The 144,179-nt window shown below is 36.1% G+C and overlaps 1 protein-coding gene across 1 annotated transcript; it reads left to right on the forward strand.

Moving 5' to 3' along the window:
• The first annotated feature begins 19,076 nt into the window (after positions 1 to 19,076).
• LOC138710848 (pro-resilin-like) lies at positions 19,077 to 98,609 on the forward strand. The gene is made up of 3 exons (XM_069842010.1): positions 19,077 to 19,228; positions 55,396 to 55,623; positions 97,930 to 98,609. Exons 1-3 carry the CDS (start codon positions 19,082 to 19,084, stop codon positions 98,284 to 98,286), a joined length of 732 nt encoding a protein of 243 aa, XP_069698111.1. The 5' UTR covers positions 19,077 to 19,081; the 3' UTR covers positions 98,287 to 98,609.
• The last annotated feature ends 45,570 nt before the right edge of the window (positions 98,610 to 144,179 follow it).

Consider the following 144,179-nt stretch of genomic DNA (forward strand, 5'->3'; position numbering starts at 1 on the left):
AGCACATGTTTGATTACCACCCGGCTGTAGGTACATGTTAGTCGTTCTGCTTCACTGACACCGAGAGACGCACTATTACTTTTCACTCAGTAGAGATATAATCCAACTCACACAATTTAACAGTTTTGGTACCAACTTCCTAGCTGTAATAATCACCACTAGCAATACCACAAGCATTACCAATTATAATAAAAATTATGGGCGGTAAACCCTTATAACAGGGGGACATCAAGAAGCTGGGTCATCAGTGCATCATATTACTACGGAAGCGATTCTAAATCATAGTTATAACTTGCATACGAGCTATTCCATATGAAATCGATCAGTAAAAAACCTCGCATTTTTTATACTCTAATTTTCTCCCTACTTATACAAGGTGCTGGGGGGGAGTGCATTTTCAAAAATATGCTATCGAAAGTCAAACGGTTTTCGTATTATTGAGCGACAAATTTAGCGTATTTCATAGAAACAAGCCTCTTTCAGAGCTCAGAACTCTGGAACCATTTACTGCAGAACATTGAACGAGAGCTTATTTTGAAGCTGACATTTGGTAGGTTATGTTAAGAAGTAATCCTTATTTTTATTGTACACAGAGAGACAGATAATCTGATTTTACTTGCTTTAGGCTTTTTGCCAATTTGTAAAAATGTAAAAAAAATATTGAGAAAAAAACCTTGCATTATTAAGAGGGATTCGGCATTGTTTGCTTAGTGACTCGGCAATAAGTTTCGAGGGTATTAAATAGATTATTTTCACACGCCTAGACTTGAACGGCGCAGTACTGCACTCACTGGCCGAGAGCTGAAGATAAGCGAGCGTTAGGCGTCATTTTACTCCTGTGTTTATCAAAACCTGTGATAAAGCTAGCACAGCCATGACTGCTAGACGACACATCACGTGTTTATATATCTACTGGCCTTGCTTCCCTCGGCTATCTCCCGCCTCACAGTCAGCTGGTTAGTTCACGCGCGTACTATTTATTTTCTTTATTTGATATTTTCAATACTTTCTTATCAACGGTGCACCAGTAAAAAATATGTGTTTATTTGTACTTTCAATGCGGAATCTATCTTTTTTAAAATATTTTTTCGTGGCCAAAGGCGTCTTAATGAAGAAAAATCTAAATTTCTCCATTTCCATAAAAAGTAAGAAAAACTGTTTACATGCCAATATAAACTTTAACTTCTCAGCATCAAAATAAACCATGATTTTGATCATTGGGTGAAAGGGTTTCGGAGCCAAAACAGTTTAAAGTTGCAAATTTTATGAAAATACGATAAATTTAAATATTATTTATTTAAACACTATTAAGTTCTGATGCCTCAAACTTTGCACAAAGCATTATATCACAGTTGTCTGCGGACAGAAAAAGTTTCATTATATTTAAAAATTGCAATGTTAATTTTCTCTATATTCCGGTCGATTTGAGATGGAATAGCCCATACAGTGTTGAAGTTTTAAGGAACGTTTTCCTCGGTGCGACTATCACGATGATCGTGCAACGATAATCGTTGAGCACTATTTCTTTGTATTTCATATGGAGCTGTTTTCCTACGAGCGACTGCCGCTAGAGTCGTTGACGACGATCGTACGTCTTGAATAGTCGTTCACGAAAAGGTTGAATATAGTCGCTAACGTTTATTGTGAGAAAGATGTGTATCATGGCTCCTTCGTTTTCTGATGCGGATGATGAAATTCTTCTCGAGGAAGTGGCGAATTATCCGTCACTGTGGCAGCTGTCACATGCGTCCTACAAGGATCAAAGGGTCAATAAAGTTGGAAAATTAAGTTATTAATTAAGTTATTTAAATGTTTGATATAGTCTCTCTTCATTATTGAGCTCAAGGAGACGGTGTTTTTTGGCTCTATTCATCCCATACGTATGGAGAAGTATTTCGTCGTCTTCCATCTCCTCAATCAAAGGCATTTAATCTTTTACGTCTACTCATTAAACTTCATTCTGTTAAACACAATCTTCCTCTAGAACGATGCGATTGCGAATGAAAACACGAGACTAGTGAAAATCAACAAATTGTAGACGCTCCGAGCAAAATGGTATATTTTATAACCAACAATTGTCGTTCAACGTTTCATCGTTCAACGATAATCGTTGAACGATCATCGCAAGAGTCGCACCGAGGAAAACGTACCTTTACCGCACCCATTATATACACCAAGTAACTGAAGTCCAAAACACAATGTATCTTCTTGATGTTTACAATTTTTAAAAATAATGTCTTATTAGCAGAACCATTTATATTACCAAATTGATTATATAAGTTAATATATTTATACTTAAAACCTCGAGATAAATTTACAGCCTTTGTAGATTGTGACTACCATAACACACTAAATTTTAAACACACTTTTAATAAACGTGTAATTAGCAGTAACGGCAACCGGTTTGGTAATGGTGTGGGATTTTATATTCTTCTAGTGTATTAATTAAGGTTCTTGGCCATAAGAGGAATAATTGGCTTCCAGAGACTCCTGAATAGGCTAATCATCCGGAGCACGGATCTGCGCCGTGCTGGCAAGTGCACGATTGGCCGAGGGGTCCAGCAGGTTGGGCCGTGCCGTCTGTGAAATGAACGGGAACAGTTGTAAGGACACAGCCTTTATCGCTTAAGGACGAGCAATGGGAAAATGCACGCGGAGGAAGCGCTGAAGCGGAAATAAAGTCGCTAATTAAGCAATAAGAAGGTGCATACACTTTTACTTTGCAATGTTCTTCACGAATAAGGTGATATAGAATTGCCATTTGCATTAGAGGACTGAAACCATCTTGGCCTTTTCACCACATGCAGAACTATTCAATATATGATATGATTTATTGTCCATAACTCACTTAGTCCTGCTGACCCTTCACATTCCTGTATACGGGACAGCATTTCCTTCCTTTACGTTAGTTTAACATTTTTACACGTTAGACGACTCATTTTGTCCCTCACTTTTATTTTCTTAGTAGGTTTTATTACGACGCTTTATCAACATCTTAGGTTATTTAGCGTCTGAATGAGGTGAAGCTGATAATGCCGGTGAAATGTGTCCCGAGTCCAGCACCGATAGTTACCCAGCATTTACTCATATTGGGTTGAGGAAAAACTCCGTAAAAAACCTCAACCATTTAACTTGCCCCGACCGGAAATCGAACCCGGGCCACTTGGTTTCGCGACCAGACGCGCTAACCGTTACTCCACAGGTGTGGACCTCACTCTTATTACTCTTTATCTTTATCACCCTCTCTTTCAAACCACTTCCCTCTCCCCATCAACTACCCTATTTCCTTTGTATCATATACCTAACTACTACTAATCTACTCCCTTTTCATTTACTGCTTCTACTCCTACCTTTATCTCCTTATCCATTTCTTTTTACATTTAATTTTTTCTACTTTTCCTTTTCCATTCATATGATTTACCATTAATAATTCTTCACTGTTTTTTTTACGGTATATCTCCACTTTTTCTTTACTTCCTCACTCCCTTATCCCCATTTTACTTGCCTCCACTAATCTCTAAAACTCTCACCCTGATTTCTCTTACTTTCTACATCACTTCAAAATTTCACTTGTTCCCTTTGCATTATACATAGTGTCCCTCTTAGACGGATCGAGAAATAAGTGATAATTTCAAGTGTAAATAACGGTTTATTAACATAACTTTTTACATACTTGATGTAAAAACTCTCCAAGTTTCGGAGAATGCTGAATTCAACTCGATGTGTGCGTCTTGAGTTGCCCTGCAGACATCTAAACGACGGTATTCAACCTCGTGCCAATTGTTCTGTGGCATTTCTTGAGTCACTAGCGCAGCTGCATTTGTTGCCTCAGTTCCTCCAAAGCGTTACTCTGTCTCTTTGGTACACAGCATCCTTCACAAAGCCTCCGAAAAAAAGTCCAAGGGTGATCGGGTGATCTGATTGGCCAGGCAATGGGTCCTCATCTTCCGATCTACCTATCCATGTACGACGAACACGACGTTGTACTCGCTTAGCAAATTTTTCTTCTGCTAGCCATAGCACACACTGAACTTTCTGTTGTGGTATCCACATGTTGACCATGGCGTGTTCTTCTACAAAATGGCGCCAGGCTTGTTTTAGCAACAAACAAACGAAAGTTACGCATGCAGCTGTTTTCAAACTCTGTTGCGTAAACTTGGATAGTTTTCCTATCCTGTCAGGTGTAAATCTCAACGATATCTTTAACTGGTTTTAAGTGGTGAGCATTTATTTCTCGATCCCTCTAAGCGGGACAAGGTTTATACTTTATATTATTTATAGAACTATGTTCTTCTCTCACTTTCTCCCTCACTACACTCCATCCTTTTTCTTTCCAATTTCCTTTGCCACTTGTTCATCACTTACACACCATTTCCTTAAATTGTACATTGACTTTCCTTTATTATTACACAATTGCTTCCCACTATCCGGTCGCTTCGCACTGTCTATAGCTACTTCCCTTTGTAGTCGATACATCTCTCCTTTTCCTTTTATCTTCTTTATCGGTCTTTACTTAAGTCCTCAGCTGGTGATCTATATCCACTTTGTTTACGTTGCTTCATTATTCGATACATTACTCACTCTTCACAATATATGTTTCACCCTCTGAATCAGAGTTTATTTACAAAATGCCTGCACGGATTCATATAAACAACTGGTTCCCTTATCTTCCCAGTTTCTAATTACGTCTTGCAAAATCATAAAATTCCCAGATGTTTTTGTGACAATTAAGCTTTCGGGTCTTCTGAAAATTTCAGTGCAATAGCATTATCTGTACATTTAATAGGAAATGTAACGCTGTACAAATCTGGCTTTCATGTAAAGCTCCCTGTGAAGCAGACTACACCCGACACCGTCCCAATTTTTTCCTTTATATCCACACAACTCAAGTGGGCTGACAAGGCACACAAACTCTGTGGGGCTTAAATTGTGGTTTTCTGTTAACGTACCTGCAGTGACGTATATATTATGCAAATCTGGCTTTTAGGTAAAGCTCCCTGTAGTGTAGTTCCTGGGTAGCTCAGTTGATAGAGCATTCCTGAGCTAAGTGAAGGGTCCCATGATCGATACTCGGCTCCGGAACAATTTTTTCCCTTGAAATTATTCAAGTTTGTAACGCTGTACGTCGTCTTCATTCTTATCGGGATTAATATTATTTTGTTTCAATATGTGTTTTATTTCTTTCCCTGTTTTTATATCTTACATTGACATTATTATTATGATTATTATGATTATTATTATTATTATTATTATTATTATTATTATTATTAAGTGTGAATAGATAAAGCATAAATGATCGTACATCATGTGTGCATGTTTTTATATCTATTATGTACAAATAAAAGCACTTCATTCATTCAATCAGTGAAATAAATCTCTGGTGGGCTGGTAAAAGGGCTTAAGTCATAAGCACATAATATACAGGAGGAATTTTAGAAGATTTAAACAATTGCTGTAAATTCGAAAAATGGCATGTTTCGGCTATTTCATGATTTTCTTTACTTTTTTACGTCATATTTTTTAGGATTTCTGCAAGTAAATGGGTTTAATGAAGGAAATCTTACTTCACAAAAATAATGACAAACCCTTTTGCTCGCCCACCGGAGAAATACAGGGTGATCCAGGATCTCTGCGACGAACTCTAGGGATCGATAGATCTCGCAATGAGGCTCACTTTTCGTGAAACAGTCCATGTTTTCCGATGCCTTGTTTATGAGCTACGCGACATCGAAAAAAAGACAGGTTTTAGTGACATTAACAGGTGTTCAAAGTGTCTACCCTGAACCTGATTACATTCATTACACCGTCGGATTAGTGATTATCTGACTCTGTAGAACATCAGGTACTGCTTAGAATTTGATCAAAAGAAGCGAATATTAGCATATTCATTACCTCTCTGGTGTCAATTCGAATGGTGTACATTTCACATGTCCCCAAAGAAAAAAATGTTTAGGGGCGTGAAGTCGGGTCTCGCTCTCTCTATCGTAACAGATTCCGCTCTCCCTATCCATTGCTCCCCGTAGATGATGTTCAGATATGCTTGTATAACCAGGCTAAAGTGCGTTGGGATGTCATGTTGGAATAATACCTCCCCGCACATCATGAAGGATACATCATCCATGAGCAGAGTAAGCGTCTTCCAAAGGGCACTCCATTCAAACTGGGCATCAAAATGACAGGACACTGGTAACCTGTCCGTAAGGATACTTGAAATAAATTAAATCATTTCATAATTAATTGTAAATATCACTAAAAACCTGTTTTTTTTTTTCGATGTCGCACAGCTCCTAAACGAGGTATCGGAGAACACGCATTGTTTCACGAAAAATGATCCTGATTTCGAGATTTATCGATTCCCAGAGTTTATCGCAGCGGTTCTGAATCACTCTGTGTAAACAGAACGTTTCCTTGCAGGAAGAGTTATGCAAAATACCTTTGTAGGGCACTCATACATACAGTAATTAACTTACCAAAGATGCAACAATTAAAGTAAAAGATCTGGATAAATTTATAAAAATATCACATGTGTACCTGTTTCCATGAAACTCAATTTATATACGGTTCAAACATTAAATTTATTACATAAACTTTCATACACACAAGAATAGCTTTTCGTTTTGGAAACTCGCCTTAAAAACATGTCGATATTGTTTATCACGGAAATACGTGTCCCGAGATCCGGAAATAAAGAATATGCTTTCCATAAAACTGTTCAAACCGACGATGTAAATTAACAATTGTAAGCTGCGTTTTTCAGGAAGTTATAAAATTGTAGGGACAAATACTAATCTTAGTTTTATAATATGATTATTACACTTCCAGGAAACGTCAATTAGACACTCTTCAGCTTGCGTGCGGGATCAGACTCTTGTGTTCTTTGTTATTTTCTCTGCACGCGAAACTAATTTTGTTTTATTCAACACCTTATCTGGAATGCATTTTAAATTTTTTTTTGCACAAAACAAAATAATAATTTATATAGATCGTCTAGTCTCTTTCTCCGACTTATAAACGAAGGGAAATCTGTGAAACCACACACGGAAATAACGTGTTTTATAAGTGGCAGGTATAGCTCGAACAGCTTGCATCAATCGCATTTCTTCTTGCTCGGTTAAAAAATCCTTATACGGGCAGCAATGTCAGAACAGGGAACTAATCTCCATACTTCCAAGGGAAGATAAAAAAATTAAGACAGTGAAAAAATAGGAAAGAAAGGCATGATAAAGAGAAGAAAAAGGATTAAAATTATGAAGACTAAGAAAGAGAAAAGGGAAGAAAGGAAATGAAAGAAGGAACGAAAGATAGAAAAAGAGAAGGAAAGAAAGAGGATAAGGAGAATTTAAAATAAAGTGAGTATGAAGAGAAAAGAGAATAAGAAGAGAACAAAAAAGGAATAATAAATAGAAGAAAAGAAATAAAGAATAGAAAAAGAAAAGGGAAGGTAAAGAAAAAAACGAAAGCCTAGATAAAATATGAGTGGTTCTATGATCTCGAGAGCTATGCCGGCGGTAGCGTAGCTACTGGCAGGGTCTCCCTTTCCGGACAGGTTAAGAGTGAGAACCCAGACGAAGAGAGACACCCTGGGCCTCCAGGTTGGGGGTTTGAGCGTGGGACTGACGATTCCACCTCAGTAAAAACTTAATCGTTACGAAACAAATACAGCAGCCTCGGAATGGTGTACTTAACGGACTACGACCCCTGTATACTAAACGGAAAAATGGTTTAAGGATAGCGACTTGGAATGTAAAGACGATGTCGAGACCAGGTAAAATGAATGAGATAGGCTGAGAAATATTGAAATTTGGTATAGCTGTTGTGGCCCTACAAGAAATCCGCTGGCAGGGTGAAGGCAGAATAGATCAGAAAGAATTCTCCCTATTCTATAGTGGACCTCAAAGGAAAACAGGCCTTTATGGGACAGGTTTTATAACATCAAATAAGGCCAGAGCGAGTGTACTAGAATTTGAGGCAATAAATTAGAAAATCTGCAGAATATGTTTAAAAAGTAGATTCAGAAATATAACAATTCTGTCGTATATGTGCCTCTTGAAGGAAGGGATGATGAGGAAAAAGAGGAATTTTATGGAATACTAGATATTACTATCAAGAAGTTACAGAAATATGACATGACAATTATTGTTGGAGATTTCAACGCGCAAATAGGAAAAGAAGACTTTTTAAAACTAGTGGCAAAGAAATATACCCTTCACAATTACTCAAGTGACAATGGACTGATGTTAGGACAATTTTCTGTCCGAAATAATTTAGTCATTAAAAGCACTCAATTTCCTCATAAGCGAATTCACCTGGGAACGAATTAATAGGATAAAGAAAAGTAACACGGAAGAAAAGGAAACTGGTGATGAGAAGAAAATGATAGGAGTAAGAAAAAGCAAAAAAGTGAATGAAAAACAACGAGGATGAGTACAACAGCATGAAGAGATGAAGTATAGGAATATGATTAGAAGTAGGAAGGATGTAGGATAAAGAGGTCCAGAAATACAATGACGAAAAGTAACAAGAGTGGGATTAGGAGTGCGATGGAGAGGAGAAAGGAGAGTGAGGAGAAGGGGAGCTGGCATGAAGTGGATGTGCAGGAGTAGAAGTAGGATGAAGAGGAAAATTTGGCTGAAGTGGACGAGGAGGAATAGGGATAGGATAAAGGAAAATAGGAGTAGGATGTAAATAACAGGAATAGGACGAATGAGAAACAGGAGTGTGATGAATGAGTAGAAGTACGATGTAGAGAAGAATCGCACTAGGTTGAAGTGGACAACCAAGGGTACGGACAGAGTGAATATAAATAGGAGTAGAATGAATGAGAAATAGAAATAGGATAAAAAGAAATAGAATGAAGTGGATGAGGAGTAGAGATAAGACAAAAGAATTGGAGTAGAATTTAAAAAATTGAAATGAAGTGGATGAAGATTAGTGATAATATAAAGAGAAGTAAGAGTAGGATAAATTAAAAACAGAAGTAGGATGAAAAGAAAGATGAAGTGGATGAGACGTAGGGCTAGGATGAAGAGAAATAAGAGTATTATGAATGAGAAGTAGGAGCAGCATAAAGAATTAGAATTAAGTGGATGAGGAGTATGAATAGTATGAAGACATATAAGAGTATGGTAAATGAGAAGTAGGAGTAGGATGAATGAGGAGTAGGATGGAAGAGAATAAGTTTGAAGTGGATGAGGAGTGGATGTAGGACGAAGAGAAGTACGGAGTAAGATAAATGCGAAGTAGGAATAGAATGAAGAGGAGAATTAATTTGAAGTGGACGAGAAGTAGGGATAGGATGAAAAGGATTAGGAATAGAATTAACGAAAAGGAGGAGTAGGATAAAGAGGAGAGTAGGTATGAAGTGGACGAGGGGGTGATAAGGATAGGAATATGACGAAGAGGAGAATTAGGATTAAGTGACGAGGAGTAGGGATAGGAGGAAGGTGATTAGGAGTAGAATTAACGAAAGAGAGGGGGCAGGATGAAGAGGAGAGTAAGTATGAAGTGGACGAGGGGGTGGGTAAGGATGCAATGCTGAGAAGTAGAAGTAGAATGAGTAAGGAATAGGGATAGGATAAAGAGGGGAATTAGGATATAGTGACGAGAAGTAGGGATACGAAAAATAAGTAGTAGTAGTAGTAGTAGTAGTAGTAGTAGTAGGATAAAGGAGTAGAATGAAGAAAATGATTTTGTGTACGCGCTCGAGGAAGAAGTTGAAGACAAACAGAATCAGGATGAAGTAGACCAGAAGAGATAGGAAGAGGATGAAAAGAAATAAGAGTGGGATAAGTAGAGGTACAGAATGAAGATAATGAGTATCGAAATAATGATGTATACGAAAAAAGAATTAAGAAATAGAATGAAGAGGAAGAATAGGTTGAAGAGTAGAAGTAATAGGACAAAAATAAGGATGAAAAGTGGGAGAAGGATAATGATGGAAACGATGATGGAGGAGTAAAAAAAGGAAAGAATACAAAAATATTAATTATATGTTGATACTCGAGTGTTTATTATTAAATAATATCCTTTACCAATTACAAAGGCTATATAGTAAATATGAGATTATACGAGTATGATATATTAAGATGGAAACGAAGCTTCGAAGTTTCTAAGGAGCCGCTTGGTGATATGGACAAAGACTACTTTATACAGTACATCACGAATCACGCCAGAAACAATAAATTTATATACGGTACCGCCGATAATGTACGTACAGCTTGGTGTTGTGTATGTCCGTAAGCATGCAATTTACTGCAAGCGTTTCCCACTGTTTATTGCAAGTAGGCTAACAGTTTTCATCCTCAGTGGTACCGGTTTTAGCAGAAAGGAAAATAGATGTAAGTTCTAAATATATCAACAATGCTCAGTGTCGTTTGAAATCAATCGTTAGATATTTTGTTTCCATTATACGAGTGCAGTTCTAAGACGAAGAAACCCATACTGCTGATTTTATTATAGGTACGAGTAGGTACTAATGGTTACGGATAATCGAGTAAATGAGACAGAAATTCTTGTTCCTTACGACCAGCGAGTACATAATAAAATCGCCTTATTGGATGTCAGTTTGTTTCGATTGCCAGCGGGAATCAGGAAATGTAGCCTACTGTATACCTAGAAAGTGTTCAAACAAACTATCCAGTCTTTTAGGAGGTGCTAGTATGCATCAAAGCAAGAAAATAATGTCTAAGAAACATGGGTCCTACAACACATACTTTCAGAGATCTGAACACCTGTTCATAGAAGGTGCTCAATGTGACGTCCATTCATGGTAATGCATTCATCTGCCCTTTGGTGTAAGGAATCACGGACTCTTTGAAATTTACCGAGTTGTTCTTGTACGTGCTGACATGCATTGAAGACGCGATCCTGTAGTGTCTGTACATTGTTGATTGGAGTGGAGTAGAGCAATTTCTTCATGTGCTCCCAAAACAAAGTCTAGCGGATTTAGGTTTGGGGAACAAGCAGGCCAAGGTGTGGGGCTTCCCCGACCAATACAGCGGTCCTGAAATATCAGCGTCAGGTGTTCACGCACATTGCGGAGAAAATGTGCTGGTGCGCCATCGTGCATGAACCACATTTTTAGTATCTGCTGACATGGCACATTCTCCAGCAAGGTAGGCAATACGTTAATAAGAAAGTCCTGACAACGATCCCCAGTTAATCTCTGTGGTAGCACGTATGGCCCTATTAATCTATCGCCAAGAACGCCTGCCCATACGTTGATTGAGTATCGCTGCTGATGTCTTGTTTCTTCAATTGCAGGGGGATTTCCATCAGTCCACACATGCTGATTAGTTACAATATGCTCTGTTGCTAGTCCTTCAACTGTTATTAAAATTAATGTGATTAGTAAATTTTGTAATTATTTACCGTTAATAACTCCCAAGCTATATATTTGGAGAAAACATATATCAGAACGTTTCTATTGAAATCAGAATTCTCCACAACAACAGAGAAACTATATAACAAAAATACTCAGTTTTCTTTGCAGACCTATACACCATCAAAGTTAGTTCAGAGATATCCTTTTTAAGCCACGAATAAAGAACAAAATACTAAATAGCTTTTTAGTTTATTTCACTTCAGAAATTCAAATGTATGCACAAGTTCTAAATCCAGCCTGGATTTTAAGGAATAAATAAACCCTTAGCATGGCTTTCTTCGAGATAGAGATAGAGAGAGACAGAGACAGAGACAGAGAGAGAGAAAGCAGTTTTCCCCTTGTCGTAGCAAATAAAAAAGCCCTGTCCTGATAGGGGAAGTCAGATAAACTTCGTCCGATTTCGGCGTTCTTCTCCATCAACAACCTCTGAGTATCTTCACCGGAAAGGTGAGAAACTGAGTGAGACAATTTGGACAAACAGCTTGGACTTCACATATATTCTTCCTCACAACACCAAATTTCCTTGCTAAGACGCGCATCTGCGTGCCTTTTGATTGTTTTCCTCCCATTTCCTCCTCCTTTATTTATTCATTTAGCCCTTAATAGAAGATTAAATGCGCGTGAGTCATCCCTTTCAAGTCGTCAATGCCATCATTCGGTCACTTTTTACCCACGAAAAGCCGCAGTACATAATTTTGTAGAACTCTGGAAAGAAATACAGGCCAACTGGAGTTGAAAAACAATTTACTGCACATTAAATATGTATTTATTCTATTTAGACCCTAGATAAAATGAACAAATTTGACAGATGTTAAACAGCTATACGCAATTAAATAATCATATTTGAGCCGCGAACAATCGCTTACTTACAAATAGCTTTTAAGAAACTCGCAGGTTCATTGCCACCTTCACATAAGCCCGCCATCGGACTCTATCCTGTGCAAGATTAATCTAGTCTCTGTAATCATATCCCTCCTCCCTCAAATCTATTTTAATATTATCCTCCCATCTACGTCTCGTCTCCCCAAAGGTCTTTTTCCCTCCGGTCTCCCAACTAACACTCTATATGCATTTCTATATTCGTCCATATGTGCTACATGCCCTGCCCATCTCAAACGTCTGGATTTAATGTTTCTAATTATGTTAGGTGAAAAATACAATGCGTGCGTTGTGTAACTTTCTTCATTCTCCTGTAACTTCATCCCTTTTAGCTCCAAATATTTTCCTAAGAACCTTATTCTCGAACACCCTTAATCTCTGTTCCTCTCTCAAAGTGAGAGTCCAAGTTTCACAACCATACAGAACAACCGGTAATATAAATGTTTTATAAATTGTAACTTTCAGATTTTTTGACAGCAGAGTAGATGACAAAAGCTTCTCAGCCGAATAATGACAGGCATTTCCCATATTTATTCTGCGTTTAATTTCCTCCCGAGTGTCATTTATATTTGTTACTGTTGCTCCAATATATTTGAATTTTTCCACCTTTTCGAAGGATAAAGCTCCAATTCTTGTGTTTCCATTTCGTACAATATTCTGGTCACGAGACATAATCATATAATTTGTCTTTTCGGGATTTACTTCCAAACCTATTGCTTTACTTGCTTCAAGTAAAATTTACATGTTTTCCCTAATCGTTTGTGGATTTTCTCCTAACATATTCACATCATCCGCATAGACAAGAAGCTGATGTAACCCGTTCAATTCCAAACCCTGTTTGTTATCCTGAACTTTTCTAATGGCATATTCTAGAGCGAAGTTAATAAGTAAAGGTGATAGTGCATCTCCTTGCTTTAGCCCGCAGTGAATTGGAAAATCATCAGATAGAAACTGGCCTATACTTACTATGCTGCAAGTTTCAGTGAGACACATTTTAATTAGCTAATCGAACTAGTTTCTTGGGAATACCAAATTCAATAAGAATATCATATAAAAGTTCCTTCTTAACCGAGTCATATGCCTATTGCGAACAATCGCTAGTGATGCTAAATTATTTTTCTCCAATTATTACGGATATCTTAGTTCGTCTACATTTCCTAGATGACTAAGCAGCCATTTCAATATATGTGACGATATTGTTACCCATGCTGCTGAAAATGGAACGAGTCATGTATTCCGCAACATTGGAAACTTTCCATTTCATAACACGGTTGAAACATTAGAAAATCATACGTGCACTCACCACAAATGTCTCAAATCTTACGCAAAACAGTTCTTTGACACTACATTTTGCAGTATAACTAATAAAAATATAACGGAAATAGGCCTAAATGTCAATTTAATTAACTGTTGAAAGTTATCTGTATTTAGTGAATAAAATGTACCACCATCTCTCTTTTTTTTTTTTTTTAATTTTAGTTGGTTATTTAACGACGCTGTATCAACTACTAGGTTATTTAGCGTCGATGAGATTGGTGATAGCGAGATGGTATTTCGCGAAATGAGGCCGAGGATTCGCCATAGATTACTTGGCATTCACCTTACGGTTAGGGAAAACCTCGGAAAAAAACCCAACCAGATAATCAGCCCAAGCGGGGATCGAACCCGCGCCCGAGCGCAACTTCAGACCGGCAGGCAAGCGCCTTAACCGACTGATCCACGCCGGTGGCTTCATCTCTTTTATGATTGCTTCACAGCTTCAGAAATCAGAGTAGTTTTTTGCTGCTGAAGACATGTTAAGATTCTTAATACTGAACAGTTACAATTAGAGAGGTTATTATTATTCGTATTATTCTAGCGAATCACAGCGCTCCGTTCTTTTGAGACAAATACTACGATGACCGAAACCATCTAATCACGTTAAGGTTAATTGAATTTCCATTTCCCAAGTAGAAACCTCCTCTCGTCTCTAGGTTACTAAATGGACCCAGTTTGCGCGTCGCCAGCAGGAGGAAGGGGAATGCAACAAAATAAAGATTGAACAGAATTTTGTTGGTGCCAAATCAAAGAAAACAGGAGAACCCCGAGAAAATTGTCAATTGCAACCACGTTCGTCAAAAGTATCATAATGAATTTTTCAATGAATAATCCCAGGCCTAAACGGGATTCGAACCCGAACCGCCTGAGTGACAAGATGGTGGTCTAGACCACACAGCCACTGCAGGGACAAAATTGGAGAGTAATTACTTATCATGTGATTAAAATGGCTGAAGGCCTCAATTTAGAACAAAAATAAAGCAAGGAATATACTAGATATACCTATTAGAGAAGAAATAAAACCATCTCCTTCCTGCTAGGAATTCAATGGATCAGCTACTCTACCACTTTAGCCACATTGCTAGTAGGTTTTACACTGAAGCGAGGGTATAATATTCAATCATAAAACTAATTAGGATTATTAATACTGAGATGTATGTGAAAATTATTTTGCGTCTCTTTCTTGATGAGATAACAAAGAGACACAGAGAGACAGGTAGACAGAACTTGTTTCTGCTTTATTCCAGCTGGATTGTACAACAGCACATACAATTCTATGCATGAATTTCATAGGGTATTCGAAAACAGTAGGAAATTGTGGTCCCCTCAGTACCTATACTTCCTTAACTTATGCCTTTTCTTCCCTGGACTACTCCAAAAGACAATACTGGGTGTACAAAAATAATGCATATACCCTATAAAACTCCTCTGATTCAGGTTCTGGCAGGTATGTACATTTATTATTAGGCAGTGTATCTCCCTTGACTTATCCATCGTAGCTTCCCTAATTCATCACGATGCTGAATGGGCGTCGGTCCTCTACTACCACTACCACTACCACTACTTCTACTTCTACTTCTACTTCTACTTCTACTTCTACTTCTACTTCTACTTCTACTACTACTACTACTACTACTACTACTACTACTACTACTACTACCACTACCACATTGATTATATTTATAACCATGCAATAAGAATGTTAGGAATAATTCTGTCAATTACTTATTCTTTTTCAACACCTGACTCTCTTTTAATACTATACTATACTATACTATACTATACTATACTATACTATACTATACTATACTATACTATACTATACTATACATTAGTGAGATCGAAACTCGAATATGTATCTGTAGTTTGGAACTCTATTACTAGTACTGATTCGGTAAAAACGTAAAATATTCAAAGGAAATTTATTTCATTATGTTCGTACAGATTTCTGACTAATAACTCCGGGTATAACTATGATAAAAAAATACGAGCACTTTAAATGTCGAAGCTTGTATGCTAGACGTCATGATCTCGATTACTTATTCTTATGTAAGGTCCTTAAAGGTGACATTAACTGTCAATCTTTCTTAAACAGTGTCAGCCTTCGTATTCCTATGAAGGACATGAGACATCACAAACTCTTCTGTATTATAAATTCTAAATCATCCTCGCCAGTCTCCAGATCTATTAAAAATGCTAACTTACATAGGCGATTTCGATCCATTCAATGTATAGAAGTATTAGAATATGGCAATGTCTTTGCTAATATTATTTGCATAATCCTTATACACAAATTGGTAATATTTTGTAAGACTCAACTCCTTTCCATAAAATATTATAGTATTAATTCTTGTAAATTAATCATTGTAATCTATGTTCTTCATTTTGTTGTTATCTCAGTTATTTATTTGTACCATAGTTGTTCATTTTATTGTATTAATTGTACCACTGTGCTGGAGTTTTATTGGCCAATGGCTATTGTCCAGCATATAAATAAATAAATAAATAAATAAATAATTTTATTATATTTTATTATATATTATTATTATTATTATTATTATTATTATTATTATTATTACACATGAAAACAGTAAACAATTTAGGAGTATATTTAGATTCAACTTAACTTTATAAAGTCAAGTAACGATAACGCACATATGTAAAAAAGTTTTTCCTATAGCCCAATTAATTTCCTCAAATAGTTATTCAACGTTCTGTCTCTTTTAGCCTCAAAACAATATCATTCAAACTTTAGTAATGTCCATTTCGATTATTGCGATTTTCTATTCACGAACCTAATACTGATCTTGTCCAATGACTATAGCATGTTAACAATATTTGCGCTCGTTTCGTTTGTAACATTAGAACATACGATCATGCATTGCCGTCTTTAGAACTGTTGTTTTGGAATCCACGTAAAGAAAGAAGCATCTTCAACTCCCTCTTATTAGCCTACTATTTAAAATCATCCACACTTCCACACCCTCTTACGTAGTAGCATTTCGTTTTGTTTATCTTTCACTACTTTAGATCCGGAATATGTACTGTACGGTATTCCTCTGCACAGCACATACTTTTTACTCATCAACTTTTAGCATATCGATTCCACGCTTCTAGAATTCTCTCCTTGACCATGTCAGAGACTGTCGGACAATATCAAAATTCAAATGTATTAAAGAATTACATTCCAGTTTATGAATTTATGGAATTGCTTGTTAAACATATATGTCAAGTTGCACAACTTCGGTTTAACTCATAACATATAATATTGTAACTATGCTATTAAGACATAGGTATTGTCAGTTTTACTCTCAATATGCAATGTATTTATTATTAATAATAATAATAATAATAATAATAATAATAATAATATTATTATTATTATTATTATTATTCTCATTACTACTACTACTACTACTACTACTACTACTACTATTATTATTATTATTATTATTATTATTATTATTATTATTATTATTATTACAGCACTTACTTACAAATTACTTTTAAGGAACCCTCACATAAGCCCGCCATCGGTCACTATCCTGTGCAAGATTAATCCAGTCTCTATCATCATAGCCCACCTCCCTCAAATACATTTTAATATTATCTTTCCATCTACGTCTCGGCCTCCCCAAAGGTCTTTTTCCCCTCCGGCCTTCCAACTAACACTCTATAAGCATTTCTGGATGCGCCCATACGTACCACATGCACTGTCCATTTCAAACGTCTGGATTTAATGTTCCTAATTATGTCAGGTGAAGAATACAAAGCGTGCAGTTCTGCGTTGTGTAACTTTCTCCATTCTCCTGTAAATTCATCCCTCTTAGTCCCAAATATTTTCCTAAGAACCTTATTCTCACACAGCCTTAATCTATTATTATTATTATTATTATTATTATTATTATTATTATTACTATTATTATTATTATCATCATTATTATTATTATTATTATTATTATTATTATTATTATTATTATTATTATTATTATTGCTACTACTATATTATTGTCACTATCACTACCAGTCTATCATTCTTATTACTGTTATTTCAACTATCTGCTTTTCTTTCTTGTATTAGCTTAATAAGTGCTTTATAGGCCATGGTGTTCTTTGATCCCGTCGATCTCTATTGGACGTAGTTTGTATTATTTATTGCCACTGTTTGTATTTGTATGTGATATCTGGCAGGATGGAAAAGAAGGCCCTACGGCCTTAATCCTGTCAGATTAAATAAAGCATTATGTAGCCTGTGTTGTAAAATGTATTATTTCAGAATCGTGTTCTGCAACTCAATGATAGTCGGGCTGATGCAAATATAGACTGGAGAAACTGGTCAATTACACTGGTATTCAATTTTACATCGTAACTGTAACATCTCACGCCTTCATTATAAGTTTCTCCACAGTAGAATCAATTTTAATTGGTGAGGTCCATAATTGACTAGTAGGCATACCTTTAATAACAGAGTCCGCAATGAAGAGTCAGTAAATTTCACTGAACTACATTATACTGCAATATAATCTACAGCGATTTATGTAACAGCAAACGTTGATGGGAAAACTAATTTTATATTAAGTGACGAATTTAAAACAACCAATTCACACTGTTTAATTAATATATTCTAGTTACGAAAAGTGAGGGCGATTAGTAACACAGTTGAAATGAAATACACGTGTAATTATAGCGGGTTTTTCTTTATAAAACATTTCTAAGCAAATTACTGTAAAGGTGATATAACAAAAAATAATGAATAGACTTTTAAGTCATTACTGCAGATCTAGGTCAAAGATAAACAGATGTGAGAAGTCCTAGGGGCAGAGATCTGCAGCCGGATCTGTGTTGTCAGAGCATTTGCTGAAAGCTAGTCCTTCGAATTAAAAATGCAAAAGAAAAAAATGGATAGGTGCAACGAGAAGAGTAACCCAGTGAGAGAAAGATGTGTATCTGAGAACGTTACGCTCCTCTTACATAATTGAAGCTCACATCTCTGTCTCCACCTTGCATCTCCTCCTCCTCCTCCTCATGCCCCTCCCGACATCCCTTCCCGAGCGCATCTTTTCACTCTCACTACCTTGAGAAAAGGAATATCTCATCTCCCCTCTTCCTATGAAGAGAAAGAAAAAAAATACTCTCCTCGTTTCTCCCCCTTCCATTCGAAACGGCATCCAATTCTCACACAAGGAAACATTTTTAACCCCTCCATACCATGCTTAACTCCCTTCCATTTCACCCCTTCCATCCACGTGCTTTTTGCTTTAGCACATCAACTACATTCACTTTAACGTATGATCCTTTACAGCGAAATCTCTGTTTTGTACATTCATCATACGTCGGCGTCTCTCATCCTCCCCACCATTACAACCCTCATCACCCTTCTTCCTTTCAAATAATTTTCGTTTATTGTCTCATCGCGAGAGTTTGTGAATTTTCCCTCCCCCACTTTCCTCCTCCCCTGTTCCACCCTTCAATCTTCCGGATTCAAAGTCTAAAACCAAGCTAATGCACTATATAAGAAGCAATGCAAACATATCTACATGCAGTTGTGTACCTTTAGTGTTGGGACAACCGACTACCGCTAAGGAACCTCAGGATATCTACATTGTGACTACTGCACACACCGCATACTTCAGCATGGCGTTCTTCAAGGTGCGTCTTATTAAAAAAGTAATAGAGTTCGTAAAGGCGTTCGACATCGGAGATAATTTATACACCGAGTCAATATGTTTTGTTATTGGAATAGGACTAGTTTATCGAGTGTATGAAAATCACGTGATATTCATCATTCTGTGAGGATCAAGCTACGAGGAGTGTGCAAAATTTTACGAAGACTAACACAGGAGGAAGTGAAAGTTATAATTTGTTTTAATGCAAGATTTTTTTTTTATATTATCACTAAGTGATTCAAAAACGTGACGTTGGATATTCATAGTCTCTTTTCAAAAAAACGTAAACATATTTTTGTCTCAAACACTTGTAAATTACTTCATAATTTTGAAATAGTTGACTTCAAATTGCAATTAATCATTCGAAGTAAATGTGTTAAATATTAATGGGCACATTAACACGTTTTATAACATTAATTCTTACCATTCGCTTCTGATTTTGTTATTGTTCGTATAGTACAATGAATTTCTCCAAGAGAATTTCATTCAAAAAATGTGTAATATCTCCAAAATTTTTCAATTATATAATAAGTATGTCACTAAGTGATCCAAAAACATGACGTTGCGTATTTATAGTCTCTTTTCAAAAAAAGTAGACATATTTTTTCTCAAAGGCTTGTAAATTACTTCATAATTTTCAATTAGTTTAGCCTACTTTAAATTGCACATAATCATTCGAAGTAAATGTGTTAAATATTAAGGGTACATTAACACGTTTTACAAGATTACTTGTTACCTTTCACTTCTGATTTTGTTATTGTTCGTATAGACACTGAATTTCTCCAAGGGAATTTCATTCACAAAATATGTAATATCTCCAAAAATTTTCAATTATATAATAAGTATGTCACTAAGTGATCCAAAAACGTAACGTTGCGTATTTAAGTTATAGTCTCTTTTCAAAAAAACGTAGACATATTTTTTCTCAAAGGCTTGTAAATTACTTCATAATTTTCAAATAATTTACTTTAAATTGCACATAACCATTCGAAGTAAATGTGTTAAATATTAAGGGCACATTAACACGTTTTACAATATTAATTCTTACCTTTCACTTCTGATTTTGTTATTGTTCGTATAAGACACTGAATTTCTCCAAGAGAATTTCATTAAAAAATATTTAATATCTCCAATAATTTTGAATTATATAATAAGTATGTCAAAATTACTGTAACAATGATTATTAGTAGTGCAATATTTGTGCATTTGTAATAATTATATTCGTACAATTTTAACTTATTATTTTAATGGATTACAAACGTTTAATATTAATGCAGAAATCAATTTTTAAAATTCGAAAATACTTTATTCTATAATATACTCACTCTTAACTAACAATTACACTGTAATTATTAAACAAGTATACATATATCAAAATTAAACATAGGGTTATCTATAAAATCTACCGTCCCAAATTAGAAATTTTACACATACAAAAGATTCAAACTCTTGCATTTTTAAATGCCTAAAAGGACATTAAATGCAGATGTTCTGTATAAATATTTCTAAGTATTCCGATTATAGTAGTTAAACTAGTATTGAAATTTTGATCTTAAACATGAGAATAAAATCTAAGTAAAAACCAGAGAAAATATCTTGCAAAATATATCTAAACATGACCAAAAATCTCCACGCTTCCGTCCATGGTGTAAATATGCAAGAGACAATACTAAGAATGATCTCAGCAGATTCTTTAGAAGAGCGATGACTGTTGTCTGACTTGCAGTTTGTGTTTTGAGGAAGAAAATTAGACACGCTACATTGGTAAAGGGCAAGCATTCAAAGAGAAACAACTAAATCGCAAATATCCATTAACATGAGCATTCCGTTTGTATCAAAATGATTCGTATTATGCAACTGACTTCCTTTTCAGACGAGCGAGTAGTTAATTTAGTCTAATCTCTTGGTATTTCACGATTTTCACTTCATAAACGTTTCCATAGCAGCCGTAGACAATGATATTCTTATTTTGTTTCTTCCGTAAAATGTTTTTCTATTTTAATAGAAAGCCATTTAGAAGTCAAAACTTGTAATAGAGTATAGAAGTTTAAACCATTAATGAGAAACTTTTATATCTAAGTTGGTAACAAATTTCTTACTTTCAAATCGACTATGAACTTCTAAATTAAAAAAAAAAAAAACAAACATTCACAACGCAGCTCGAATTTATTGTACGTTAGGCCTATATCTGAGAGCCAATAAAAATTTCTTACACTCTTTTATGATTTCAAAGAGTTTTTTTAAACAATAGACCCCGCCTTAACAAAGCTGAAAGGTTACGTATCGAAGGAATCTGAGTTCGATAGCAGGAGAGTAAATATTTTTCAAGTTCAGCAAGTCAGAGTTTGGGAAATTATTTCCAAGTGTATTGATGTACTTTACTGTTATTTTAATAACAGACTACTTCTACATAATCTATTATTATCTAAACTTATCTGAATTTTCTACATTATTTTTAAAGAGATATTAAGAAATTTTATTTCAGGTGGCTTTTATTAATCTTAAGATATTTAATCATATTAAAACTTTAATTCTAATAACTTTTCTTCACATTTTATAAAAATATATTTTGCATTTTTTTTTCTCATGAATACACAATTATTCGTTATATTTAACCCATCATATTACAAAATACTCATAAAATTATTTTCCGTCCATTGCATTTCAAAGAATGATCATTATTTGCATGTTATTCACGTGTTTTCCGTAATAAATAGCTTTTTATTCCTGAAAGATACTATGAATTTTAAGGTTCTAAAAATATTATTTAGCAGGTTTCTTCTGAGAACTTCTATTTTTTCTAACATTGTCATTCCGGTCGACCTGGTTGGCAAGTTGGTATAGTGCTGGCCTTCTATGCCCAAATTTGCGGGTTCGATCCCTGGCCAGGTCGATGGCATTTAAGTGTGCTTAAATGCGACAGGCTCATGTCAGTAGATTTACTGGCATGTAAAAGAACTCCTGCGGGACAAAATTCCGACACATCCGGCGACGCTGATATAACCTCTGCAGTTGCGAGCGTCGTTAAATAAAACATAACTTTTTTTTTGTCATTCCGTCATTACTCCAAGGTCTCCATATTATCGTTTCTCAGTTTCTTCGATGGTTGTAAAGGAAAAATTTAGTCCATATAAATTAATCTTCATTTAATTAATGTACTATTAATAAAATTTCGTCTTAAGAATTTGTTTCGTCAAGTTCGTATTAATAAATATATATTTTGGGGGGAAATGTTGTAATCAGTAACCGAAAACTGAATTATACATAGACTATTAAGATTTATTTCCTGAAAAACACATCCTCGTTAAATTGAATTTATAATCTTAACACATAGCTATTATGCATGTCACGAATTCAATGTTTATCTTTCCCTGAAATATTAGGTACACCTATGATTTAACACATCTTGCTGTGACCTCCAATACAGCACAGACTGCCCTGACCATTCTCACGAAAGTGTAACATGTCTTGATATACGACGTGTGGGATGTAGACAATCTAGTAGAGATCAACGTATCCTTTATAGCTTGAAGGTCACAGCAATTTTAAAGGAGTTCTAACCCATAAGTTGCTTGTACATCCAATTTAATCTTCACACTACAAACCTGTCAGAGAAAACATTTTCACTACTTTTTTTTTAGTCAAATTATATTGCCGTTATTTCAACGATGAAAATGTTTATAATATGTTCAAGATTTTTTTTTATTTACAATGCATATCATAACTATAATCTTCCTACCACTAGTAACTTTAATAGCAGCAGTGAAAAGTTCCATGTATAATCCAACTTAAGGAAAATAGATTTGTACGCAGAAAGAGGAGTAATAAAATTTTGAGTCCACAGCTATAGAGTAACAGTTAGCATGTCTGACCGTGAAACGAGCGGGTCCGGGTTCAAATCCTGGTTGAGACAAGTTACCTAGTTGAAGCGCTTCATCCTTTCTAACAAATCCTACAAGCAAAAACTAAATGAGAGATATAACTTAATATAAAGTAATGGTTTATTAAACCATGTTACTATGCAAGGAAACAAAATAAATCACAAATGCCTATTCACTGAAAAATCCATAGACCATGAACAAAATACCACAGTCTAGTATATACAGTCACGAAGCTTGAGTTGTTGAGGGTACTAGGAACAATAGACTGTGCCAGTACTATTTCGCATTGTTTGTAATGGGGCGATAATAGCGATCCTAGTGGTTAGCAACTATCTATGGATGCATATTTACTACATATTGAGCTTCGTGACTATATATACTAGACTGTGAAAATACTGTTTTATAGGGAGATTCAAATCTGTTTCTCGGTCATTTTCGACTTATTAGACGCACATAGGCCTATCGGGAAACTCTTATGATGCGGGACCACAATGCCGACAGTCAAATTTGCAACATATAAATATTCATGTCCTTGGCGGGATTCGAACCTACAACTGTTGGTTGTAAGTAACTGAAAGCTCCCAGCCGTAAACTGTTTACACTACAGCTAGTAACGGGACAGTAATTTTCCAAATATAACATGGCAATAATCAAAGTTCCCATATGTCTATTTCACATCATATTATAAATAGCACAGCTGTCCACGGAGCAGTTTTCATATCCGTAACAGAATTACTATTAAGTTCACACCTGTGGAGTAACGGTCAGCGCGTCGGCCGCGAAACCAGGTGGCCCGGGTTCGATTCCCGGTCGGGGAAAGTTACCTGGTTGAGGTTTTTTCCGGGGTTTTCCCTCAACCCAATATGAGCAAATGCTGGGTAACTTTCGGTGCTGGACCCCGGACTCATTTCACCGGCATTATCACCTTCATCTCATTCAGACGCTAAATAACCTAAGCTGTTGATAAAGCGTCGTAAAAAAACATACTAAAATAAAAATTTACTGTTAAGTCCATACTTTGAATAATTTAGATCCAGGCCTATACTAGATGGACACACGGTTGAATAGATTAATACGAGATCAGCGTGAATCCAAGCTTCTATACGATACAATATCATATTACCATAGATTACATCGCAGACATTACATGCCTTCCGATTGAAGAAAATCTTGGAGAAAATCAGATAATCAGCCGAAACGAGAGTCGAACTCGCTCCCGAGCTCCGGATCAGCATGCAAACACGCATATCGCCTGAGCTACAATCTTGCCTATGAAGTGTAAAATCTATTCCATTAATTCTTTCGCTTTTTGATGTTTGCAACCAGTACTTCATCCCACTTCCATTGGCTATGCTAGTAAGTTGTATACAACAGACACACAGATAACATACACACATATCGCAAACTAGTTATAATTGTGTAGCTACTACTCTAGCATGAACACCACTGAAAACCGGAATACAAAATACAGACGAGTTAACTCGCACGTGCACAGTAGGGATTAAGGTAGAATACGCAGTTTTGTTGTCAGTGAGACTAAGAAACGAGACGGCATTAATGACTGCCAGTGTAAATTCCCCCTTTCCGAAGTAAGGTAGCCTATATCAATTTTTTATACTTTCCAAAGAAGCCGACAGAACGTACATATCTCAAGTTACTGGAGTCGCTTGGAGTCGCTCCTTGCGTACATACAGCTTCATTTTAAGTAACCGTCTTCATTAAATACGAATGTTTACAACTTCCAGTCATTTTTATTTGTTCTGGAGGCCTAGCTAGAAACCTCGAAGAGTGAGGGTGATTGTGGCGTAGGCTATTGGTGACATGATGACAATGATGAGGCGAAACAGGAGAACCCCGAGAAAAACCTCTGTAGTCCCCTTTCTCCACCACAATTTCCTTCATGACCCAGACGCGGATCGCACCTGGAAAGCCATGATGGAAGACAGAGGAGCTAATCACTGGGCCACTTGCGAGCTATAGCTTTACCTTAAATAAATCTGGTTTCAAGTCAGATAATGGTGTTGAAAAATCCTTGAGCAAGAGACACAAAGATGAGAGGAATAATTCAGTAACGGTACTTACTTTGAGTTCGCAGAATTCTGCTATTATTGTTTATATTTTGTTTTGCTAATACAATTTCTTTTTTTGCTACCTCATTTTCACGGCTGAAGTCCATGCCCGCTACTGCACCATCAGCATAGCGGAAACATTCCTTCTGATAATGAGAGTGTTTAAAACAATACTTCCAAGTAACATGCAATTTGAAAATAATTTAAAATTCAATGCGACCAGATTAGGCATTTGTCATTAATTTTAACCCACTAAACTAAAAGTCTAATTAATAAACCCGTACCAAAATAAATGAGAACATACAATTTCACTGGTCACGGCACATGCGATAGTTCAGTAAGACACAGCTTTAACATTACATAGAAGCGAAAGCTTTCGAATATTCTGTTTATAGTGTGACATCTTATATTGTCTAATGGTGTACCATATGACATGCCCACCGCTGACACATTATTGAAATTCCAAATGTGATGATCTGTATAAAAATGTAATTTTTCAATTATAATGTTTCCTTCTTGCAGTTAGAACTTATACAGATCTCGGATTTTTATATCTCTGCCGGACCTTATTTCCGAAGACATTCTGAGCAAAAATTGTTATATAAACACTTGTCCTAATCTCAATATTTTCAGAGTTACACTAATTTGAAGTTGTTAGTGAAATACCTTTCCTTCTTTAGTTTTAAGGGGAAAAGATATTACAAATAGAGAATGAACTATTAAGAAGTGTCATTTCTTTAATTGATTAGTGTTCTGAAGCTAAAAATATGTTGATAATTGCTTTGTAAAGATTTTGTTTTTCAATTTTTAACTAAAAGTGACATCATTCTTAAGCACTTATCACAAAAATTGTTACAATTCATACGATTTTAGGAACTTGATTCTTTACAGTTTAATTATACATCCTAATGTACAATCTTGAAGAATTTACAAGAGTGGCGAGATTTATAACAATTGTGATAAATGCATAAGAAAATGTAATTTTGTAATTAAAAATAATAAAAAAAATCTCAACTATAGAATTCACAACACGTTTTTAGCTTCAGAATATTAGCTAATTAAAGAAATGACACTCCTGAATAGTTCAATCTTTACTTATAATATTCTTTTACCATTAAAACTAAGGAATAATGGGTATTTTACAAACAACTTCAAATTAGTATACTTCTGAAAATATTGAGATTAGGACAAATGTTTATATGACACTTTTTTGTTCAGAATGATAAGCTCCGTAAGGGACGGTTAATCCTCGTGAATCACCCTGTATATTTAACAACATGATAATCTCTTTCGTAGTTCAAAAATAGGTGATTTAATAATTGATAAATTATTGAGTTTAATTAAGTTTAAATATAATTACTTATAACTGAAATTATACAACTTTGGGAGTACAAGCTTGAGTGGAAAAGTGTCTCCAGGGGTACGAGGAGAAAAAAATTGAATACCACTGGATTAGAGTAAGCATTATTTAAGACTATGAAACATTCGATAAATGGAAATAATTCCTTATAAACAATGGAACTATATTCATCACTATGACCACACATGCACGTGCGTATATGGCCTTACTCGACAAGCCGTTTACAACCGTATGATGACCTACTAGTTACTCATGGTCGTTTAAGAACTGTATGTAGTAATTACATTTTTACACATATGATAATTAACATTTCGGTAAACAAAAGCTTCTATTGCTAAACAAGTCTTGCGTGAGAAACCATGCTACATCAAATCCATTTCAAGTACTTTTAAAAACACATCCTTGAGCCTTGAGATGCAATGTTTATTATTCTGTTTTCATAAGAAATGCCATTGAACTACTACATAGAAGACGGAATACAAAAAAAAAAAAAAAAAAAACTTGTTTCTTTTTTCTGCTCTATGAAATGGTGCAAGAGAACTTTACTACCGCTAATTAAAGCAAGAAACAGCTGACGAGTTTAAGACTAGAATACGTCAACAATAAGGTCGATTGGTAATGAGGCGCTGCTTGTTTTAACACTACCGCAACTGCGACGGAAAGCACGTAAAAAACATTGTAATATAAGTTTGATATGGTTCACGTGATTCCAATCAATAAGTGTGTAATAGTGACACCAATCGTGTATACACTTGAATTTACGGGAATTCTAAATCGTGGCTTGTTTTGCATGTTCTTAACCAGTTTAAGAGAGTTCACTGAACCGGCAAGACAATGACCTAGGGCAAATATTACATTCTTGTACAAGCTACAGTCAAATAGAGTATAATATAATTATTTCAATTGAAAATCTAAGCCGTAACTGCATTCATTACTTTGAAACTGAAGAGAACACCCATCACAGCCAAAGGCAATATTGGAGCAGTAGTGGAATCATAATGCTAAGGAAAAATTAATAATAGGAGAGAACATATCATGTACCCACAACATCAATCACATGGAAACTCACAATTTTTCATGTGACGTGATTGCTGAGTTTCTTTCATTCATTCATTCATTCATTCATTCATTCATTCATTTATTCATTAAATTTTCTGCCCGAGGACAGGTCTGTCACTGCAAACCCATCTTTCTCCAATATTTCCTATTTTGTGTCTTCCTCTTAGTCTCCGCATATGATCCATATATCTTAATGTCGCCTATCATCTGGTATCTTCTTCTGCACCGAACTCTTCTCCCGCTCACCATTCCTTCCAGTGCATCCTTCAGTAGGCAGTTTCTTCTCAGTCAGAGACCCAACCAATTCCTTTTTCTCTTTCTGATCAGTTTCAGCATCATTCTTTCTTCACCCACTCTTTCCAATACAACTTCATTTCTTATTTATTCTGTCTGTCCACTTCATACGTTCCATTCTTCTCCATATCCACATTTCAAATGCTTCTATTCGCTTCTCTTCACTTCGTCGTAATATCCATAGTTCTACCACATACAATGCTACACTCCATACAAAGCACTCCACTAGTTTCTTCCTTAGTCCTTTTTCCAGAGGTCCGCAGAATATGCTCCTTTTTAAAAGTTTACTTGGCCATTGCTATCCTCTTTTTGACTTCCAGACAGCGGCTCATGTTACTGCTTATAGTTACACAATAAGTATCTGAAGCTGTCCACTTGCTCTACTGCCTTATTTAGAGTTCGCACGTTTACCTCCTGTATTTTCCTTCCTATGACCGTGGTCTTCGTATTATTTGCATTTATCTTCAACCCATACTGCTCACAGCTGTCATTTAGCTCCAGTAGCACATCCCTTAGTATCATTTCCTCTTCTGCTAATAACGCCATATCATCAGCAAATCTGATGCACTTTATTCTTCTCCTTCTTCGTACTACCGTGTTTCGTTACTACGACAAATCAGGGCATTTAGCAACTACAGAATAAAGTAAGTCCAAAAATAAGTTTATCTTCAGTTAAAACGTGTGTTTTCCGCTTCCTCTCTATATACAATCTGAACCTGTTGTACGCCACTTTTTATATCAATTTCGAAACGCAAGATTTTATAGGAATTCTAGTCAGAGTCGGGATATTTTACGAGCAAATCTCCGAACGCATCTTCTATAGTTATCTATTTTTCAAGTAACATTCCACCAAATAAATTCGCTGTTCAACTTATACTTCTTTTTCCAATCGATTACTTAAAACACAAACAACAGTCACACACACGTTCCGGTACAATTCACATTAGAAACTAACTGCTGGGATGTTTTGTACAACTGGCTTCCCACGCTTCGGTCGGAAGAGCAGGAAGTCGGCCGACGGCGAAATGTTGTAAAGTTTCCTCGTAAAATGAGAACACTGTATAACAAAATGCAACAGTTATTTGGGAACGATAACATAGTACGGAGATAACATTTCTATGATGGACAGAGAATAGTGAAGAAAACTAAAAACGTGCTCCAAAGTCACTATTTAAGCAAAATGTCACAATATTTTATGACAGTCCAGAATTTTACCTTTCATGATAATTCTTGACTATATCTATGGTTTAATTTATTTTTTATTATTATTTTAGTTTGCCATTTAATGACGCTGCATTAACTACTTGGTTATTTGATGTCGATGGAATTGGTGATAGCGAGATGGTATTTGGCGATGTGAGGCCGTGGATTCGCAATATGATCATCTGATATTCTGATTACAGTTGGTGAAAACACTGGAAAAATCACAACACAATCATGTCAAGAGGGATTCGAACCCACGTCCGAGTGTAGCTCCGGACTGGAAGATAAATGCGCCTACCGCCTGAGCTATGCCAGTGGTTTGCTAATATCTAGCACTAAAAGTGAAAGGGGAGTTATTGCCTAGAGCAATGAAGACACACCTATTAAATTCAGTATTTGTAAATTTCTTGTCCAAGAGGAGAAAAAAAAATCAGCAGGATGTTTCTTGAAATGCAATTCGTTTATTGTATGTAAATGTAGAATGTAGCGAGAGAAAATAGTTGCATTACAGTTTCATAACAATGTTACATAACATTACCAAAATAAGAGAAGAGAGAAGAAAAGAGAACGGATTGATTCATGCTCGTATAGGCCTATAGTCCTGAAATCCGCCGCGGAGAAATTAAACACTAAGGAAATGTTCCGTTTTGCAACATTTACAGATCCGTCAAGTAAGAGCTGTTAGTTCATTTTCTCATGGCATTTTCTATTAAGGCGGGATTCTCTTCGCACGAAGACAAAAGACTGCAGTGTCTGACGCTATTTCGTAAACAAGATTAGGAACGAAAGTATTTCAAACACGAAGAGAACTATGTCTCTGTCACTGCTTTTGTAACGAAACCGTAACAACGCACTGTTGAGGGAAAAGATCGCTACATGAGAAGCCCAATCATTTTCCAGTTTCGTTTGTCAGCTGATTATTTCCTTTTTTAATTGGTTATTTTTAGTGTTGTGGGATTTAATCGATTAATCGATCAATTTCTGTTGTAAGATTAATCGATAAAAATATTTAATCGAATAATCGAGTCGATTAAAATTAATCGGTTGTAGTTGATATTAATTATTATTTTGTTAATACAAACTCATATTAAAAATTCCGACAATATTCCCTCTCGGAAATTGCTTACTTAAAAGTATAATAGTACTATTATTTTCTAATTGCAAAGTAGATAACGTAGGGAAAATCTTTGCACAAACACTACAGAGAGAGATGGAGATATGAGGACAGTGACCTAGTCTACCTTTATTGAAAGCTGAAACACAATGCGAAACTCTTATTAAGTTTTATGGTTTTTCAAGAAAACTCCCACCTGAGTTTGTATATGAAGGTTGTGTGATTAGTTTGATAAAGAAAAAAAAAAATCAGTTTTATGTGGTCTGTAAAAAGTGTAAACTGCATTATGTCATATGAGAATTTGAGAGGTAAACTTTGTGAAATCTTTGGATTAAATTGAACTATCGTGGAGAAGTGCTTGACAGAAAAGGAGTTTTTTCGTGTTTAGTGATGCAGGAAACATTGTTACTAAACAAGGAGCAGTTCTTAATTCGAAGCATGTGAATGCATTCACATGTTTAAAGTAATGGATGAAGCAGTATTAATTAGGTGAGTCTTCATACTTTTGGTTATTTATGTTTGTCTCAAAAATTCCCGGAGAAATTGACACAACAAATTATAAGCCTCATAATAAATATGTTAGTAAATATTGTAATTAAAATAGTTGTTTCGTAATATTATAACGATACAATATATAGAGATATACAACATTTAATACTTATGCTTATAACCGAACACAAGTTAAATTTAACAATAATTGAGTAGACTATTACAGTATATTAAAACATTTTTTTTCAAATCGATCAAAACTCTGTTAATCTATCGATTAATCGATTAAATTTAAATAGTTAATCGATTAAATATTTTGATCGATCAACAGCACTAGTTATTTTACGACGCTATGGTTATCTAGCGTCTGAATGAGATGAAGGTGATAATGACAGAGAAATAAGTCCAGAGTCCATAATCGAAAGTTATCAGGAGCAAATGCTGGGTGGGTTAAGGGAAAACCTCGGAAAAACCTCAACCATGCAACTTCTTCCAACCAAGATTTGAACCCGACCTCGCTCGTTTCACAGTCAGGCATATTAACCGTTACTCCACAGCACTGGACCTGATTATTTCTAATAAAAAGGACTTTGGTTTGAATTCAGGTAGAATTATAACGTAGAACAAGTTTCCTGCCGCTGATAAATTTATTGACATACTTTATTTGTTGTATGTATATCATAGCATATTGGAATAGGTTTTTTTATAATGTTTTGGCTATTCTCGTTTCGCCATTGCTCCGTTATTTTGTCATCGTCATACCACGTCTCTGAAGTCTCTATTGTCAGTGCTATCATTGTAATTCTTTTCTCGGCCACACGCCCCACTCCTTGTTTTCTCCCTTGAAATATATTTTACTCTCCTCCCTCTATCTCTCCGACTGTCATTTAATGATTTTTTTAATATTAAAGAAGAAGTAAAGAAATTGTTTTGCTTTACATTTTAATATTGTACAACTAGTTTGATTATTTTAAAGAATACACTATGTAGCACCGTAGGCTATATGCACACTTGTCTCCATGAATCTTGAAGTGTGTATTTGCACCACTTCTTGTTTTTCCAGCGCTGCAGAGATGGACAGTTTTTGTTTATGAGCATCAAACAAAATAAATTAGGAACATCAAGAGATGATCTAAGATCTGTACAGATCTCCGCGTATAAAACTTAGGCACCCATATGGCGTATGACTCCATACAGACAAATTTTCTTTTGGCCATGCGATTAATTAAAAAAAAATTGTAGCTTCCCATACGATGTATGGACCCGTATGGCCTCCATGACAGCACTGGTCTATAGTTAAGAAAAAATGTAATGAAAGCTAATTGAAGACGAGATATGATTAAAATCGTTACTGTCAGATGATCAAAATACAGTTAATTGAGATTACCCACAAGGTTTCCATCAGCCATGGGATCAATAATTAAACATATTCGTATATTATTTTGTCATCATTACGTTTTTATTGAAGATATAAAAGGAAAAAATGTCACACTTTATGCGTAACACATTTCTGTGACGTCATATAGTGAATGATTAAAAGTATAGGACGAGTCTATATCATACGATTACTGTCAAAAAGAAATGTATACAATGAGACCATGCCACTTGAAGAAGATGGCTCAAGATGCATTGTAAAATTTCTTTGCAGAATGAACAGTTGCATTTGTTCGGATCAAATTTCTGCACATTTAAAGGCTAAAACTAAAATTCATTCAAGCATTTATTATCATAATATATTTCTCTCTTAAATTGAATGATTCAATCAATAGCTTTCCCAAAACACGCTATGAAACGTTTCATTCATCCATTCATTCATTCATTCATTCATAGTATTCTGTCCAAGATCAGGTGTTTCACTATAAACCTAGCATTCTCCAATCTTTTCTATTTTCTGTCTTCCTCTGCTCTGAACTCTTCTCCCGTTCACTATTCCTTTCAGTACATCTTGTACGACTATTAAAAAAAACTACAAATAATGTCCATGGCTTGCCAGTATATTTTTTCATTAATATCTTCAACGTATGTAATCGTGAAAGTTTTGTAACTAATTCAACAGTCCATAGCACAAATACGCGTCAAAAATGACTTTCATACTCCATCAGCAATTCTATCGTGCTATCAAAAAGGAGTGCATTATATGGCAGTAAACATTTTGAATAGCCTTCCTATCGATATAAAAAATGAAACTCAAAACATAATATTGTTCAGAGCCAAATTAAAGAAGAGTCTAACTTCTCACGCCTTCTATTCTCTAGATAAATTCATGACATTCAACAACGCTTCATGAAATTTATAGACCTACTAAAACTTTGTGTTTTACGAGTACTAGTAGACTGTATTGTAAATATCTTCTGTTTAAATTTCAACTAGACTGTGACTATAAATTAAGACAATACAAATCAATACAATCCATTAATAGGCAGTTTCATATAAAACCATTTTTATCTCTAAAAGGAAGAAAAAACGAGAAAAATTGTAATAAATTTTTTGTTTGAAAATTTCTAACAATAACCCACTGAAATTAAAGACTTTTCTTACGGTTCACCCTGTATACAGTATACAAACTACTTTTGGGCGAAGAATTTTAATTTTCTTCTTGGAATTCAAATCTTGCGCCATTCACCCAGTAGCAGTGACAGCGTACTTCTTGAGCTAGGCCTATAACGTGTTAATATTGTTTCATTGATGCAGTGTAGTTACTCGTACTTACACACCACACGCTTCAAACGATAAATAATATAGAATGCCTAAGCAGTTTTCAAGTACTGAAAGGGAAGCGAAATACACCGTGGCATAACTCCTTTTCCCTCCTTATGTCAATTTCTATTCTCACGTTTGGGCAATTTCACGCACGGGCGCCCACACACATCAAAGCCACACAAAAGAAAACCAAGAAGCTTCAGCGATAGAATGCTTTCGTAGTTAATAGCTAATAGGCGTGTGTACAGATTGATACATGTGGCAGGGCACACACGGCTTCAAAAAGGCGTTTAACTGCTGACAGGATTCTACAGTGTTAGAGTCAAGGTAAGGTTAGAACGGTAAAGAATTTAACACTGTATGTCGTACAGGTCTGAATGTATACTAAATCCTTAACGTGTCTTTTTTGTGTACCTGTGAACATTTCTGACATTGTTAATTATGTTTAACAAAAAACAAGTCCTTTGAGAGTTTGCAGACACTGCTAGTGCTGCTTTTCCACAGAGAAAGAAGCAAAGTCACTCTGACTACATTATTGAGCTTCAGAAAGGAGTAACAGAATCCATTCCACCACTTTATCTACCATCAAAATAAAAGCAAATCTATGTTATAGTAATACTAGATTCTCTGGCAGCAGCAATGTATAGAAGTCTACATAAAAAGTAGTGATAACTGGTAGCATTCCTTTTAAGTAGTGCAGTAGTGGCAAAAAAACCGGACCGACCCTTGTAGCTGATTTCCGAGCTTTGTTCACTCCAGAGCACGATAGACTGGTAACTAAGGGCCATATTCATAGACATTCTTAGCGCGAGCTTCCGGTGGATTATTCGCGAACTAACGTTTTTCGTATTCATAAACCAGTGTTAGCGATATATGAAGAGTCCACTGCAAGAATGATGGATGTCATTTGGAATACATTTTGCAGGAGAAGCAATTGAAAGTTTGAAATGCTTAGCGCTCAAAGCTTAACTGTGATTTTCCGATCGTTACTGACAATGACTCAGTGTTAATACCATATAACTCTGTATGTACATTCTATATGTCTTAAGCTATGCATTGACAGTCTTGGTTCATTTTCGACAAGAAAGTGACATCCACCATTCTTGCAATGGACTCTTCATATGATATGAATCTTGTACAAGTAATCACTCGATAGCCGGGGCTAGTTTAGCACGCTCGTAGCGTGGGCTAGCGAAATGTCTATTTATAGCACCCTAAGACTTTCGTGGTTCGAATCCTGCCTGGGAAGAAAACTTTTTTTTTTTTTTTGTTCCTTATTCAAATTTATTCGCAACACTTTTCGAGAGCTGGTAAAATTCATGTTCTGGGAATAATAAGTTAATTAAGTAGTAAAATATCGCTGCAATCGAAAAGAACTAGATATTCGGTGCGTCGCGCGTAGATGGGACTCCATAGGAAATCGAATATCCGCAATTGGAAAAAAATGCTTAACGACTTTTATTAAATATTACAAAAGCACTCGTTAATTATAAAAAAATTCTTAAGCATAGGCCTACCAAGTACATATAAATTTAGGCATAGCCTTTTATAATCTCCATACACTTCGCACAGACAGAATTTAACAGATACTCTTTAAAATTAACTGTCCATAGTCGTGTTCTTTCCAACAGCCTGATTTCCAGTGTATGGGCGATGTTGTAACCGAGATCATCTTGCGATACTGCTATAAACGTGCAATTATTATTTGCCTGAAGGATTCTTCTAGTATCCCTCGTCCCCTTCATTCCTCATTGTTTTCATTTACATCTTAGAACAACAGTTAAATGTCGCTAGACTCTTGTGTAGCAAGTTGTAGGTTCACCATTGACCTCGATAATAAGAAACAATTCAAAGAGCACGTTTCAACTCATGTCTCATGCCCTAATAAAGATATTTTTTTAAATCGTCTTAACAGCGTCATTCTTACTCGTTTAGTCTCGTTCTTTTCCTCTTCGTTTTTCCTTTTTCCTGTTTCTTGTCATCTTCCTTTGCGAAGTAGTAATACGGGTTTGAGTATTCTTTCTATTTTTTCGTTACTCGCTCTATATCTCCTGTGCTGTTTAATTTATAATTTAGGAACATAACTCTCTCATTATCATCATCGTCGTCGTTTTTTAGTTGGTTATTTAACGGCGCTGTATCAACTACTAGATTTTTAGCATTGATGGAATTCGAGATAGCGAGATGGTATTTCGCAAGATGAAGCCGAGGATTCGCCATAGATTACCTAACATTCTCTTTACGGTTGGGGAAAACCTCGAAAAAAATCCAACCAGGTAATTAGTCCGAGCGCAACTCCGAAATGGCAGGCAAGCGCCTTAACCGACTGAGCTACGCCAGTGGCTGCTCATCGTCATTCACAATTGAAGGGTTCAGAGCCATAGTGGGCCAAGCGCCATATATTAAAAACTGAGAAAACAATTGTTAAAGTTAAGTGAATACAATAATTCAATGAAACATATAGCAAGTAATATAAAGTATGCACATTAAAACTAAATGAGGAGTAACGGTCAGCACGTCTGGCTGCGAAACCAGGTGGCCCGGGTTCGAATCCCGGTCGGGGCAAGTTATCTGGTTGAGGTTTTTTCCGGGGGTTTTCCCTCAACCCAATACGAGCAAATGCTGGGTAACTTTCGGTGCTGGACCCCGGACTCATTTCACCGGCATTATCACCTTCATATCATTCAGACGCTAAATAATCTAGATGTTGATACAGCGTCGTAAAATAACCCAATATATGTCAATCATCATTAAACTATGGTATTCACTTAACTTTAACCCTCGCTTTCTTAGTTTTTTAATATATGGCGCTTGGCCCACTATGGCTTTGAACCCTTCAATTTAGGCCTCAGTAATTCTTGTTCAGACTCATATAATAGTCCTTTGAATGTGTATTTGTTTTCAAAATTCCCTCATTCATTCATTTTATAGGTTTCGATGTTACTGCTGATTGGCTTTACCTTCCATTTTTGTCCGTCCTTTTGATACATACTACATGAGACGAGATAGTAGTCCAGTTTTACCATTTTTATCCTTTGTAAAAGCATGATTCTGCAGGATTTTTTCTACACTTTAAAATTATTTCCATGAAACTCTTCTGTAATGCTTGGGAAAGTCTCATTCTTATTTTCTTTCCTCATTTTTTCTTTTATTTCCTTTTCTGTTCAAATTTATTCTTTTCCTCTCCTTTCCCTATCTTCACTTCCATCTCTTCCTTAGTTTCATCTTCTCTTATTATGTAGCATAGTTAATATAATGGAGAACTCACTATATTTATTATCTCTTCTTGTACTGCATAAACTACGTCGGATTTGAAAATCCTGGCTGTAGAACTTTCCTGGAATAACAAGAAAAATTGAGGCTGCTATTCCTATCTTCCTCTTCCTCCCCATTCTCTATGTTTTTTTAAATGTATTTTAGTAGGTTATTTTACGACGCTTTATCAACATCTTACGTTATTTAGCGTCTGAATGAGATGAAGGTGATAATGCCGGTGAAATGAGTCCGGGGTCCAGCATCGAAAATTACCCAGCATTTGATCATATTGGGTTAAGGCAAAACCCCGGAAAAAAAAACTCAAGCAGGTAACTTGCCCCGACCGGAAATCGAACCCGGGCCACCTGGTTTCGCGACCAGACTTCTCTATGTTCTCCATATTTCTCCTCCATCATCTTTCCCATCCTTTTCTTTCTTTATCTCATATCCCAATTATTTTCTTTAATCTCCATCAAGTTTTAGAATTCTAGTCTAGTACATCTTCCTTTATTTTCATTTTCCCTCTAGTTATGTAGTCCTTCTTTCTTTTAAATTATATTACTTTTTGCGCTGATAGAATCTCTACTCTTCCTTCAACCTTCTCCTCTGTCATACATTCGTTCAACTTATAAGTCTGAAACTTCCATATCATTTCAAATTCAAAGAGAAGTCTTTAATGCAAATTATGCAATTATAATTTTACATTGTATTTTAAATTGTTAACGTTTTCGACATTCTAAGTGGCATCTTCAGACATTGATGATTAAAGATATCTAGTGAAAACAATGCATCAAATCTGTGCATTAAGATTTTTACATACATCAAAATATACACTGTTGACGTGAATATTAAAAACAGTAAAAACACTTAAGGGGTTAGGTAAAGCTTACAGCAGTAAAATTTTTGGAAATATTGAACAAATTTTTCCTCCATTATGTTACTGTATCTTGTACAATAATGAAAATTTGTATGTGTAAAATACTGTCCTTCTGCTATATGAAAAAAAAAAATAATAATATTTTTACGTTTAAAAAAAAAATATATATATATATCTTTTTTTTTTCAAAATTCAAAATGTTGGCAGTTCACTGTGCGTGATGAAGTGTTTCCCTCATAACTTGTTAACTTTTTCATGTTCTCTATGTTTTATTTTATTGCTGAAACTCATGTTTACAATATCAAGTTCTTTCAACTACATTCCTTAATGAATAATATAGGCTATTTTTCTTATTTTGTGTTAGAAGAAAATACTGATATTTGATCATTTTTAAATGAATTTATTTTTTATCAGACAATCTATCAAAGGTAGAGAAGTGATCTTGCATCATATTGTGGATATGACATTCATAAATACACACAAACAATTTCATCACAGAATTTTGGATAGATTTTTAGTTATGTGGGAAAGGCTTCATCACTGCACAGTGAACTGAATTTTGAAAAGAAAAAAAAATGTAAATCATTTTTTTTATTGTAAAAATATTTTTTTCATATAGCAGAAGGACAGTGTTTTCCACATACTAATTTTTATTATTGTACAAGATACAGAAATGGAGGGAAAAAAAATGTTGAATATTTCCAAAAATTTTACTGTTGTAAGCTGTACTTAAAATAAATGTAAAGTTAAAATTGCATAAAAAATGAACTCAAAATTTCATACCACTATTCTTCTTTGCATTTTCCTTATTGCCCTACACTTGTCTCAGCTCACCAAAATTGTTTAAATATTTTATTTAAGTGGCTGGCGTGAAACTTTCCTGACATGACTACTAAAACCTTGCAATAATAATTAGCTTTAATGATAGCATAATTGCAGAATGTCAACAAATTTGTTTACTGTCGTTCATAAGCTTCGTTCCGCCAATTCAAAACTGTGACAATAGAAAATTGTATAGCTTAACACTTTCCCGTCTTATAAAAAAATACTTGTGGTTCGTTTAAGGTATTTTATGCAACAATTTCATACATTGTTTAATCCCAAGACAATGTTGAAAGCAAAAGTGAAGAACAAAATTCTTCGCTTTTAACAAAGCAAACAGACACAACCTTCTAACAGCCGATTCATTGTATTACCAGAGTTGCGTTATCTCAGAATGAGTATGGATCCTCTAAGCAAGTGACATATGAACAGATAAAACAACAAGATGATTGTCTTATTTTTCGCTGCGCATACTGTAGGAATTTCCAAGCTTACCATTGGACACTTTAGTTATGCAAGAAAGTTCACAAAACGAGTTACACCGCATCTGTTGTTCACATTCCTGCCAGAGTCCCTTTATTTTGTATTGTTTATGCAATCCATGTACACACGACCTGCTCGAAATTATCTGATCGTGCCTCGGTTTAAAAACAAAAGAAAGTTTCCGAACATTTCAAATGTAAGCTGGTGGACAGCAGGAAAAATGTGAAGGGGAGAGATTGTTAGTACCGAAAACCTTCTAAGTTGTAATTACGTACTAGAAAAATAATGGCTTTGATTAATTGAAGATCGTACAGTTTATTTTATACTTTTAGAGATAACAGCAATAACCATAATAATAATAATAATAATAATAATAATAATAATAATAATAATAATAATAATAATAATAATAATAACTATTTTAATAATTTACTTTGAAGGTATACACTAAACCTAGAATAAAATCAGAAGAGAAAAAAAAGTGAAATTAAAAGGATTTCAAGGCATATAAATATTATTTTAAAACGGTAACATATTTTGATAATCTTTCATTATATCTATATTATGAGACCTAAGTTGCAATGTACAATGAATGCCTTGTGCAAATTTTCAAATAAAAATGAATGTCTATTGTCAGCTAACAAAGTTCTGTACATAGAAAATCTTTTTCTACTTCTACTTCTACTGATAAAATGGGAGCAAATTTGAAATGAACAATATAACTTGACTCTAATTCTCTCGCTCTCTCTCTCTCTCTCTCTCTCACCCTCCTCTTTCTAAAATTTGGCAACAAAGTGGTTTTCCCTATTTCCACATCCGGTTGCTTCAAGTGAGATGTCTAGCTACCCCTTTCTCTACCTACATGAAAACAATAGACAAATATTTGTCGTGACCCTGACCATTTAGGGTCAAGTCCATTTTGCACATTCCACAGAATTAGGGAAGAAGGAAATATTAAAATTTTACAAGAGGAAAAGCAAAGAAAATAATTCTAAGTAATTCAAAGAATGAAAGAAACTAACATTGGATATATAAAAGTGTATGAAAGGCTTCAAAATGTAAAAATATGCTCCATATGACCAGTGGATCATTAAAATGTGTTCTCTCAGGACAAAATTGCCAAATATCCACAAATATGTCCTAACAACGTACCCTAATTTAATTATTTTTTTTCAAGAAATGAATTTCTGTGTACAGTACTTTAACAACTCATTGACCTGATAATTAAATACTTTCTGAAATAATTAGCACAATCGGTTGGAATTTATAGATTTTTATTAACGTTTATACAAATCGCGTTTCTTGCCCTAGATATACGAATTTTCCCACTTGCAAGACTGACACTAACAAACTTATGTTTCTCTGCATGTGAGAATGAAACTTTTCATAGATATGCGTGCACACACTCGATTTAACATTTATTAAAGAAATTAGAACAATACGATGGATTTTGTAATTTTTATTCATGTTTATAAAGCTTAAAATCTCGCAAAGCTAAATTTTGAGAACATTTTTGTTTGAGTCGAAAATCGAAACGAGTGATAGAATACTGTGTAAACACGCGTATTAAACACTTTCTGAAAGAATTAGCACAATCGGTTGGAATTAATAAAATCTATAAACGTTTATGCAAATCGCGTTTCTTGCCCTAGATATACGAATTTTCCCACTTGCAAGACTTACACTAACAAACTTATGTTTCTCTGCATGTGAGAATGAAACTTTTCATAGATATGCGTGCACACACTCGATTTAACATTTTTTTAAGAAATTAGAACAATCCGATGGGTTTTGTAATTTTTATTCATGTTTATAAAGCTTAAAATCTCGTAAAGCTAAATTTTTAGAAAATCTTTGTTTGAATCGAAAATCGAAACGAGTGATAGAATACTGTGTAAACACGCGTATTAAACACTTTCTGAAAGAATTAGCACAATCGGTTGGAATTTATAGATTTTATTAACGTTTATACAAATCGCGTTTTTAGCCCGAGATAACTTACACCGATTTTCCTACTTGGAAGTCTTAGACTAACAAACGTATCTTTCTCCGCATGAAACCATGAAACTTTTGATCGATATGTGTGCATACACTCGAATTTAACATTTTTAAAAGAAATTAGAAAAATCCGGTGGCATTTGTAATTTTTATTCATATTTATAAAGCTTAAAATCTCTCAAAAACTAAATTTTTAGAAAATTTTTGTTTGAGTCGAAAATCGAAACGAGTGATAGAAAACTGTGTAAACATGCGTGTTAAGAATTGCTAAATCATGGAAATCCTAGCTGTAAAGAATATGTCGTGTTCTTTCGACTTTAATAATTTAATGCTATTTTGTATATCTTTACACTTCCTTCTGTATCTGATACACCTACATAGTATTTTCTGGCTAGAGATAGAATAATATGCTTTTCCCTGCCGGGAATTTAAATAAGACGTTCTAGATTTACAGTCGAGAATGCTAAAGAATAATTACTTTATTAAACAAAACTACAATAAATAATACTCCAATCACTTCAAAATACATTTAATTTATGATAAGTTATGCAGAAATGACATTGTTCCATTACCAAATTTACAAAGCTTGTATAACAGTTGTTATATTCCTCCTTTTATAGAAGAAATGATGATTTCTCTTAACAAAGGACGTTAACAAGGGCCGTATATTTTTAAATAGCCAGTGCACACACTATTCAAACCACGTCTCCTATGAGAATCTCAAGTCTGCAAGATAAGGAAGTCCCTTCTTTAAGAGCTTTTGTTAAGATTTCAAGATGTGACCTCTACAATAGTACGTGGGTCATTACGCATTGTGATTCTAATACATTCTTTGTTACCACACAGAATCAACAAAACCGTGCATATATCATGTCTTCTGCACAGCAGGATGGAGAGTCTTCCTTATAATACGAGCAAAAGTAATGAAGTCATTGTTCCCAACTTTCCTGGTTCAGAACCTCGTATGTAAACGGAACTATTCAACAGTGAAATTCCACCCCTAGTTTATAACATTTTCCCACCACACAGAGAAATTTAGTGCTTCGAAAAATAGCATTAGCACCAGCCCATAAGTCGTGAATTCCACAGAACAATTTTAATTTGTCAAGGTCATATGCAGCGGAAACTCCTTTCCCTTTCACAAGCATCGAAAGGTTAGTGACAATGAATGTTCAAACATTGTTACGAATTTGAATACAGGCCAACCTATTGGAGGCTGATCAAGTGAAAGGAATAGCGTCTATGGGGTATTAAATTCCAATACTATTATGAAAGTGACAGCAATAAACGAAGTAATTTTGTGGAATTCTTTTAAAGACATAGAGTGACAAAACTGTAAATAGCAATAAGAATTATTTTCTTCTTTTTTTTCCTCCATTATTGTTTTTCCTCTTTCATTTCCTGTTTCTCTTTCTCACCCATTTTCCTCACCTCCACAATTTCTTTATTTTTCGCTTTCTCTTCCTTTAAATGTAATTCAATAGTCCTTTCGCTCTTACCTCTACTCCTTTCTCTTGTATTCTTTTTCTTTTGTCAGTAATCCATCTTTCGTACTTGTGTCATTTTCAAGGATTCCTATTTCTTGAATCTACGAAAAGAATTCAGGTAAACCCCATTACGATGTTTTTTAAATGACTTCCTATGATACAGCAATTTTCTCTTAATTTTTGCAGAGGTGATAGAGATAATATTGAAATATGAGAAATACGGATATGATATAAAGAAAGGATTCCTATTTCTTGAATCTACGAAAAGAATTCAGGTAAACCCCATTACGATGTTTTTTTAAATGACTTCCTATGATACAGCAATTTTCTCTTAATTTTTGCAGAGGTGATAGAGATAATATTGAAATATGAGAAATACGGATATGATATAAAGAAAGTTCCACAAGAAAGAGTAAATTACTGTTCATCATAAATTACCCGCTACAGTCGTCATGTTTAGAACTCACCCCTAGTGTGAAAAATGGAAACAAAACATTGCAACCCCGTTCTAGTAGACGGATAGTCCATTAGGAAGATTTGTTAGCATGACAGGTACTGGGCCATTATTTTATTTTTACTTCAATTTTTATTGTACCTGAGTTTTTGAATGTACTCCACTCCCACCCCCTAGTAAACTTCCAATGCAGTCAAAGTCGCCTTACGGTCATAGTAAACAATACTGAGTTAGTGAGCATAGTATGTTCCAGAAATATGTTTACGATTTCCAGTAACGAAAGAGCTTTCAATATTGAATCATATTTTCGCACAGGTAATATCGTCCGTTTGCGTACGTCGCATCCCGGTTTCCCCCACCCGCTTCTATTTGCCCCTCTGTAAAGGCTAGTGGGTGGGCTCTGTTAGTTCTTTTCTGAAAACATTAATTTCTGCTAGGAATTGGACGTCTACGTAATATTATACAACTGCTTAAAATAACTTAAATAAAAGGGTCTCGTTAAGTAATTAACTGTCACATGATTTCCCCTCTTTCTACGACCCTGCGACAAAACCACTTGGACGGACAGTAGATAGTATGTCTGAGTAATTTTATCTTTTCGGATCGGGCAGAAGTGAAGATTGAATTTACAGTACGTAAGGTACTCTTTTATAGAGTAGGTACAGAATTATTTCAACATGAGTTACTAGTACGAAGGAGGAAACTAATAATTGGAATTAGGTATAATAGTCTATAGTGCGATAATATGCACAAAAGAACTTAAGCTACCACTTTCAAAAATGTGTTTAGATATCATATTAGGTCTATGATTATTTTTCAATTTAACTTCATTTTCTATATTGTACGCTAATGTGCTGTAGATAGTATAATATACACTGCATGGATAGCTCAGTTCGTGAGTAAAAGCACTTATTGTTAATATTGTACTGTATTTTGGTTAAACAAAAACCTAATAAAACTTATCGAACTCAAAATCTCGATATTTCTTAGTTTACGTAAATGAATGAACTACTTTTCTTCCCTCCTATACCTAGTAAAGTGATTTGTTTGTATTTTACTCCAGTATCATCGAACTCTAGTCGTGGAAGAGGATAGCAAACGGTGTGTCTGGTTCTCAACCGTTAATCCAAAGGTACAGCCAGGTTAATATTAGAAATATTAGTAAGAATAAAATGATGTCCCTGTATATTCACGGTTCCAGCCGGAGGACGTCTAGTTGGCAAGAGCTTCTAGTATTCGGGAATGCTTTGTTACAACTAGGGTCCTCCGTTTGATTAACTAAAGTCTCCAAGCAACCCGCAACAATGTAGGTGTGTATGGAGTATAGCTTGACGGCATCCGACAATACTTAATTCAATGTGCTGTTCAATGAACATACGCCGATGCCCTAAAGGTACTTGTTTTCCTGATCTGTATTAATAAATCGTGTAGATCTGTGAGGTACAGAAGACCAGCACCAGAGATGTTATAAGCGTATTTGATGGCTGGAGAGTAATTTGGTAGTGTGGAGATGGTGGATCCGGCTTAACTGGGCAATGTAATCGGCACGCAATTCATTTCATCACGGTTGCACACAAATCATATTCGGGCTGAAGTTTTTAGTGGTGTCCTATGTCACATCCAACGAGTTCCTCTATATGTCTAGATTCCTGGCAGGAAAGTCAAGGTTTATTACGCTCCTTAATCTTGTATCCGTTTCGTATAAGGCGATCCTGCTCCATACTAATATACCGGGGAATTCCACTACTACTAAAAAATGTCTAGTGTTAATACAAAGACCGAAACAAACTGGATTAAAACGAAATTTACGCAATAAATGACACGAATAAAGCTTTTGTCAAACAAGTATTTAACTGCTGTTCTCATATGAAGACAGAACAAAACTTATTTTTCACATTTTGCAATAGTTTATTGCACGAATAATTTTACTGCGTGCCCTAAATCATCATAGAGAAAAATGTATAAAAATGATTAAATCATTAAGTCAAAGAGGAATTTCTACTTTAAAAAACGTCCATTTCGCAACACCATTCATCAGGATAGCCGTCATTTCTTTCTCGTCAATTTAACAGTAATTTGAAGAACCTTGGATTTTCCCTGAACTGACTACAGTTTTAGGTCATGACGTCATCCATTTCAGCAATATGGGGGGAAGAAGAAATTATACATCAAAGTCAGTGAACCTTCGCAACGTACGATCTCACTCAACAGCTGATTTCGAATCACGAAACTGTAGAAATAACGGCAAAATGGAGATAGTCTATGAAGATAATAACAGCAGAAGTTGAAAGAAAGAGAAGTAATACAGAATACCGATTCGCGCAGTGAATTAGGATTTGGCGTAAAGAACAAAGACGGATAACAAAAGCATAAATTAAACTGACCCCAAAAACATATTCCTTAATGAGATAATGATAATCATTCAACAGATAAGAGCGTTAGGAAACACTTTTGTCCGTCTTCACCCGCACACTATTAGCATAACCTACAATTCTAACGTCTCTTTCATGTTAACTCAAGGATAAGTGCATTGTAACAACAGGCTAGCCGTTCGTCCTGTTTGGTGACATGTTGTCTTCCAGTGCATTTATGCAATTCATATAAACATCAACATTTGCAGCAGCAATTTGGTGACAACAGAAATGAAAATATTAGTTTAAATCTTTCTTCCAAATGAATATAGAAATATTATGTAAATGGTGAAGGGACATCAGCATTATTTTACAGGAAACATTCATGTTCCAATATAGGTCTACTTTAAATTGTTATGAAATCACAAAATGTCGTCATTAATCTTGTAAGAGCAAAATACTTCACCTATATTTCAGTTTCGATTATGATAGCGTATAAAGCCACATCCTCAACTTATGGTTAACATTATATAATACAAGACGGAAAAGAATTGCAGTAATTACTTAGATAAGACAGAACGTTGTATATTGCACGTGGCTAAAAGTCCATTATGTGCGCTTGTAATAAACATCTCGCTCACAAATGAAGGGTTCAGAGCCATAGTGGGCCAAGCGCCATATATTAGAAACGTAGAAAACAAGGATTCAAATTAAGTACGTACCATAATTCAATTAAACATAAAGCAAGTAAAATAAAGTATGCACACGTAAACTAAATGATATGTCAATCTTCATTAAATTATGGTATTCACTTAACTTTAATCCTTGTTTTCTCCGTTTTTAATAAATGGCGCTTGGCCCGCCATGGCTCTGAACCCTTCAAATAATGGTCTATTTTAGCCACTTATCATCATCATCATCATCCTTCACGAATTAGGCCTCTGTAGACCTGTTTCGGCCCCATCTAGCAGTCTTCTTAACGGTCTTCCTGGTCGACGATGTCCTCTAGGTTTATATTGCATCATAATTTTTGGGATTCTTGAATTTTCCATTCTTCTTACATGATCTAGCCAATTGAATTTGTATCTGGTGATTTTTTCTTCTACTGACTCTACTTCTAATTGTTCTAAAATTTCTTCATTCCTTTTTCGGTCTAAAAGAGTATATCCTGCTGTTCTCCTGAAAAATTTCATTTCCGTTGCTTTGATTCTGTTCATGTCTTTTTTCTTTAATGTCCAAATCTCGCTTCCGTATAGAAGGGTGGGTAATGCTAGTGTATTATATATTTTTATTCTTGTAGATTTTTGTACTAATTTAGCTTTTAATGTATTGTTTATTATTCCTAGAATTTGTGTAAATTTGGTAATTTTCTTGTTCACATCTTTTTCATTTTGATAAGATATTTCACAACCCAGATAATTGAAATTTTGCACTTGTTCGAGGCATTGGTTATTGTGTATTATCTTACTTCTCACTGGGTCTTGTCCTAAAAATGCCATTACTTTTGATTTTTGTGCTGAAATTTCCATCCCAAAATCTTTTAATATTTCATTTAATGTATACAATCCTCTTTGTAAATTATCCTCTGAATTGGAAATTATGACTTGATCATCGGCATAGAGTAAGGTATTTAATGTTAGAGCACTTATAAGGTAACTATTTATTGTTATATTTTATACTAAGTTGCCTTAACTTTGTTTAAATTACACCTTAATCAGTTACAAATTCATAGGTTCAGGTTTAAATTTCTGACAGAGAAATCGTAATTTCTTCTTGAAGCTGAACGACTATATTGCTTTCCATTTATAATATACAGAATGAACTGTAGTCTTACGTCATGATAATATGCGTTAGTCAACATTTTATAATTTTTAGTGAGGACTGAGATGATTAATATCTATTATTATTTTGACTTGACTTATTAACTCGTTCTGTCGTACGAGGCAGTACAGATAAATTTAGAATTCATTTTGAAAATTTCCAATAAGTCAAGTACAAACTCAAAAAGAATGGTATTCAGTCATATAACTTATTTTAATGTAAATTATACAATTATAAATTTCCATTATATTTTAAAACATATTGTAAATTTATAATTTAAAATTATAATTTAAATTTATAATTGTATAATTTACATTAAAATAAGTCATATGACTGAATATCATTCTTTTTTAAAAAGCACTGATAAATTCTTAGTTTAACACGCAAACTGTTACTCTACCTCAAAACAAATTTATATTTATTAAACATAAAATCACCTTTTAATGCCAACTCTTAGCACAACTTCTGCAATTCTGAGCCTTAGAAAAAGGCAATTTCAGGGGCTAAATCTGGTTCATATGGAAGATGTTCAATTTCAAAACTATCTCCATAAATTTTCTGCAACGCAATCAGGGATTTTTAGAGCGGTTATATTGTTTTGCAAGAACAGCACACATATTAAAATTTTACCACGACGTTCCTCCACAATTTTTCCCGAAGCTTAATTAATAATGTATTAATTAATGCATGTTTACCTTGTTCTAAATAGTCACAATTATTTTGTCTTTGTTCCAAAAATTTTGATGCGAGGACATTTCCTGACGAATTTTGAATGAGATACATCTGTGCGGGGAGAACCAAAATGTTTCCATTCTTTTAACTGTTCGTTTGTTTCCTGATCGTAATGATGGATTTATGTTTAGTCCATAGTTACAATACGATCAAAACGTTTAGAACTTTAGAATAATCCTCCTCAAAACGACAGCAAAGCGACTTGGATGTTTGTCACTGAGTAATTTCGGATCAGTCTTCAGGCATTTAGAAATCTATTTAGCAAATAATTTTCTCGTACCCTAATCATGATGTACGATGTAACAGATCAGTTCATAAGAAATTTCCAATGTCTTTGATACACGTTTGAACACAACAAGATTCTTCGATCATCATATCATGCACGGCATTCATAATATTTTCTTGATTGGTCACAGAAAGAGGTCTTTCAATGCCGTGTTCACTTCTATCTCCGTTCCTCCTTTCTCAATTTCCGCAACCGAATTTATTATTATGATGACGTAAGAAGGACAATGATCCCTCAATGTATCCACCATATCCGCACATAATTTCCTGCCGGATAACCCTTTCAAAAATATATATTTTTATCACCAACCGATAGGCCTACTCTATTTTATCAAAACTGATTTTTTTTACATATTTTTTAATTCACAATATTGAATACGCTAAACCACTAAACATGGAGTAACTATCAAATAACACACACTTTTCACTTTCCCATGGTAAGCACTTTCGTTTTTGTTTACAACAGAAGTCCAAGGCTAACTATATATCAGTACTCTTCGTGCATTATACTTATTTAAGCTAATTCTCTGAAAACTGGAGCTATGACGACCGTTATAATCTCCCCAGACTTACTGCCATTCTTCTTTTCTCCAGGCTGCCTCTTTACCCATATCCTTATTTATTTGTTCTTACCGCGTCTTTCATTTTTATTTTGCTTATTTTTTAATAAATTACTTCCGACCATTCGTGATGATCCATCTTCTTTATGTGCCCGTTCTATATCAAACTTTAATCTCAATTTTATCGTTGTTTGTTTATGTAGAAATAAATTGTATTTTACATTTTTCTTTAATTTTCTAAATTAACAAAATATTTGTGCATATTTATTTCTACATTTAGGGCCCATCATGCTTACTTTACTGATGCGTATATAGTGTGTTAAGAAAAAGACCCTGATATTTTGAAAAGAGATAGGCTACTGTTCATAAAAACAAGAGAGAAATGTCTAATACACATGGGTTTTAGTTTATTATATTTAAATAAACAAGGACTGTGAAATTCCTATTGTAATAGGCCTAACACCATAACTTTTAATATGAGCTCTTTGTGCGTTTCTTTTCGGGTATGTCACATATGTCTGTCTACTCTTTTCTTTACTGCAATGCAATAAGAAATGAGCAAAGAGCTCACATTACAAGATATAGCCTGGCTTCCCCAAAACACGCAATGAAATATTTCATATAAAAGAATTTTTATCTCGGAAAGGAGGCGAAAATGAGCAAAATTGTATTAAATTTTTTGTTTGAAATATCTCAAGGAATAACCGCCTGAAATTAATGACATTACTTACGGTTCATCCTGTATATATACCTACTTTTAATTCTCTGTGTAACTAATCTATAATTAGAATTTTTAGAATTATTAAAATTCCATAATCAGTTGCTAACATCGAATACAATTGGAAGCACTACACCAGTAGGCCTACCTACTAGACAACAAAATATTGAAACATAAAACATCATGGGATTGATGTAACTTCTAATTTATAAGTAATTTCTGATGCATTTTCTCTCTCTATAAACATACCGCACTAATGATATGCAAGCAATAAAGCCACACTGCTAGTACAATACGCTTCTCTATATGTACACGAAGCTCAGAGTCGCTATCTGTTAAATGTCGAACATTCTCCGAACATGCATCTCTGGCGGTGAGATCACATTTAACCCGTGTTTCAAAATTAAATAGCAAAGATAACCGGATCTGCATGCCTCACATTATCCTGATTTACCCCAGAACATCAGCTATGAACTATTGAGACGAATTTCGTGATGCTTTTATATAGGTTACATAGGTCAAGTTGGGTTAGATTGGGTTAGGTTCGTTTCTGTAATGGGCTGGGTCAACTTTCTAACCGCGCATCTGAAGGACATCCCTCCCTCCACACAATGGCGTGGCTCTTGTCTACACCAGATCACTCCTAATTAGAAAGGATGTAACTGTACCGCGATCAGGTTGCACATCTGCAACTACAGCATGTAGACGCTGAATGTGACACCTATGATTGCCTTGAGAAATGCATGAATTTCTTCTTATAATTCGAAAGATATTGTTACTGTTATTCTATTTTCAAGAACTGTCTGCATTCCATTTTGTTGCAACTAAATTCTTTTCCACCTTTCTTCTAGTCATTCCTTCTTTCTCTTCTTTAGTCACTTATTCTACTTCTCTCTTCGCTTCATTTTTACTATTCTTTTTTCTGTAGTTCTATCGTTCAGTTCATTTATTCTTCCTGTCTACTCTCTTTCTTAATTTCTTGCCTCTTTTCTTTGTACTTCCTTTCTTCCTTCTTTTTCAACTCTTTCATTCATTCCTTCTTTCCCTCCTTTCGTTACTTATCTCTTTCGCTCTTCGCATCTCTTTTACAATTCGTTTGTTTGTAGTTGTTCTATCGTTCAATTCGATCATTCTTTATTTCTATTTTTCTTCGTTATTTCTTACCTCTTCTCTTCGTTCCCCCTTTCTTGCTCTTCACTCTCTTCCTTTCTTGCTCCTTGTCTCCGTTCTTTCTTTTTGCTCATTTCCTTTAATTCTACTTCCACGTTGCTTGCATTCTTCTTTTAATGCTCATTGCATTCTTCCTTTCTTGCACAGTTCTTTCGTTATATTCTTTTCTTCACTGTTCCTTTCACGCTCCTTAGTACATTCTTTCAAGCGCCTTGCCTCCTTTCTTTCTTGTTTATTTCCTTTGTACATTCTTTCACACTTCTTGCCTCCTTTCTTTCCTACTCATTTCCTTCGTTCTTTCTTTCATGTTCCTTACCTCCTTTCCTTCCTGCTCATTTCCTTAGACGTTTCTTACATGTTTCTTATCTTCTTTCTTTCTCACTTATTTCCTTCGTTCGTTCTTTCATGCTTTTCGCCTCTTATAATTCTTGCTCATTTCCTTCATACATTATTTCATGCTCCTTGCCTTCTTTCTTTCACGTTCTTTTCTTTCTTTCTTTCACGATCCTTACTTCCTTTCTTTCATGCTAATTTTCATCATTGTTCTTCATCCTGCTTGGTTCCTTCCTTTCACACTCCTTACCGCCTCTTTTCTTGAACATTTCCTTCGTTCTTTTTAATACTGCCTGCTTCCTTGCATGCTTCTTACTTCCTATCTTTCTTGCTCATTACCTTCGTTTTTTATGCCATGTTCTTGCTTTTTCCATGCCCTCTGCCTCCTTTCTGACTTATTAATTTCCTTCGTTCTTTTTAATGTTGCTTCTTGTCTCATTTCTTTCTAAATCTTTCCCTTCGTACTTTTTTTTTCATTCTGCTTTCTTTCTTATCCATGCTCTTCGTTTCCTTTCTTTCTTCATTTCCTTCGTTACTCCTTTCATGTTCATTGCCTCCTTCCTTCATGGTCCTTGATTTCTTTCTTGCTTATTTTCTTCGTCCTTTTTGTCATTATGTTTGCCTGCTTTATTTCGTACTTCTTGCTTTCGTTTCTTCTTCTTTTCACATTTTGTTTCTTCTTCCTCTGTGTTATTTTCTTTCTCTTTCCTTCATCTGTATTCCTTTATTGTATCTTTTTTTATCCCAGTCCTCGGTGACGTAATAGTTACCATCCTTCGTCTCTGAACCACAAGTAGCCTACTGGCCGAAGGAAAAAAATGTTTCAAGCAATAAAATTCTCAGAATTCTGTCCTTCGGGATGCAATAAAAATGAAGGTCCCGTATCCCATCTCTACAAGCGAAATTTAGCCTACTGATAAACTGTACGAAGTTCCAATGCTTTGCGATCAGATCTGTCCAAAATACAAGATCTCATATGACTGCGGAACTCCTATGAAGAAAGCAATATTAAAGTAGAACGTAATAGGACCTCAAAGGTTTTAGCGTTTGGAATACTCCATTAAAGAAAATCATCACAATAAGAGATTAAGATTATAGATTCCTTCTTTGCCAGAGTTTGATATTTTTCGCCTTCCATACTACTGCAGTTTTACGCAATAGATACACTGGTGTTGACCTTTTTAATTTGAAACAAACATCAATGCACTATGAGGAAATCTAACCTCTGACTATAGTATCCACATAATTTCAAAGCTGCTCCTTAACCATTAATTACGTACACTACGACACCCATTCGTTTATTTTTGTAAAATTTAGAGATCAAGGGTAAAATATGGGTTACCTCTGCTGGACAAGATCTTTCGATTCTCATATCCAATGATAAACAAGGTAACTTCTAGACCACTGAAAACAATTCTAGAATTAGATAGAGAGAAAGTTTAGTTATTGTCCTGAGAAAAATCTCATCGTGGGGGTATGAAGAAATTCAATCCAATTTCAATAGCCACTGTTATAAAATGTGACTATCTGAATTTCTACTTACAAATGAGGAAAATTAAGACTGTCACCGCCTTACATTATAAATGAAGATAGAGGATCGTTATTGGTACGCGAAATGCAAGACATAATTTCATTCAAAGTTAAATAAAAAAGAAGAATCAGCTGCAGTCTAGAGTAAAAAGTCATAAAACTGTCACTGAAATTAAATTGAACACTTTGTACAATCAGTCTTCAATAAAGGCACTTCAGGTGTTTCCGTATGTGTAAGTTATAATCAAGGCTGGGTTTCGAAGCTATCAAGGATCCAACAAAGTACCCGTCAATAATACCGTAACCGGCGCTGGCATGAGGTCAATCATCTTATTAGAGGATTCGCCTCGCATGACGAGTAACAGCGAGACTGTCACTACGGATAATAAGGATACAAAGGAAGACGAAGCTGAATGCGAGCAAGTACAAGTTCTGATCTAACCGGCCTGGCACACACATTATCAGGAACGCGTATTTTTTTGTATGTTTATTTTACGACGCTTTATCACCTGCGATGTTTATCTAGCGTCTGAATGAAATGAAGGTGATAATGCCAGCGAAATGAATCCAGGGTTCAGCGCCGAAAATTTGCCCAGCATTTCCTTTTAATAAGTTGAGGGAAAACCCCGAAAAAACCTCAACCAGGACTTGAACTCGGCCCACTCGTTTCACGATAAGACATGCTAACAGTTACTTCACAGTGGTGGATTGCAACGCGTGTTCGAGTCCCGCTAAGAGCATCGATGTTTGTCCAGTACCATTGTAAGATTTCATGTTATGACAAATGAAAGAAACGAGCCATGTAGATCCATGTCACTGGAATTTCATCGTGTCCAATTGTATTTCTTTATTTAATGTGCATTTTTATCCAATATCTGTGACTTACGAGTCTCAGCTACAAATTCAATAGATTCTGATTCGATTTCGGTAGGAAAGTGAAGACTTGCCTCTCTCTTTGTGTCTTTCATCTTGTATTTGTTCTCTTACGTCTTAAGGGGAGTCTGTACTTCCACATCTTACAATGTTAAATTTCTCAATTATGGGTGCACTTTTGTTAGAAGTTATAAAAGATACAAATGTAGAAAAATTGGGCATATCTAACATACCTTTATGTATACAAACGGTTAAATAAATTTGAAATTCCACTGAGCAGTTAGCATATTTTTTTGTATTAAGAATTACTGCAAATTATTATTTTTTTTCTGAAGATAGAAATAAACTTAATTTTTAATCTACTGTGTAAAATTCCATCACATTGATATTGTAACTTATATTAATTTCAGTCTTTTGGGTAAAATACTTTCTGAGAAAAGTATACAAAAATAAGAAAATTTTAAATTTATTTTGCCGGTTGTATACATAAAAGTATGTTACATATGCCCCATTTTTTCTACATTTGTATCTTTTATCACTTCTGAGAAAAGCGCACCCAAAATTGAGGAATTTAACATTGCAAGATATGGAAACTTTGACACGATTTTTCTGCACTTTCTTAAAAGAAAAGAACGAAGGAAATGAGCGGGAATGAAAGGAGGCAAGAAACATGAAAGGTCTAAGGAAATGAGCACTAAAAAAAGGAGGTAAGGAACATGAAAGAAAGAACGAAGAAAGTGAGTGGGGGAAAAAAAAGGAGGCAAGTAACGTGAAAGAATGTACCAAGGAAAAAAACGAGAAATTTCTCTCAAATGAAGTCAATACTATGAAGTATTTTAGATTAAGAATAAAAACAATTTAATTTTGACACATATTTGGACATTCCTGTAGGTCCTTCCACTAAAGCCACCTTTTAGCGCGGTTTTTGCCCAGCAACGGTACCAGTTTCTGATTTTTTAATAAATTCGAGAACACCCATTTCAATGGCTTTGGGAATTTCTCCCACGCAGAAAGTGTGCCGTAGATCGAAACAGATAATCTGAAGGCGCAAGATCAGGGCTATATGGCAAGTGTGGTAGCAATTCAATTCTTCCCTATTCCTGGATTTGTTCCATGATTGTTCGAGTGGTATGGGTCCTGCATTGTCCTCTTGCAAGAGAATTCCATTTCGATTATCTAATCCTTCTCTCAAAAATTCATGAACTCGATCTACCTGTTAAGAATAAAAATCCGCATCGGCTACACGTCCATTTCGAACAAACTCTTAGTGAATCACACATTCAAAATTCCACCAGACAAATGACATTACTTTGGAGCTGAACAGATTTTGTTTAACGAAGACTTTGTCAGGCTGACGGGAATCGAACCACTGCACTATTTTGAGGTGTCACGGTCTTCTAAATTGCGGTGGTATACCCATTTTTCATCACATGTAACAATTCGCCGAACAAATTTGCGGCTTCACGAATCGAGCTACCCCTTAAGATCGGCAGCACACTGCATCAGACATTCTGTCTCAGACAGGACGGATTTGTCTCGGACCGTCCGACTTGAAGCTGATTATAATACGCATTTTTGTGAGGTTGCAGCATACTGAATCTGACTTTCTTCCCTGGAAATACGTCCGATGCATTATGCTGTAGCCTCATAACAATAAGTGCAATCAGCTTCACTTCGGGCGGTCCGAGACAAAACCGTTCTGTCCGAGACAGAATGTCCGATGCAATATGCTGCCGGCCTTGGTGAACGTCCAAACGGTACATTAATTTACGCTTGTAATTAAGCATCTGTTTAGGCAGTCTTAACTGCTTGCATAGTATCTACATGACTTTTCCAATTATTTCTATATTTTTATATTTTATCCATAACAGCAGAAATGTTAAATTTAATAATTCAGGTCTATGTGTAATAGTCTCCATATAGGCTTAATATGCTCTTCTAAGTGTAGCGTTTGACATATCTTAGAAATCTTATTTCAGATAACTGAATTGTGTTCAAATCCTTTTATGTAAATACAGAAGTTTCAGATTCAAACAACACTGGAACTGCCATTACATTATAAAACTTCATTTGTCTCTAAAATATTTTCCTTCTTAAAATGTTTTTAGTTGTTTCACGGAATGCTTTAACTTTCCATAAAATTAATTTGGGGGCGAATTTGTGACAGGAGCAGAGAAGCCCTTGGTAGGCGGGAGTATTCTTTAAACTAAACTCGGCCTTGTGTGTCTGCAGAGAATCGTGCTCCTGATGGGAGTGCTCGCTTCAGCGGCTGTCGTGACCTCAGAGCCTCAAAGCGGCCCGGCCAACACGTACCTTCCTCCGGACGAGGGCTACCAGTACCAGCGACCCAACGTTCCGTTCCATCCGACAGTTCCAGGACCTTCCCCCAGACCTACGCCCGACAGGCCTGTCCAAACACCTGTAGGACCTCCACGACCCACATACGACAACGGTAACCAGGTAAGCAATTTAGTAACTGCTGAAGGACTAAATTCTGCTGCGTTACATAATGACATTTGTTCATACAGATTTATATTTTTTTAACATATTGTAATAATTAAAGCAGTCAATTTACTAGACAACAATGCGCAACGGCAAAAAATAATTAAAAATTAACTTTAAAGGAGGACCATGCAAGAAATTAATTAATATATTTATTTCATTTATTTATTTATTTATTTATTTATTTATTTTATTGCTAAATATACGCTGAAAATAGATATAACCGAAAAACTTAGAACAAAAATAAAATTTATATATATATATATATAAACATATATAAAATTTAAATATATATATATATATATATATATATATAAATTAAATATATACAGGATGGACGTGAAATAACCCTGGACTTTGAAAGGGACGATAGGATACACTTAAAAGAATAGAAAACCTATATTATGTTCTATGGTTAAATGCACAGTTAATTAGAAAATTCAGTTGGAAGTTTAAGCAATCTGGCAACATTGCAGCAACACACTGGTATTTCTTCTCGAAATAAACATGTAAGAGATACTCAGGTCTGTCTCTCTAGGTGAACTACCTACCCCTCCCTCTCCGACTACAATGTTGCAATTTGTTCGCATCGTTCAGTGGCTTGAAATTAGTGGTTTTTAAATTAAATTTACATGGAAGCCATCTACGCTATTGAAATATGAAAGAGGATAAATGATTCTTGATTAGATTTTCTATCGATGTGGACAAAAATTACGATCCTACTGGCAATAGTTACCGAATAAGAGGGTGTTAAACATTTGGGAAGAAACATAAAAAAAAACTATGAACTTTCTACCAATATGGCATTACACTTTTTTCTTACACACGTACAACATGATTTATTCGCTCTGAAAATCTGCAGGGTTATTTTATTTCCACTCTGTATATTGGATTTAAACTTCATAAAATATATTAAAATATTTCTTCGTTATTCTTCGTTTTCTTTCACCATATGACCACGAAAGCTGCGATGCTTCAAACAGTCGTTTGTTAGTGTATCCAATGAGAAGCGACACTGGAGTGCTGGTAATATTCACCATACACATTTCCTTCCATACAGTCTACAGTAAATAAATACGAATATTTTTCCCGAACAAAAAGTATAATGAAGGTTCGTGTAAATAAAGACGAATAAAGTTTCCTGGATGAAAAAGGTAGAAGGCGAGGGCTGTGACAAGATTAGGTTGGGTTAGTTGAGGTGATAGTTATGTGAGAGGAGACGAAATTTCCCTTAATTAACAACGTTTCAACTTCTTAAATGTTGGCAGCATTATTTCTACGACTTCCGCTAGAGATCGCTCTAATAGAATGCGTCTCACGCAGCCAATCATAACATTTTTAGTGGATGCTCATCCTACTTTCATTATAATAATTATTCTACACAAAAAACTGCCATATTTAGGTAGGTCACACATGTGCTACTATACAAATACAGCAAAACACAGAAACTAAAATGTTTTTTTTTTCTGATTCAAATGTGGTAAACACCATAATTACTACTGGTTAATTGATTAATGAAATGTAGCATATTTTTCTAAAATTCCTGACGTTTGGTATCCTACGGACATGTTTCCGTCGCGTGGACTATTACTACCTTTCTTTTTACGTAAATAATATTGAAAGTGAATTTAAAAAACTGAATCAATTTTGAAAGGAAGAACGATGCTAATACTTCTATAAATTTTATCCCAACACCGTATTTTAACCTTGTAATCGCAAGGATTCCAACTGAAGTCTCCGGTATACAAAATGAAGCTGAATCAAATAAGATATCTGCAGTTTTCAAACAAAGAGTCCCAAACAAGGAAAACAGCCAAAATTTTACTTCACAGATTGTAAAATATTTTCCAATAAGGTTATACACTTATAATAAAATCAACTAACACTTCCGTAGAGATTTCAAACAATGTTCATTAAATTGTATTTCTTTCACGTAAAAAATAGGACAGTATATTTACACGGAAGAAATAAGTCGCTCTGTATGTCAGCATACTAGCTATACTCTAGAGAAATTATTTACCTCTGGTTAATCAAAAGTCATGTTTGTGTTTGGGCTCAGCCTTTAATGTTAATTTTCATTTAATTCATTTATCTTGGCTCTTGAGTCTTTTTATTTTAAAAACATTCTTTTTCTGACAAGTTGGTTTAAAAGTTATAATTTTTTTTTCGTATTAACATTTCTAAGTAGCTAGAAAAAATTAATTAAACACAGGCAACTAGGTTGTCCACCATGATTCAAGTAGTAATAATATGTGACATTACAAATACGACGACTAGGTTTCGATTTCCAGCTAGAAAAGAGAGATTTACTGTGTGTGTGTCACTGCGTTGTATTCTCTGCTATCTGGAACGTGATCTTGTGTCACGCTGACCATATGGTCGTGAAATCACGCGGTTCCTTAAAATTGTTTAAAATTCTTATTGCTTAGAACAGAACGGCCAATGAGCTTAAATCCTTGAAAATTTATGACAAGTGAAATGAAATATTCGTATACAGTCCTAATATATTCAACCGTAAAGTTGCCTTACTACATGTATGAAATAGTATTACAGGCATTGAAATAACCGGATGTGCTTAAAAGAATTCGCGAAAACACTTTAAGAGCCGTTTTAGTCAGTAAACACGATACGATCTTGTACCGGAGATGCAGCATAGCTCCGGGTACGTGCGTGTGGTACCTGAATATTAAGGTAAAAGCTGTTGTAAACGGAACTGAAGTTTAGCCATTGGGTATAAATACCAGAAAATAGTATTTCCTTGTATAAGTGCGTTCTTTGAACATATTTCTTTAGTACTGGAAAGTGTTTCCGTGTAGCAAGACATGATTTGTTGAGATGCAACTTTAGCACCAAACATGATATTACATTCTTGGAATTCTATTGTATATTTTAGTGGCTTATTTTACGGCGCTATCAACAACTATGATTATCTAGCGTCAGAATAATACGAAGGGGATAATGCCCGCGAAATGAGCCCAGGATCCAGCGTCCAAATTTACCCAGCATTTGCTCTTAATGGGTTGAGGAAAACCCTCGGAAAAAATCTCAACCAGGTAAATCGTCCCAACTAGAATTTGAACCGGGTTGGCTTGTTTCATGGTCAGACAAGCTAACCGTTAGTCCACGGCAATGGACTCTATTGTATTTAGGGCCTAGGTGCAATAATATAGATTGATGTTTCAGATTTCAAATAGAGCCTATGATTATATAAATGTATTAATTAATTTATAGTTTCAAATTCACTCCGCTTTTTAAATTCATTTTCAGTATTGTTTACATAAAAACAAAACAGAACTAAGCCCGCAGGGTACCAAATTATTCTTGCAAGTCATTGAAGATTAGATGTTTAACCTATAACAGATATATAAAGACAGTGAGACTTTCTGGTTACATTAGAATGACTTAGGGTCGACATAGACGAACAAGAAACTCATTTCCTAAAAAGAGAATATAAATCTCAAATTTTTCGCTTAGAACTGAATAAATTTCTACCGAATATTGTATGTACTAATACAAACATAAATAAACAAATAAATTACATATATTACTCAACCAAGCTCGGAATAGGATGGACTGGCGGCGTTACTGTAGCGAGTGAGAGGGCTGACGCCCGGAATACAAGTGTACGAGGTCGTAGGTCGCGAACTCGCCGATCTTATTGTCGCATAATATACATATATAAATAAATATATATATATGTATATATGTACATACATAGTATATACACATATACAAGTGAACCGTAAGTAATTTCATTAATTTCAAGGGGTTATTCTTTAAGATATTTCACACAAAAAAGTTTAATACAGTTTTGCTCACTTTTGCTTCTTTTTCGGGATAAAAATTGTTTTATATGAAACATTTCATAGCCTGTTTTAGAAAAGCCATTGATTTAATTCCGAATATGCTCGGCCAATTTAAGAGAGTATTTTTATTTATTTACCTATTTATTTTATTAATTAATTAATTTATTTATCTATTTATTTAATTAATTAATTTATTTATTTATATATTTATTTATTTAATCTGGCGGAGTTAGGGCCGGCAGTATAGTGTATTATGATAATAAGTGATTGAAAGAATTTTAATTTTGTCCTTTAAATGTACTGAAATTTGATCTGAACAAATATAACTTTTCGTTCTACAAAGGAATTTTACAATGTTACATTTGTTCGGACCAAATTTCTGTCCTTTAAAGGATAAAACTAAAACTCATTTCAATAATATGTTATCACAATACACTGCTCTCTTTAACTGACTGAGCACATTGGGAGTTAAATCAATGGCTTTCCCAAAACACGCTATGAAATGTTTCATATAGGTAAAACAATTTTTATCTCGGAAAGGAAACAAAAACGAGCAATATTGTATTAAACTTTTTATCTGAAATATCTCAAAGTATAACCCCCTGAAATTAATGACATTACTTACGGCTTACCCTGTATAATATTACTGTTGCATTCATTTAGATGCGATTTATGGATTTTCGCAGTGTTACGAATGTAGAAATATTCAGTGTTTAAAAGCAAAGATGAATATTTCTGTTAAACCAAGGCAATGTCGGAGGAAGGCAAGCAAAGAGGAGTCTGTTTGGTCCGTTACCATTGGGTTATTGTCCAAGACTAAATGTTGGAGCCGACATATAGCCAATATATGTTTTTTTTTTTTTCCAATAGCAGGGCCCTTAACTTGCCGTTATCCGCCCTGACATTACGAATGTGGCTCATTGACGTCACTAGTGCTGAGAAGCATAGACCACTTAAATCGTCAAAGACTATCCAGAGTGCACCACGGGCTGTTGGCCTACCTTGTACCACAGTCTAGTATATAGTCACGAAGCTTGAGTTGTTGATGGTACTAGGAACAATAGACTGTGCCGGTACTATTTCGCATTGTTTGTAATGAGGCGATAGTAGCGATCCTAGTGGTTAGCAACTATCTATGGATCCATATTCCCTACGTATTGAGCTTCGTGACTGTATATACTAGAATGTGCTTGTACTGTACTCGTAATTAGTGATGAAAAAACTGCTGGGATGTCACAAGGGAGCCAAAGAAAACTTCTATGTCGCCTGGGCCACAGACTTGCCCAGCATAAGTTATAAATTCGAAGTGGATCAAGCGGCACTTGAGTCCATGACCCCTGGCTTGTAAGCACAGCTCCGATATGTTGAACATTTCTACAAATGACAGCGTAAAGCTCCAAAACTCCCTCAATACTTTGAAGAACGTGAAAATCTCAATATCTTGTGACTCGTTGCAGAAAATGGGACCTAAAGTCGGATTTTTTAATTTTTTGTGGTTTCAAAAAGAGGATGAAATATATTACTTATTGAATATTGATGTTACATTATGTACTTTTTGAGAAAAATGTAATGAAAGTTTTCATTTCTTTTCTTAGCAACTATAAGAAAGATTTAGGTGGGTATTTAAGAAGCGCTGTGTAAAAATACGTCCTACTTCAGTATGTAAAAAAATCCTACAGATATCAAAACATAGAAATGCAGTTTTTACACCGCAAATTCGTTATTTTGTTCTCCTGTAAAGTTTCCTTTCACGACTTTAGATCCCTTTTCGCGCAACGGGTCACATTATCTAGAATCCTTTGTAGGAAATCGAACTCAATTAAATTCAATCAATAACCAGAAGTGCTACAGCTTGCTATACGTATTCTTTGTAGTTTATCAATACACGAGTAATCAGGAAGTTGACTGCCTTTACACTGAACTAATTCTAACGACTGAAATTGGAAAGTTAATCTTACAACAAAACACAGCGCTGTATAATTTTCAGTCGTTTAAAAAATTCCATTGCAACAAAGTGATATTTTGTGCATTAAATTCTTACCAAATAAGCTTCCTGAAACCGGAAGTTGCACTTGAAACAACAAATTCTGCCGTTGGCAATATTGTTCATATTGATTATTACGATTTCTTTCACTATTGAATCAGTTTCAGTTTCCGATCTGTAGTCATCAGAACCCTGGAGGCGCGTCCCACTTTCGCTTTGTACAGTTCGAAGAATGTGATAACCGTGCATAAGCTATTGGGCGGTCGATCCCCGCACTCAAATGGGCGTGTAATACGTCTTCACCGACTCGCGTGTTCAGATTCTTTGGATTCATCGTGATGAACTGGAAATGTTTCGCCTGGTGATCGGCGCTGCAGTCTAGAGGTCACGTTATTCAGGTCAATCCAATCTCTAGGTTACAGACGTCTGCCCCAATACCCGCAATAATAATAAATGTCACTCTCTTATTTTGATCTTGCAGTGGAGAGGATGCTCGTTAAAGCGTTATGGTTTCGTAAACCTGCTTCATGATGTTCTGTAGTGTTATGAAAGGTCATGGTTTATCAGGATTTACGTCTTTATGATTTATGCTAGCGCTCTCGCTGCGGTGGAGCTCCGAGCAGTCGCTATATTTCCTTTCTTGAATTGAATCGACAGTGATGTTGCATTATCATTAAAATCTTTCACAACTGGCATAAATAAAATATAATTTATTATATTTCTGCATTAAATGTCATTGAAAAACTTCCACAATGATCATAAAAGGCATATTTCATAATCTGAATTAAAGTAGTTAGAATCTGAAAAAAAAAAAAAGGAAGGACAAACCTAGACCTGCACTCTTAAATATAATTTTGTTAAGAATGCACTAATTTCAAGAATCATTCTGGATGGAAATCCAGGCGGTGAAAGAAGAGTTGGTATAGCCAGTGCCAGCGTTTTTGGCGCGTGTCCTTAAGTAAAAACCCAGTCAGTGAGCACTTGCTGCCAGTGCAGCTGAGGACGGTACCACCCAACACGTCACATCAGCAATCTGCCCACTGCGTCAAAGGCAAGACACCCGCACTTCGCGTTTCTGGGGTGTGTCCTTGAGTACACTATCCAGTCAGTGGCATCTGTTGCCACTTCGGCTGAGAGTGGTACCACCCCCTAAACAGATGTGACGTCAGCAATCTGTTAATCACAGTTGTCAGCTTTCTCGCCCACATTTTGTTGCAAAGATAAGATACTCGCTCTCAAGTTCTCATTACTTACTTCACACGCCAGAAACGGTGGCACTAGCTGTAGTCTGAAAATAAGGTGACTATATGATATACAGAAGAAGATGGAGACTGTAATCTTCAGATCGAAATTACGGGAAGACCGACATTAGGTAGGCAAAGGCTAAACTGTAAGAACTGTTATGCCAAAGAGGATGATGAATAGTAGAACCTATTCTTCGCTGAAGCCAAAATCCAGCGTAGCCAGGTTCAATTCCTGGTAATAATACGAAGATTTCTCACGCTTCCGTAACAAATAGGTGTGTATTGTTTTTATATGTTCATCCTGAATTATCTGATAATAGTCTAGTTGTTAAAACAGTGCTTTGCAAGCATTTTAAGGGAAGTCTTCAAGTCCTATATCACTAATATATAAACAGCTACACTAATGACCCGTTGTCTCAGACCATACAAGATATAGAAATGTGATATTTTTACAGAATGTTTATGTATTCCTTCTGAGTGCACTGATTCGTTTTTATGATAAAATATATAATATAAAAAATATGATTTCTTTATTAACCTCTATCTGTCTGGGTAGCGTAGTTGGTATAGCGCTGGCCTTCTGTGCTCGAGTTGCGGGTTCGGTCCCTGCCCAGTCGATGGCATTTAAGTGTGTTTAAATGCAACAGGCTCATGCCAGTAGATTTACTGTCATGTAAAAGAACTTCTGCGGGATAAAATTTCGGCACACCGGCGACGCTGATATAACCTCTGCAGTTGCGAGCGTCGTTAAATAAATAATTTAATTTAATTTATGAACCTCCAAACTTAAAACAAATCAGACATTTTATTATTTTTAAATAAAGTATTACAGCAAACTCAATCAAAACAATTTCACATTATCACAGTGTTATCTGAAATGTATGGTAAAAATGTCTTGCAGACAGACCTATAGTAGTTTCTGAGAAAACGGGTAATTTATGTTGAAAAATATAGTTTTAAGTAAATCACGTTTAAAGTAAAAAATATTTCCATAAAAACTCACCTATTACAGAAAAAATTGTTTTAAAGCCTTCCTGATTGGTAGTACTCTTCCTCTTTTTCATCCTGTGATTCCATCATTGTATGATTTCAGGATGAAGAAGAGGACGAAATCCGAATCACTATAAGAACTACTTTACTACTATATATTATTCCAAATCTCTCTCCCAATATTGGCTTTTCATTTCCTCTTAAGATCGCAAAACCAAATCGTATGGTGTGAGACAGGGAGAGAAATTCATAATTTAATTTAACTTGTCTCACATTTGTACAATATTTTACTGTATTCTCTTCTCTAAATAGCCCTAATATTAAATTTATTTCAATCACAGTCTTGTATATTGTGATCCTGCTGAGAATGGCGATACAAGGTAATTTATTTTCACATATTAGAAAACTATAATTAAAAATTAATTGTACTGAGTGGAAAGTTTTCATTAAAATTTCCAGAGCCACCTGCGTAGCTCAGTCGGCTAAGGCGTTTGCCTGCCAACCCGAAGTTGCGCTCGGGCATGAGTTCGATTCTCGCTTGAGCTCATTACCTATTTGGGTTTTTTCCGAGATTTCCCCAAACCGTAAGGCAAATGTCAGGTAATCTATGACGAATCCTCGGCCTCATCTCGCTATCATCATGCCCATCGACGCTAAATAACCTCGCAGTTGATATAGTTGATACAGCGTCGTTAAATAATCAAGTAAAGAAAAACATTTCCAGATACAATATCTTGCCTTGACTTCCGTTTTTAAGAGCCGGTTCCAGGATGAGTCCATACATAGGCTTATATTGGCCTACTGTGCGCCCTGTATGCGATAATTTTTAATTGGTTATTTTACGACGCTTTGTCAGTAGCTATGGTTATCTATCGTCTGAATGAGATGAAGATGATAACGTCAGTGAAATGAGCCCAGAGTCCAGCGCCGAAAGTTACCCAGCATTTGTTCTTAAAGGGGTTGAGGGAAAACCTGAGAAAAAAACTCAACCAGGTAACTTGTCTCAACCAGGATTTGAACCGGGGTCCGCTCGTTTCACGGACAAGCACTAACCGTTACTCCACAGCAGTGGACCTAGGCCTTCTTAGATATCGCTCCTATCACAAAGAGCGGTGAAATATATCTAACAATGATGCGTTAGAAGTTTTCCACGTGGGGTACACAATAACACTGTCATATTTCGAGTTGAATGATGACGACAAGAAGATTAGTAATCTTAATTTCAATTTTAATTAAAAGTCACGGTATAGCTTAAAATTTGTTCACTGTGGATGGTGGTGGTACAAACCAATGTGTTGATGTCTGTAGAGAAATAGTATTATAACTAGGATTAAACTGTACAATGGAAACGTGACAACATCACTTGACATGAGAAGTATTATGAAGGATGAGTGGAACGGAGAAAAATTCTCTCCGGCACCAGGATTCGAACCCGGGTTTTCAGCTCTACGTTCTGACGCTCTATCCACTAAGCCACACCAGATTCCCATTCCGATGTTGGATTGAATCCTCTCAGTTTAAGTTCCACCTCTTGGGTTCCCTCTAGTGCAGTAGTGTCAGAGTTGTAAACTCCAATACCGGTTGTGGAGCTAGATCGGAGCGTGAACTTGCTAATGTCTGTGGCATGGTGGAAACATAGTAGAGGTGTGGGACAAGCTGTGCGTGTTTTCGTTCAGTCTGCGCATGACGTCACCTTTACTGCAGGCCGCACTCGAATGACACAGTCAACATAACAGATTGTTGATGGTTAGATCTGCGTCCATAAATTTAAATGAATAAATAAAAATCATGGTTTGTGTATTCAGTAAATATTGACAGTATAGGCTATAATAGGGTCTACCTTGAAGTGATAACATTATAAAATAGAGAACAATAAATTAAATTCAAGAGTCAAGAAATAATGTAATATAGTAGTGCAACGTTAATAATTGTCTTCTGTAATATACACGTACTTTTATAATAATTATAATTCATTATGCTACAAATATGCACAAAATTAGGCCCATATATCACACACATTATATTACACATGAATTCAAGTACAATAGGAACTACCTTGAAATGATAACGTAATAAAATTATGATCTATTACATATTAAACTCAAGTTTCAAGAAACAATGTGATATGGCAGTGTGTCATTAATAATATTGCCTTCTGTAATATACACGTGGTTTTATAATAATTGCAATACAATGTGTAATAAATATATACATACTTAGATCTATACAGTTATTTATAACATACATTATTTTGTACATGAATTCAAATACTTTTGAACCTTCATTAACATATGTATATGAATTTCTTGGAATAATTTGTCATTATAGTAAACAAATATTTTTATATATTCAAGCTATTGGAGACATAATATAATCTACTACATTATTTACCTTATTATTCCACACACGACATAATATAATTTCACCATTATAAATCCCACTCTGTTAAGTAAATACTTATTCTTATGCAATCTTTTTCATTTTCTTTATAATATTTCTCTTTGAAATTCCAGACATTTTAATTATTTTATTAATTTCTTTAATTCTAATAAATGTTCTTGTTCTAACCAATGTCGTAATTACTTCTGGCGGAAGAGGAGAACTCATTTCTGCTTCGTTTTTCATGGCAGAATTAACCAAATTTAGTCTTTTTTATTATAAATTTCTCATGAGAAACAGAATCTCCGTGCACATCTGAGAATATACTTCAATAAGCATGGCAACCAATTGTACAGCCTTAGAAGGGAGAATTAAGTTTCCACGGGACACTGTAGTAATCCAGTCTTTTTGATTAGCAGAAGTTGACAATGTTGTGGGAATTCCAAGATTCGGGTATTGCTCCATATGTTTTGATGCAGCATATCCTGCAATATATTTTAATCCTTCCTGGGATATCCGCTGTCTTGCAGAGATTTCATATATTTTTTCTGGGAGGCCTATATTTTCTTCAGGATCTCGATCGTTGGTAAATTTAACCGGTTTCAGAACGCCTTTAAGAAATTCTGCCGTTGCACATAGTTCTTTCTGCAGATTATCATTGACTTCTGATTGGCTTGTACTAGGACCCACTATTAATGCCTTTTCTTCTGAAAGCAAATCGGAGGTGTTTTTGTTCTCACAAAACTGAGATAATGAATTTCGACCTAGTATGTACCACTTCAGTCTGTTTAAAATCTAAAGCAGAGGGATGATCGTTTGTTCTACCCATGCTTCTAATTTCCGAAAAAAAGTTTTCTACCAGATCTTGGTTAAGTTTTCTTGTGATGATGTATTCAATTTTGTACTTGTACCTCATTGCCTTATACAACAATGTTAATGATTTATTATTTATTAGAATCCCCTCCTGATAAGGTAATTTCCTGTTTGCTTCTCCTACTTTAACTGTGGTCATGAAGTCATTCATTTCTGAGAGTATAATATTCTGATCTTGAAGGTTTATTCCGTAACTATGCAGCCCACGGTGGGTACCGAATTTAGAAACGGTATTAAATAAATCAAACCAATCATTAGTTAATTTTATTGCCTTTGAAGTTTCTTTCCATTCATTTGATCTCAACAGCTCGTTTTCACCACACCATTTCAAAGCCTTTGCAACTCTGTTGGAAAATAATTGTGCTGCCAAACTAACCTTTTGTCTTTGGGTACCACGGACACTTATGTGTAACGGAGTTAACTTGTAAGCTAATTTTGTATCAGAGGACGAGGATGCACGTAAAAGTTCATGAATTGGTTCTGATGAAATGTCCAATCCGTTCAAGTTGAAACCATGATCTAGAAAGTGATTGCTGTGTAATTTCAATAAATGTGGAGCGTCTGAAAAAAAACAAATATTTCTCGAGTTGAATCATTTGGATTAGGAAAACTGCAATTTAGTTTGGTATAAATTTTCAAATCACGCCACAATTTTCTGTTACTTCCACCTAAATCGCTAACTGTGGCCACAACTTGAAAACCACTGCCTTCTAACTGGCAAATTATATCTGTTAGGATTTCTTTTGTCATTGTCTGATCATATTTATAGTATACGGGCTGCTTCCACCTTGCAAACGAACCACGTGCAAAAACAACCTGCACTGCATTATGAGGTCCAATTATTTGTTCTTCCTTACTGTCAAAAGAAACCTCCTCATTTAAATACATTTCATCAAATGCTAATACTGTTACACGATCTAACTCCGACACATTTGTAGCTCTCGCCTTCATTAATTTTAAGACATCATGAAGTACCCCTTCCTCAAGCGATAATTGTTTTACTGCCCATTTTCTCAGAGTTGACAAATCAGGTAACGGGTAATTTAATTTTGTTCTTAAGTATCGGTATGTTTTTGGACTTAGGTTTCGAAGAGTTATTGCAGTACCGTAACCTTCTACAGACCATTTCACCCTATGCTTTTTATTCAAAAGAGCATCAATTTGCCCAATAGTGAAAAATGGTTTCAAAATTTCAGCCACTTTAGATTTAACTTCTGTTTGTCTAATGTTTTTCAATGAAATTAAATCCTCATGTAATTTTCTTTGTCTTCTTCATGTTTCCTGTTGGCAGCTGTCAATTCCTTAATCCTCGTTTCTAGAGAGTAATTCTTCTCTTCTAATTCTTGAATTCTTTGTATTAGTATTTGGCATTCCTCTGTGACAGTAAACTCAGTGGCTCCGCGATTTTCTATTGTTACATTAGTGCTGGATGCACCTGTTGCGCTGAAGTGAAAGAAAGTTAATAGGTACAGTAGCCTACATGCAATCAGGAGCGTATTTAGGCCTCGGCAGACTAAGCAGCTGTCTAGGACGGCAGATTTGAAGGAGCGACTTTTAAGCTATTACTATTAATTTTTTATATGTTTTTTAAATTTTATTCATAACTCTTTTAAAGAGTACATGAACTTAAACGCACAATGAAAAGGATATGAATAACATTGGCAACAATCAGTTCAAATTATGTATTGTAATTAATGTCTAGTTAGGTTTATTAAAGAAACTGTACTCAACGCAATGAGCTGCGATCGCTGTCTGCAGTAAAGATGACGTCACACGCCTCGGCCGCTATCGCTACAGCATGCGCAGTCCCACACCTTTACTATGTTTCCACCATGGTCTGTGGAAACACCGGAGCACGAAACCAGTCTAGTGGAGCGCTCCGCTGTCTGACATCGCTGCTCTAGTGGCCTACCCTCATTCACTGCGCCATAGATGTATGACAGTGGCACAATGTCCACACATGTGCAGAGGTGCACTCGTTATGAGTTACTAAGTGGCCGGGATCCGACGGAATAAGCGCCGTCTTAAATCACTAAGTGATTATTTTTTGCACATCATATATTAAGATTCAATCCGATATCGGGATGAGAATCCGGTGTGGCTTATTGGATAGAGCGTCAGCACGTAGAGATGAAAACCCGGGTTCAAATCCCGGTTCCAGAGAGAATTTTTCTCCGTTCCACTCATCCTTCATCGTAAGATGACACAGAATTTCTGCACGAAAATATCATATGTACTTCGGTACATCGTAATAATATATGAGAAGTATTCATGCGCGGAAGAAAAAGTAACAAACTCCAAGAAAAATTGTAATAACAAAAACTACTACACTTGCAAACAACAAATCCAGAAAACAGTTTCACTTTTACTACCCTGCAACCAACTGCAATCAATACCTTAAATCTTAATTCTTTATTGCGGAATTCTTTGCAAACCTTAGTAATTATAGTGAAACTTGTTATTTGTATCTATCTACTTCTCCTGCAATAACCTCTCCTAACGACCGAATTGTCACGCCTTGGGTTATATTTCCTTCTAAGAGGCAAGGAAAGCCCCCCCCCCCCGTCTCTTCACGTTGCTCTGGGCGTTTTGTTTCGGAAGTATATTTATCTAGACTGCCCCACATTGTTCGTACAACCGGTACAAATATCTTCCAGCATGAGATCACGACTACAGGCTACGTGAACTAACATTTTCGTTACACCAGTGCTGCCAACTTAAAATGTAATTAATTCAACACCTCTGAGGCAGGCTCGTGCAATGATAATTATAGGGATTGAGAAAAGCAAAAATTCAAAATAAAAGAATTTGCATCAGGTTTATTTTTGTGCAATAAAACATAGTTACACCGATAATAATGTAATGATAGTTGGCTGAGGCAAGTAATTCTGAAGAATAGCGTTCCATCCAAGGTGAAAGCTTGAGATTATTTTCGAATGCCTCTAAGGCATCATCAGTTCTTTATTCATAAGATTCAAGAAGTACTATAGACTTGTTTCTTTTACACCTTCATTTTCATCCATAAGTTAATGATTCAGCGATGACGAAAAGCTTGTGGAATGTGAATAACAGGTTAACTAAAAGCATTGTTCTTCGAGAGCATTTATTTGTTTTGATGGCAAATTTTAAATCTTTATTTTGAAATATAAACTTACTTACTTACTTACAAATGGCTTTTAAGGAACTCCCAGTTTCATTGCTGCCCTCACATAAGCTCGCCATTGGTCCCTATCCTGTGCAAAATTAATCCAGTCTCTAGCATCATATTCCACATCTCTCAAATCCATTTTAATATTATCCTCCCACCTGCGTCTCGGCCTCCCCAAAGATCTTTTCCTCTCCGGTCTCCCAACTAACACTCTGTATGCATTTCTGGATTCGCCCATACGTCCTATATGCCCTGCCCATCTCAAACGTCTGGATTTAATGTTTCTAATTATGTCAGGTGAAGAATGCAATGCGTGCAGTTCTGCATTGTGTAACTTTCTCCATTCTCCTTTAACTTCATCCCTCTTAGTCCCAAATATTTTCCTAAGAACTTTATTCTCAAACACCCTTAATATCTGTTCCTCTCTCAAAGTGAGAGTCCAAGTCTCACAACCATACAGAACAACCGGTAATATAGCTGTTTTATAAATTCTAACTTTCAGTTTTTTTGACAGCAGACTAGATGAGAAAAGCTTCTCAACCGAATAATAACAGGCATTTCTCATATTTATTCTGCGTTTCATTTCTTCCCGAGTGTCATTTATATTTGTTACTGTTGCTCCAAGATATTTGAATTTTTCCACCTCTTCGAAGGATAATCTCCCAATTTTTATATTTCCATTTCGTACAATATTCATAATCATATACTTTGTCTTTTCAGAATTTACTTCCAAACCTATCGCTTTACTTGCTTCAAGTAAAATTTCCGTGTGTTACCTAATCGTTTGTGGATTTTCTCCTAACATATTCACGTCATCCGCATAGACAAGAAGCTGATGTAACCCGTTCAATTCCAAGCCCTGTCTGTTATCCTGAACTTTCCTAATGGCATATTCAAATTTAAAAGTGTTAAAAAAGTTTAAGAAAGTAAAATACCTAATGACAGACGGTACCGTTTCGACACCGGTACCTATTTTGGACTCATTTTGACTTAGACGTATGGGACAAGGGAGAACTTCTCTGATAAGAGGTCAGCACAACGCAATATAATTACTTATACAACACATTTGTAGTCTATCTAGTAACTGCCATATTTATCTCTGGACCCAAACGTTGGTCAAACCCGAGATAGAACGAGTGACTTCCTATCAAAAGAGGTTATATGTCGTAAATTTAAGTCACATTACAGAACCATGAATAAGGCAAAAGTACTGGCAATCTGTTTCTCACTCCAACGATTCCGCTTCAGACCACCCAACTTCAAGGTAAGCGTGACAATGGTTCAATAGCAATTATCGTTTTCTCTCTCAGTGCCGTCAATATTTATGTCGCCTGTCAGACATTATGGAACGAAGTATAGAATGATGTGGAAGAACTGCGTTAACTATTCGGAATCGAACTAAATCTCATATGAATGTTTTTAATGAAAATGATCTCAGAGATAATCTTCTCAACTTCCGTCAAACTTGATAAACTGGGGTTAAAATAATCATAACTTTAAAAGTTTCGAAATAATGGATCATTCTAAAAACACAAGCTTTCTCTCACAGAAATACTCGCAGTATGCTGTCAATATTCCAACCCAAATATTCATGTCTTCATGTCATCTTTCAGAATTCGACCTTCACATATTTACGTCAAGATGACTCCGATCCAGGGTTGCCAGATGTCCCGATATTGATACAAAAATCCCGAGTCCCGCTTCGATTCGAGGCGGGACGGCAAAAATCCTTCCTCTAGAAAATTAACCTCACTTGTAGCCTGTAATTTTATCGTTACCTAGTAACTATTTTCTTGTAGGCCTAAATAATTACATTAAATTCAAATTAATTTTCTTAACAATGTTGGTTTGCACACTGGAAGAAACGAATATTTTGGCAAGTGTAACAGTGAATTCAGTGGTAAATATGATATTTCTAAACATTTAGAAAGAGACGTTCATCAGAAATGCATGGCACAGAGAATGGAAAAAAGCTTGTTGAAAATGCTTATCTCCAGTGAAAATATGTAGACCTATATAAGCTCTGCAAATGTATACTGTATGTTTGGAGAAGTAATATGCCAGGTCATAAAATAAATATGAATTTAGGTATTAATAAATTTTATATCATTGTATTCATTAATAAACATTGAAATTTAAATTTTTGATATGTTGTCACGTGTGATGCCATCTTTTGGAATTTGTGCTTTACAATTAATAACAAACAGCTGGGGAAATCTATGAGACAGTACTACTATTAAATCATTAAGTTAATAATTTGGTATAGCATGTTATTTCCACAAGCCCTTCAGAAAGACACCAGAGAAACTGATGTAACCCTAGATCATATACCCAGATAGCTCAGCCTTATAGGCTTTGAAGGTAACAACTTTTGTCAGGTTTAGTATGCTGCCATCTAGTTGTTACATAAGGAGTCACATCATAATTCCCATTTGAATTGCATTAGTGACTGTACTGTCATTTCGTGTTCGTTTACGGCGGACAGGTGGCGAATCTGGCGGTTGTTCTCTTCAAAGTGCTGCCGATTTTAACATAGGGATGAGCTATCTGTTACATATACAACCAAATAAATAATGTTGTGTACTTGGAAACCTGTTCCTACAATATATCTTTTATTAAAATTGAAATTTCTTATTAATTTCTTCGACTGCATTATTAAGGGATTTGTTAATTTATTATTATTATTATTATTATTATTATTATTATTATTATTATTATTATTATTGTAGTCATGGAAATGTCAACTCTTCCCATACTCATATCACCCTTCCTTTAAGACTGAATGTAAGTACTGCATATGATGGAAAAAGGATGTCCCTCCTTGGTAGAACTAAAATCTGACAATCCTGCTCCGATCCATATATTCAATAACGTTTATACCTTTTCTCATTTAGCGAGATTCGTGGTGGAAGAATAATGAAAATAAAATCGCAATATGTTCAATAGAATGCGGAAGTCAGGTGCTATCGCACTGACCACATCTTTTATAGAACGTTCGCTACTGAAGATTAGTTCAGACCCTGCTGGCCTGGGGCAACGTGTTTCGCGCGCAAGATAACAATGTGAGAGGCCAACCCAAAGGAATATTGCCTCAAGATAATCTCTCCCTCCCCTCTTCCCAGCGAGTCCAGTCGGTATAATCGTTTTAGTCACCGGTCACGAACTGAGCTTCAAGTCGTAGGAGTAGTAATACTGGGTAATTTCTTCAAAACGGAACACGTATATGACCCGTAATGTTCTTTCACATGAATCAAATGTCAGTTCTGTATTTCAAGAAATCCTTAAAAAAAACTCCAATGAGATCACTACAGTGGAGTTTCATTCAAACTACTGAAAATTAGAATCTTCATATTTGGAAACTCGGCTCGCCTGCTTTCAAATGGCAAGTCTCTTCGTTTTTCTTAGTTTAGAATTAAGTTGTCTGAGTATGTGTAATATGTGTAATACTAAAATAACAGAACACACAATGTTAAAGGTCAAAGTTAAATAATGTTATTTAGGGTGTATAGGAGACTGTTGAAGGCAGTGCAATTGAGCAATTCAATCTAACAATTACAATGAGATAGCAGTTAATTATAGATACTCTATGCTGCGCAGCTGGTACATGCAACTGACTGCGTGCTAACGGATACGGTTTCGATCTCCGACGTAGAGAAACGAACAAATTAGACAGATTATGAAAACGTAACACTTCTGTTCAGTTCAAACTTATTTCAAGATTCCCAAATTTAAATTTTATTCAGTTTCAGTATAATAATAATAATAATAATAATAATAATAATAATAATAATAATAATAATAAAACCTTACGTTCCAATAATCTTTTTTTAGTAGGTTATTTTACGACGCTGTATCCACATCTTAGGTTATTTAGCGTCTAAATGAGATAAAGGTGATAATGCCGGTGAAATGAGTCCGGGGTCCAGCATCGATAGTTACCCAGCATTTGCTCATATTGGGTCGAGGGAAAACCCCGGAAAAAACTTCAACCAGGTAACTTCCTCCAACCGGGATTCGAACCCGGGCCACCTGGTTTCGCGGTCAGACACGCTAACAGTTACTCCACAGGTGTGGACCTCCAATAATCTTTTTTTTTGGTTGGTTATTTAACGACGCTGTATCAACTACGAAACGAAGTTATTTAGCGTCGATGAGATTACCTGGCATTCACCTTACGGTTGGGGAAAACCTCAGAAAAAACTCAACCAGGTAATCAGCCCAATCGGGGATCGAACCCACCCCCGAGCGCTACTTCAGACCGGCACACAAGCGCCTTAATCGACTGAGCCACGCCGGTGGCCTCCGATAATCTTAAAAAGCTATACCAGACATAACAAAAATAACCAATATAATAAAAACCACAGCTAAACTAATTTCTTTTAATATGTATATTGTCATATTTATTACTCTACTCGTTCAATTAACAATTTTATCCCTAAATATTCCAGGAGATATAAACAGTTTTTCTCTAGCTAATCCATTACTACCAGATATAATAATAATAATAATAATAATAATAATAATAATAATAATAATAATAATAATATAATAATAATAATAATAATAATAATAATAATAGAGCAACATTAAAAGTTAAAAATATGATAACAGAAATAGTAGAATGCAGAAATTATCATGTGTGAACATAACAGATGAATTTACTCTAAATATTATTATCTATTTCATCTTACATATTCCACTTCTAGATTTCTAACAGGAATGGAAGAAAGTAGTTTCCTCGCCTTTAATGCTCTCTGCGAGTAGGTTATGAGGAAGCTGCGTGCAAGAACGACATTCAACACAGATTTTTAAAATTGCTGTATTTTCACAAATATGCAATTCCGAAACGACAAACCTTCACAATCATTTTCAGGAACCTTAAATTAGTGTACAATAACATTTCAGTCAAATCCATCGTGTCCTAATAAAAATCCTCCCTTGTCAGAAGATAAATTATAAGCGAACATGATAAAGAAAGGAGATGAATGTCCAATTTCTGGAAATAAAATCACGGATTACTGAATTTCTACCGAACTTTAATGTTCCTATTACAACTTGACACCACACTGGTGTAATCTGGGGTAGCGAGCGGAACTCTTGGGTAGAGATAGGCCTAGTTTCATGTCCCACTCGGGCTAATTTCATTTATTTGTCCCCCCCCCTCCACCGCGGTTCTCTCCAACTTTAAAGTAAATGTCAGAAAATTACATAGTGAAACATCGGACTCATGTAAGCAAAATATCTCATATCACCAATTCTGTCGAATCTAGATTAATAAAGCGGCATTAATAGATTAATAAACATTTCACATAAAATCACACCTCATAAAAGCTTATTGTAAATCATTCTGTGGCATTCTGAGACTCTCCGATCTCGTATTTAGAGTTGCATATTGTGCTACACATTCATTAATTACACTCCTATTTGAGTTCGATACATTTCAAAACGTTTAGTAAATGAAATGCTATTTCAATTTTCCAAATGAATAGGTCCCTTTAATTATCACTAAAATTACATATACATTAGTTTTCTATGTTGCTCTATTTACGCAGTTAATTATTTTCATCACCACAACTACTACCACCACCATCACCATTAAGTGACCCATTTTTTTTAATTATGCGATGTTCATAAAAGCATAAATACCGTTCTCAATTATTCATAATGTTTATCAGGTATATTATTATTATTTATTCTCTAGATATAAATACGGATAATACCTAGAAAATTCTTGAGAAAATTTGAAAATGAACATCATTAGAAGGAAATTCATATACAGAAAAGCAAGTAGTCCTACCAAAACGGACAAAAAAAGAATATTAGAGAGCTTTGGTTAGAGGATTAATGTCGAATAACGTTAATAAGGGTTTTGTATTAAAACAACTTAACCTCCGCATTAAAATAGTGTAGGGAGAGTTGACGAAGATGTTTGTAGTGATTTTGCTTGACCTTAACGTCGGTTATACTTACGTACGTATTCGACATTGTTAACACATTGGGAATTACGTTCCTCTTCACTATTTATTTTCCTATAAAATCTCAAATATTCTATAGACATGTGACGTCACACGCTTGTAGATATCACTTTTCGTGATTCGGGTTCCGCATACTGCGGATAGATGGCAGGACTATGACCCATTTTTCAAATTGCACACCACTTCGGCGGGCCACGTTATGTATTTACTTCATTTTAGTAGGTTATATTACGACGCTTTATCAACATCTTAGGTTATTTAGCGTCTGAATGAGATGAAGGTGATAATGCCGGTGAAATGAGTCCGGGGTCCAGCACTTAAAGTTACCCACCATTTGCTCATATTGGGTTGAGGGAAAACCCCGGAAAAAACCTCAACCAAGTAACTTGCTCCGACCGGGAATCGAACCCGGGCCACCTGGTTTAGCGGCCAGACGCGCTAACCGTTACTCTACAGGTGTGGACACGTTATGTGTGATGTATATCTATGAAGAGTTATGTCGTGTACTAGGGTGAGTGTATGTTAATGTTTGTGTAGGTGTAGTGTAGGGACTGGGTGAGGATAATGATGAAGGTGAGGAAAGGAGAAGAGGAAACGCGGTGCCGGCACGTAGCCTACTCCTGTCGAATAGCACCAAGGAGGCCGCCAAGCTTAACTTCCCCATCCGACGGACTAATCACTATCAACAGTGACATATGCCTTCCTTTCATATGCACTGCGGAGAGATTTGGGATTTAACCCAGGCATATTGGTGCACAATATAGTGATTAGAAGTTGTGCACCGCCACCTCTCCTAGTCTCGAGGTAGAAATTTTACAAGTAACATGTTCTCAGCATAGTAGTTGCGTAAACCAAACAAAAATGGTAACTCCTAAACCATAGGAGATGGATCAAAACGGATGGTATTTTCTGAAAATGAAGAATTTATCAAGGCATCTCACTCGCAATATGTCCCATTCCTTCTTTTACGGTTTATCGGTAGCAAACGGTTGAAAGTCAGTAAAATTAGGAAAATGTTGCATGTTTTTGGGTTTTCGTTTAGTCCTTTGCACACAATGTATTTTTGTTTCATATCGTGAATCATAACAAAGCTTCGACCATTTTTTTTTTCTTCAAAATTTTAACTCTGCACACAATTTTAAAAGTTTTAAACACAGATAGAACCTGTATGTATCCTCAAGGGGTGGTTGCATTGTGGAACATGTGCTATAATTGAAGGGTTCAGAGCCATAGTGGGCCAAGCGCCATTTATTAAAAACGGAGAAAGCAAGGGTTAAATTTAAGTGAATACCATAGTTTAATGAAGATTGACATATAATTTAGTTTTAATGTGTAGGCTATACTTTATATTACTTGCTATATGTTTCCATTGAATTATGGTAATAACTTCATTTTAACCCTTGTTTTCTACGGTTTTAGTAAATGGTGCTTGGCCCACTATGGCTCTGAACCCTTCAATTGTATAGAAAGAAAGAAAACTGTGTTTCTTCTTAACAGCCACTACGCTGCAAAGGGTTAAACAATAGTATTATAATAAATATAAATTATTGTGAATTGATTAATGTTCATTTTTTCGTTTACAAATAACATGTTTCTGTAAACACGTGTTAAGTTACTAACATCCAAAGCCGGGAATTGCGTCAGTGTTACGCGAAAATCTGTTTCATCCTAGTGGCCCTTGAATGATAACTTTATTGAGAGTTAAAAGTTATATGAACTTCTCTACTGAGCAGCAATTGTGAAATTTATATTAAATAAATAAACTTACATTCATAATCAGTAAATATAAAAGCAATTAGACACAAAAAACAGTACTAATTTCTAGAAAAACAAATAAACGTATCATTTATAAACCATTACTAAAACACTATGGTGGCATTTTAACTCTGACATGGCTCATCTTCAGTATGAAATCATTCACATTACGCACGGTGAATTACAGAAACGTAAACCGTCCTATTTACAAGTGCTGCAGGCCAAGAATTAACAAGGTGATGTGTATGCAACATCGAGAGATCAGGAGATGAATAAACTATCGGCTTCGTTGAGTAATGCACAATATGTAATTCTCTGTTAAAAGGTTAGAAGCTAGGGAATTGCAGTTCTGAGCTGTTAGATATTACTTGATTTGACTTCATTTTCTTTCTTGAATGGTGTTGACCTTGTAACACTGATTTATCATGGTGCAATAAACAAAACAGATGAAAGAAGAGGATTTTTATGACATATACAACGGTTACTATCATACAAAATCTATAATAAATTTGTATGTGCTCCCCTATATTCAAAGTGGTAGTAAGGCTTTCCGCTAGGCTACTTGTTGTTGTTTAGTCAACTGTTCGAAGACAGGTTTGAACCTTATATAAGTGATTCTAATAAGGCATTACTTATGAGGCAAACAATCCAGGATTTAGGCCAGGCTAATTATTTTCATTTTCTGTTTATTTATTTAGCTAGTAAGCTAGTAAGTGAGTACAATTCAAAAGTATAAAACAAAAAATATTTCTAGCAACTACCGTAAGAGCCAGGCTCGTGTACGATGTGATTTTAGCCAATATTACATAAAATTTACAAATGCAGTTTACTAAATACAATGATTAACTTAATTCAGACCGACAACTAAAACACAAGAGAAAAAGAAAGAGAAAAAGAAAGAGAAAATGAGAGAAAAAACACATTTAATATAAAACGACAATCGGACAGAAGTCGGTGACATTCAATAAAAAGATTAATATAATCGACAGAATTAAAAAGGTAAAAAATACACAAATTTGTTAATATTATATCTAATTAATAATTTTATAAATTTCTATTGAAAATGTTCAATTTTAAAATATTTTAAATTTGGAAAATGATTTGTAATTTTATTATAAAATCTTGGGACCTAACTAGGAGCATGTTTAAGTACAGCCCTTGTACGACATTTAAGCTCAATCAATGGGAAAGTAGACTGTCTTCGAGTCCACTAATGTCTATTATAGATTTAAAATCCTCGAAGTGAGTATGGACCAGGATAGCGTTTAGTTGTTTTTAGATAAATTATATTTCAGATATCCGCGTTTTCTCCATACAATAAAGATAATAAAATTTGTGTTTTTTGCGAAGATGAAAGAGGTAAGTCACTATCATGACTATATTATAACAATTCCAAACAAAATGGCATCTTGCTTGTATCGGAATTATCTCACTGAATATAATTCGTGCTTGATATTTTCTCTGTGATAATTTAATTGAACTTCGGTCTCGAAAAATATATCATGACAACATATATTTGAAGGGTTGAGAGCCATAGTGGGCCAAGCGCCATTTATTAAAAACGGAGAAAGCAAGGGTTAAAGTTAAGTGAATACCATATTTTAATGAAGATTGACATATCATTTACTTTGAATGTGTATACTTTACATTACATGATGTGGACAATGAAAAGAAACGGATCTATGAACCAACAATCCTGTTCTATAATGATAAATATAGCCTGTCCCACATTGATGTAATAGGTCTGATGGTGGGAGCACGAGGTACCATACCCTCCTTCTTTGCCAACAAATGTAAAAACCTAGGGCTAACACACAGCATTGTGAAGGAAATAGCCATTAGTGCCCTCAAAGGATCGGTTCAGATATTGAGAAATCATTTGTATGGGAGTGATAATGGAAATTTCAAGTTATCTTAAACGATGGCTGTCGATTAGTTTAGATATCAATGCCAATAAATCCGTACTATTATTTTTCTCGCGGTATATGGCATTCAAATCATTCTAACCTATATGATGATATCCCCCCCTTCTTAACTATACATGAGCACAAACGCTACTTAGGTGTAAATTTTTTCTGACATTTTGTATATTCGATTCCCTAACCGTTTTAAATGTATATCATTTTACCTTTTAGGTGTGTTTCCAAATTATATGTAATACGCTTTGTCAAATCTGGCAACCTTTTCATAAGGGAAGCTAATATTATTATTATTATTATTATTATTATTATTATTATTATTATTATTATTCCATTTAATTGTAGTAATAACTTCATTTTAACCCTTATTTTCTACGGTTTTAGAAAATGGTGCTCGGCCCACAATTAAACTATCGAGAAACTATCAGCACTCGTATTGTAGAAGACAATTTTCGTAATTTGTAGAGAAAGCATAATATATCAGTAGACTGCAATACATTCCAATCTGAGAGACAGATAGATCGTTCTTGAAAAAATAATTGAAATATGATTTTTCAGCTTGCAAGTAAACACAAATAAGCTTGAATTATAATACGACAAATAGGAAACTATTAAATCATTGGTGAGTTATGTGACCCGCCTGAATGAAGAGTTTCTCTTATCCCATCACACGGAAGTGATGGTAACATCATGTAGTGCTGACCAAAGTGGTGGCGAGGACTCTCTTAAGCGGTTATGCAGATGGAATCACAAATGACGCACGGACTGGTCACGGCCGAATTTCCACCACCGCCACTCCGACCGCTGAGGAACTCTCTCTGCCTCTCACTAGAACATCTTTTCCGTGAATTGTTTCTTAATAAGCCCCGTAGTTCCTGCAAAAACACGTTACTTCCTTACGTAATCCAGAACTCTATTGCTGTAACGGAATTTAGTGATTGGTCTTGTAGTACTTGTTTCGGAATCTTACACGATTTTGCTTACTACGATTACAAGGCGTTTACTCTAAAATTAGCCAGGTTTTCGTTGTAATACGTGGAGTAATTACACGTGATTTAAAGGTTATGTTATTATGGCGAAGAATAACAACATTACTAATACTGATGAGGGATCACTGGAAAGAATGCTGCAGCAATTTAATGCTATTTCCATAAATAAGTGGCCCGTCAGCTATGGCTTCTCGAAATGTTTCCAGCTACAAACCCTGCATAGCCTGGTTCGATTTCCGAGCAGGAAATTAGAGATTCATCCATTAGCCGAACAGCTAGGTCATCGGATTTTCATACCAGGGATCCGGATTCAAATTCTATTGAGTATAGGCCTAAATGAGATTTGTGTTATACAGAGATAGTGTTGGGAGTCTCTTCGGAGGATAGTGGTTATCAAGCTCGCCATTAAATTTCGTCAATTTACAAGCAAAACTCATTAAGTAAAAAATATTACGTCTGAGAAAAAGACATATATACTGTACATAAAGTATGTACAGTAGTGGCAAAAAACCCGGACCGATCCTTGTAGCTGATTTCAGAGCCTTGTTCAGTCCAGAGCGTCGGTGCATATTCCTTAGACATATAAATATAGATAGCTATGCTAATAACGATTTTTGATGTGCAACAGTATTGTTATTAAAACATCAGGGAGTTTTGATTATGCCAGCATAAATTACCCTCACTACTGAGATGAAAAATTATTTTAATACAATGTATTGGAGAGCGGCCTTTAGTATAACAAACCAGCTGCGTGGCTGTTGTTCAACTGCACAGGTGGTTTCGTGTCCAAGGAATATGCACCGACGCTCTGGAGTGAACAAGGCTCTGAAATCAGCTATAAGGGTCGGTCCGGTTTTTTTTTGCCACTACTGTATATGAACTTAGAATTTAAAAATGAAATACACATACAGAGAAACAACTTACTAAAATAATATTTTGAGGATTCTGTATTGTCAAGAACTTCAAACGCCTTTTTCTCAGAAGTAATATTTCTGACTAAATGTGTTTTGCTTGTAAAAAGACAATTTAAAGTTCGCTGACTCAGAACCGAAAAGTAAAGCTTGGAGATATTAAAAATAACCAAACCTATCGTTGCATGAGGGGGCTGGAAGCAAATTTTTGGACCACAATTAAAATTAAATTATTATTAAGTTTGCACAATGAGCTAATATGTGTGACCTAAGTGGGAACTGACTTGTCCACCTTCCACTTGTAACGTTCCCAACTTCAAGTTTAATTTGGAATTAAGTAGAATTATACGTGCAAGTAGAAAATAAGTATATCATCATCATCATCATCATAATTTACATGTATTTGACTAATCAGCCTGTTCCGGAGATGTGTAAGACAGAAGTCCATCTTTTCCAACGTCTTCCTACTGGTCTTCTTCCTCTGGGATTATACTAAAGGGCTTTCTTTGGTATACGGCTGTCGTCCAATCTTAATATGTGCTCTATCCAATTGTGTTAGTAGTCATATATCTTATAATTTGTGGTTTGTGTTCCCAATTGTTGACATTTATTATTTATTATTTACCATTATTTAAATATTATACAGAATATAATTACAACAATATAAATAGAAATAAAATAATACAATCAATATAAAAAGAGAATACAATAATATTAACAAAATTTGAGGACCGAATGAGCAGCATTCGTGTTCGGTCGCAGTTCAGATATATATATATATATTTTTTTTGTTTGTTATTTAACGACGCTGTATCAACTACGAGGTTATTCAGCGTCGATAAGATTGGTGATAGTGAAATGGTATCTGGCGAGATGAGGCCGAGGATTCGCCATAGATTACCTGGGATTCACCTTACGGTTGGGGAAAACCTCGGGAAAAACTCAACCAGGTAATCAGCCCAAGCGGCGATCGAACCGACGCCCGAGCGCAACTTCAGATCGGCAGGCGAGCGCCTTAACCGACTGAGCCACGTCGGTGGCTGATATATTATTAAGGGGAAAGGATAGTATTTTTTTAAACTTTTTCCTATTTCGTGTAAAATATTAATTTTTTGTATCAACTCAACCAAATAAAAATATTTTGAAAAAAAATTATTTGGGGGCCCAAATTTGAAAAAAAATATATATACCCAATGTACTAAAACCGATATATCTAAACCATTTTTAAAGATAGATTCAAACAGTTTTTTGAAATGTATTTGAAAAAGCATGTTCTACAAGCTGTCTGTAACAGAATTTTGATATTAGTCCCTACGTTTGTAAAATAAACAATTAAAATTTAATAACAATTTTCTGATTTTCTTTCTTGCAAACAAGCGGACGTATTTTTTAAATGAAATGGATTAACAAAATTCTGTTACAGAGAAAAGTTTCCTAATAGTCTAAAGAATGCGTGTTCTAAATTCCATGCACGTATCTTTAATAGTTCAGAAATTATATCCATTTTTGTCTGGCAATGTAGCAAAAAAATGAAGTTATTGGAAACCGATAAAAGCTGGCGTGTGACTTAAAAATTCCTTAGCGCAGGAAGTTTAAAAATGACGTCTCAACATCCGATAAGGGCACAAATATCCACAAAATGTTATGCGATGCATTCCACACATATCACAGAGTATTTTAAAGATTTTTTTTTTTTTTTTTTTGAAAATTCACTTATTTTTCACCAAAAAATACCATCCTCTCCCCTTAATATAAGAGGAATATTAGAAAATGAAATAAAATTAGAACTAAAATTACAATTAGAGCTACAATGAAATTATATATACATATTTTTACATACACATATTCTTGATTTTATCCATAATCGTGCATCCCTACGCATGTCTTGAATATATATAATCTCTGCAGCCTGTATCCTATTTCTTTCTTTAGTTCTCAGTATCCAGGTTTCATTTCCATAAAGCAGAATGGGACTGCTGAAGTTTTGTACAATTTTGGCCTTGTTTCTTGTCTCACCTTTCTTCCTAAAGTTCGTTTGACAATTTCGCGTATGTTTCCGAATTTTGATAGCTTTATATTGATGTCTTCGTCTTTTCTGTATCTAATATCACAGCTTAAATATTTAAAATGCAAGACCTGTTCAATTTGGTGTATTCTCTACGACTATTTTAGGTATTACTATAATTTAAACTCCAGTCGGAGCCGGAATATACTTTCAAACCTATTCTTCGAGTGATGACGATGGTGATGGTAATGGCGATGACAGGTTTTATCAGGGTGCTCCTGTTTTCTTTCTAATTATTCTACAAATGGAGTATCCGCATTTTCCAGATAGTATTCCGAAGCATTTTGCTTCAGGGTTTCGTATCTGAACAGCCTTGAGCTGAAAATAAATTAAAGTAGACTATTGTGTTTGTCTTATATCGCCAAAACTTCTTACTGGCTACACAGGAATGCAGTGTGGCTAAATACGAGTATAAATACATGTCTAGTGTTGATCGAAATTTTTCGTAACTGAGCAATGGAATGGGTCAATTCCTTAGTTGATACTGACAGATCATATTATTCATATATTTCCAGCTTTCACACCGACTGCGAGAAAGTTACGGTTCACAACCTTGGATACATCTCATCCTCTCACAGATCAATAACATTTATCAATAGGTGCAACTAAGAAGTGAAATGTGCGGAGGCTAGAGCGAAACATTTCGTCGCCAAGAGTTTCGATTTAGTTATTGAGGAGTATTACTTTAAAAACTTCACGAACTGGTTCAATTTTAGGAATTGTCCTACAATAGTTGCCCCTGATTGAGGTTCTGGCTAACCAGTAGTGAGTGATTTCATAGCACGGTGTCTCACAGCAGCAATAACCAAAAAAATCTAATCTTTTTGGGAGGGGTACATTACAACGCTTTCCGATCCCAAGTACAGTTAAGTGAAAATAATAGAAGCTTTCAAAAAACGTTGTTTCGTTATTTTCAAGAAAGGCATTTTCTGTATATTTAATAAGACTGGTAAAGCTCGGATGGGATTAATTTGTGACGAGGGGTGGATATGCTTACTTTTTCCCCTCTGAAATTAATCTAATTCGAGCTTTGCCAGTCTTATTAAGTACCCAGAAGATGCCTTTCTTGGAAATAGCGAAACCACGTTTTTTGCAGGCTCCTATGATTTTCACGTAACTGTACTTGGCATCGGAAAGGGTCGTAATTTACCCCTCCCAAAAAGGCTCGATTTTCTTGGACATTGCTGCTGTGAGACACCGTGCACTCTGACTATGAAATCACTCACTACTGGTCTCTCACCTCTCACAACAGTTCAGCTGTCGTGTGGATCCTGACGCACATGATGTCATACAAAAATCGTTTCCAGAGATCGGAAACAACCCTGTACAGTAACATGTTCCATTAGCGTACATTTCACTTGACGTTGTGTGCCAGAAGAAGAAGAAATTTTCGTATACGTCTGAAGTCTGACTAGTGTAATATGTTATTAGTCAGCTATGTATGCTATGGAGGGAGAAAGAAACTGGTCACCCTAGCCCACTCTCTCCTGACTTAGTTTCCTCATGAATGAAGCCTTATTGCCGTTACCTATAGGTTCCAACCTGTCTTCGGACAGTTGACTAAACAATAGAATCTCGTCAGGGTTTTGAAAACTACTGGCATTGTTCAAAGTTTTATATTTAAAATACTCCACATATATGGTATTTCATACTGTATGAATGAATTTAAAAGAAATGTTTAGAATTACACAAAATTGCACAAGAATTATGATTCTCCTTTCTTTTTTCTTTTCTTTTTTTTTTTTTCTTTTTTGTAACACAAATTACAATAGAATTCAATTGCAGTCATTTAACCATCAATTCTTTCCACCTCAAGAACCAAACCCAGCACTTTACACTTTATTCATGCCTTCACTTACATAGTTACAAACTCTTAATGACAGACTTCTAGTACCATTCACCTACTGACTGTTACGTACACGATTGAATCCACATACTCGTAGCTCGTTATTTTACTAGTCTTTCTACTATAATATTAGTATTATTTTTTGTGAAATATCGTGTAAATAAGATTTCTCTGGTAACCTATTTCTCAGTACGTCTCGTGACTTCGTTTTCGTACGACCATGACTACAATAGACTACGAAGGTCGGTTCGGTGCAATGATTATCCTTAATCTTGTAACTCGGTACCCGGGGTACTTCCAAAAGGTCAGGTGCATTTTTCTTATATACAACATATACTTAGATGTACAGTCTCTGTAAGAAACTATATCTCTGGGTTTAACATTGGTGTTTGCAACATAGTTCAATCGCTTTAACTTAGTATGTCTGTCTACTGCAAAGAAAAGCACGAAAGAAGAAAGTGATAAAATATCCGGAGAGGAGAGTTAGAAATTAGGCTATATCACAGCTAATTTACGAGTACTTAAACATAGCAATTAACTTTCTCGTTGTGTTGGTAGTTTTTAGCAGCACCACATCATACTGAATTTTGCAGTAGAACCATGAACAAATTACAGCTGAATGGTATGGTAACCGTGATCACATAAATGCGCCTCACTTTATGAAATATGATTGTAATATGGAACTCCTAAGAGAACAGGGTGATTCTTACAGAAACAATCTTCTACCTTCAATCATTGACTCTTGTGTTCTCTCCATATTTTAATTCTAACTGTTGAGCTAATTCTACTGGTAAGAGGCGCGTCCTTCAAATTCATTTGATACTATTATAATGTTTTATCAACAGTAATCTCATTAGAAGTTTTGATTTATCTAGAGAAAATCAAAACTGGAGTGGGATTTAATTGACTATTACATGATTAGAAGAAAGTATATAAAGATTATAAGAAATATATCACTCTAATACACTAAAATATTGACTTATTAAACTGTCTTGAAAATGTATTATTGTGCCATCTCATCATTACAAATATTCCGCTAGGTGACAGTAGTGTATTATGATTAGTGTTCTTTTGTTACCTGATGTGTCAACTATACAATCTTCATTGAACTCTATGGACAATTACCAGCCAAAAAGGCTTTGTTTATTTAGTTTCATTTTTATTACAACAGTTGCATTCCACTTCAATTATCAATAGTATAATATATGTTGCACAATCTCTAATACGTGACTATCCATAATCTCATACAGCAGAAGCTTTCATAACCTACATAATATAAGCAAGATAAATGATAGGAAAGTTTAAATTGAGGATGATGAAATAAACATGAATCATTCCTCTTTGCTTCTGATTACTTCAATTGTTTTCCTACTGCATTAATACACCGCTGAAAGCGAAATGGAAAACATATTCAATCGTCATTCGCCTAGTGTACGGGTTATGATCTGCTGTCCAGCGAGGATAGCGACGCCCCCTCTCATCATTCGCTCTGCACACGCTTTTAACATCTTCGATGACTCTGCCATGCTGCGTTCAGTCGTACTGCTGATCGTGCTTGCGACATTCCTCCCATCATGTGGTAGCTATTAGGTTAAGTAGTTTATTTTCGGCTTTTCCCCTACAAAATTCTCTTAAGTTTCTTCACCGGGCCGGTGGAAAAGGGAGTAAGACAAGTGTCCAACAGGCTTGGAGCTCACCTATATTCTTCCTCATAGCCTCAAATTGCCTTGCAAGGGCAATCAATCGCGCTCCTCCTTTTAATTAGGTAATCCATTTATCCATTCATTCAATTCACACATTACTCACCACAGTATCTGATCCTAATCAATTTATTCAAAAGCCCTATCAATAGCCGCCTTCAAGTCTTCAAATATTGTTGAAATGGGAAGTGACTTTTCGTCCATCTTAAAAAAAATGCTGTTACTATAGAGCTTCTAATTCTAGAATTGAGGACAAGTAACCAAAGAAAGCCACTAACGATGACGCCAGATATATCAGATACAGCATTCGGAGTAACAGTGGCTGACTAGTTCAGGAAAGAAATTAAGGAGACTGAGTTACTCTCTACCACCATCCGGATGTATCGCTCAGGACGGTGTTTTTCCTCTTGCGTGAGCAGGTGAAGTTTCATAAAAACTTATAATTGCTTTCTCTCTCATCTAGTAATAAATGTCTTTACTGTGGTGTCATATGGTTTCTTCCGTCCATAAATCTTAAAGGTCCTACATTCAGCTAATAGATAATGCGAGACTTCCCAGCTTGAGGTGCGACGGTCATTGAAGATTGCCCACAGTTATATTATGTTGATGTTCATATGTTTATATACCTGTCACAACCACGCGTACTGAAGTGTGTGGCTGTCTCCAGGCAAAAAGATCGCTGGACACTTGAAACCCACTAAAGCACCAAAAGTATTTCCCCGAGGGAATATGATATGTTACTTTTGCAACCAGTTTTCATCTAACGCAAAAAAATATATATATATATATATATATATATATATATATATATATATATATATATATTCGTTACGTCTATCAGGAAGTCAACGTATTTTTATTACATACTTTTACAATTAATTATCACAGTCTTAGCTTTGGAAGAGTTTTGATGTAGAACTACGTCTACATCCCCAAGTATGGAGGGTAACTTGGAAATTGACAGTCAAATAAAAATGCAACCCCCTCAATTATTCTCCTGGTATTCCCCTTCTTTCTTTGCATTCCTCTTGCTCTCTTTGCATTTCTCTTGCTACCCTTGTATTCCCTTTGCTCTCCTTATATTCCCCTTACTCTCCTTGTACTCCCGTTGTTCTCCTTGTATTTCCATTCTTTCCGTCGTTCAACTTGTTTTCCCTTGTTCCCCCTTTCCCTTCGTTCTTGTTCTCCTTGTCCCTCTCCCTCGTTCCCTTTGTCTCTCTCTCCCTCGTTCCCCTCGTTCTTCCTTTTTTGGTTTGTTCCTCTTGTCTACTTCGTTCCTCATCTCTCCCTCGTTCCACTTATCTTTACCTTGTTCCCCTTGTCCTTCTCCCTCGTTCCCCTTGTCTCTCTCTCCCTCATTACCCTCGTCTTTCCTTTTTTTCGTTGTTCATCTTGTTTATCTCGTTCCTCGTCTCTCCCTCGTTCCCTCATCTTTACCTTGTTTCCCTTGTCCCTCTCCCTCGTTCCCCTTGTCTCTCTCTCCCTCGTTCCCTTTGTCTCTCTCTCCCTCGTTCCCCTCGTTCTTCCTTTTTTGGTTTGTTCCTCTTGTCTACTTCGTTCCTCATCTCTCCCTCGTTCCACTTATCTTTACCTTGTTCCCCTTGTCCTTCTCCCTCGTTCCCCTTGTCTCTCTCTCCCTCATTACCCTCGTCTTTCCTTTTTTTCTTTGTTCATCTTGTTTATCTCGTTCCTCGTCTCTCCCTCGTTCCCTCATCTTTACCTTGTTTCCCTTGTCCCTCTCCCTCGTTCCCCTTGTCTCTCTCTCCCTCGTTCCCTTTGTCTCTCTCTCCCTCGTTCCCCTCGTTCTTCCTTTTTTGGTTTGTTCCTCTTGTCTACTTCGTTCCTCATCTCTCCCTCGTTCCACTTATCTTTACCTTGTTCCCCTTGTCCTTCTCCCTCGTTCCCCTTGTCTCTCTCTCCCTCATTACCCTCGTCTTTCCTTTTTTTCTTTGTTCATCTTGTTTATCTCGTTCCTCGTCTCTCCCTCGTTCCCTCATCTTTACCTTGTTTCCCTTGTCCCTCTCCCTCGTTCCCCTTGTCTCTCTCTCCCTCGTTCCCTCGTCTTTCCTTTTTTTCTTTGTTCCTCTTGTCCACCTCGCTCATCGTCTCTCCCTCGTTCCCTTTGTCTCTCCCTCGTTCCTCTCGTCTCTCCCTCGTTCCTCTTCTCTCTCCCTCGTTCCCCTCGTCTTTCCTTTTTTTCTTTGTTCCTCTTGTCTACCTCGTTCCTCCCTCGTCTCTCCCTCGTTCCCCTTGTCTCTCTCTCTCGTTCCTCTCGTCTCTCCCTCGTTCCCCCTCGTCTCTCCCTCGTTCCTCCTCGTCTCTCCCTCGTTCCTCCTCGTCTCTCCCTCGTTCCCCCTCGTCTCTCCCTCGTTCCCCCTCATCTTTACCTTGTTCTCCTTGCCTCTCTCCCTCGTTCCCCTTGTCTTTTCCTCGTTCCCGTCGTCTTACCCCTTTCTCCATATATTTCTCCTTGGATTCCCCTTAATATCCTTGTATCGTCCTTATTCTTCTTGTATTCATGTTCCTCTTATATTCACCTTATTATATCTGTATCCGCCTTGTTATCCTAGTACTATTTCTGTTCCCCTTGTATTCGTTCTGTTCTCTTTATATTTTCTTCTTCTACATGAATTCTCTTCGTTCTCCTTTCCTTCCTCCTGTTATCCTTGTATTCTCCTTGTTCTCCTAGTATTCTTCTTGTTTAAGCATAGGAAAGCTTTGCACCTGTCGACAAGTGATAGTACCTACACGTATTTCTACGTAAAGATATGCAGTAAGTTATGCAGCTGTAGTTTTTCCTTCACCATAAATTCAGTATCCGAGTATCCGAGTTCGATTTCCGTCAGGTTAAGGGGGTGTATCTTCTTTTGTTAGAAAACTGGTGTCTGTTTATTTTGCGACTGTCCTAAATATCCGTGGTATACTGTAGCTGTTACCATGTTTCTAATCCGACTGTGGGCGAGAGTCTTTAGCATGTCTTTCCTCGGAAGGGAAGTAAAGCTGAGAAGCCTTGTATCATAGATTAATGGCAACATTCAAAATATTAACATTAAGTCACAATGGAACGTATCGAAAGGAAAAGTTCTTTAATTACACCAAACAAATATTAAATGTGACGGTAGTTGAAGGATAGGATGTTAAGCCTATAGGTCTACAGCAGATATTGCAGGTTTTGTAAGTACTTAGTTACTCAGAACGCAGTATAGGGAAAAGAAAAAAATCTCTAGATAAAAATGTGTTTTCGGCAGTATCAGGATCTAATATCAGTAATGAATATATATCAATGGCTGAGAACCAGACTGTTCTAAGTCCAACTTTTTATAAGAGAGAAATCTGTGTTTCATTTTGTTCCAGTTCTTGTCTGCACATATATATATATATTTATTTATTTATTTATTTATTTTATTGGGTTATTTTACGACGCTGTATCAACATATAGGTTATTTAGCGTCTGAATTAAATGAAGGTGATAATGCCGGTGAAATGAGTCCGGGGTCCAGCACCGAAAGTTACCCAGCATTTGCTCATATTGGGTTGAGGGAAAACTCCGGAAAAAACCTCAACCAGGTAACTTTCCCCAACTAGGATTCGAACCCGGGCCACCTGGTTTCGCGGCCAGACGTGCTGACCGTTACTCCACAGGTGTGGACGTCTGCATACATGAATCGGACAAAATTATAAATATTCCTCTCCATAAGATTGTTATGAAGATATTCCTAATTGTTTCATGCAGCTTTTAATGTCAGGAGCTTGAAATAACTCTCATGAGAAAAAAATAGTAAAATGGACTTGGAACAGTCTGGTTCTGGGCCATCGATATGGCAACATCGAATCGCCTCTGGGAAGCTAGTTCTTCCATTCTGTTTCTATTCATAAGCACTCGAAATTTTTGCAGATTCTTCTGTTGCAATCACTCAATGGAACTAAGAAAATTATAATTAAATGACATTCTTAAAGACTGCTTTTTCAGGTAGAATAAGAATGTCGTAAGTGACCAGGTTGGTTTAATTAAATTATTACGCACACTATGTGCCCAAAGAGCAGTGTAGCAGCTTTAATTGGAGCTCATAAAGGGATAATTTTATGATATTTCATTATTTTCAAGTATATTTCGAAAACAAGCAAGAGATACCGGAGAAACATACGAAGTATAATGAGAAAGTATTTATAGGCTACAACTTTTTCAAGGTACCGTTTATTTAGACATCACAATTGGCTTTTAGGTTTGGAATTCTCCGAACAATTGATGTCTCGTATAATACACAGAACTGTCCGACGGTCTCCAACAGTAGCTAATAATGAGCGTATAGGTATAATTGTGGGCTGTGTAATTGTGTTCCATGTGACCGGTGCCCTATCACGCACAGCTTCGCGGCAGGTTACAACTAACAACGGCATTGTCTACCAGGGGGTCTCAATTGCACTATCCAACTCTCTCGGCTCGCCGCGCCGCTTGGAGATTATGGCCTGCAATTAACTTACAGCATACAAATGCGTCGCTGGTATTCTCATTATCCCTGAGTTTATGTAACGATAATTCTTTAATCTTGTTCGACTTGTCATACTGCACTTAAACAACAGTACTGGTATTTATTATGGCCATGAGCACATCTTACATATTTCTTGCTGGATATTGCTGAGCGCAGTGGCGATTCCTCCATGAAGGATATGAGGATGATCCTACAGTTCAATTTCATGCCTTTGAGGATAGAAAACATTTTAATTACAGATTTTGATTTTCGATGCGTCCCGACGTATTAATTTCCTTTAAGCTTTCACTTTCTGTCGTGAAATGTCGCCACTGCACAGCTCTGAAATAATTACCGAGGAACCATCCAAATATCTTACAGCAAACGGTATTTCTAGCAGTGAAGTTAGTGGACAGGAGTGGGTGCGAAGGGCGGAATATGGCTTGAGTTTAACCGCGTTTGAGGATATGACCGCGTATCCTAATACTACGACCCTTCTTTCTGGGTGGTGGAGATCCTGTCAGAGACTACAATACGAATTTTCAAGTATTCTTCTAGTCTCCTTAAATGCAGTTCATTCGTCATTTTAAAAGAATAGAATAAACGAAATAATAAATAATTAAAAAAAAACAAAATTAATAAAAAACAAAATTACATAAAAATTAATAAAATAAGTATCATGAATACAAGAATTAACAGGACTTTCAGATGACAGGACAGTCGAAAGAATATCTGAAGTTGTATTTGATCATTTAGAAGAATTTAACTGTAGAAAGAAATTAATTGCGCAAACGTACGACTGAGCATCGGTAAATATCAGGCAGTACAATGGCTTAGGAGCCATCTTCGCAACTAAAAAGGGGAGGAGAATCGAACTTCACTACTAATAAATTGCCAATTCCAGAGTGGTGAGTCAAAGACTAACATAGGCCTACTGGCATTGATTTTGCATGCTCTATTATTATTATTATTATTATTATTATTATTATTATTATTACTAATATTAGTTTCTGTCTTGATCATCAGTCGTCAATCTCATATCCTACATACAAAAAGTATTTCGAGTCGCCACTGGCTGAACGTTCCTCATCAAATATTACGAATATAGTTCTACAGGTTTATAGCCAAACTAAAATTATAGCGTTCCAGTATCGGGTTCGCAATCGAAGCGAAAATTATGGTGGAGAAGAAAATGGCTTCGCGAATAAACCGTCAATTATTTTGATAGCGATATAACTTAATATTATTCGTATTATGCCTCTGAATTTTGCACTCCAACAAAAAAAAAATAAAAAGGTCGTCACAGATGATTTACGAAATCCCTTGGATTGTGAGAAACATGTTTATTCTTGGTATGCCACATTTCGGTTGTATAAGGATTAAATAAACAGGTTATTAATTACCACAAGCAGGATGAGCAGACTAGCCAATAATTAGATAATGGAGCGAAACAAGCGACACACATTCATTACAGAACGGCAGAGTGGAAAACCACGAGCTACGAAATTCATCTTACACTTCTCTTTCCATGATACCACGGTTGAGTAAAGTTAAGCAATTCGAGTATCCTCCTCCTATCTTTCCCATTGTTGTGTATTGCGGGCTGTATTTTATATGACGTAATCTCTACTCTAGCTACTCAATAACACTACTGCGTGTTCAGTTCAAAGTGTGTCATGGCTCGCTGTATGGCGTCATGTGGCTAGTCGATGAGCCTAGAGAATTCAATCTTCCTACACTTACACAGAGGCGTATTACGTATGTGCCAGAGAAGTTGCCTAGCAAGTACGGCGTTCATTCTGAAGAGTACTTACCGATACGTACGTTAACACTGTGAACTGTTTGGAAACACGTACTGAGGTGAGTTTTTTCCTTACTGTCGGGACATGTGGAGAGGGTTAAGACGATTACTTACGTATTTGTTGACATTAACTTGGACGGTCAACATGGACACGGAGCATTTGGTTTGTGTTGTGAAATGTTGCCATACGCAACCGATGATAACAAATACCCTGCGTACGACTTGCCCGCGCAAAACAGTTGGAAAGAGGTTATGGTAGCACACAGACTTTACAGACCGCCATCTGTGGCTACGACGCGACGTTCAAGTTATACCGTACATGGTCTCAAGTTCAGATTGAACGCCTTGAATAATAGGCAACTTCTCTGACATAAAAGCTGACACTCGCTTCAAATCGCTGACTCACAACAGTGACGTCATGACACACTTTGAAATGAACACCCAGTACTTTCTATTGTTACAGCTCCAATATCTTAATATGCGTTACCTTCTTTTTATTATTTATTAATCTATTTACGAAGTGTTCCTAACAAATATGACGCGAAGTTCGAGATTTACATTTTCCATAGAAAAATTTATTCCCACAAAGTTATTCTTGAAATTGCCGGTAACATCAAAACATCTCTTGGCACTACATATGAAAGGATATTATAACATACTTTCATTCATTCATAGTGTTCTGCCCGAGGGCAGGTCTTTCACTGAAAATCCAACATTCTCCAGTCTTTCCTATTTTCTGCTTTCCTCTCTGTTTCCACATATGATTCATGTATCTTAATGTCGTCTATCATCTGATACTTTCATCTGCCTCGAACTCTTCTCCCGTTCACCATTCCTTACAAGTGCATCCTTCAGTAGGCAATTTCTTCTCAACCAGTTACCCAGCCAATCCCTTTTCCTCTTTCTGATCAGTTTCAGCATCATTCTTTCTTCATCCACGAAAATATTTTAGACATGAATAATAATGCATCGATTGGTCTGTTATTTTTCCAATGTTCAGTGTGTGTTACCCGGATTCAAAAGTGAAGATGCATAGTAGTATTTCTTGTAGATTATTATGAAATTTTGTTGGCTGTATTAATGAATGATAATCTAACTTAATCATACGGAAGAAAGTAGCTTTTATCACAGAATTTGGTGTAGACGAACAAAATAGAACTATTCATACTGGCGTGACTTACACCCACACGTAATTCGAGAAAAATTGTTAAACGCTTTTATTAAATAGAAGAGAAGGCTACTGATGTTACGACCTTTATTACTGAAAATAAAACTATAGGTATAGCATAATCCTTGAATTAGCTTTCTGTTTCGTCTGCCAGAAATTAATTTTACGCAGCCATACATGGATAATGTATGAAGTATGAGGCAGCGGTCACGTGCATGACACGGGACCGTATATTGCATTCTTAATATGCAGTAGTTTGCATACTTCTAATTTAGCCGAAGTGGAATGCAGAAAGTCCTTCAATTCAAAGTCATACAGTACATCCGTTAGTGAATGAAGTCAAAGTTAATTACAACGATGGGCGCCAGTCATTATGCATTCAAATATAAAGGCTCGCTTTCAATAATGGGTGAAAGCCACGATCGTAAGTTCGGAACCCATCGAGGTGTTGGTATTTTTCCATTGCTAATGTGATATTGGGGGGGGGGGGCAAAGGCTAATTGGGATTTCCCGGTCTGTGATCGGGTAACATCTACTTGGAAGATTTAGTAAAGAACTGTTTTCAAAACGTGGGCGGAGTGATAGCAGGAGGAAGAAGAATAAAGTGCATAAGATTTGCTGATGATATGACGTTGTTAGCAGAAGAGGAAATGATACTAAAGGATATGTTACTGGATCATGGTCATAGGAAGAAAAATAAATAAGATAAACTTGCGAATTCTAAATGAGGCAGTAGAGCCAGTGGACAGCTTCAAATACTTGGACATGTACTATAATCAGTAACATGAGCTGCTGCCAGGAAGTCAAAAGAAGATAGCAATGGGCAGGGAATCTTTTAATATGAAAGGGAGTGTCTTCTGCGGACCTCTGGAGAAAGAACTAAGGAAGAGACTAGTGAAGTGTTTGTATGGAGTGTGGTATTTATGGGGTAGAAACATGGACATTATGACAAAGTGAAGAGAAGCGAATAGAAGCATTTGAAATATGGATGTGGAGAAGAATGGAACGTGTGAAGTGGACAGGGAGAATAAGAACTGAAGCTGTGTTGAAAAGAGTGGGTGAAGAAAAAATGAAGCTGAAACTGATCAGGGAGAGAAAAAGGAACTGGTGAGGTCACTGGCACTGAGAAGAAACTGCCTACTGAAGGATGCAATTTTTTTTGCAAGTGGACGTCCTCAATTTTACGTTAAAGCTCAGTGTAAGAACTTGTTAAGCTTAGATATTTATGAAATATTTCCAATAATACATAGGCTTATCCAAAACTTACGTTGTTTGCAGCGAACATTGTAGAATTTTTTTTCTACATTACAGGCTGTAATATGCGAACAATATATATATATATATATATATATATATATATATATATATATATATTTCTTAAATGAAGGTTGTGAAATCAAGAAGAAGAATTTGCCTTACAGACTAAAACCTTATTTCTTAGTTAAGATTGTTTTAAGTAATCCTGATTTCAAATGTCTGATTATCTGAATATAAATTTTTGAGTGGAACATACTTCGACATTCAAGAAATATAATCTGGAAAAAGAAAAGAAAGCATAAAAGCACAAGAAACAATAAAACATAGGCCTAACAAAAACATTTAACGTTGCTTTGCTATAATGTGGACAGCCGCCACTGAGCGCTCAGACACTGTGGAACAGACATCCTCAGTTCTTCCCGAAACCTTTCCTTTCTCATGTCAAGCGGGTTGTGTCGTGTGACGTCACTACCCAATTAATTTTGTCGACCACTCTTCTATGCTAAATAGTGGCTTTTCATATTGACCCTAAGCTGCGATGCCCGCACAGTCAGGCTTGCAGGACTGAGCTACAATTGTGGCGTTGCGTCACTCATCGGATACGTCACTCATCCCTTCCTTCCATCCCCGCGTCATTGACTTGGTAAGAGAGGGGATTTATATTCAGTGTCTGTCTTATGTGATTGCGTACCAGGGTTGCCATACGTACGACTTTAGTCGTACGCTTACGAATATTTTGACTAATAGTACGATGTACGACCGAACTCTAAGTCGTACGCAATTTTGTACGACTATCTGACTGAAGGGACAAAATTATTTTGGGACTCACAATGTCGGACTATAATTTGAAGAAAAAATAACAGTTAATTAGCTCCTCTTCTAGACAACTTTTCTTCATTCAGTATGTCATTGACTAATATCGCTGATCACACATTATATACTTTAAAGGGATAACAATGCTTCGAAATAAATATGGTGACTACACTTGCCATGCAAATCATAAATTCGTCATCTTGAGCTCCAGGTTTCATGTACGGTGCGGTTACATCAACACGAGTTCAGAGATCTGCTAACTTCATTGTATGCTCAGCAATGGAAGTATTTTTTTTATGAATGAAGTAGTACCGCGCTAGGATTAAGAAATCTAGACGCGCTGACATTTTAGCGGTTCGGATTTGAGTCGACTGCAGATGGATTAATTTGATGTAATCATCAGCTGCCGCACTGATTGATATTAAATACCTGCCGTTGCGCCGGCCGAAGATAAAGTTTCTGCTGGCTTTCAATATAATTTTTTTTAGATAGATAGATGGATTTATTGACTAATATTATACATACAAATTTTATATTATCATAATTTTGCCTAAAATCCAATGCACGGGTCTTATGACCGTACGTGCTTTGTACCCAATTCAATATAATAATGTTGTTTCCGACCAAGCGTCATCATGCATGCTTTACCGAAAATGACAGTGTTGATGAAGAAACGGTAATTTGAATGCTAAATGTCACTGTGGATATGAACTATAATTACTAAAATTCTTGATTGGATGAAGAAATGGATGCTGAAATAGGAAAGACTGGAGAATGCTGGGTTTGCAGTGAAAGATCTGCCCTTGGACAGAACACTATGAATGAATGAATATAAATTTATAGGCCTATGAACCACTTTTTTTTTGGTGTTGTGTGAAATATATTTGTGCGTACTCTCTATAAAATAGTAAAATTATGAATGTACGACAATTTTATGTTAAAGTAGGACATTTTTCATAAGTTGGTACGACGATTGCGTTTCATTTATCTGGCAAACCCTGTTGCGTACGGGCCACAGATACGTCATTCAACTCCGGTGGACTGTGGACGGGGAACCAACGCTTTCCCCATGCTTTCCACCCCTCTTTCGCCAGTTCTGTATTCCTGGTCTAAATCAATGAACAACAATTGCACAGAAGTAAAAGTTAAATGACAATTCTTTTTGGTTGCAGGTCCTTGGCGACGGACACGGCCACCACGATCACCACGAACCTGGAATGCCTTTCGACTTCAACTACGCAGTCAAGGATGACTATTACGGCACCGATTATTCCCATAACGCTATCAGCGACGGAGATGTCGTCAAAGGAGAATACCGGGTTCAACTTCCAGACGGACGCCTCCAGATTGTGAGATACACCGCCGACTGGAAGACAGGTTTCCATGCTGATGTTTCTTACGAGGGCCAGGCTTCATACCCCGACACTCCTCGTGGCGGATACAACTACCCCGGACCCGGCAGCAGCGGTGGTGGCGGCGGTCCCTCCTCGACGTACGGACCCCCTGGACCATCCAGCACCGGCTACTAAATCTTAAGCTCCCTGTAGTATCGAAAATTTGCTACATCATTCATTCAGTAATACAAGCGTGAATACATTTGCGTTTTTGCCCATTTACACGCTTACTTTATCCCCACCCGCGTTTTTACTACATTACTGAAAATGGCATACAAATCTGGGCTGTTTTGTTCCCATAACGATTAAGTTGACACGAATTCCGGATTCTGATTATATGTGGTCAATGACAGTGGCAAACTGAGGGTGACGTCAATATTTTACGCTTAAATATGTATTAAAATTTGTAGATTATCCCGAGCGATTGTGTGTAATTGAAAGTGTATGTATTTAATGGGGAAAACATTCAGGGCACATAAAGATTGAAATAGAAGACGTAATATTTTCGTAATTCAATTTTTTAAATATGTCTTCTCATGTGATAAACTTAAAACGGTGCTACAAAATGTATTTCAGAAATACGTACCGATTGCAGAAATACTTCATGATTATCAAAATTATAGTTAGGCAGATTTTAAACCTCTAATTTTGTCATCAGGAAGAAATATTTAACATTTTAAATACTTGTATAAATAATCATTAGAGGAGTAACAAAAATCACATTTAATTTTTTAAATTAATAAAATTTTTATTAAAAAAGTAAAATACTAAGTACGAGTATCTGGATTTTATTTCTGAGTGATTTGAATACGAAACATTTTTCGTTTCGAAGTGAACAATATTTTAAGAAAACAAGATATCAAAATAATAATTAAGTAATTTCAGTGTTTTTGTACTGAGGGAAATTTTTCGTTCCAGATAACATTACAACATCACGTATATCCAACTCAGTCAGCCACTAGTTAATGACAATATATTTATCACGATTAATTTTCTATTGGCCTTCGAGTATATCTGTTGTAGGTGACGTTTTAATTTATGATATTGCCACCTCTTTCAAATGTGTATAAATCTTAATAAAAGAGTGATTGTTTTAAATTTCTCGATTTTTGTATAACGGTTTAATATTAATTTGTAGTTCTTGAAAAGTATATGAACTTGATCGAAGGCCTTCATTCGTAATTTAAAACGTGTTGATGTATTGTCTTCCTACATAGTTCATGATCATTTTTTACAAATGTGTTGAGACAGTTATTCTAAAATACTATATTTCCCCCTGTCATCTCGGAAATTTTAGTGTGACACAGTCACTTAAACTTGCAAGGCAGTATGATACAGATTCTTATGTGTTATTAAATATTTATTCTGCCTTCCTTTCTACATGTAAGCCTCTCTTACTAACGTAACACATCAGAATCTAAATATCAGATAAAACTCCATAAATATATATATAATATTATTTTATACCAACACGAATACTGAAAATAGTATTCCATAATTATTTCACAAGTAGAATTAGTGATATAACTATTAATTTTTTATTTAAAATTTATTATATCATACAGCCTTAGTTAATCTAAAATTTTCCGGATGACGTTATGTATGTACAATGCAATAACTATATTTTATTTCCAGTATCAATGGTGAACGAAATTTTTCTATGGAGTATATGAACTTAGGGAATGAAAACGTATTAATCTGTAGTATCTTTATACGTCGGATAGGAATGCCTTGTTTTTTTATAATGTCATTGAAATGTATAGTTTGCGTGTGTCTATTTTGTGTGTGTGTGTTCAATATTATTGTATAAATGTAATTTTGTTTTAAATGTACAAAAATAAATATATATACGTCACCTCAGGCAATTAACAAAAGAAGAAAGTTTCATTTTCTTAAAAACTGCAATATTACCTCCATAAAAAATTATCCTTCAGTTAAGCTACAATAAATACAAAATTATGGTTTCAATATACAGTAAATTCATTCCTCGCATTATCTTGTAGCTACTTCACGTCAAACTCCTGCAAAGGTCTTATACGTAGGCTATTAGTAATCAATGATTTACCTTATATTTCACTCTTGACATTAAAATGACAATTTCTTGGAGCCATTTGTCTCTGTAAACCAACAGTATCCACCGCTGTGGAGTAACGGTTAGCATTTATGACCGTGAAACGAGCGGGCACGGGTTAAAATTCTGGTTCCCATACATCGGGCTTTCTCCGATGTAAAGTAGGCTGCGAGCCGCCACCGAACTTGGACCCCGTGGTGTGTTGTAATTAGTTGTAGTACTATGTACCGTAGGCTACTCCACAGAGCTCACAGTGGCTTGTGGGACCGGCGCGGCGTTGAGAAACCGTGGTGTTACCTACGTGGAAAGATAAAAGGGATTCAGCAGGCTATAGCGGAGTTCGGGGAACAGCCCGTAGGGGAATCTGTAACGTAGGTGCCTTCAAGCATTCATACTATTCCATTCTGGCTAGTACAATGGGCCCAATTATTCGGCCTACGTGCGAGGTCAGTTCCCAGTCTGTATCCCTCTCCTCAAAGGGGACTAACAGAGTAGAAACTAAAAATCTATGGCAAGAAAGACACTCACTCTTTCCTTTCTCTTCTCCTAAAGTAGACCTATCATATTCCTCCCTATTTTATTCCTCTTCCTTCCCATTTTAACGTCCTCCTTCCACACGTTCCTACTCTTCCTGCTCATTTTCCTCTCTTCTTCAGCTCACAATTCTTATAATTTCTCTGTACCTCCTCCTCATGTCCTTGTTCTTCCTCCTCATTTTCCCGTCTCCATTTCCTCTCATTTCTCTATCTCCCTCCTCATTGCTCAGTCCCTCTATTCATTTACCTGCCTTTCCTTCTCTTCATTTCCGTCTCCTCTTCTCAGTTTCCTGTCCTTCCTCATTTCCTTCTCTCCCTTCCTCATCATTTCCCTGTCCTCCCCATTTCCTTCTCACCGCTCATCCCTTATCTTTTCATTACCAAAATTTCCCTGTCTCCTCTCATAGTCATAAATTCCCAGTTTTCCCTCATCCTCGTTAATTCTCTGTCTCCCCTCACCCTCGTTTCCCTATCTCTTCTCCTCTCCTCCTTTTCCTGTCTACTTTCCTTATTTACCTGTTTCCCCATCAATTCACTGTCCTTTATACTCAATTCCCTGTCCTTTATCCTCATTTCCTTGTCCCTCCCCCATGACCTTGATCCTCTTCGTTTTCCTGTCTCTCTTCCTCATGTCCTTGTCTCTATTCCTCTTTCTCATGTTCATGTTCATGTTCCTGTCCCTGACCCCCTTCCTCATGTTCATGTCCCTGTTCCCCTTCCTTATGTCCATGCCCCTGTCCCCTTTCCTCATGTCAATGTTCCTGTCCCTCTTCCTTACGTCCTTGTTCTTTCTCGCGTCCCTGTCCCTCCTCCTTACGTCCCTGTCTCTCTTCGTCATATCCTTGTCCCTCTTTCTCGTGTCCCTGACTCTCTTCCCCATGTCTCTGATCCTCTTCATGATCATTATCCTTTTCACGTCCCTCTCCCTCTTTCCCATATCCCTGACCCGCTTCCCCATGTCCCTGATCCTCTTCATGTCCATTATCCTCTTTACGTTCCTGACTTTCATGTCTCTGACCTTCTTCATGTTCCTGTCTCTCTTCCTCACGTCCCTGTCCCTCCTGCTCACGTCCCTGTCTCTCTTCCTCACGTCCCTGTCCCTCTTCCTTACGTTCCTGTCCCCCTTCCTCACGTCCCTGTCCCTCTTCCTTACGTCCCTGTCCCTCTTCCTCACACGTCCCTGCCCATATTTCTCATGTCCCTGCCCATATTTCTCATATCCCTGCCCCTATTCCTCACGTCTCTGCCCCTATTCCTTACGTCCCTCACCCTCTTACTCACGCTCTTGACCCTCTTCATGTCCTTGTCCCTCCTCCTCATGTCTCTGATCCTCTTCCTCACGTCCCTGACACACTTCCTCATGTCCCTGACTCTCTTCTGCATGTCCCTGTCTCTCTTCCTCATATCCCTGATCTTTCTCATGTCCCTGATCCTCTTCCTCACGTCCTTGTCCCTCTTTCTCACGTCCCTGTTCCTCTTCCTCATTTCACCTGTCCCTTTTCCTCATTTTCTCAGTTCCCAATGTCTTTTTTAATTTTCTTAACTATCTTTCTCACTTCCTATTTCTCTTTCTCATTTTTCCTTTTAGTAAACAATTTCGCTTAACGAATTAAATAAATCTTTTAGTGCCCGTGATGAAACGTTTGGCTAAAATAAATTCTTTATTGTATGAAGAATTATTTATACTTCAAGTCCAAGATTACAAGAAACTATATGCGTTGTAAATACATTTCTTACTCGCGAATAAATTACTTAAGCCAGATTTTAAATATTTAAAATTAAAAGGAAGTAATGTCAGTATACCAGCAATGTATTTCATATTTAATCACTTTCAAATTCCGATTTTCGTAAATGCAGTAGACATGATATATGTAAAATGATAATCTGCATGTAATAATATAATGTAGGCGTATACCCTATATATTTGTAAAAATTTAATTTCTTTGTCAACTGAAAGTGTAAATTTATGTAAGATATCTTAATTTTCACACTAAATATTGTGTTGTAGTCAAGATAACGGAAGTTCACCTGATTTGGCTTCATATTAAATGGCTTCATTTAAGTATGTCTTTTCAATAGATGTTCAAGAAAAACTAAAAACAATAATATCCGCAGCATGATGAAAGAAGTGCTTTATTATGAAACACGTGAAAACTGTAATGTATCAACTCAGTCACACTCTTTTCTTTTTAATTATGTCGATGATAAAGAATATGCAAAGGTTACGAAATATCATAGAGTAAGCCTAATACTGAGTAATATAATAAACATGTTCCGACATTTCGCATTATTTGTACAGCTTAGTGGAATGTCTAACTCATCAGCGTCCCACGATGGAGAAATGAGGCTAGTTCAACGGTAGGTATTATGAGGAGTTTCTGATGATGTCCTTCGTTTTATGTGGAATTTGTTTCAAGAGAAGTTCAGCTTTCGAAAGGCAATAATAAGAAATGAATGTGTACTAAGGAGTCATTTGGACATTGCCCCAAGAAAGTGGCCTTGCAACGAAGCAATATGCTCGATTGCAAATTCATGAAAGCTCAGGTTTTCTGCCTTATGGCCACTCTGATTTGCTAGCATAATTGCATCGTTCACCTTGAAATGAACTCAAGTGTATTATCATATTTCAACACTCCAAAAATACAGAATATCATATAATAGGAATAACAACATTTTCATAACCAAAAACCTTGTACGCCCACTTCAGACAAAGGTCAAACCATACTGTTATCTTACATCATTTTTCTGAACATGCGTTCATACTAACAAGTCAACAAAATAAACAGTTTGTATTGTAAGGAAAAGTAATATAGACATCAAAATAATGAATAAAAATGTAAAAAGATAAAGGACATGGAGGCAGAGCTCCGTACTTCCATGAATGAGGTGATGTGGTCAGCACCACATTCCGACAGCCTTTTACACCCAGGAAAAGATCTAGTAATTAATTTCAAAGGAGACTGATTGGACAATGGAGCCGTTGTTGAAGTTTTGACAACGAGAAAAATCCCGCTTTCACCCGAGATTGAACTCAGAACTTTAAATTTAGTAGTCCTGTTGTTCGGATTTGTACGAGGCAGGTCTCGCACCTCGCATCTCGCATGCGTCGGTTCAGAAAAACCAAGGCTTAAGGCGGAGAATCATGGGTTCGATTCTCGATAGGGTTATGGATTTTTTCCTTTTATAAAAAAACCTTTAGGTCGCCGTATGGTCCTGGCCGAATGTCCGCTACCCCGTGTGTCTTCGTGCCCTATAATAGGATAACTTTATCTTTAATAGTTACACTATCAACCAATGAATCTAGTCATTTCTTTCAGCTTTACCATGTTTCCATTCTCCTGTAAATCTCTCTAGGTACCTATACTATGAACCTCTATATTTTGCCTTTCATCCCCTCCACTTGATTATTCCGAACTAGATAACCTTTATTCATTTTGGGAGTCTCAACTACTATCCGGAATCGAGACAACTACGGGTAGGGTTACCATCCATCCGGCAAAAGGAGGACATGTTCTCTTTTTTAATAATTTTATCCTGTCCGGAAGGCATTAAAAAATTGAAATGTCGCATTTCAACTAGAATTAATATGAATATTGAATAATGTGTGATATTACGGATAGAATATCTAAACAAATGGTAAAAACCTATGAAAGAATTCAACTGCTTTCAATGGTTGAAGCTAGAGCACATAAAAACATAAAATATGATGACCTATTGACATGCATTGAATTCTTACACACTCAAAATGTCACTATTCAAGATTCTAAGCTATTTTATCAATTTTATTCTGCAATGTATAAATATATGCCAATCAAGTTAATTTTGACAAAGACTTAGGCCTAAGTTTAGACAAACAACGGTGCAAATTTTTCAATTCCAATAGTTCTGCGAGCACTGAAACTTTCTCAGAACTCTTAAAAATATGTCAATTCTATTTATTTATCCCAAGTCACAATGGAAGTACTGAGAGAGTATTTTCCCTAATATCTGCTCAATGGACAAAAGAACGAAATCGCATGCTAATGGAGACAGAGTTATCATCATGGTGAAATATAATTTCAACGACATGTCTTGTCAACAGTTCCATAGTTATTTGTTGCAAGATGTAAGTTTGTATCTTCAGTCCCTTGTGCAAAAAGTGGGCTCCACCGATACGTAGGGTACAGATGTAATACTGATCCAGCAACTAGTGAGAAAACAGACTAAGGTGAGCCATTGTTTTTATCTTTAATTTTGCTCCTACATATATTTAAAAAGTCCTCCTTTTTTCAGCACTGTCCTCTTATTTTAGATTCCATGTCCTCCTATAGAATTTATTCTCATGGTAACCCTAACTACGGGTCCTCTGATTTGTAAGTTACTAATGGGAAATCGGATGAGGCCACATTAATCCCTTTCGACTTCTATTACAGTGTTATTAAAAACTTGCGAATTCAGATGAGGCAGTAGAGCAATTGGACAGCTTCAAATACTTGGACATGTACTATAAGCAGTAACATGAACTGCTGCCAGGAAGTCAAAAGGATAGCAATGGCCAAGGAATCTTTTAATAAAAAAGGAGCGTCTTCTGCGGACCTCTGGAGAAAGAACTGAAGAAGAGACTAGTGAAGTGCGTTGTATGGAGTGTGGTATTGCATGGGGCAGAAACATGGACATTACGGCGAAGTGAAGAGAAGCGAATAGAAGCATTTGAAATGTGGATATGGAGAATAATGTGAAGTGGACAGACAGAATAAGAAATGAAGCTGTGTTGGAAAGAGGGGGGTGAAGAAAGAATGATGCTGAAACTGATCAGGAAGACGAAAAGGAATTGGTTGAGTCACTGGCTGAGAAGAAACTGCCTACTGACGGGTGCACTGGAAGGAATGGTGAACGGGAGAAGAGTCCGGAGTAGAAGAAAATATCAGATTATAGACGATATTAAGATATATGGATCATATGAGGAAACGAAGAGAAAGGCAGAAAATAGAAAAGATTGGAGAAAGCTGGTTTTGCAGTGAAAGACCTGCTCTTGGGCAGAACACAAAATGAATGAATGAATGAATGAATGAATGAATGAATGAATGAATGAATGAATGAATGAATGAATGAATGAATGAATGAATTGTTAAATTCTAAATTTAGGGTGTCGCTTGATCGTTCTTCCCAATCATCTTACCAAAGTAGGACTTGGAAAATTTTATTTGTATTTGGATTATGACGTAATTTATTTTTATATTTGTATAAATTTATTCTCTCATATTTCAATGCATTGTTCGATAATACCTACTTATGCTGTATGTTGTTACATTGGATAAACTTAGCCCATTTCTTATATTACGCTATCCATAACATCATAACGTTGACAAAATTAATGTGGGTATACAGGCTAGAAGTAATATAACTGTGCAGATTTTAACAGCTTATTCCTTGGGTAGAATACAACAAAGAATTCTATTACTTTATTAGTCCCAAATGAATACTTTTCTCAGAAATAAATTTTCCTGAATGTTAATACTGTTTTACTCGATAAGTATTATCCGTATGACTATGATTTCTACTCATATCATTAGAGAATGTGTTAAAGAATTATTTATCCCTTTGCAGTTTTCCAATAAAATGAACGGTTTTCTTGCAAGTTAAATAAATATTAACACGTGTAGGCTAGTTATTTCATGTCATTAGGAAATCTGGCAACTCTAATGGAGTGACAGGGATGGAACTCTGTTGCAAAGACCGAATGTACGGATCTCGGATTATATCTCTGCCGGTCAGTGGCTATTAAATTACAAATGGCTTATCTTACAACGTGGGCGTCATCGTATTGAAAAGCATTACAACTTTTCTCCCATCCCTTCCTTTCTCCACCGCAAGCGTGACGTTGTACAGAGGCAGAGATAAAATCCGAGATCCGTATGTGTGTTTTCGTAGTTAATGAATTGGCAACGCTGACCAAACTACGCTTTTCGCCTAATTTTCTACGAGTAATGAACAATGCACTTAATTACGAAACACATTATAGGTTTTCATTTTAATGTATTGCATTTCCTCCTTCAATCTCCATACTTATAGCACTTCTATACACATTAATTTTTTTTCTTTCTTTTTTCTCCTGTTTAACTTCCTCCTTTTCTACAAAATGTCAATCCAATGCTGTGTAGAGAAGAGTATACATCGATTGAAAAACACATTCTGAGAGGCACACATTGCGCGCTTCCCTGGTCTCGTGGTCAGCATGGCGTAGGACCACCGCTGAGACAACACAGGACAGCACATGACAAGGGACAAACATCAAGTCCCGTAGACGAAAGCTAAATCTTTTCTAGAATCGGACCACTCGGAATTTGAAACGAACACGCTATCCACATAATCACAACGGCTGACAATGTTAATCTTACTTAATGTTATTTAATGGAAGTGATAATCATTCTTGTGGTATGAAATTGACCGACTATTCTGTAGCATCCTAATTTCGCGAGGTTGTTTCTCCATTATAGCCTTTCACCACGACCTTCGTGGTTATACTTCAAAAGAATTCCTTAGTCTCCGTACCATCGCAATAGTTAAATAAGGATATTTAAACATTTCGTTAACGTCAAATATTTCCTTTAAGTATATTGTGCATAATTACATCATATCCAGCATTACCTTCGTTATACTAATTAATACATATCGAGATATGAATACCTTAACACTATTCTTGTAATTATATCTTACGGCACAAAGTACACAATTCAAATATGACCAAGACTCTTCAGCGAATCGCATGAAGAAGAAAAGCAAATGCAATAAACTATTATAGCCGCCAGCCCCGTCTTTGCGTGGAGCTTTGGATTGCTTGTTATATTGGCCATTAACATCATAGCAAGAATTACAAACATCGTAAATGTATCTCTTCCCTTTACATGTAAATCAATCTTTCCCCAATCCCATCAGTCCTTTTTATCAGTTATTTAACGATGTTATAACAACTGAGCGGGTTTTGTTGCGTCTCACAGTGTGCAATTTTCCCAATCTAGGTGGGCAAAATCAAATTTTGACTTATTTAGTTAGGCATAGATGAATATGAATCCATGTTCTTTAACATTTCGAGGAATAACTTTCACTGTTTTACCAGCAACAAGCTATTTATAGAAGCGTATACGTGCTACATGCTCTGCCCATCTCAAACGCCTGGATTTAATGTTCCTAATTATGTCAGGTGAAAAATAGAATGCGTGCAGTTCTGCGTTGTGTAACTTTCTCCATTCTCCTGTAACTTCACTCTCTTAACCCCAAATGTTTTCCTAAGTACCTTATTCTCGAACATTCTTAACCTCTGTTCCTCTCTCAAAGTGAGAGTCCAAGTTTCACAACCATAGAGAAGAACCGGTAATATAACTGTTTTATAAATTAAAACTTTCAGCTTTTTTAAGAGCAGACTGGATGACAAAAACTTCTCAACCGAATAATAATATTGATACTAGCAATATATCACAGCTCCTATAGTCTACATACAGAAGGGACATTTAGAAAGAGAGTTGTCGTAGCGATCCGTAGTTAGTAGACGTCGGAAAATGTGTCCTCTTCTCTGCTGTGTCAAAATATGCCAATCCTAGGTAGATCTCATTTTCGAAACTTCGTTATTTCTATATCCCACCACCAAGAGTAGGAGTTCATTCGAAACTCTTCAGGACAATCCCGATGCCTGTTTATGAGCCCTCAACGCAATCTATTCCGCGAAATGAGGCACCTTTGCTAGAACAGGCAGAATCGGAGTGTCGTACATGTAGTATACTGTATATATTTTCTCAGGATCTGTCAGTAGGAATGTGAGGCAACATGCTGCGTGTGTCCGACTGGAGGTCGGAACATTACGCGCGGTTTCAAAATGCATCAACTCAAGTCCCAGAGAAGACCACGAAAAAAAAAGCCTAAGGCAGAATGAGAAGAAAACGAGATAATAATGAAATAACCTTTGATTTTCATGCAGCAGTCAGTGTATGTCCTACTTGTTGGCCATAGAAAATAACAGGTCTGTACAGAAGCTTTTCTAAAGAAAGGAATTCAGGACAAGCAGCAGAACAAATTCGCTATTCGTGTGTTGCGATTCACCATGCTCTGTAATGCCCATCGTATTGTTTGTGCTTGCCTGCATTGCTGCTTCCAGCAACTTTTCAAGAAGCAACCTCTGTCACGGACAAAATATTGTACGCAGTGGTTCTCCGCATTGCACGAGTTTCTTTTTTATGTTGGAGTGGATGATTGACTATCAAATAAATAACAGTTTCAGACAGTGATTGAATATGTATGTATGTATTTATTCACACTGCTAATGGGTATATACCCGATGGCAGTGGTAACTAATTACACTGAATAATGACAATTAATAATATACACAACTAATAAAAAACAATAATTAATAATAATAATAATAATAATAATAATAATAATAATAATAATAATAATAATAAAATAATAACAAGGAGCATCCTAAATTAAAATGAAGCATGGTCACTTAAAATAACATTTAAAGTAAATATAATTTGTATCTTAACCCTAAGCTCGAACTAAGATCCACGAGTCTGACAGGTTCATATCTGCACAAGTACCTTTCGGCACTACACTTATTTCGCTGTCAACTCACTCACTGCACTGATTCTACCTGATTTCACTAACACTTCTAACCATTTCACTGTTCAAATACTTTGCACAGCCACTTCACTGATACCAACACACTTCACTTACACAAGAGAGTTCACTGACACAACATACTTCCTCACTGATAGAACACTTCAAATAACAAGATATCAATTACACCCTCTAAGTAGTGTGTATAATATACTACCGTCTATCAGAAAAGTCCTTAAGCCTATTTTTAAATACATTTTTGGTTATTGGTAAAGCCTTTAGTAAGTCTGCAGGTAAAGCATTCCAGTCGCTGATAGTACGATTGAGAAAAGAAAACTTTCCAGTGTCCGTCCTCTGTCTTCTTTCCCTCAATTTATATGAGTGGTCGTTCCTTGAAGAGTAATTTGGCGGCTGCAACCTATTTTTTATTTCGCTCCAGGCAGGCTCACCTCTGTATGTTTTGAACATTGCGCATAATCGAATTCGCGTTCTCCGGTCCGTGAGTGTGTCCCATTTTAATGGTGAATCATTACAACACTTGAGAGCCCGTTTTTGAATCTTTTCCAGTGTCTTAATATGTTCTAATCTGTAAGGATCCCAACATGCAGCACCATATTCCATTACTGGACGAAAATATCCTATCACACCAAAATAATAAAATGCAGTGGAAGCTCTTAAGTTCGACATCCTATAGTTCGATTGCTTACGTAGGAGAATATGGGCACTAAGAAATGGGTTTGCCATTTGAATGGGAATTGGTTCTGTGTCTTGTAGTGATACTTTCGTTAAAGGAAAACAGAATATTTTATTGATTAGGACATCCATATTGATCACTTATTTTAAATTAATGAACTCTTCTTTTTCTATTTGAGAATTGTCCCGTTTGTGAGACAAAACTGTCGAAACCCACTGTGGTACTAGAAGCGCATACACAAGTCTCGGGGCGGGCAGGAAATGCAAGTACAGTACTCTATTCGTTTATGGATAACCAATAAGAATTTGTATTCATTTCACCTGCCACACCCACTACACGTATTGGACTGAACTTTCAATTCTGTTTTGTCGAACTTAGGAGAGTCCACTATACACATAACAATGAAAATATGTTGAAAGAGCAACTCAAATGAAATTATGAAATTTAGTAGCGAGAAAGCGGTCTAGTTTATGGGGGATTTAGTGAAGAACTGTTTTCAGAGAATGGCAGGAATGATAATAGTAGGAAGAATAATAAAGTGCATAAGATTTTCTGTTGATAAGGCGTTGTTAGCAGAAAATGAGATATTACTAACAGTAAGGGATATACAACTGAAGCTAAATGACAGTTCTGAGCAATGTGGAATGAAGATAAATGCCAATAAGTCGAACACAATTGTCATAGGAAGAAAAGTGAAGAAGGTAAACTTTTGAATTCTAAATGAGGCAGTAGAGCAAGTGGACAGCGTCAAATACTTGGGATATACTATAAGCAGTAACATGAGCTACTGCCAGGAAGTCAAAAAGAGGATAGCATTGCATTGGCAAAGAAAACTTTTAATAGGAAAAGAAGCATTTTCTGTAGACGTCTAAAGAAAGAACTAAGAAAGGGACTAGTGAAGTGCTTCGTGTGGAGTGTAGCATTGTATGGGGCAGAAACATGGACATTACGACGAAGTGAAGAGAAGCGGCTAGAAGCACTTGAAATGTGGATATAGAGAAAGATGGAGCGTATCAAACTGAGAGACAGAATATTGAGAAGAAACTGCCTTCTGAAGGATGCACTGGAAGGAATGGTGAACGGGAGAAGAGTTCGGAACGGAAGAAGATATTAGATGATGGACGATATCAAGATAAATTGATCATATGCGGATACTAAGAAGGCAGAAAATAGGAAAGACTGGAGAATGCTGGTTTTGCGGTGAAAGACCTGTCCTTGGTAGGGACACAATGAATGAATGAATGAATGAATGAAAACACTTTAAGAAAAGTAACGAAGGTTATAAGTATCTACTTGTGAATTTAATATGCTTCGCAACAATTCAATGGTTTTGTTATTTTTCAAATGATATTACCCTTTGTAATTTCAGTTTTATGTAATATTATTCAACATATACACAATTCACCAAACATCCGAGCAGTAAGAAAAAATTACCCTCCTCCCCCCCCCCTTTTTTTTTTTTTTTTGGATTGCACAAAAATGTAAAGTTCTGTAATTCTGAAAATAAGTAATTATTATACCTAATATTCTGTAAACTCTACAGTTTTAATAGACAGTGTCATTTATTTTACATAAATTCACTAAATTCATAAAATATACTGTATGTACCAAAAGTAGATAGATAGATAGATAGATAGATAGATAGATAGATAGATAGATAGATAGATAGATAGATAGATAGATAGATAGATAGATAGATAGATAGATAGATAGATAGATAGATAGATAGATAGATAGATAGATAGATAGATAGATAGATAGATAGATAGATAGATAGATAGATAGATAGATAGATAGATAGATAGATAGATAGATAGATAGATAGATAGATAGATAGATAGATAGATAGATAGATAGATAGATAGATAGATAGATAGATAGATAGATAGATAGATAGATAGATAGATAGATAGATAGATAGATAGATAGATAGATAGATAGATAGATAGATAGATAGATAGATAGATAGATAGATAGATAGATAGATAGATAGATAGATAGATAGATAGATAGATAGATAGATAGATAGATAGATAGATAGATAGATAGATAGATAGATAGATAGATAGATAGATAGATAGATAGATAGATAGATAGATAGATAGATAGATAGATAGATAGATAGATAGATAGATAGATAGATAGATAGATAGATAGATAGATAGATAGATAGATAGATAGATAGATAGATAGATAGATAGATAGATAGATAGATAGATAGATAGATAGATAGATAGATAGATAGATAGATAGATAGATAGATAGATAGATAGATAGATAGATAGATAGATAGATAGATAGATAGATAGATAGATAGATAGATAGATAGATAGATAGATAGATAGATAGATAGATAGATAGATAGATAGATAGATAGATAGATAGATAGATAGATAGATAGATAGATAGATAGATAGATAGATAGATAGATAGATAGATAGATAGATAGATAGATAGATAGATAGATAGATAGATAGATAGATAGATAGATAGATAGATAGATAGATAGATAGATAGATAGATAGATAGATAGATAGATAGATAGATAGATAGATAGATAGATAGATAGATAGATAGATAGATAGATAGATAGATAGATAGATAGATAGATAGATAGATAGATAGATAGATAGATAGATAGATAGATAGATAGATAGATAGATAGATAGATAGATAGATAGATAGATAGATAGATAGATAGATAGATAGATAGATAGATAGATAGATAGATAGATAGATAGATAGATAGATAGATAGATAGATAGATAGATAGATAGATAGATAGATAGATAGATAGATAGATAGATAGATAGATAGATAGATAGATAGATAGATAGATAGATAGATAGATAGATAGATAGATAGATAGATAGATAGATAGATAGATAGATAGATAGATAGATAGATAAGTGCATTTACTGATGCATGATAAATTATACAAACTCATGTACACAAGATCCTTCGCACGAGCCCGTACGGCCATTCGTGCTGTAACTATGCACAGTTTGAATCTTCAAAGAAAACAAAAATAATACTACTAATAATAAAATAGTAAAACAACAGTTATTATTATTACTACCGTTATCATTAATTATCACAATTTGGTAAAACCTTTGACTTCATTTACAGTATAAGCATATTGTATTAGGTCGTTGAAATGAATCCCTGCTATCGTCAATATAAAGAAAGAAACTAAACTTACTAGATAATACTCAACACAGATGGTACTACTACTCCTATTGTAATACCAGGTGACGTATACCTGTGGCCTGGAGTTGAACCAATGTTTGACGGCATTTTGCACTGCTTCGTCCAATGTAAATGTGATTCCTTTCAGGCTTTTCTCAAATCTTCAAACACATGGAAATAAGTTCATTCCCGTTTCTCTGCTGAGAATCGAACCCAAGATGGGTATGTTAGTACTACATACCGGAGGACTATGTATAAAGATTGCTCAACTCCAGTATTAGAACAAAAGATAGAAATTTGTTATGACAATGCGTGAGGAATGTCTAAAGGACTCGTGTGTAAACAGTTGCCTTGCGTGATTTATAACCTGAGAGTAAACCACATTATTATCTGTCAACTCTGTGCGAAAATTTTATTTTAATGGAGAGTGAATGGTGAAGCAACGAAAGGTCGTATTGCTACTGTAATAATAGGCTTCTATTTCGTAATGTGGGTTGACATAGTCTCACAGTTTTGTTTAGCAGAGATCCTAATGGAAGTTCCCTGTCGCTTACTGTGAACCTGCTCTTGCCAAGCAAAGTATACTGTAATTTAAAAGTCTGTGACCCGAATAAAACTGGGTGTTTACAAATAAAATTTCATTGTATTACGTCCACCTCATACACTGTTAACCTTAACGATCAGAGTCACGACTTTGCATACCGGAGACCCTATTTCAAATCCCAGAAATTCATAATGGACATAGTACTTACTTAGGCCTACTTATGGCTTTTAAGGAACCCGAAGGTTCATTACCGTCCTCATATATGCCCGCCATCGGTCCCTATCCTGTGCAAGATTAATTCACTCTCTATCCTTATATCCCACCTCTCTCAAATCCATTTTAATATTATCCTCCCATCTACGTCTCGGGCTCCCCAAAGGTCTTTTTCCCTCCGGCCTCCCAACTAACACTCTATATGCATTTCTGGATTCGTCTATATGTGCTACATGCCCTTCCCATCTCAAACGTCTGGATTTAATGTTCCTAATTATGTCAGGTGAAGAATACAATGCGTGCACTGCATTGCGTAACTTTCTCCATTCTCCTGTAACTTCATCTCTCTTAGCCCCAAATAGTTTCCTAAGAACCTTATTCTCAAACACTCTTAATCTCTGTTCCTCTCACAAAGTGAGAGTCCAAGTTTCACAACCATACAGAAGAACCGGTAATAAAACTGTTTTATAAATTCTAACTTTCAGATTTTTTGACAGCAGACTAGATGACAAAAGCTTCTCAACCGAATAACACGCATTTCCCATATTTATTCTGCGTTTAATTTCCTCCCGAGTGCCATTTATATTTGTTACTGTTGCTCTAAGATATTTGAATTTTTCCATCTCTTCGAAGGATAAATCTCCAATTTTTGTACTTCCATTTCGTACAATATTCTGGCCACGACACATAATCATATACTTCGTCTTTTCGGGGTTTACTTCCAAACCTATCGCTTTACTTGCTTCAAGTAAAATTTCCGTGTTTTCCCTAATCGTTTGTGGATTTTCTCCTAACATATTCACCTCATCCCCATAGACAAGAAGCTGATGTAACCCATTCAATTCCAGACCCTGTCTGTTATCCTCAACTTTCCTAATGGCATATTCTAGAACGAAGTTAAAAAGTACAGGTGATAGTGCATCTCCTTGCTTTAGCCCACAGTAAACTGGCCTATAAGGACTCTGCTGTACGTTTCACTGAGACACATTTTAATTAATCGAACTAGTTTCTTGGGAATACCAAATTCAATAAGAATATCATATAATACTTCTCTCTTAACCGAGTCATATGCCTTTTTTAAATCTATGAATAATTGATGTACTCTACCCTTATACTCCCATTTTTGTCCAATAACTGTTGAATACAAAAAAACTGATCAATAGTCGATCTATTACGCCTAAAACCGCACTAATGATCCCCAATAATTTCATCTACGTACGGAGTTAATCTTCTTAAAACATGATGGAGATAGAGGAAACTATAATCTAAAAACTGAAAACTAAAATCTAAATTAATGAAATGAGACGATTTTATGGAATTGAGGATTTCTCTGAAACAATGAATGAATTAATTAAATAATTAATTAAATTAATGAAACTGGAAAAAATGGAGGGGAAACATTTAAACGGTACAATAAAACTCGTTCTTCCAAGGGAATTTTGGGCTCCAAGCATGTTGGCCATTTGCCTTATTCCGAGTTTCGTCGTTGCACTGAAGGAACTTTAGAGAATTTTGAAGCAAGAACGTAACTAAAGAATCAAACATTTTAGGTCGTGTATAATAGCATTGCGCAGAACGACTCTCAAGTATTTCTAGAGGACGCTGTGTTTTATGGAGGGAAATAATACTTTGTCAGGAGGGAGAAGTGTCATTAACGATTCAATATATGCTGGAAACGGAAAAACGATGTAACGTAAGGGTATAAGTTAGTGACATTTCTAAAAACACCGAGTTAAGCGCTTCCAGATTAAGTTAAACCATAAAAAATTTTAGTGGCAAAGGGATATGCGTTTTAAAGACATCACACATTGTTATTTAAAATCAAAACTTCACGAAATTTACGAAAGCTTAAACATTTTCAATCACATATTCTCAAAAGTAACTGAAGTGCACTTATAACCCTTTGTTTCTGACCCCTTCAATTGATATACCTAATTGAAATCCTGACATCTGCTTCTAAGATCGCATACTGAATATGAAATTGTAAACATCCAATAAAAAATGTCTTTATTGCTTCCTAATGTAAATATATAAATATTTTTTTCTCAACACACTAACGAAGGGATAAGAGAGAGTACTATCATCATTAACACTAATTGCAGATTTTCCATACTAGTGTCACTGAGTAGATGTAATTGTAAGAAGAGCAATATTTCACGTTAATGGGCAGTGTTTATACCAGACAATCGTAATTAAATATTAACGGCATCCTTCTTCCTTATTTGCATTTCACAAGCTGTGACTCCTATTATGTACGACGCATCAAGTTAATCAACCTGGCTCGACGTCAATCTGTGAGACAACTTCCATCACCGGCCTGCTTAGGATTGTATAAATTACAAGCATGCATTGTGATCGATGCTTCCTTAATCGCCAGCTTTCCCATTAAGATACCTCAACAAGGGAAATGTTAATGAGCCCATAACGAAAATTCCTCTCGAAATGTGCACATTGGTAGATCTTCAATGCTGATACACAAATACAAAAAAGCAGCTTATACTAAAATGTAACGTTCCAAAAGTTAAATCTAGAATGAAAGATTTCATGAAAAATTGTGTAGCTTCTGTCCTTGAATACCAACAGGGTGGAAGGCGTTCAATGTGAGTAACATCACAAGAGTAAATTCTTAAGATAAAAAGAACGGAATTTTCCGTTGACATTTTGCATTCTTTCTTTTTGTTTGGTGGGAAAACCGACTTTGTTTCTCTAAATAATTGGAACATCGCTTCGTAGTAAATTCAGCAGCAATTGTAACCACAAAAAACACCACTTCTTCGCAGCAGTGACGGAAAAAAATGTAAACGAACGCCGTTTGCTGCAGGTTCTGTTCTACAAGACTCTCTATACTTCGAGGCACATAGATCTTAGAGTGAAGCACTTTTCTACATTTTGGTAACATTCATTGCCAAACATCCATTATTTAAAAGTGATTTATTGATAATTAAAGTATTAAAATACTCTTAAACAATAAACGTGAGAGAAATATTATGCAAAATATTTCTTCGAACTGAGAACTCTTGTAAAGATGTTTATAAAATGTGTACTGCTAAATGTGTCTACTGCGTGTTCAGTTCAAAATGTGTCATGGCTCGCTGTATGTCGTCATGCGGCTAGCCGATGAGCCTAGAGAATTCAATCTTCCTACACTCCCGCAGAAGCGTATTACCTAAATGCGAGAGAAGTTGCCTAGCAAGTACGGCGTTCATTCTGAAGTACGCAGAGTCCGTGGATACCCACGGACTCTGGAAGTACGAGTACGTACCGATACGTGCGGTAACGCCGGTAGTGGCAGGAATGTGAATTGTTTGGAAACACGTACTGAGGTGAGTTTTTTTCTTACTGTCGGGATATGGCGAGAGGGTTAAGACGATTACTTACGTATTTGTTGACATTAACTTGGACGGTCAACATGGACACGGAGCATTTGATTTGTGTTGTGGAATGTTGTGGAATGTTGCGGTATGCAACGGATGGTAACAAATACCCTGTGTACGACTTGCCCGCGCAAAACACAGTTCGAAAGAGGTTATGGTAGCACACTGACCGTACAGACCGCCATCTGTTACTACGACGTTCAAGTTATACCGTACACGTTCTCAAGTTCAGATTGAACGCCTTGATTAATAGGCAACTTCTCTGACATAAAATCTGAAACTCGCTTCAAATCGCTGACTCACAACAGTGACGTCATGACACACTTTGAAATGAACACCCAGTACAATAAAATGAGATAAAAATGTATAATGAAATATAAGCACAAAAGAACAAAATGGCAGAGGACTTCACCATTCATACTATGCTCAGAATTATTTCTTTAGAAGGACCGTCATTGAACACCTTCGATTCTATAGTGCTCATTCACCTGGCGGAAAGGATTGAATTCTCGAGCTTATATCGCACGTCTCATTACCTATCAGGTCGGCGTTACGAGGGATGCAGTCATAGTGAGTACAGTCCGCACTTCAGGAGAAGATCCGAACAAGGAATGTGAGTTTTTTTTCCCCACTCTTACAACTAACCCCAGCACAGAACCGACCGGCCAATGACTAGGCCTTGTTTGTCCTAGCCGGCCAATGACACCATCCCCATTCACATGCCCCTTCAGAGGAGCTGAGTTACTAGTTGACCCTCTCCTTTCACCTCCGCAAGAACCATACCCCCCTCAAAGGTATCCTCTCGTGAAATTTGGACAGTAGTCTTATCGATCAACTGCTCTTACTAGTGGTATTATTTAAATAATTACATCTTTATGGCTGATTGAAGATTCAGTGAAGAGGTAAAATGCCTTAGGTAAGACGCTCAAGCGTGTAATATTGCAGGGCATAGTTGAGGATAATTGAACTTATATTTTCAACAACATTACGCATGAATTGCGTAAAATAAGCATAAAAGTGACAAACACTGCAATACCAAAAGGCACACAAAGTGTGTTAAACGTAATCCAAAAGAACCAGTACCATCAAAATCTGAAAAGTATGAACATATTAACTCAACGTTCAGCATGAATTTGTGTAGCTTCCCATGATGCTCAGTGCCAACATCCCAATTAATAAATTGAATAATGTAAATTTTAGGGAATTTCTGGAAAAATACATAGAAAATTAGTGGGTTTTCAGTGATGAGAAACATGCAACATCCTAATGAAGCACGAAAAAATATCAGACAATATGAAATTATTGTATTACATCACACACCAGTAGTGACATTTCCTATTGAAAGAATTTCTTATAATATAAAATCATTTCAAGTGACATCCGCATATGTTCAAGTTCCATAACTTACGAATGCACTTTATTATTCACTGCAAAGATCACGACGAAAATGAACATCACTGCTCAAGCATGTGTTTACTAGTACAGCTTCAGAATGTCGGGAGTTGACTGTACTCCACGAACACGCAACGACGACTTGTTTGTTTACATCGTTATCCGTTGCATTACCGGTGTTCGGCGTACTATATACTCAATGTGCCTTTAACTTCAGTTTTTAGGTAGCTGGAATACGGAGCCTACTTGTATAAAAAAACGGTGCTGAGCATGCAGTTTTTTCTGGCTGTGTATGTTCTTGGATCAGACTGTACGCTTCGAAAGAAATAAGTTGATCGCGGAAGGAAAGATATTTATTAATCTTGCCTTCCCTATTTGACTGTTAAATATTCTATTATTCTTGTAAACTGGACTGCCATTTGTATATCATTTAATGTTAGAATTTACGTATAAATCCTTGAACACCTTCAGTTTAAATTTTGCAACCATAAGTAAAATGTGCACTGAAATATTAAAGGATTCAGTTCAGAATCTCAACCATCATTTATATTATAATTGTAATTAAATATTGTTAACAATTCAATTATATATCCACATCGTTTACTATATCATACTTAATCCCCGCCCAATTCTTACACGTTCTGTTAATTAGGTTGTACTAGAAACGAAAATAAAAGTATGAGAAAAATCTAGTCATGTTAATTAATTAAACAGGAAGAAGAACCTAACAGGCTATGGTTTATACACATTTCATGGCTAGAGAAACGGTAATAAGGCGAAGTCTTTGAAGTATCGGTGGGCGGAGAATGTGGGACGGTCAAAAAAGGATAAGGCCGGCTTCGCTGAGGACATATTTGGAAATCACTGCAAAGAAGTCAAGCACTTCAAACTGCTTAAATAGTCAGAAAACTCAGACTGCAGCACCACACCTGTGGATCTCTGTGAGAGGTATGTATGCGTATTATGCGTCCGCCAACATTTACAGCCGGCTATTTGCATTCATGCAAACCACTTCACAGGGCTTACACCCAGCATTCCCGAGTACAGTTACTCAAACAGAGTCCCGAAGTATATTCTACTGTGCTGTGAGTTTATACAGAAAAATATTCAAAAGGTCGTATAATGAATGTCACAAATCCCTCTTCTGAATGAAAACAAAGATGACATACAGCAGATTAAGAAGGAGAAAAATTAATAATAATAATAATAATGCAATATTTAAGTGCCAACGCAAAGAATATGAAGAAATGATACGAGTTAGCTGATTATGACGATGTAAATTACATCAGTAATGATACGAATATATAATGACTAGGGACCGGATTTTTATGTAATTACATATTATATTCCTTTCAACCTAACCGTATATAAATAATGAATCTTTGCGAATCTTGTAATTAACATTAATATATTAAAATTTTATATTACATATTTTTACATATTTACCCCGCATTACATATTATGGCTTGGTATTACATAAATCTACATATTTAGGGGTTTTATTCATTTTTACTTCTCTAGAAGGAAAAAAAAACTTGTGCTGGGGAAGTTTACAATTTGAAATACACATTTAAAAAGCCTTTTTCCTACCCAAGAAAGGATATATTTCGAGACGAAATATAACATTCTTAGTTCCACTCACCCCATACCACCCACTGTAAATATGAGTGAACAAAAGGCAATCTTTCTCATACAACTATCTTGTATTGTAAAAATCACTCAGAAAGTAGCGTTGCCTTCATGCGGTGGAGTGGGACGAGGACGACATGATTTGTCTCGAACTATATTGTTCTGCACACGTCTTAATAAGCCGTTCCCATGCAATTTGCAACCTTACCCTTCCAGGGAAAACCAGTGTCAAGTCTGGCATGAGCCGCAATAAAGTATCCGAGTTTTGAAAAGAAGCTGGAGTAAAGGAACAAACTGGATAGATGTTGAAAGATTAAAATAAATAGCTTTTCAGGTTATTGCTTGACCCCTTTACTTTAAATTTAGTATACTTATACAGAAATGGGATTTTCCGAGCAATTAGAAAGTATGGTTCTCGGCTGGAATAATCCTACCCTTCTGAATGAGACAGTAATGTCACTTTTCAAACAACAGTTTGTAAATGCCTATATTTTGAGATTTTTGTAGGTACTTTGTTTCTTACAGGAAGCAGCTAAAATGCATGTGTCCCACATCTCCTCTTATTTTCTCCTAATACAGTAAAGCGAAACAGTGCTTGCAGTACTGTTGTGTCATTCACTTCACTCAGTTCTATATTTACAGTGTAAAGTGCAAGTGAGTTTACCTACTGCTTTTAACTAACTAAAATGGCCCCTGTATCTTCAACCCTAACGACAAAATTGGATTACGATGGACGAAGCTTTCACTACAGATGGAAAAATACGAGTAGTAATATGTCAAGTGTGCGGTAAAAAATGTCGAGTGCTCTATGAAATCACAATTGGAGAGTCTTACCTATCCTATACCTGCCAGATATTGATATTGAATATTTTCATGATTTTACATATTTTGGTACACATTCAGCTGATTCTTCTTACATAAATATGTACATATTTCTCACCTCGATATTACATAAAAATCCGGTCCCTAATAATGACAAGCAAGACTATGAGTATGGAGATAACGACATTCTTACTATTAAAATTGAAACATCAATGAGAGCGTGACGATGATATACATGAAGTGAAAAACAAAGAAAATAATATGGAAGAGAATAATAAATAATATAGGTGACAAGTCGCAAGGACTATGGAGTAGGGTGGAGTGAAAACAATTTTTTTTTACTTATATCAAAAAGCTTGGGCGTACAAAAGTTGATGCATTATGAGAGTATTTAAGTACATGCTAAATTTATTTCATAATGGAGTCATAGCTTCAGGTACCACAAGAACCCCAAAGATTATATCGTCCATTATTAATATTTTAATTTTTTACATTCATTATCAATGTTAAAATTAATGTATCTTGGGTTTTAATTATGTTGGTGGAAGAGTGTAAATAGTAAGAAAAAAATTACCTTCTCTGAAACTCAACTTCCAAGTGCTAGAAGAACACTGAAAATCTGAATTTTTATAGAAATGTTAAAAAATAGCAAATATGGCTACAAATTTCTATTGGTTGATTGGTTATAGTTGAAACAATATGAACTCGTTTTTGAAAAGAAAAGCTATTTATTTAAATTAAAACTGATTTATGAACATGAAAAACAAGTATGCGTACGTCAGAGATCAAGTAGGCCTGCATTACAACTCTTAACATGTAGTTTGTGAGCATAAGAGAATAACAAATAAATTTTATTGTGAAGAACTATTAACTCTGATTACAATAACTATGATATTCAGTTTTTTTGTGGTTCACAAACTGCTGAAGCGTCCTCAGTCATTAAACGAACACACCGTTCTACTGCTTGTGTATGACATAAGAACTTTGAAAATGTCAGTGGCTCATGATCACTGATATCGGTCTTGATATCTTCTCGGCAGATCGACTGAGTTAAAGGTGGTTCAGTACCGAAGTAGCTCTCATGACTTATTATTTGTAGTTTTTTAAAATAGTCCTACACGAGTCCCTATATTTGGCATCTACTATTATTCTAATTACTCTTTTTTGTAATAGTCATATACTGTTATTATCTGTGAAATTTCCCCAGAATATTGCGATTTTATTTCCACTCAACAGTACGATTTTATTCTTCCAACAATAATTCCTTTCTACAATTCGCCTTAAACGCTCTCGTCAACAATTGGATTTTCACTCAACACAGTATTCGTTATAGCACTCCACTGATGACAATGACAATTTACTTGGACTAGTACGAACAACAATGAACTGTTAATCTTAACTAATATTTACAAAGCACTATTTACAAATCAGAACTATCAGTTCTCAGTTCACAGTTCTTCTATCTCAGTCACTCGAGTTCACAGTATCTCGAACCACAGACTTTCAGAGACAGTTCATTGTACTCGAACTCAGGTCCCTCCAACAGCGGTCCACTGCACTCGAACTCAGGCCTTCGGATGCTGACGCAGATGCGGACGCACACTCGAGTCGAACTCCGGCACACAAGTCTGGCTTGCTTGCTCTGGCTTACTCACTGACTGAATAACTGAAAACTACTCGAGTTCGCTGGCGTTTCTTCTTTTATAGCGAAATCATAGTTGCGAGAAATTTCTACAGCTGTGCAGAGAATTATCTGGATATCTCCACTTCGACGGACTTCTCGAAGAGTCGGGAAGGTCCGTTTCCCCTTCCCTCCGTAAGCAGCTGCGCGCGCGATCTCCCCTCGTCGCGTGGGCCCTTTCCCCTTTCTCCGCCGCGCGTCGTTCCCTAGTGCTCCGTGAAGCCCGCGCGATCTGCTTTCTTGCGGGACGCTGGTCGTGAGTTCGAATCTCACGTCGCTGTCACAATATTATTCCAAAACTCATTACCGATTGGAAGTATGCAAAGTATATTGTTTTTAAGGTATTGCTATTTACTATCTTTTGCATAGATCTAATAGCAAAACATGCTGAATTTAGTTTGGGGTAATTTCTTTAATATAATTTTTTCAATTTAACACATTATCGATTTTTAAGCCAAGAAATTTGATTGTTGTTGTTGTTTCTAATAGGGATCTATTGTTAAAAAGATGACCCACAACGATCAGTCTATAATTTAAAATTAATTGCTGACAAATTTTACATGGAAATTTCCACTGACAAAACTAAAATAATGTCCTTCTGTGGCAAAGAGCCAGTACCAAATAAGATTTGTATAAACGATTACAACATTTCGTAAAGAGTTAATGAACTCAATTATCTTGGCTTTAAACTATAATTTTTAGAAGATTCAGATATTCCTGCAATAATTTTTAATTTAATAAAGCCACGGGCATCATTAACAATATAATGAAACCTTCCTTAGTCAAAAAACATACCCGCTATCGCCTATGCAGTGATGGCACTTGAACTTAAGAAAGAATTATGAAAATCAATTACTGCTAGTGAAGTGAAGTTCATGCATCGAACAGCTGAGATCACAAAAGAAATGAAGACATCCTAACTCAGAATGGAATCAGTACTGCAGTACATACACCGATACCAAGATAATTGGCACCGTTATGTCAAATGTATGCCTAGAACAATGATCCCTTGAGCGGTCTTGAATTACAGACCAGCAAGAGAAAGATTACTAGGACGCTCTGTGAAGAGGAAAATTTTGTAGGTAGGAAGTTTTTTTTTCAGGACTACTACCTGTTAGGAAGATGAAGATGATTTTTTTACTTGGTTATTTAACGATGCTGTATCAGCTACGAGGTTACTTAGAGTCGAAGAGATTGGTGATAGTGAGATATTTTGGCGAGATGAGGCCGAGGATACGCCATAGATTACCTGACATTTGCCTTACGGTTGGGGAAAACCTCGTAAAAACCTAACCCAGTAATCAGCCCAAGCGGGAATCGAACCCGCGCCCGAGCACAACTCCTGACCGGTAGGCAAGCAGCTCAGCCGACAGAGCTACGCCGGTGGCTAAGATGATTATGATGATGATCATCATCATCATTATTATTATTAGTCTATTATTATTATTATTATTATTATTATTATTATTATTATTATTATTATTGAAAAACTTTTTTGTGAGTAAACGTCCACTCAAATCCAAGTTCTGCGAACAAAATAACAGAAATGTCTTTGTCAAATATTCGCGAAAACAAATGAAATTTATTCATATTTAGTAGGTATTATCAGTTGCGTGCTAGTGATCTTGGACACTCTTTAGCATCTGAACTGAGCATCACTGTTTCTCAATGAAGCACCATAGGAAATCGACATATGTTGAAATCCTTACATTTGAAAATATGAAATCAACAAACAAAACATACTAACAGAATAGTGAATAATCGCTTCTGACATTGAATAATCTGCGGCAATCAATTCTGATGGCTACAGAAAACTCAGTATAATCTTACTAACAAAGTAAACACACGCACTGTACTAGCACAATAGCTGATGAATACACAATCCCATACACGTAATTGCCTCTTACGATTATTAAAAAAATTAAAATCAGTTTCACAGTATCTCAGTGGGTCACGGCGTTTCGGTAGAGCGGAATGAATACTAGGTCGGCACTCAATTAATGATATATAAAAACACATTAAAACAACGTCAAATCTTTAACTTACTGCACTAAAGCTTGAGGCTAAGGATGTCTTTCACTAAGAGTTTTAAGGAATGACAATGAACTCTTTAAATAGGTCAAGAGACTGCAAACCATCGTGGTATAATGGAATGAAAATTAAATTATGCACAAACCCACATAACCGCTCCGAGCAGTCTAGAATTTTTCTAATCATCTGATCTTACATCATTAACTGTACCTCACATTAACTGTTACTGAACAGTGCTATATGAAAAATGCTATAAGCGGGTTCAATACTCGGCTTGATTACATTATTTGCATTTTTCTCTTTCATTCACTCCTGTTGTGTTTGATAGGTAATAACATCTGAAATCTTTGATATCAAAAATAATTATTGTGGATTTACAATTTATCCAGTATGTCTACGTTGTATTGTCCTTAAAATAACTGCATTAGTTTTCCTGTACGCATTTCTTTGACAGTTTATATGTGGCTAAATTTAACATTTGCTTTCTGTTAAGTACTGATTGTTCAATATATCTTAAAATACAGCTACATTATTTGCAATTAGGTTTCCTAAAACAGATAATATATTTACCCAAAATAGATATAAAAATATGACTATAATAATAACAATAACAATAATAATAATAATAATAATAATAATAATAATAATACTTACTCATCGGCTTTTAATGAACCCGAAGGTTCATTGCCGCCCTCACATAAGCCAGCCATGGGTCCCTATCCAGAGCAAGATCAATCCAGTCTCTATCATCATATCCCACCTTCCTCAAATCCATTTTAATATTATCTTCCCAACTACGTCTCGACCTCCCCAAAGGTCTTTTTCCCTCCGGCCTCCCAACTAACACTCTATATGCATTTCTGGATTCGCCCATATGTGCTACATGTCATGCCCATCTCAAACGTCTGGATTTAATGTTCCTAATTATGTCAGGTGAAGAATACAATACATGCAGTTCTGTGTTGTGTAACTTTCTCCATTCTCCTGTAACTTCATCCCTTTTAGCCCCAAATATTTTCCTCAGCACCTTATTCTCAAACACCCTTAACCTATGTTCCTCTCTCAAAGTGAGAGTCCAAGTTTCACAACCATAAAGAAGAACCGGTAATATAATTGTTTTATAAATTGTAAATTCTAACTTTCAGATTTTTGGCAGCAGACATAATAATAATAATTATAATAATAATAATAATAATAATAATAATAATAATAATAATAATAATAATAATAATAATAATAATACTGATATGCATGTCATTGTCTATCTCTGCTTGCGTTTATACCTGCCCATGACTGAGCAAGTTTATTCTGTGTTCCTCTGTCTCAAACTCTGTCAGTCTATTTGTCTCTGCCACTTCTTGCGCCAGCGTCTGCGCTTATTTTTCTCTGTCTCTACTTGTGCCTGCATCTGTCTGTATCTGTCAGCATCTATCTGCCTTCATCTGTGTATTCGTCTATCTCTATCTTTACCTAAGCCGTCGTCTGCGGCTATCTGTGTCTCTACCTGTGCCTGCTTCTGTGCTAGCGTCTATTTCTCTGCCTATGCCTGCATCTGTATTTATCTCTGTCTCTACCTGTGGATGCATCTGTATCAGCGTCTATCTCTGTCTCTACCTGCGCCTGCGTGTGAGCTAGCGCCTATCTATTTCTCTGCCTGTGCCTGCATCTGTATCTGTACTATCTCTGTCTCTACCTGTGCATGCATCTGTGTCAGCGCTTATCTCTGTCTCTACCTGCGCCTGCGTCTGTGTCAGCGCTTATCTCTTTCTCTGTCTGTGCCTGCATCTGTGTCTATCTGTCTCTATCTATGTCTGTATTTGTGTCGGCGTCTATCTCTGTCTCTACCTGTGGCTGCGTCTGTGCTAGCGCCTATCTATTTCTCTGCCTGTGCCTGCATCTGTATTTATCTCTGTCTCTACCTGTGCCTGCTTCTCTGTCAGCGTCTATCTCCGTCTCTGCCTGTGCCTGGGACGTTGTCAGCGTCTATCTCTTTCTTTGCCTGTACCTGCATCTGTGCCTACCTGTCTCTGCATTTGTGTCGGCGTCTATCTTTGTCTCTACCTGTGCCTGCATTGCGTCGGCGTCTATCTCAGTATCTGTGCTGCATCTGTGTGTCTATCTCTGTCTCTATCTGTGCCTGCTTCTCTGTAAGCGCCTGTCTCCGTCTCTGCCTGTGCCTGCGTCTTTGTCAGCGCCTATCTCTTTCTCTGCCTGTGCCTGCATCTGTGTCTATCTGTCTCCACCTGTGCCTGCATTTGTTTCGGCGTCTATATTTGTCTCTACCTGTGCCTGTATCGTGTCGGCGTCTATCTCAGTCTCTATCTGTGCTGCATCTGTGTCAGTGTCTATCTCCGTCTCTGCCTGTGCCTGCTTCTTGTCAGCGCCTATCTCTTTCTCTGCCTGTGCCTGCATCTGTGTCTATCTGTCTCTACCTGTGCCTGCATTTGTTTCGGCGTCTATCTTTGTCTCTACCTGTGCCTGTATTGTGTCGGCGTCCATCTCTGTCCCTACCTTTGCTTCCGTGTCAGCGTCTGTCTCTGTCTTTACCTGTACCTGTGTCTGCATCTGTGTCAGCGTCTATCTCTTTCTCTAGCTGCATCTGCGTCTATCTCTATCTGTACCTGCGCCTTCGTCTGCGTCTATTCTGTTTCTACCTGTGCCTGCTTCTGTGTCAGTGTCTATCTCTGTCTTTACCTGTGCCTGCTTCTGTGTCAGCGCTTAACTCCATTTCTACGTGTGTCTGCGTCTGTCAGCGTCTATTTCTATTTATACGTGCCTGCATTTATGTCAGCGTCTTCTACCTGCACCTGCATGTGTCAGCTATCTCTGACTCTACCTACGCTTGCGTCTGAGTCTGTATCTGTCTGTTTTTGTATGTGTCTGCGTCTGCGTCTATCTCTGTCTGTATCTACGCCTACGTCTGTGTTTATCTCTGTCTATACTTGAGCCTGCGTTTATGTTTATCTCTATATATGTGCCTGCTTCTGAGTCTATCTCTGTCTATAGGCCTATCTATGCCTATGTCTGCCTCTATCTTTATCTATATATGTACCTGCGTCTGCATATCTCTTTCTTTTTCCCCATTACCTGTTGCCTATGCCTGCGTCTGTCTGTCTGTCTCTCTACTTGTGCCTTTTTCTATCTTTCTGTTTACCTATATCTGCGTCTATCTCTGTCTCTGCCTCTACCTGCGTTAGCGTCTATCCTTGTCTAATATCTTAACAGGAGAGGATGTAACTTCCTTGTAACCTATTCATCATTCTGCTTCACAAGTGACTGGATGTGATGTATATTACTGGTCTCCCTTACTTACTTACTTACTTACAAATGGCTTTTAAGGAACCCGAAGGTTCATTGCCGCCCTCACATAAGCCCGCCAGCGGTCCCTATCCTGTGCAAGATTAATCCAGTCTCTATCATCACACCCCACCTCCCTCAGATCCATTTTAATATTATCCTCCCATCTACGTCTCGGCCTCCCTAAAGGTCTTTTTCCCTCCGGTCTCCCAACTAACACTCTATATGCATTTCTGGATTCGCCCATACGTGCTACATGCCCTGCCCATCTCAAACGTCTGGATTTAATGTTCCTAATTATGTCAGGTGAAGAATACAATGCGTGCAGTTCTGTGTTGTGTAAATTTCTCCATTCTCCTGTAACTTCATCCCGCTTAGCCCCAAATATTTTCCTTAGCACCTTATTCTCAAACACCCTGAACCTATGTTCCTCTCTCAGAGTGAGAGTCCAAGTTTCACAACCATAAAGAACAACCGGTAATATAACTGTTTTATAAATTCTAACTTTCAGGTTTTTCGACAGCAGACTGGATGATAAGAGCTTCTCAACCGAATAATAACACGCATTTCCCATATTTATTCTGCGTTTAATTTCCTCCCGAGTGTCATTTATATTTGTTACTGTTGCTCCAAGATATTTGAATTTTTCCACCTCTTCGAAGGATAAATCTCCAATTTTTATATTTCCATTTCGTACAATATTCTGGTCACGAGACATAATCATATACTTTGTCTTTTCGGGATTTACTTCCAAACCGATCGCTCTACTTGCTTCAAGTAAAATTTCCGTGTTTTCCCTAATCGTTTGTGTATTTTCTCCTAACATATTCACGTCATCCGCATAGACAAGAAGCTGATGTAACCCGTTCAATTCCAAACCCTGCCTGTTATCCTGAACTTTCCTAATGGCATATTCTAGAGCGAAGTTAAAAAGTAAAGGTGATAGTGCATCTCCCTGCTTTAGCCCGCAGTGAATTGGAAAAGCATCAGATAGAAAATGACCTATACGGACTCTGCTGTATGTTTCACTGAGACACATTTTAATTAATCGAACTAGTTTCTTGGGAATACCAAATTCAATAAGAATATCATATAATGCTTCCCTCTTAACAGAGTCATAAGCCTTTTTGAAATCTATGAATAACTGATGTACTGTACCCTTATACTCCCATTTTTTCTCCATTATCTGTCGAATACAAAAAATCTGATCAATAGTCGATCTATTACGCCGAAAACCGCACTGATGATCCCCAATAATTTCATCTACGTACGGAGTTAATCTTCTCAAAAGAATATTGGACAAAATTTTGTACGACGTCAACAAAAGTGATATTCCTCGAAAGTTACCACAGTTGGTTTTGTCCCCCTTTTTAAAAATAGGTACAATTATGGACTCCTTCCATTGTTCTGGTACAATTTCCTTTTCCCAAATAGCAAGTACAAGTTTATAAATTTCGTTATATAATGCACTCCCACCCTCTTGTATTAATTCTGCTGGAATTTGATCGATACCTGGAGACTTGTACTTTTTCAGATTTTCTATCGCAATTTCGACTTCTGAAAGCGTGGGTTCGGGTATAAATGGCTCAGCAGTTTGTATTTCAATTTCGTCCCGATCATTTCTATTTGGCCTATGTACATTTAGTAGTTGCGCAAAATAGTTTTTCCATCTGTTTAGGATTGATGGAGAGTCTGCAAGCAAGTCACCATTCTCATCCTTGATCACGTTTACCCTTGCCTGATATCCGTTCTTAAATTCCTTTATACCCTTATATAAATCTCGAATGTTTTTATTCTTACTATTTGTTTCTACCTCATTCAGTTTTTCCTTCAAGTAACCTCTCTTTTTATTCCTAAGTGTACGACTTGCTTCCCGTCTTTCATTGAAATAATTATCTCTCTTCTCCTCAACTGGATCCTGTAAGAATTTCAATTTTGCCTGTTTCCTTCTTTCTACTACCATGCAACAATCTTCATCAAACCACGGTTTCTTTTTCCTAGTTTCATAATAACCTATGCTCTACTCAGCTGCAATTTTGATACTATCTCTGATATTTTCCTACACGCTATTAACATCTAATTCTTTCTCAACTTCGTCGGAACTTTCTAAAGTGGCAAACCTATTCGAAATTTCGACCTGATAATTTTGCTTAGCTTCCTCGTCCTTTAATTTCAAAATATTGAATTTAGTAATATTAACTTGTTGCTCTACTCGCTTGGCTACTGATAATCTTTCTCTTAATTCTCCAATCACCAAATAATGGTCAGAATTACAGTCTGCACCCCTGAAAGTTCGAATATCTACTATACTAATTACTGGTCTCCCTGGCCACACAAACTGTACAGTAGACGCAGAGGAAAGAGTCTAGAGTAGAGACCTGCAGAATTACTCTTTAACAACAAACATCTAGTTGTGACGTCAGGATAAATAGGAGGAAGTATGACTTCCAGACACAAAAGCTATTCATTCTACATTAACTCTCATATTTTAAATTCACAAATTGTTGACAGAATATTTGATCAGGCGTGTACCTTGACAGGTGGCGGCGAATGCACAAATAAGGAAGGCTGTTTCATAGTTAGTCTCATATTTTAAGGATCAAGTCAAGTGTGAAATAATCATTTGAAGTGTCATTTGCCAGTTTAAATTACTTTTTATTAAATAACAATTAAATGAACGTAGTCTAGTATTAATGTAGCTAATGACGTAAATATAAATCGTGAAGTCATCTTGTTGCTAATACTTCTTTCATATTACCTCTCTATTACAATTCACGACATCCAAGTACGACCAGAAGATTAAACAGTTCGCCGTAGCCATGGCCTAGTTTTCAAGCAATTATGTAAAGCCATAGACAATAATGCGTATTTCGCATCGCTTTTCTATCAATTTTTCATAGTCATCACTCATCAGTTTCAAAATAACAGCAGCACTAATACTATCAACACCAAATACTTAATCACAACATGAAAAATATTTTACCTTTACAAATATATTACAACCGTCACGGAAAACGTTACCACTATCACAAAAACTATCAATATCACTTCACCTCGCTACCACAAAAGAAAGATACCAACAATGAATGAATGAATGAATGAATGAATGAATAAGCCCGCTGTGTCCTATAAAGGAATAGAGCCTCCTAAGAAAGGGGAAGCTCGCTTATAACTCATGTGGTGAGCTACTCCACTTAAGTATGGATACCAACAATACCAATTCCAAATATGCTACGCTACATCATTCAACAGCACCAATACTAGCAAAACTAATTAAAAAACATATCCCAAAAATACGAACTCTATCATCATCAAGAATATCATCGATTCATCATATCACCAAACACATAGGCCTACATTACCAGCAGTATCGGATGAAATTAATGCAAAGAAGACAAATAACATGGTTACATGAAGAAAAATAAAGAAGGTAAACGTGCGGATTGAGGGTGGGGGCGTCTCGGTGTTGCGTGAGATTCACTCAGGGTAGCCGAGGTACGGTTGTGGTGTAGGATGATGTCGGGAATCAGACCAAGCCGGCTACTTATATAAAAGGTAGTGTAAACTCCAAAACTATAAGTTTATTGTCGTATTCACTTGGTAAACCCTAGAGTATGTATTTCCGGCTGACTTATAATTCAATCGTTGGTCGCACTTCTGTATCGACTCTATGGCAGCTCTAAATAAGCTCTATCCGATACTATAAACTCAATACTATGCCCAGTACACTATGATCGACGCTCCTAAACGTTGACGAGTAGTCTCGCCGATGACAACGTTCTATCTATAGAGTTTCCGCCGGAAGGAAGACTATTAAGTTGGGCCGCCGACACCAAAAAAAAACTCAGTGTGTCGTGCCGTCGACACGAAAAGAAGTCGTAGTCCTGTCGACACAAAACGAAGTAGTTATTGCGCCCTGTATGTAGGGCCGCCGACACGATAAGAAGTTGTGTTTGTGCCCTGTATGTAGGGCCGCCGACACGATGAGATCTTGTGATTGTGCCCTGTATGTAGGGCCGCCGACACGATATCAAGTTGTGATTGAGTCCGCTCCCCATCACTCCTATTTATAAAAACCTATCCTACGCTAAAACTAACTATCCTATTGGCTAACAACTACGTCACTTAACCGGCCTAAAATCTATTCCCTATTGGTCCAAAGTGACCTCATAAGCTGGACCAAGATCTCTTCTTATTGGGCGCGAAATATGTCATCTCTAAATTTAGACTTTGGATTTCCCATAACATCTAATTAGTTTGTCGATTTTGGAGAACCCCGTTCTTTGGAAAACCCAAGCTTGCAATTACTTTCCCACGGGTCTAGTCCAACTTTGGCTTTTACGCTTCAGCGAGTCTCTATATACAATACCGCACAAGGTGGCTGTAAATCTGTCCGATGCTGACAAGTGACGAAACACCTGTGTGGGAAGCTAATTCTAACGAAGTCGCCAGAACATCCCAGCGAATACATGTAATAAAAATATGGAGATATCACTTCGCTAATAAATCGGTCTCTCCCTCTCCTAATTACTGCTTCAGGATTCGAAATGAGGCAGTGAAACAAGTGGACAGCTTTCAATGCTTGGGGTGCACTATAAGCAGTAACATGAGTTGTTGCCAGGAAGTCAAAAGGAGGATAGCAATGGCAAAGGAAACTTTCGTAGAAAAAGGAGCATCTGCGGACCTCTGGAAAAAGAACCAAAGGAAGAGACTAGTGAAGCGTTTTCTGTAGAGCGTAGCATTGTATGGGGCAGAAACATGGATATTACAATGAAGTGAAGAGAAACGACTAGAAGCATTTGAAATGTGGATAGGGAGAGGAATGGAGTGTGTGAATAAGAAATTAAGCTGTGTTAGAAAGAATAGATTAAGAAAGAATAATGCTGAAAATGATCAGGAAGAGAAAAAAGAATTGGCTGGGTCACTGGCTAAGATAAAACTCCCTACTAAGGAATAAACTGGAAGGAATGATGAACGAAAGAAAAATTCGGGGCAGAAGAAGATATCAGATGATAACATTAAAATACATGGATCGTATACGAAGACAAAGAGGAAGGCGGAAAAAGGAAATATTAAAGCATGCTGGGTTTGCATTGAAAGAGCTGCAATGGAGTTATGACCGAAAACAGAATTTTGACCACCACCACCACCAACATTACCTTTAGAACCACAATCATTTCCTTATCATTACTTTTCACATACGGTAGGCTATATTATTATTATTATTATTATTATTATTATTATTATTATATTATTACTAACCCTTCAGTACTCGCGTACTTCTTTGTAACGTGTTCAGTCGCGTGGGGGACACTGTCACTCAAGTCATATTTTCGCTTTAAACACTTTAGAGCAGGGGTCGTCAGCACAGAGCACGCTGGGGCTAGTCTCTTTTACTCGCGGAAAACGCAGTGCACTAGGGTGCACTCCGTAGCTGCTAGCGAGTATGCTTTCTATCTCCCCCTGTTGCACGACGGTGCACACGGGACAGCACCACGTACCCTTTGCACATTTCAGCGAGTGCTGACGACCACTGCTTTAGAGAATGAATTTAAAGATCATTTTTCAATATGATCGAGCAACAGTGCATATTACTGTGGAATCCCGGCCACCAAGTCACTCAACTGAGTGCGCTCCTTGTATAATTGTATAATGAGTTAATGACAGTTGATATAATATAAAATGTCAACATATATGTCGAACTTGGAATCAGGCCAAAAGGGAAAAACACTTTGATCCGGTGTTGTGGATTGAACTTCGGCGTAGCTCAATGATTAGAGGGCTTGGTACGTAGAACCAAGGTCCCGGGCTCCATCCCCGGCGCCGGAGCGAATTTTCTCCTCTAATATCTCTAATGCTCGTGAACTTAAATCCAACTCGTTACCTCTGAGCTACATTGGTGACATCATCATTATTAGCTGCATGGTACAATCATCATTATGGTTATTAATTATCATCATTATTGGACTTAGGCTATTATTACCTATAGGCCTACTTAATCTCTGAAAGTTATAGTAATAGTCTATTGGAATTACGTACCACGAGAAATATTTAAATTGTAACCCTGATTCTGTCACTGATCCTCCTTACGAACAAGTTGAATGAATATCATCTTGATGATGATGATGATGATGATGATGATATTATTATATTACTATTATTATTACTATTATTATTATTATTATTATTATTATTATTATTATTATTATTATTAAAATTTATTAGAAAGTAATTAATCTACATCAACAATTTCCCAAATACCTTTTAAACGTTCCCAATAATAGGACATCTTCTGGGAACTAGCGGAACTACTCGTATTTCAAAGTTTGTCAACTTCTTATTTCTTTGGTTTTTACTTATACCGTGGGAAAGTTCGCTTAGACGATAAGAAAAATAGAGGTTAGCTATCTTTGAACGCCAATGGAGAGTAAGAAATCGTTCAATTTCAAAGAATCATTGCCATCTAACACTGCTATGTTGTGAATTCCATATTTTTACTATTATTTTGTTGCCGAATTTGCAATTATTTCTTTTCCGCTACGCAAGTATTTGAAAGACAATGGATATTGTATGAAGAAATAGGCTTATGGAATATTTTTGTGCTCCCTCAGCCCATTAAAAACAAATGACTCATTTCGCTAGCATTATCACCTTCTTCTCATTCAGACGCTAGATAACCATAGCTCTTGATAAAGCGTCGTAAAATAACACATTAAAAAATCACTGTAAATTACAAACCACAAGGATAAATATATATTGAACGACCTAAAAATTTAGTACAGGATATTTAAAATATTTTGCCATTACCCTAATCATCATTCTCATCGCATCATAGGCATCGTTAAAACTTTTATTTCTACGCACATAAATCATAACTAACCTCAAACAAGATCTCAAATTAAATCAGTGTAAATAAAACTGATGTGTTGTGTTGCCAGCCAAGTAAGACATCACGAGGGTCAATGCTGATGCAGGAAACGAGAGCCTCCCCCGCCCGTCCCAAGGCGAGTACTCATCAGTCATCCCGCACTTTGACAGGTCTGATGAGTCGGCACTCATTACCCTACCCACGCATCCCACTTGTCGAAACCGGATCCCAATCCATTACTCCAGGAGACTTGGTAGCCGGTCCGCATATCAATCAAGAGCTTCTGAATGCGCATCTGATTGAATATTTCATCGCCTGCATCAACCATCTACCATACTTCACATCTGAGGTCTGCTCGCTAGTCTCCACTATAGTTAGGCCTACAGTGAAACTTCCGAAAGGGCCACTTCCTATTGCTAATATTTTCTGTAACCAATTTAATTTTCCATAATTAACATTCCCACCAGAAACACTGACGTTATGTCTCTCTCAAATTAAATTATCAATTTTACAGACTTATAATGGAGATCCTCGATGTTGTACATTATGCTGAGTTTCATTGCCATATTTTAAAACAAAAAATATTTCCAAATACGAGGGTTATTCATAAAGTAACTTCCGTTACTTGTGAATGACGTTACAGAATTGGGTTACAATACGTTTGAAAGTACACACTCTTAATTTATTTTTCCACATAGTTTCCAGTCACATTGAGACACTTGTAGCGTTTGACGAGCTTTGAAATTCCGCAATCGTAGAATTCGGCCGCCTTCGACTGAAGCCAACCTACGACGCTGGATTTCAACTCTTCGTCATCGTCAAAGCGCTTCGAGCCAAGCCACGCCTTCATGTGCATGAAGAGATGGTAATCCCTAGGCGCAAAATGTGATGATTTTCTCGATCAGATTGTGACAGGAGATGAGACTTGGGTGCGGTATGTGAATGCGGAAACAAAGCTTCAATCAATGCAGTGGGGCCATACTCACTCGCCGAAAATAATCCACAAAGTGTCGCCAAACACTTTCCACGACGAAACTCATGGCAACTGTCTTCTGGGACACAAAAGGAATTTTGCTAGTGGAGTTCTTGGAGAGGAATGCCACAATTAACGCTGAGCGTTACTGTAACACATTAACAAACTTGAAAAGGGCCATTCAAAACAAACGTCGTGACATGTTGAACCCTGGGGTGATTTTCCTGCATGACAACGCCCGCCGCATACAGCGCGTCGTACTGCGACCAAACTGCAAGAGTTCAACTGGAAAGTATTGGATCATCCTCCCTGTAGCCCAGATTTTGCGCCTAGCGATTACCATCTCTTCATACACATGAAGACGTGGCTTAGCTCGAAGCGCTTTGACGATGCCGAAGAGTAGAAAACCAGCGTCGTAAGTTGGCTTCAGTCGCAGGCGGCTGAATTCTACGATTGCGGAATTTCAAAGCTCGTCAAACGCTACGACAAGTGTCTCAATGTGACTGGAAATTATGTGGAAAAATAAATTAGAGTGTATACTTTCAAATGTATTGTAACCCAATCCTGTAACGTCATTCACATGTTTGTGAAAAATAAACGGAAGTTACTTTATGAATAGCCCTCGTAATTACAAGGCATATTGTAGTAGAGTAGTAGTAGTAGTAGTAGTAGTAGTAGTAGTAGTAGTAGTAGTAGTAGTAGTAGTAGTAGTAGTAGTAGTAGTAGTAATAGTAGTAGTAGTAGTAGTAGTAGTAGTAGGTTTATTTTGCCTGGCAGAGTTAAGGCCATGAGGCCTTCTCTTCCACTCAACCAGGTTTCAATAATATACATGCAATACAAAATTAGGTTACAAAACAACACAAAAAATACCTTAGAAATTACATAAAATATAGTAGAAAATTATAATAGTCAAGATCAGTTACATAATATAAAATTACAAATAGTCAAGATCGGTTACATAATACATAAAATAAAGTAGAAAATTACACATAATCAAAATCAGTTACATAACATAAGGGGAATATACACACACACTCACACTCACACTCACACACACACACACTTAATTTATAAGACCTAAAATGCTCGAGATAAATTCGATGATTAATTCACTTGAGATATATTATACAGTTAATATACTAATAGGAGAATACATGTGAGTTACAAGACATAAAATGTTGATTAGCAAAGTCGTACTAAATGGCATACAAATACAAATGATTAAGTAATATATCAAGATAATAAAAAAAGAAAAGAAAAAAAAGAAGAAGAGAGAGGAGAAAAAAAATAACAACTTGGTCATTTAAGACCATTTAGAAACTTCCGTAAGAGTCTAGTTCTGTTCATTAAAAACATATCCAAGTAGTGTGTACTTAAAAGATTTTAGACTCCGACTGCTCCTGATTTCCTGTGACAAGGAGTTCCAGGAACGAGCTGTGTTTATTGTGAAGGAAGCAGAGTAGAGAGATGTTTGATGGAATGGAGTTGATAGAACAAGGTTATGCTGTGAATGTGTATCACGGTTGTGGTGGGATGCTAAAAGTGTGAAGCGAGGAACTATGTAAATAGGTGTGGAATTATTTAAAATCTGATACAGCAAACAGAGTGAATGAACTGAACGTCTCTCCCGTAAACGAAGCCAAGATAATTGAAAGAATTACTCGGAAACATGATCATAGCGACGGCTGTTAAAAATGAAACGAACACAAGCATTATGAACACGCTGAAGCCTCAATGCGTTCATAATGCTTGTGTTCGTTTCATTGTATTCTTCACCTGACATAATTAGGAACATTAAATCCAGACGTTTGAGATGGGCAGGGCATGTAGCACGTATTGGCGAATCCAGAAATGCATATGAAGATAATATTAAAATGGATTTGAGGGAGGTGGGGTATGATGGTAGAGACTGGATTAATCTTGCTCAGGATAGGGACTAATGGCGAGCTTATGTGAGGGCGGTAATGAATCTCCGGGTTCCTTAAAAGCCAGTAAGTAATTTCAAGTCATATTTTTGCTCAATATTTATTAACACAGCTTATAAACTATCCACATGTCTAATATTTTATCGAATGCACCAGATATTTGTAGTAAACTATTTAGCTCTTGTACACTGGCGTTCAGAGATACCTGATCCCTACTAATCGATAGTGATCGATAATTTGTTCATGTGTGGCTTCTTTAATTATTATTTCTAAGAATAGACAGCAAAGATAACAGTCAGTGTCGCCAATAGTACATAAATTAACCCCCATTATAAAATTTAAAATTTCATCTGCCTTTAATGACTGTAAAAACACTATATTTAGCGGGAAACCGCTGATAAGGAACCCGAAGGTTCAGGTTCATTGCCGCCCTCACATCGGTCTCTGTCCTGAGCAAGATTAATCCAGCCCCTACCAACATATCTCACCTCTCTCAAATCTATTTTAATAATAATAATAATAATAATAATAATAATAATAATAATAATAACAATAATAATAATAATAATAATAATAATAAATCTTCTTGTTCTTCTTCAAGATGACATTCATTCAACTGTAAATTGGTCAATTGAAAACGGGATGATTATTAATGAATCCAGAACTTACGTAATGTAATTTTCATGGAAAATTTCTGCACTAAAATATTACTATCACCTAAAGAATATATTAACTAACAGAAAATACTCGCTAATAACCTATTATATTTAAGTGTTTGTTGCTGTCCACGTAAACATAAAATCTATAACAGACAGAAATTAACTACAGAAGGACAATCTAAGAGAGGGAAACCTTAAGGATAAATCTTGGTCAGTTGAAGTAAGGTTCAGTGGACTCTTTCTCGGCATAAAATTAAGAAATTCGAGATCGCAAATTTAATAAATCAAATGGAAACAATTCAATGATAGCCTATGAATATTATTCGTTTAGCAATATTGTGCAACATTTTGGAAACTACTTTGACTATAAATTAAATGGGTTTCACATCTATTTTGCGTTGCTAAATTGTAAACAAAATTCTTAAGCGAACAGTTCGTGCAGTTCATATCATCTTCCACTTAATATTAAGCGAACAGTGAAACTTCTTCAAAATTTACATTCCGCTTTAACTCACATTTACGTAAGCACTGGTGCTAAAACTATTTTATAACACGTCTTAAGTAAGAGGTCACCTTCGACGAGCTATTTGGCATTCGTTCCGCATAGGTCAAATGACCATCAATAACGAAGATCGCTATCCGTAATTTAAAACGAAACGCTAGTGCGTTCCATCGCATGATATTGATATACACTAGATAGGTTTCCGAGATTGCACACGAACTCTCCAACCATTGTTTTTAAAAGCAGCGGAGAAGCTGTACAGATGAAGTTTCCCGTCCCGTTAATTTTATACGCCATACGGCAGCTTAAATTAAAGCCTGCTATGCAAAGTTCGGGAGAATTAATAGCTTTCCCTTGATCTTGGAAAGGAATTTGAGTCCCTTTATGTTTGTCTGATAACAGTTTTTCACTTATAATGGAAGAGGGGACATGTTATTTTCAGTAACCGTTGCTATGTGATAGCATAGATTTAAACTGCTTCCACAGGTCGACGTCGAGAATGGAGTAGAAGCAGTTCCTCTCCTGTTATTAGACTTAATTTTAGCCCTCGCAGCAATTTTTATTCAATCTGAGCTCGCAATCATGTACTTTAATGTCACCCCCTTTCCCCCCCCTCTCTCTCTCTCGCTCTCTCTCTCTCTCTCTCTCTCTTACACACATACACAAACACACACACATACACACACAGGTTCGTGATAGAAGAGACCAGTCAGTTACCTAGTCAATATTAGCATGGAAGGAGAAACTTTTTATATACAGAATATTATGGGATCCAAACATACACAGTACTACAATTATTCTTTCTCTTTATGATTAATTCTGTAACAGGATGCTATATTATTGAAGGAAAATGGACAGAAACAAGAGAAGTGAGGGAGAAACAAGACAAGAAGAAGAATAAAAAGAATACGAAAGAGAAGGTAATAAGAAAAACGGGAAAGATCGAAAGATGAGCATGAGAAAGAAGAGAATGAGGTTAATAAAGAGGACAAAGATGAGGAAGTAGAAGAATACAATGAGAAAAAGGTTGACGAGTAAAGAGAAAATATAGACGACGATGAAAAAGAGGTTGAAGAAGATGAGGAAAAAGTTGAGAACAAGAGAAAATGTGAGCAGGATGAAAGTATGAGCAGAACAAGGGAAATTGTGAGCAAGACGAGGGAAAATAAAACGAGAGGAAATATGAAGAGAATGAGAGAAAAGTGACGAGAGAAAATGCAAGAACAAGATAAAGTGTGAGGTAGACGAGAAAAAATGTGAGGCGGACGAGGCAAAATATGAGCACGAGGTAAAATCTGACAAAGGACGAGGAAAATATGACGAGAACGAGGGAAAACATGGCGAGGACGAAGGAAAGCATGACAAGGACAAGGAGAACATGAAGAGGACGAGATAAAATATGACAAGAATGAGGGAAAATATGACGATGACGAGGTAAATTATGATGAGACCGAGGTAAAATATGACGAGAACGAGGTAAAATATGACGAGAACGAGGTAAAATATGACGAGAACGAGGTAAAATATGACGAGAACGAGGTAAAATATGACGATAACTTGGAAAAACATGACGATAGCGAGGAAAAGCTTGACGAGAGCGAGAAAAAACGTGACGAGAGCGAGAAAAAGCATGGCGAGAACGAGGGAAAACATAGCGAAAACAGGGAAAAATATGACGAGAACGAGGTAAAATGACGACGAAGGAAAATATGACGGAGAAGAGAAAAAAATATAACAAAGACTATGTGGAGACCAAGCTTCAAAGAAGATGAATATGAGCCATCGGAGTAACTCAGGCGGTAGCGCGTTTTCCTGTTGATCCGGAGTTGCGCTCGGGCGCCGGCCGGTTCTATTCCCGCTTGGACTGATTACCTGGTTTGGTTTTATCCGAGATTTTCCCCAGCCGTAAGGTGAGTATCCGGTAATGTATGGCGAATCCTCTACCGCATCTCGTCAAATACCATCTCGTTATCACCAATTTCATCGACGCTAAATAACTCAGTAGTTAATACAACGTCGTTAAATAACCAAGTAAAAAATATGAATTTGAATACAATGATAAAAATGAATAAGATTATGATAATGAGAAGGATAGCAATGATTATTAAGGAAAATGTAGATGTAAAAATAAAGCCAGATATTGATGTACAAATACATATTGAACATAAGGAAAGGAATAATTAAATTTAAAAACGACAGGAAAAATATTGGAACCTAATAATATTAGAATTGTGAGCCAGCTAGTTATGAAAGAAAAGTAATTAAATTTAAAAACGATAGGAAAAATATTGGAACATAATATTAGAATTCTGAACTAGCTAATCATGAAAGAAAAATGATTAAATTTAAAAACCTAATATTAGAATTCTGAGCCAGCTAGTCATGAAAGAAAAGCATTCCCATACATGACATTCAACTTAAGAAAAACAATATTAATTAATAAAAAAGACGTTAAAAAGAAAAAATATTATAAGCCAATATTGGAATTCTAAGCCGGCCAGTCATGAAAGAAAATCATTCTTATGCAGTCCACTTCACATGCTACTGCATTAAACAAGGTTGTAAAATTAAAAACGTGCTACTATATTTCATAGTGACCTGCAAACAGAGGCCTTATTTGGATGTTTTATTGGCAGAATAGATAAAGCTGTGATAGCACGTTTTATTTGTGTGGCAGGTAGGTAGATAAATGGTGGAGCTGTTAATTTGGCCAGCATCAATTGACCTTGTGTGTGGTAATACCGGTATAAATATGGCTACGTGGGCATGCTTTAGTACGTGTTGGGTCATTAGTACATACTCAGTCTTTTGTAGCAGTGCGAGCTTGCGAAACGCAGACCGCAGGAACAGAATCTTTTCCCTTTCAGAGAAACTTACTTACATAGCTCTATTATGTGGCATTGTTTTCCCACGACCTGTTATGTTGTTGTCCAATATATCACTGTAGTCACCACCATAATCACCACCACCACCTGCGTGTTCCGTTTTCGTTAATTTTAATTTTGTGATCCGGAGCACAAGGGATATAATAAGTGACATAGAAGTAGCCTAATGTTGAGAAAAATTAGTTTAAATTTTAGTGAGAATGGAAAGTTGTACGCAAAGTCTACCATGTTTGCTTTGTGCTTACATGTTAAGTTTGATCTTGTAAAATAGTTCACTGCAAATTAAAAAATATTTAAAATGATATTAAAAATAACCATTTTATAATAAGATGTGTTCCCACGGGTGTACGCAAGGGGGGGGTTACAGGGTTAGAACCCCTCCCTTCAACTTAAAAAAAAAATACATATTTAGATTTGAGTTTTTTACATCCATAATCGTTTTCCCTTATCTAATTTTTCACTGTCAGAGTAAAAAATCTACATCGACATAAGGCATATTCCTCCTACTCCTGCTTCAATACATTCATCATGCCAGTTTCATTCTTCACCCTTGGTGAGTTCCATGCTCCATTATTGTGTTTAATTAAATTTATTTCAATATGTTTGAGTGTCTCCATGTATTTTCCTGTTATGTAAAGTAAAGTGTCTTACCTATCAAATACAAATAACTGTTGACTAAATATATATAAATGATTATTGTGTAAGTGTAATGACACAAGCATTATTTATTATAGAAAATTAAACGGAAGTTAAAATTTGTTAGAAATTCGATGGCTGTGGAAATAAGAAGTTTAATAGTACATTATGCAACGAGCCTATAATGAAGGTAATTAAGAAGCGAGTATGGATATTTATGAAACGAGCGCAAGCGAGTTTCATAATTTTCATACGAGCTTCTTAATTACCATTATAGGCGAGTTTCATACGACTTTTTATGCTCGACCATATTTCTAACTTGATATTATTAATTTTCTTTGTATCTGATCTTGGCCAATGTCCCGTATGTTGTGAGATGTGCGCAGACGCGAAAGTATTGATTTTTTCCGAGGAACAGATCTTCACATTGACCTTGCTAGGCCGTAAGAACCTACAGAGATAACATTAAAATTAAATTATACATTGAAAAACGAGATGACAAATTGAATTTATTTGAATATTATTTACAATTAACGCTAATTATTATAGTAACAGAACATAACCTTCTGCGACACTATTGGATTTCCAGCCTCCGTGACTTTTCGCTAATTCTCTTTCGATTGCATATCCGAGAATAATCGATACTTGCGGTTTTATAACGGTAGAAAGCTGACCTGTCATTGGCTGAACAGTTGTAACCTGAGTCGTCATTGGCTGAAAGACCTGACCTTTAATGAGTAGGTGTACTTTAATGACATACATTAAAGGTCTGCTACCAGGTGTATAATTACTACATTTCGGCATGGTCGAGCATAAAAGATTTTATAAAGATAGCCTACTCATGAATATTAATAAATATACCGTAACATAATAATAATAATAATAATAATAATAATAATAATAATAATAATAATAATAATAATAATAATAATAATGACGATACATAAAATTTAAAATACCAATAATGTAAATTGTAAACAATTTTAATAATAACTCCCCCATTGACAAAATCCTGCGTACTCTATTGTGTGTTCTAAACTATTTTGCAGAGGGTTCAAAATAAATGTAAAAAATGTAATGTGTAAATTGCAAAATAAACCTAAATTCAAACAATCTTACAAGTATGGAAAAAGGTGAAGTCTTCAAAAAGAACAGAATGTCCCATTTATTTTAGCCGACACAAAATAATTTTTCTTCTCAGGCTCCAAATGAAAAACTGTTTTAAACGAAAGTTGTTTAACTACAATTTAAGAAAATTATAGTTATTCAGTAGGCCTATACTATTAACAGTCTTATAGAGTAAAATTTCGCTATTTATTAGTCGTCTAGATTTTAAAGTTTTATAATTAAATTAAAAAGTAACTGACTGTATGAAATTTGCTTTTCATAAGACGATACGTGTTTTTTTTTTAAATATAAGTAACGTAAAATTTTTTTCTGTATCCTTTCTATTTGCATCTGAGGGACTGGAACTAAGGTGACCATATTATAGACGCATACTATAGTTTACTTCTAACT

The sequence above is a fragment of the Periplaneta americana genome, chromosome 12, assembly GCF_040183065.1.
Source record: "Periplaneta americana isolate PAMFEO1 chromosome 12, P.americana_PAMFEO1_priV1, whole genome shotgun sequence".
Taxonomy (NCBI): domain Eukaryota; kingdom Metazoa; phylum Arthropoda; class Insecta; order Blattodea; family Blattidae; genus Periplaneta; species Periplaneta americana.

Excerpts from the sequence above, each read along its gene's own strand:
- LOC138710848 (XM_069842010.1), top strand. The coding sequence starts at position 19,082 with ATGCACTATATAAGAAGCAATGCAAACATATCTACATGCAGTTGTGTA. Across the intron at positions 19,229-55,395 it reads TCAGCATGGCGTTCTTCAAG|AGAATCGTGCTCCTGATGGG; the intron begins GTGCGTCTTATT and ends GTGTGTCTGCAG. Across the intron at positions 55,624-97,929 it reads CATACGACAACGGTAACCAG|GTCCTTGGCGACGGACACGG; the intron begins GTAAGCAATTTA and ends TTTTGGTTGCAG.